At 45.2% G+C, this 144,179-nt stretch overlaps 2 protein-coding genes across 4 annotated transcripts in view; one reads left to right on the top strand and one right to left on the bottom strand.

The window, feature by feature from the left end:
• Positions 1 to 674: 674 nt before the first annotated feature.
• On the top strand, positions 675 to 77,453 carry SIAH3 (siah E3 ubiquitin protein ligase family member 3). Its single transcript, XM_008145595.3, has 2 exons — positions 675 to 824; positions 76,785 to 77,453. Exons 1-2 carry the CDS (start codon positions 690 to 692, stop codon positions 77,451 to 77,453), a joined length of 804 nt encoding a protein of 267 aa, XP_008143817.2. The 5' UTR covers positions 675 to 689.
• Positions 77,454 to 143,220: 65,767 nt separating this feature from the next.
• Positions 143,221 to 144,179, bottom strand: part of CBY2 (chibby family member 2) — a 10,952-nt gene continuing 9,993 nt past the window's right edge. For all 3 annotated transcript variants that reach the window (XM_008145564.3, XM_008145563.3, XM_028151652.2), the window contains one exon: positions 143,221 to 144,179. This exon is cut by the window's right edge and continues 435 nt beyond it. In XM_008145564.3, the coding sequence (XP_008143786.1) occupies positions 143,400 to 144,179 (780 nt within the window). In that variant the 3' untranslated portion in view covers positions 143,221 to 143,399.

The following is a 144,179-nucleotide window of genomic DNA, read 5'->3' on the forward strand; positions in this document are numbered from 1 at the left end:
AATTCTTTTTTCTTTCCTTTTTATAAAGAGTGGAGAGTAAGATTTTTTCAAGGGGCTGAAACCCAAATTGCAGGGAGGGTCAGAACGCAAGATGAAAAGATGTTTGTTTCTTCCCCTGCCAAACCCTTATCTGGAATCAGAGGAGTCTTGTAACATTGGATTTTTTTCCCAAGCAGCAGCCACGATCAGCGTTACCCATCTGCCTACTTTGGAACAGGCTGTTTTACTATTTAGGGGTTGAAACGCTTGACGTTCTTGCCAGCCCATTAAGAAAGGCTCTTACGTTAAATTAAGTCAATTAATAAATGGAGACACATTAAGCAATCAATTTTGTCAGCCGATCTCCCCCAGCATTATGTGTGGTTGGCTGTAATCACAAGATAAATGCGATGTGCTGATCTATGGTAATGTTCAATAATACATCCTCCGCCAGGCTCAATTCATCAGGGAGTTTCGGTAGGGGAGGCATTTGTTATTGGCTGTCTCTGCACCTCAAGGATAACACTTCTGTCCTTTTGATTGGCCGCCTCGCTGCTGCAAGATTCTAACCATCTTGTTTGGATGATGAATATGAAGGCTCGCTAAGCCGGCCTGGAGCCGAGTGTCTCCGCGGCTGCGCTCCTTCCAGAGCCCGAGGACTCACCGCTGCGTCGCTGCCTTCCTGGGCCAACGACCCCCCGAAAGTTGTGATGCTTTTCTTTACCCAGTGCTTTGGGGCTGTGCTAGATCTCATTCACCTCCGCTTTCAGCACTACAAGGCCAAACGGGTGTTCGCCGCCGCCGGCCAACTTGTCTGCGTCGTCAACCCCACGCACAACCTGAAGGTGAGCTGCTCTCTGTGGCTTTGTGTTCACGCCGCCAGGGGTCAGGTCCTTTCTCCTCCCGCGCGTGCACGGAGCTCCTGGCGAAGGCGGTTTCGCTGGTGCCAGGACCGTGTCTGGGACTCAGAGGTCGAGTCGCCCGTTCTGGCTCTCTGCGTGGCTCGGTGCTCTCGTGGCGGTTTGCTTCCCCCCCTGACTGGCCAGGACAGCGGGCGTGATGGTCTAGTTTCTTTCCCCCGAGCGTCAGCCCAAGAGTTTGCTGGGGGTCAGAAGTGCAGGTGGCGGAGGGATTAGGGGGCGTCCCCGCCCCCCTCTCTCGGGTATTTGTAGGCAAATGTTCAGCGGACGGGGTTGAAAAGTTACCCAAATTGCAGCCTGTCCCGTGTGTTTGCAAAAGCAGGCAAGCACAGGGATTTTGGAAGCCCCCTCGGGCTGCCACTGAAGTAACGGGGCAGAAACATTCAGACAGGGACCTGGGAGGGGGCGGGGGGGGGGGGGGGAGGCTCTATTTTCCTTGTGCTCAGACTCGGCGTGAGTGAGTGAGTGAGCATATGTGTGAATGAGAGAGAGGAGAGAGAGAGAGACAGGAGTTTGTATTTGCTTCCTGCGAGCTAGATACCTCCCCCCCCCGCCCCCGTGCACCGAGGCCGGGAGGGGCGGGCTTGCTTCGGTTGTACCATGAGGAGGCCGGCTCCGAGCTGCTGCCTGAGTCACCGCAGGGGCTGCGGGTGCGGTGCTGCCTGCGGCCGCCCGGCTGCGCGTCTGGCGCCGCTGCCTCTGCATTTGTGCCTCCAGGTCAATGCTCTTTAGAAGAACAGCCAAAACACGGGATCCTGGAGGACCGCACCGCATCCCGGCCAAGAATGATGGGCAAACGAGTCAAGAGCCACTAGCTAGGAAGACGGGAAAGCAGGGGCGGGGGTAGCTGAACTCCCGAAATATGAACCAGCCATCGTGACTCTGAGCTAAAATAAATGATGGACTCATTGGGAGTTGCTTTCCTGTCCTCACTATGCCCAGGGCTGAGAGCTAGGGGGAAGGGCACGTCCGTAGGAAGAATGTGCTGGAATAATCGCTATGGGGATAGATCTGTTATTCTGACCACGGACTGATCTTGGGCAGGAAGGGAGTTGCTTGTTGCTCATCACTTTGTAAACTCCTAGAAAGAGTTAGACTCTGCTCGGTCGGATCACTGCAAGTCAACGCTGGTGGGTGCCTCCAACACCCGCCCCCCCAATTTCTGCAAGTCCCTAGAAGGCACAGCGCCTGGAGCCCCTGGGGCCATTGTCACGGCCACGCCTGGGTGGAGGGGTGATGGATTGCTCTGGACCCTACGATGAACTGGCGTTTTGCGGTACCCAAGCTGTGGCTAACACCGTCTCACGCAACCTCTCCCTCTCTTGTCCCGGTGCTCTCTCTTGCTTTCTCTCTCTCTTTCTCCTCATTTCACTATTTCTTTTATGGCTTAGTTTTATAAATGAGAATTCACCTTGGCAAAGCCAGTGTATGGTGTACATATTAAAATATGATTCTGAATTCCCATTTCATGGCCACTTTTGAGACCACATTCAAACTCCCATTATTTGGTCACTTTACATTAGTTAGTTCCCTGTGGCAAGACATTTTGTTTACTCCTGTTCTGCATTCCAATACATTTGAAAATTGTTTATGAGATTGAGCATTCCCAAAGTTTGGATCCCTATGGCTCATTGCCTACTGCTGATGGCGGAGGAGCAGAGGGGCGCTCGGGTCTTGGTGTGGGGCGGCTGCAATGCATTTGCGTGTATTTTTCAGTGATGTGTGCCTGGATATCGACAAGCACTTCTGCTGCCTGAGTCCAGGAGTCGAGTCAGGTTGGAGGCCATGGGTCAGCCCTGCTGAGCTGTGTGACCGCAAGCCTCAACCTCCCTGAGCCTCTCAAAACGAACGTGCAAATACCCATGCTGCCTCCTCCATGGCTCTGTGAGGCTGAGAGAGATACTAGAGGTGGATGTGCTTTAGAACACTCTCCTTCAAAAAAAATTACGTTATTGCACATAATGTGTAGGGATTCATGAGGAACTTCAAAAGTTGTCACTTAAAGCCTTTCGCCAACGTAGAAACGCTGTAAGCAGTAACATAAAAGCAGGTGACATATGCTTTTAGAGGCTGTTTTCCACGGCTCACTTTTTCAAATACATTCTCATTTGGCTCTCCACTTTCCATAAAAAAACTGCTTAAGAGACTGGCTCAGGTGAGCTCCACTGCAGGTAAGCAAAGCAAGTTGAGTGCCGCTCATGCAACCAGAGGGTGCAGCGGAGCAAACGAGGTTCACAGAGGCTGTGCCAGGCCGGGCTGCCTCCGTGGAGATGCAGGTAACACCTCGTGCTCCTCCACCAGCCGGGTGGTGCAGCAGGTCAATCTTCCCTGCTCCTCACACTGGGGGGCTAACAGTCATTAGGGCAGAGCTTTTGAAGGACCAATTCCACAGGAGCATTGCTGCTCCCATCACTTATATTAAAAAAATACATAAAACCTCAAAAGCAAAGTGCTCCTTGTAAGCATTAATTCCCATAGACAGACCACAGAAATATGCCTAGGATATAATAAGCTGTGACCCATATGGGGAAAAATTCTTTCAAAGAAAAAAACACACACGCTGTGGCAATGCTCACCCAGAATAGCTATTGATCTGTGGTGCTTCCCACACTCTGTAGCACGCTGGTACCCGGGTGGGTGAGTAAGGACACAGAGACTGCAGCCTTACTTTCAGTGTTCTAGGTGGCACGCAGCTACCTGAGAGGGCTGGGAAGACTGTGTATTTTGCTTTGTTTTCTTTTGGGGAAACATTTTTTGCACTTGGTCCTTCCCTGGGATTTCCTGATGATGCTGACAGTATTTTAGGACCTGAGGCAAGTGCTGAGTTATAGTAAAAATTCACTTTCTGAGCAGAGAAAAATGTGCTTGTATAGGTCACCTTCATTCTCAATCTTATTATGGCGATTACTTAGTAAGCTGGGATTCCTTCAAAGCTGGTATCTTTCCTTCTAAATGGAAGGCAGAAGACTTCCCAGGAAGGCAGACACCCTAGTTGAAGTCATTAAGCCCCTCCATCCCACCCTAATTAAAGGAGATGTTTAGTGTAGCTGGCCTAGAATATGAGGGGCCGCTGCTTTAAGCCAGTCCCAGGCAGGGGAAGGCTCTATAGCAGAGCTGCCTCTGTGGAGTGCAAACGACACTCTGTCTGTCTGTCTGGTTGGCTGTCTGTCTGTCTGTCTGTCTGTCTCTGCTGTAGGGAGGGCTCCTTGCACAGCCGATGCCCCCACTTCTCCTTCCTACGCTATGAAAGCGACCAACGCCAAGAAGCCCGTGTTCCTGGCTGGCGGCCCTCTGCTCTTCATGCACAGAGGTTACTGAAGTGCAGCCAGCGGGCCCGGGCTGGCACCGGTGAGGGCTCTGACTCTTGGTCTGGATCCATCACTCCTTTCTCCCTCATGTCTTTTTCTTGTTTCCAAATCCAAAGTGCCTTTCTCTCCTAGCTCCTCTCTGGTCCACCCTAGCTGCTTCTATAATGCCTGCCCTGGGCAGCCCTCCTCCTCCTCCCCATCTCCAGAGGTGCCCTTGGAGGGTGGACTGGACGCAGGCTTCCTGAGGTCCTGAACCTCGGCTTCTCCAGGGAAGGATCTGCAGTGGCGGCACAGCCCCTCTGGGGTGGGTCCACAGCCCTTCCCAAGCAGATAGTAGCTGAGCTGAGGCCGGCTGGGCAACTTCCTCCTCTTTACCACAGCCCCTGATAAACCAGTTCCTGAAAGAGACTAGCAAGACCCTTTCTGAGAAACTTGCAAGAGGCCCTTGTTAGTGTCAGCATCATTGCTGAGAGCCCCCCTCTCCTGCCCCCATCACCCTCCCCCACCCCATGCCCTCCCCAGTATCCAGAAGTGAGGGCTTAACCTCCCCACCTCTACTGGGAGGCAATTCACGCCTCCATTCAGCCTCCCCAGAGCTCTTCTCTATTGTAACCGGTTAACCTTGGGTTTACCCACAGGCACACACATATGGGACAATAATGACTTTAAGTGCCTGACAGATACTAAATAGGAAATTAGGGCATTTTTAGTACCATTACTTGAAGCAATCACATACCTTTTATTCTAAGACCAACCTATGTGGATGAAGTATGTGAGTGACGGTAGGGATGGATGGGGGGTGGGGGAGGTGGGGGGGTGCATGGAGGAGGAGGAGGATCATCGAAGGAGGGAGGCAAGAAGAAAAGTGTGGCAAAGCCAAACATTGCCCCTACTTTTAGGGAATAATCTTTGGAAGTCCCATGGGCCTTGGGGCTTTCACTAACTCTGCTTGATACAGCACAGCAGGCAGCCAAACGAGAGCTAAAGACCTGGGCCTTGTTTGTAGAAATTGAGAGGCGGCCTTTGGAGTGTTCAGCCTGAATATCTTATTAAAGCAGTTCAAGGCTCCGACAAGATTGTTTAATCCTGTAGTTACTCGGTTCTTATTGACATAGCCACCTCGGAGGGCCCCATTCTGAGTTCTTTAGAAATAATACCACCTCCTTCTGCCGTCCAGGCTTGAGCCTCCTCACAGCTCATTAGCACCTTCCAGGGCAGGAAGGATAAGGGAGAGGCTGGAGCCAGTGGTGCCCACTCCAGGAGCTTAACCCTAAAGGCTTCCCCTGCAGCCCCTTCCAGCCCTTTGGTTTCTGTGAATATTGTATGATATTCCCCTCTGTGGGCACAGAGCAGGCATGGCGCTTTTCTGGTTCATAGTAATTGCAGATGAGACTCTTGAGTCACATAACTGGATTCCCTGAGTCCCGCGCAGTCATTTGGTGAACTGCTAGTAATGGAGCTGCAGAGAAGGCTGAAGCTGGCACTAAGCTGAGGTAAGTCGATTACCTCTGTACCACATTTACCCAGCAGCCCCAAAGCAAAGTATTTTTTAAATTCAATTCATTGGGGTGACATTGGTCAGCATGAACATATAGGTTTCAAGATCTGTATATTGTACCATGTGCCCACGACCCAAAGTCAAATGTTCTCCTGTCACCTTATACTAGAACCCCCTTCTCCTCCACCCTCTTCCCTCTGGAGTCACCACACTGTAGTTTGCGTTCATGAGTTTCAGTTTTATATGAGCGAAATCATATAGTTCTTTGCTTTTTCTGACTGACATATTTCTGACTTTTATTTCACTTAACATAATGTTCTCAAGGTGCATCCATGTTGTTGCAAATGGCGCTATTTCATCCTTTCTTAGGGCTGAGTAGTATCCCACTGTGTAAATATACCACATCTTCTTTATCCAGTCCTCTATCTTGGGACACTTTCTTTGTTTTCATGGCTTGGCCACCATGAATAATGCTGCAATGAACATAGAGATGTATATATAATTGGGAATACATGATTTTGAGGTGTTTTGTTTTGTTTTGTTTTGTTTGGGGGTATATATCCACAAGAGATTGCTGGCTCATATGGTAACTCTATTCTTAATTTTTTGAGGAATCACCAGACTGCTTTCCATAGTGGTTGTTCCAGTCTACATTCCCACCAGCAGTGAATGAGGGTTCCCTTTTTCCCACAACCTCTCCAATACTTGTTGTTGCTTGTCTTGTTGATAATGGCCACTCTACCAGGTGCGAGGTGGTATCTCATTGTGTGTTTTTTTTAAAAATTAATTAATTAATTAATTAATTAAAACAGCTTTATTGAGACATATTTACATACAAGAAAATTCACCATTTAAAGTGTACAATCAGTGGTTTTTAACGTATTCACAGATATGACAATGTTCTAGTTTCAGAACATTTTCTTCACCGCCAAAAAGAAAGCTCTTCCCCTTTAGCAGTCAATCCTTGTTTTTCCCATCACCCTGCCCCATGCACCACCATTCTACTTTCTGTCTCTGTGGATTTGCCTATTCTGAGTATTTCATATAAATGGAATTATACAATATGTGGCCCTTTTATGTCTGGCTTTTTCACTTATCATGTTTTTTTTATTTGCTTTTTTTAATTTTTTATTTATTGTTTAAAGTATTACATATGTCTCTTTTTTCCCCCATTGACCCCTCCCCGGCCACTCCCACTCCCTAGCACATGCCTCCAGTCCCCCCAGTGTCTGTGTCCATTGCTTATGCTTATATGCATGCATACAAGTCCTCTGAGGTTTGACAGTCTGTTTGATGCTTCCCTGTCTCTGGATCTACTTTTGTTCATCAATTTATGTTGTTCATTATATTCCACAAATGAGTGAGATCCTGTGATATTTATCTTTCTCCAACTGGCTTATTTCACCTAGCATAATGCTCTCCATGTCCATCCATGCTGTTGCGAATGGTAAGAGTTCTTTATTTTTTTACAGCAGCGTAGTATTTCATTGTGTAGATGTACCACAGTTTTCTAATCCACTCATCTGCTGATGGGCACTTAGGCTGTTTCCAAATCTTAGCTATTGTAAATTGTGCTGCTATGAACAGAGGGGTGCATGTGTCCTTTCTGATTGGTGTTTCTAGTTTCTTGGGATATATTCCTAGGAGTGGGATTACTGGGTCAAATGGGAGTTCCATTTTTAACTTTTTGAGGAAACTCCATACTGTTCTCCACAGTGGCTGCACCAGTCTGCATTCCCACCAGAAGTGCACGAGGGTTCCTTTTTCTCCTCGTCCTCGCTAGCACTTGTCGTTTGTTGATTTGTTGATGATAGCCATTCTGACAGCTGTGAGATGGTCATTGTCCATTTGCATCTCTTGGATGATTAGTGACTTTGAGCATGTTTTCATATGTCTCTTGGCCTTCTGTATGTCCTCTTTAAAAAGTGTCTATTTAGGTCCTTTGCCCATTTTTGATCGGATTGTTTATCTTCCTTTTGTTAAGTTGTATGAGTTCTCTGTAAATTTTGAAGATTAAACCCTTATAGGATATAGCATTGGCAAATATGTTCTCCCATGCAGTGGGCTTTCTTGTTGTTTTGTTGATGGTTTCTTTTTCTGTGCAGAAGCTTTTTATTTTGTCATTGTAGTTTTGATTTGCATTTCCCTAATTGCCAGTGAGGTTGAACATCTTTTCATGTATCTGTTGGCTGTTATTATGTCTTCTTGGGAGAGGTGTATTTTCAGGTCCTCTGCCCACATTTTTTTGCAGTTTTTTTTTTTTGAATTGATTAAGGTATTACATATGTGTCCTTCTCCCCCTTCACCCCACCCCCCGACCACTTTTTGATTGGGTTGTTTGTTTGTTTGGTGTTGAGTTTTATGAGTTCTTATACATTCTGGAAATTAAACCTTTGTCAGAGCTACTGTTTGCAAATATCATCTCCCATCTGGTTGGCTGCTTCTTTGTTTTGTTGTCAGTTTCTTTTGCTGTGCAGAAAGAAGCTTTTTAGTTTGATATAGTTCCATTCATTTATTTTTTACTTTACTTCCCTTATCTTTGGGGTCAAATTCATAAAAGTTCTCTGCAACCAGTTCCCATAAGTTTGGTACCTATATTTTCTTCTATGTAACTTACTGTTTTGGGTCTTATATTTAGGTCTTTGATCCATTTTGAATTAATCTTTGTACATTGCGGATAAACTGTAATCCAGTTTCATTCATTTGCATGTGGCTTTCCAGTTTTTCTAGCACCATGTATTGAAGAGACTATCTTTACTCCATTGTGTGTTTCTGGCTCCTTTGTTGAAAATAATCTGTCCATATAAATATGGTTTTACATCTGGACCTTCTATTCTGTTCCATTGCTCTGTGTGTCTGTTTCTCTGCCAAAACCATGCTATTTTGATAATCGTAGCTCTGTAGTATAATTTGAAGTCAAGTAGCATGATAACTCCAACTTTGTTCTTTTTTTCCTCAGGATTGCTTTGGCTATTTGGGGTCTTTTGTGGTTCCATACAAATCTGATGATTTCTCATTCTATTTCTTTTAAAAATGACATTGGGATTTTGATAGGGATTACATTCCCAAAGCAAATTTTATGGAACTCCTTTAACCATGGTCCCTCAAGCTTCAGGGACTGTTTGGAAGAAATTAGAAAGCAGATACTGAGAGCTTTCTTTGAAATGCACAGAGAGGTCAGTTATTTGGGTGGCTTCCTTGGGGTAAGGCTGAATATTTTTCTAGCAATTAACAGTAAGAAAAAAATTTAACTGTCTGTGAACATATTTTACTCTTAGCAAAGTCATCTTGACTCGACCAGCTCTGTTCCCCAAAGGGAAAATTTGACCTGTTTAGATACTGATGTCACATGGAAGGGGTCAATCTAGAGAATGGAGACCTGTTCTCCCACGAGGGTCTGTGGCTGAGGGAATGATGGGAGAAAGTCAGAATGAGGGGTTACATCTTATTTTACAGTCGAGGGAATTGAGTCCAGAGAGGGGAAGTGACTTGCGTTAGTCTCCTATGGCTGCTATAACAAATGACCACAAACTGAGTTGCTTCAAACCAGAGAAACATATTCTCCCACAATTCGGGAGGCTAGCAGGCCAAAATCAAGGTGACAACAGGGCCACGCTCCCTCCAAGGCTCCGGGGAAGAATCCGCTCCTCGCCTCATCCAGCTTCTGGTGGCTCCATGTGTTCTTTGTCTTGTAGACACATCACACCAGTCTCTGTCTCTGCGGTCACATTGCCTTCTTCTCTTCTCTGTGCGTCCATCTCAGAAGAATACACGTGATTGCATTTAGGGGCCACCTGGATAATCCAAGATAAACTCCTCCTCTCAAGAATCTTAATGTAGTCACACCTTTAGTCACATAAAATAATATTCACTCTTGCCATATAAGGTAATACGCACATGTTCCAGACGTTAAGATATGATCCATTGTTTTGGAGGACCACCATTCAACCCAGGACTTTTGCAAAGTTAAGTTATTTCCTGACGGAATTGGAACCAAAATTTAGGCTTCTTAGTGACAGACCCACATTCCCTGCACTGTCCTCGGATGCCTTCAGATCAGCCCTAACTAGATGGCCCTTGCATTGGTACATTCTGTGGGAGCAAAAAAAATCACAGGAACTCTTCTGGTGCCCCATCAGTCTGCCCTGGGCCAGCAGGATGACCCCATGGGCTGTACCCCACACTCAACCATTTCCCTTTCACCAGACCCACATTTTCTTAGCAAATTGGAACCTCTACATTACCATCCCCCCTTATTTCTCCACCTCTCCCATAGATCTTCTTTCCTTTTTTTTCAAACTCTTTTAAAAATAATACAATTTACATGGATGCATACACATCATATATTGAAAATCAAATGATAACAAGATACATAGTGTCAAAAGCATAGTGCTTTATATTTGCCCCTGGTGTATATTTTATTTTATTTATTTATTTTAATTTTATTTTTCAATTACAGTTGACATTCAATGTTATTTATATTAGTTTCAGCTATCTTGGTGCATATTTTCTAAATCCACCAGCTCAACAGGGAGGGAAGCAGTGGGTGCAGGGGAAAACCGGGGCTCTGGGAGAGACTGTCCTGAACTCCAGTCCAGGCTGTGCCACCTGCTGACGTGTGACTTTGAACAAATGACTGGGCCTCTCAGAGGCTCCATGTCCTCATCTATAAAAAGGAGACAATGATGCCCACATTTTATGGTGGCTGTGAGGATTAAACGAGCTCACACAAGGAAAATGTCTGTCATAGAGGAGAGTCTGTAAAGAGCAGTTATTGTCAACAAGGTCATTACAATGAAAGCGGCTCCTCAGAAGCTGGTGTCCACTCCCCAGGATCCCCTCTGGCTGTCTTTCTCTACCGCCTGCCTCCTTCTCTGCAAGCCCAGTGCTTGCTGTTCCTTGGTATGTAAATTGCCCTTGGCCTTGAAGAGAATTTTGAATAGAACAATGTCTTACCTTACATAAAAGTCGGATTTGTCCTTAATGCTGAATTTCAAAGAAAACCCTAAACTCTGCTTGGGTTCTGAGCCCAGCAGCCCATTAGGTCTCAAAAGAACAGAGTGTCTGTGTTGGGACAGCAGCTGAAGAGTGGGGTCCCCTGTCATTCACAGGCAGGAGCCAGCCGTGCAGATCAGTCCCTTTCCCCACCCAGCCTGAAACTTGTCCCTCATGACTTATGCATGATTTCTTTTCATTAGCAGCAGCTGAGTGAGCACACGGGTAGGACTCTGTGAGGGGGCTCTGATCCGGAGGCTGTGGATCTGAGGCCCAGTGACACCACTGAGATTCAGCAGGGAGGGTGGAGGTTGGTGGACTAAAACCACATGCTCCCTGGAAGACTGGATATTTCTTTCTGCCCTTCAGTTCTTTCTACCTTGAGAAGTAGCTTTGATCTGAGTGGGGTGGAGATGAAGTGGGCGCCAGTGCTCAATGGAGGCTGCAGTCCTTGGAATCAAAGGAGGTTGAGAGAGACACCCTGACCTTTCTGAGCCAAGAAAATTCCTGGATCCCACTATCATCAGAGAATTTTACAAAGTACCAGGCTAAGCCATGGGCCTGGGTCCCCTGCACTCCAATCTGAGTTGTTTCTACAAGCATTCACACACACACACACACACACACACACACACACACACACACACACACACACTTTATGGTAATTCTGAGAAGCCAACCTCTTTGGACCCTAAGTGATCTCCGAATAGCAGTGCAAGATCACAGGATGCTAAGCCCAGTGGAGGGGGGAGCCTGATCCCCAGCACTGAGGAAGAAAGACTGGAGATGAACAAGAAGACCCTTCTCCACCCAGTCTGTGATGGGTCACTCCAGTCTCAGGACAGAGGCAAAGGAGAAAGTAGGCCTGGAAAAGAAGAGCACCATGCTAGTTGAAGCTCAAGTATGGGTTTTGGAGTCAGACAGATCTGGGTTTGAATCCAATGCTGTCATGTTCCTTGAGTAATGCCTTTGACCTCCCTGAGCCTGCACTTCTTCACCTGTAAAATGATTGTGAAGATGAAATACTATGTGAAGTCACTGAAGTCAAATGCTTAGCATAGCACCTAGCACATAATAAATACTCCATAAATGGTAGTCACCATTACTATTCAGTGGAGCCCCTTAGAGATATTACCTGATGCACAAGATGTGGCCAAGGTTCTTTGGCCCAGGTTGTACGGGTGACCAAATTTTTCCTATTCTAACTGGCTGCTGGGGACAAGGGAGGGAACAGGCCTGTTCTTGAGTGACCATGATTTTGAAGCATATATGTTCACGCTAAGATAACCAGAGTGATGCTCTAGTTCTAGGTTGTGTTCTAACAGATGAGGTCCAAAGGGATGAGTCGACTTGCCCAAGGTCACAGGGATGAGGGGCAGAATCCATTGCTTCCTCTGTATCACCACACTGCCGGGGGCTGGGCATTGGTAGGGACACCGCCTTTATAACATGACCCATGGAGTGCTGGGCATCTTCACTGGGGCCCTTGTGCTCAGGAACTTGCCAGAGTGTAAACCAGTGGGGCAACAGTGGGCATTGAAAGACAAATATTCCTTGTGTCTCTAGTGCTGGCAAAGACAGGGATGAAGCTCCAAGTGAAGTCACCAAAGCCACAAAGTTAAAACCCCAGACTTTTGACTAACAGGATGGATCAAGTTCTGCTACAAAACACTACATTTTTATCTTGACCATGGGCCAAGGATGATTAAGAGCCATCAGAAAATGGAGTTGAAACTATCCTGCAGTTTTTAGCCAAAGAACAAGGTCCTTGTGCGTAATTTAGAAGTGTGGTCTACTGGAAATGTCAGTTTTCCTTGCAAGATGCTGTATCTCAATCATTTATTGGTCCTGTAATGTATATTTAATCACAAATCTATGATTAGTAGGGAGCTGTGTGCTGCAGGGCTGTCTCCAGCTGCAGCATCAGGAACTCCAGCCAGGAGAGAGTGGCCTGTGGACAGGATAGGGCGGGCCTCCCAGGACAAAACCAGAGGGTGTCCTCTATGGAGGAAAAAAGCCATTGCAAATGGTGTTTGGAGAAAGAAGATGGGGTTAGCTTGGGATTTGCAAGGTCCCACAGAGATGGAACCAATGCAGATCAATAACAGATTTCACAAAGGCTGGCCAGCAAGTCTAGCCATCTGCCCAGCTTTGTAGTCAGCCCTCAGCCCCTCAGCTCTAACTCCTACAACCTGGTCAAGGATGTGCTGGGAAGTCTGAGGCAAGCAGCCACTCATAACCTCAGGTTCCCTTTTTATAAATAGGCGTATATTGTGACTTATACTAAGGTAAGCTGACTATACATCTTGAAACCCTCCAACAATAGTTTTCTAGTGTCTCAGTCATGCACACAATAATAATAATGATGATAAGAACAACTGCAAAATGACTACCCTTTACTGAAAGGCATGCTATGTGCAGGAACTGTGTTAAATGCTATGCATTTGACTCCCACTAGGAAGTGGCATATTATTATCATTCCCCATTATACAGAATATCAAAGCAGCTCAATGTCACACAGCTCTTTGTGGCAGAATCTTTTAAATTAAAATTCTGTGCTTTTAAGCACGTATTGGTATGTCACCCCTTAGTGTTCTCTTCTCACAACAAACGAGTGAGCCAACTTGCTTGGCTGTAGGTCTAATATTGAGTGTATTGTATTTCATTTAAAAATACTGATCTGGGATTCTGTCTTATTCACCCTTGTGTGTATATACATCAAACACACAGTAGATGCTCCAGCTGCTGGTGGATGACCCTGGGAGGCATGTTCTAGGCTTCTCTGAGCTGCCTGTGAAATCAAGCCCTGTGGTCTACAGCAGGGACTCTGTTCTCTCCTCCGGCTTTCCGGAATCACCTCCCAAATAAACTCCTACATCCAAGTCCTCATCTCAGGCTCTACCTGAGGGAAACCAAATGAAGACTACATATGTGTATGTTTTTCATTAGCTAATGTTTATTGAGAACTTGCTAAGTGCTAAGTGCCAAGTGCTGTGCTAAGTAATTTACCTCATTTAATTGCCTGTTTAAAAAACCCTCAGAACCATGCCATCAGTCTATCCCCACATTACCCAGGAGGAAGCTGAGGCACGGAGAGATTAAGTAATTTCTGCAAGGATACGTCCAGTGAGGGGTGGCGTTTCCCTGGTGTTTTTAACCTCTATGTTACACTGTCTCACCCTCTTCATCGCAGGATTGGTTGTCTAGAAGCTTCTACAAAGAGCCCAACTGTCCCAATTCAGGCTCAATAAAAATTATGATTTGCATACAATACTTGACAGAAATCTTTGCAACAACTTTACCTAAATGCCCAACTCAAAATTATCCTGCAGAAAAGGAAATTTGTGACCTATGACTTTTTTAAAAAGTGGGTTACTTGGTTTGACAGGTGGACAGACCCTCTGAAACTAGCAGTGACCTCCAAATCTGGGACATGTGATTGGCTTGTTTCTCAATGACAATGGGAGCTAGTTGAGGATATCAGAAATGCAAATGCTCTCTAAGCATTGGAACAGCATTAAACAGGTCACTTTTTCTTTGAGAAAAGAAAAAAAAGAAAGAAATCTTTTTATACTAAAGCAAAAATGTCCTTTAAGAGAACATGGCTCTTACCATGTCACACCTGTTCTCTGAGAGATCCATAGGTGTTTGAAATTTCCCTTCTCATTAGCAGCCATACTTTTGTGTAAATTAATTTTTTTAAAGCAAAGAGGAAAATATTTTGATGACTATTTTCTACCTAATTTAATTCAGCCTCTACCTTGATTTCTAGTAAACCCTTCCCCTAATGCCCTTCAAACATTTTCTCTTTCCAAAACTGCTGTGGGAAGAACTGAGTGAGGGAGGCGTCCAGGTGAGAGGGGAGTTTATTGGAGGGAAGTGGAATGATGTTTGTGAGGGTTGTTGCGCAAGCTGGAGAAACTCGGGCCAGGGTTTATATTGACATCAGAGAATGTCTGAACACTCAGCCAGGAGCTGTGGAGGGAAGTCACCAAAGTAAAGCCTGGAGTTAAGACTCATCCAGCAGTCCTGACATCTGGAAAACCTCACACAGAGCTGCAGAGGGCTCACAGGGGACACTGAAGTGAAGGAATGAGAGGAATTCTGTGAGGGAAGTACCTCAGACATGGGAAATGTGCCATCACCATCATTCCCAGTCTCCCACGGCACCTGCTCATCCCAGTGCCCCTGGGTGTTGGCATGGAGAGCAGCAGGGCAGGCGCTCGCACCATGGGCACCTCTGCTGTGCCCGTGCTCTGCCTGGCATTCCCACAAGAGGAGAGCTGATGAGCACATTGAGAAGCTGCCTCATTGAAGCCAAAGTGATACATCTGTTTATGGTAATTAAATAAATGCCAATTGGACTCCTCTCAGTGTGCTTACTGAAGCAAGTGCCAGATACACAAGGCTCTCCAAGAATCTGAGGGAAATTAGAAGCAGAAAGGAGAGCTCCCAGGCACTTACTAACCAAACATTGAAAATACTTGGCAGAGGAAGTTTTCTCAGAACCAGGAGGCTAAGCTTCTATCTGCAGTCTGGCTCAGTCCCGTGGGGTCTGGAACAGTCATTTAACCTTGGCTTCTCTGTCTGTCAGATGAGAAGGTGACACCGCTTTCTGCCTCTCTCTGAGGTGACCTTGGTGTGCAGCGATGGGTCTTTACCATTGGCCTTATCTACGTGCTGCCTCTTTTCAAAATGGGTTTGAGGCCGTTTACCACAAATGATGGAGTGACAAGGTCAACAAAATGGAAGTGAAATGGAGAATGCAAGTAGATTAATTGTACAGGCTTAACCCATTTATCATGGGTGACAGAAATTTAGCAAAAAAGTGAAACCCCATATATGTGCTTTAAACAACCCTCAGTGTACTGGGAAGATCATGACCTTTGGGCTGGAATGTGGCTTCTAATTTAGTTGTATTTATAAGTCTGTGACCCTTGACAAGTTACTTAACCACTCTGAGCTTCATTTTCTTTGTCTATAATAAGACAGATAATGTGACGTTAAGGAGGCGTAAATGTGACAAATATATGCAAAAGCTCCTACACCAGTGCCAGGCACATAGGAGGGCCCTTGTAAACACTGATTTCTTTTGTTTTTATCACTCCTTCCCTTCTTCTCTCTGCTTTCATTTTTCTTTTCACTTGTTTTCCATCTTAAATAAGAAGTCTTCAGGAAACACCGCTGACATTAGTTGATTAGTGGGTTAGAGGGGAATCTCTGGGTATGAGAAAGAGTTTGAAATTATGAAAGAAAGAGAACCCTGTCTTGCAGGGAAGGGACACATTTTTCAAATGGGGAATGACTCATCCAAAGCCAGCAGACGAGTCTGAAATTTGCTGCATCTTTTTTGTTGTTGTTCTCTGGGTATGGATTTAATAAGATGGATTCCTTCATATACCTCAAATGTCCCAAAGGGATCTGGAAGGAGAAAGGGGAAAGTTGGGAGGACAGGGCCACTGTTATGGAGGGCCAGGGCACAACGCCAAACAGATGTGATGCTTCACAACAATAGCAGGATGGCTGGCTAATCTAGGAGGTGCTAACACCTGCATTCTCTAACCATTAGAAAATAAATATGACAGGGACCCAAGATGGCGGCCTAGTAGATGGAAGGTACACTCACCTCCTCTCAGGACCAAACTGGAATTACAACTAAAATATAGAATAATCAACCCAAATAATCAACCAAAGACTAGCTTAACAGAAGTCTTATAACCAAGGATTTACAGAAGAATACACAGTGAGACCAGTAGGACAGGCAGAGACGCAAAAATGGCTGCCCCACTCTCATGGGTAGCAGCTGAGATCCTGGAGGGATATTTTAGCTGCAAAGGTTCCCCTGAGGAGTGTGGTATCTCAGCGCCATGGTAGGCTCCGCAGACCAGAGCAACAAAGCCAGGAAGAGGCACCCACATAACACCTGGCTGTGAAAATCAGCAGGGATTCTGTCAGTCAGAGAGAGGCAGGAGTCTGCTAGAGACACAGGCATCCTCTTAAAGGACCAACACACAAAATCTCCTTTGAGCCTAACAAGCAGCTGGCAGGAGGAGGCAGGCAGAGGTAAATCTCAGGTGAGTAGGGCCTTTTGCTGATCTGCCCCTGGAATCAGTGCTGATGGAAGCCAGCCTTGTAGCCACTCAACCTGGGCTCCCAGAAAGGGAGGGTAGAGTGGACTGGAGTTGTGTGAGGAGAGACTGAGGTTTGTGGCTCTGGGGAGAGAACTGAAGGGACAGCTGCCAGGATCCCACGCTGAATCCCTATCATACACCACAGATGCCATCTTTCTTAGATAGGACACTTCCTCCTGACAGCATCAACCTGGAGGAATGCAATAGCTGCACCCTCTGGAGTCCTTGTTGCCCCACCTTGAGGAGTTCATAACCTGCAGAGGAGTCAGCTGCCTGAGGAGCGGTGTGGAGGTCTGGGCAGACCCATGGGGAGTCAGTGACTGAGTTGTGTGGCTCTGGGGTGAGGCCACTTCTCATTCCTTCTCTATAACCTGACCGGCCCTCCTCCTCACAGGTCCAGTATCCCTACCCTCCTGACTCCTGGCAGCCCCATCCTGCTGAGCTTGGGCTCTTGGTAGAATCTGGGACAGACTGAGTTGTGTGGCTCTAGGATGGGGGTAACTTTTCCCTGATTGGTGCATAGCCTTCCCTTCAAATGGACAAATCCTGGTCTGCGGACATCTGGCAGCTAAACTTGGTATACACAGGGATTTTGGCTGAGTGGCCGCAGACCCAGCTCTGAGATTGAATCTGTATCATTCTGGGGAATATCACTTGCCCTCTACTTGATGACTCACTAAGTACCTTCCTCATGCACCTCAAGTACTGTTAGAGACTCTTTCATTGACTGAAGCCAGCCTTGGTGCACAGCTTGGTCCTTCCCACATACACTCAGGCCAGACAGAGACAGGCACAAACTGTGGTTCTCTTTGTAGGTCCAAACATATTGCCCAGAGTCAGACAACCAATGTCTGATACTGACCTTCATCAGAGTCAAGCAATTTACCAGTTATAGATTTCAAAAAAAATTGTCATAAGGATACTCAAGGAAAATAGTGGAAACTACAACAGCATGAAAAAGTACATAGAAACCATAAAAGAACCAGTCAGAAATGAAGAACACAATATCTGAAATGAAGAATACACTAGAAGGCCCTGGCTGGGTGTTTCAGTTGGTTGGAGCATTGTCCTATATACCAAAAGTTTGCGTATTTGATTCCCAGTCAAGGCACATACCTAGGTGGAGAGTTTGATCCCAGGTTGGAACATGTATGAGAGACAACCAATCAATGTTTCTCTCTCACATAAATGTGTTTCTCTCCCCCCTCTCCCCATTTATCTATCTAAACATATCCTCAGGTGAGGATTAAAAAAGAATACACTAGAAGGAATAAACAGTAGAAAATCAAATCAGTGATTTGGAAGATAAGGTAACAGAAAACATCTAATCAGAACAGCAAAAATAAAGAATATTTTTTTAAAAATGAGGATAGTTTAAGGACTTTTGGGACAACATGAAGCATAACAACATCTGCATCATAGGAGTACCAGAAAGAGAAGAAAAAGAACAAGAGTTTGAAAACCTATTTGAAGATATAATGACTGAAAACTTCCCTAACCTGGTGAAGGAAAAAGACACACAAGTCCAGGAAGTGAAGAGAGTCACAAAAAAGATGAACCCAAAGAGGCTCATACCAAGACACATCATAATTAACATTGCAAAGGTTAAAGACAAAGAGAGTCTTAAAAGCAGCAAGAGAAAGATAGATACCTACAAAGGAGCTCCCATATGACTATCAGCTGATTTCTCAACAGAAACACTTCAGGCCAGATGGGAATGGCATGAAATATTCAAAGTGATGAAAAGCATGGATATACAACCAAAACTACTTTACCCAGCAAGGCTATAATTTAAAATGGTAAGAGAAATAAAGAGCTTCCAGACAAGAAAAAGCTAAAAGAGTTCATTACAACCAAACCAGTATTACAAGAAATGTTAAGGGGTATTCTTGAAGAAGAGGAAAGAAAAAAGAAAGAGGAGGAGGAGGAGGAGATAGAGGAATATAATAATGACAAATAAAATGGCAATAAATACATACCTATCAATAATCACATTAAATGTAAATGTCTTAAATGTGCCAATCAAAAGACATAGGTTAGATAAATGGATAAGAAAACAAGACCCATATATATGCTATCTACAAGAGACCTACCTCATAATGAAAGACACATATAGATTAAAAGTAAAGGGATGGAAAAAGATATTTTATGTAAATGAAAGGAAAAGAAAGAAGCTGGATTAGCAATACTTATATCATATAAAATACACATTAAAACAAAGGCTATACTAACAGACAAAGAAGGGAACTACACAATGATAAAGTGATCAATTCAATAAGAGGACATAACCATTGTAAACATTTATGCAACCAACATATGAGCACCTAAATATGTAAAGCAAATCTTGATGAACATAAAGGGAGAGATTGACAGTAATACAGTAATAGAAGGTGATTTTAACACCCGTTGACATTTATGGGTAAATCTTCCAGACAGAAAATTAACAAGGAAACAGTGGGCTTAAATGATACAGTAGATCAGATGGATTTAACTGATATCTTCAGAGAATTTCACCCCAAAGCAGCAGAGTATACGTTCTTTTCAAGTATACAGGGAACATTATCTAAAATAGACCACATGATAGGATAATAAAATAAATCTCATTAAATTTAAGAAGATTAAAATCATATTAAGCATCTTTTCTAACCATAATGGTATAAAAGTAGAAAATAAATCACAAGAAAAAAAGTGAAAAACTACAAAGACATGGGGGTTAAATAGCATGTTACTAAGCAATGAATGGGTTAACAACAACATCAAGAAATAAATCAAAAGATACCTTGAAAGAAATGAAAATGAGACTTTAACAACCCAAAACCTCTGGAACACAACAGTCCTAAGAGGGGGAAAAAAAATCTCAAATAAACAATCTATCTATACTTAAAGGAACTTGAAAAAGAACAGTAAAGCCCAGAGTAGAAGAAAGGAAATAATAAAGATCAGTGCAGAAATAAATAAAATAGAGTCTAAAAAATACAAAACATCAATGAAACCAAAAGCTGGTTCTTTGAAAAGAGAAAAAAGATTGACAGCCCTAGCCAGTTTAGCTCAGTGGTTAGAGTGTTGACCCATGGATTGAAGGATTGTGGGTTCGATTCTGGTCAAGGGCATGCACCTTGGTTGCAGACTTCATCCTTGGCCCCAGTCTAGGTGTGTGCGAGAGGCAACCAATTGATGTGTCTTTTTCACATTGAAGTTTCCATGTTTCTCTCTTTGTGTCTCTTCCCCTGCCTTCCACTCTCTCTAAAAATCAATGGAAAAAAGATCCTAGGGTGAGGATTAACAAAACAAACAAAACAAAAAAAAAAGATTGACAAACCTTTAACAAGACTCACAAAGAAAAAAAGAGGGAGGATCCAAATAAATAAAATCAGAAATGAAAGTAACAACTGCCATCAAGGATTTAAAAAAATATTATGAACAACTATATGCCAACAAATTAGACAATCTGAATGAAATGGATAAATTCCTAGAAACATACAATATTCCAACACTTAATCAGGAAGAATCAGAATACCTGAATAGACTGATTACAAGTACTATAATGAAATTGAAACAGTAATAAAAAAAGACTCCCAATAAACAAAATCCTGGAACAAATGGCTTCACAGGTGAATTTTACCAAACATTCAAAGAACTAACACATATTCTTATCAGATTATTCCAAAATCTTCATGAGGAGGAAGAATCCCAAGATCATTTTATGAGGACAGCAGTATCCTAATCCAAAGCCAGATAAAAACACTACAAACAAAGAAAATTGTAGGCCAACTAGAGGCCTGGTGCATGAATTCATGCATGGGTGAGGTCCAACCGGCCCACCCGGATCAGCCCTGATCTGGCTAGGCCAGCAGGGAGGAGGGGACACGGGAGGTTGGCCAGCTGGCCCCACCCCCTGGTTTAACTCTTGGTCGAACTCTCAGTTGAGGGGACAATTTGCATATTAGCCTTTTATTATATAGGATATCCCTGATGAACACAGATGCTAAAATTCTCAACAAAATATTAGCAAACCAGATCCAGCAATAAATTAAAAAGATCATACAACATGATGAATTTATTTTGGAGATGCCAGGTTGGTACAATACTAGTATCTGAAAATCAGTAAATGTAATACACCACATAAACAAAATGGAGAATAAAATCACATGCTCATACCAATAGATTCAGAAAAGGCATCTGATAAAATTCAGCACCCATTTATGATAAAAACTTTCAGCAAAGTTGGAATAGATGATCATACCTCAATGTAATAAAGGCAATATATGGTAAACACACAGCCAATATCATATTTAATGAGCAAAAACTAAAAGTGTTTCCCTTAAGATCAAGAACAAGACAGGGATGTCCACTTTCATCACTCTTATTCAACATAGAACTGAAAGTCCTAGCCATAGCAACCAGACAAGAAAAAACAAAAGGTATCCAAATTAAAGAAGAAGTAAAACTGTCACTATTTGCAGTTGACATGATACTGTATATAGAGAACCCTAAAAATTCTACCAAAAAACTGCTAGAACTGATAAATGAATTCAGTAAAGTAGCAGGAAAAAAAATAAATATCCAGAAATTTGTTGCATTTTTGTTGTTGTTAATCCTCACCCGAGGATATTTTTCCATTGATTTTTAGAGATTGGAAGGGAGGGGGAGAGACACAGAGAGAGAAACATCTTGATTGGTTGCCTCCAGCACGTGCCCCAACCAAGGCCTGTGATCAAACCTGCAACTAAGGTATGTACTCTTGACCGGAATTGAACCCAGGATCCTTCAGTCTGAGGGCTGACACTCTATCCACTGAGCCAAACCAGCTAGGGCAGATTGCATTTTTATCTATACTAATAAAAGCCTAGGTAGCCCTTGCACCCTCACGTCATCACAAGATGGCTGACCCCATGTTGTCACAAGATGGCTGGCAGGGGAGGGCAGTTGTGGGTGATCAGGTCAGCAGGGGAGGGCAGTTGGGGATGACCAGGCCTTCAGGGGAGGGCAGTTAGGGGCAACCAGGCTGGCAGGGGAGGGCAGTTAGGGGGACCAGGCTGGCAGGGGAAGGCAGTTGGGGGCGACCAGGCCTGCAGGGGAGGGCAGTTGGGGGCAACCAGGCTGGCAGGGGAGGGCAGTTGGGGGTCCAGGCCGGCAGGGGAGGGCAGTTAGGGGCAACCAGGCTGACAGGGGAGGGCAGTTGTGGGCGATCAGGCCGGCAGGTGAGCAGTTAGGCATCAATCAGACTAGCAGGAGAGTGGTTAAGGAGCAATCAATCAAGCTGGCAGGCTAGTGGTTAGGAGCCAGCAGTCCCGGATTGTGAGAGGGATGGCCGACTGTCGGTTTTGTTAATATCCGGCAATCGGACATCCCCTGAGGGGTCCCAGATTGGAGAGGGTATAGGCTGGGCTGAGGGACACCCCCCCCCAGTGCACGAATTTCATGCACCAGGCCTCTAGTATACCAATAATGAAGTATCAGAATGGGAAACTAAGGGACTCATCTCATTTGCAATTGCATCAAAAAATATAAAATACCTAGAAATAAAGTTAATCAAGGATGTAAAAGACCTATGTTCTGTACTCAGAAAATTATAAGACACTAAAGAAAGAAATTGAAGATACAAATAAGTGGAAGCATATACCATGTTCATGGATATGAAGAATTAACATTATTAAAATATCTGTGCTACCCAAAACAATCTACATAGTCAATGCAATCTCTATCAAAATACCAATGGCATTTTTCACAGATCTAGAACAAACAAAATTTGTATGGAACCACAAAAAAACCTGAACCTTGAAGATGCAACAGCAATCTTGAGAAAGAAGAACAAAGTTGGAGGAATCACACTACCTAATATCAAACTATATTATAAGGCCATAGTAATCAAAACAGCATGGTACTGGCATAAAACAGACATATAGATCAATGGAACAGACTAGAGAGCCCAGAAATAAACCCATGACTTTATAGTCAATTAATATTTGACAAAGGAGGCAAGAACATAGAATGGAGTAAAAACAGTCTATTCAATAAATGGTGTTGGGAAATTGGACAGATACATGAAAAAAAAAAAAAGAAACTAGACCACCTTCTTACATTATGCACAAGAATATGTAAGATTCGAAACCATTAAAATCCTAGAAGAAAACAAGCAGTAAAATCTCAGACATTTCTCATAGCTATATGTTTTTCTGGTATATCCCCTCAGGCAAGGGAAACAATAGAAAAAATATACAAATGGGACTACATTAACCAAAAAAGTTTTTGTGCAACAAAGAAAACCATCAACAAAATGAAAAGACAACCCACTGAATGAGTAAACATATTCACCAATGATATCTCTGATAATGGATTAATATTCAAAATTTATAAAGAACTTATACAATTCACGCCAAAGGAAACAAACAATCCGATTATAAAATGGGCAAACGATCCGAATAGACACTTGCCAAAGAGGAGATAGAGATGGCCAATAGACATATGAAAAGATGCTCAAGGTCAGTAATCATCACAAAAATACACATTTAAAACACAGTGAGCCCTGGCCAGTGTTGCTCAGTAGGTAGGAGTGTTGTCCTGTATATTGAAAGGTTGTGGGTTTGATTCCTGGTCAGGACACATATCTAGGTTGTGAGCTCAGTCCCCAGTTGGAGCGCATACAGGAGGCAACCAATTGATGTTTCTCTCTCCCATTGATCTTTCTCTTTCTCTGTCTCCCTTCCTCTCTCCAAAATCAATAAACATATCCTCGGATGAGGATTAAAAGAAAAACAAAACCACAATGAGATATCACCTGATATCATCAATAAATCACAAACAAGATTTGGTAAAGATGTGGAGAAAAGGGTACCCTCATGCACTGTTGGCAGGAATGCAGATTGGTGCAGTTACTGTGGAAAATAGTATAGTGCTTTCTCAAAAAATAAAAAATGTAGCTGCCTTATGACCCAGTGATTCTACTTCTAGGAATATACCTGAAGGAACCCGAAACACTGAATCGAAAGTAGCATATGCACTCCTATGTTCATTGCAGCGTTATTTACAACTAGAGGCCCGGGACACAGATTCGTGCACCAGTGGGATGCCTCGTCCTGGCCTGCATCCTCTCACAATCCAGGACCCCTCGGGGGATGTCAGACTTCCAGTTTCAGCCCGATCCCCACAGGCCAGGCCAAAGGACCCCACTGGTGCATGAATCCATACACCAGGCCTCTGGTATGCATATAAGCTCTTTGGTTAATCTCTTCCTGCCTTCCCCCTTCCCTAGGAGATTCATCAGTCTGTTCCACGTTTCCATGCCTGTGCATTGAGCATCTGCCCCCCTAGTGGTCAGTGTGCATAATAGCTACTGGTCAAATGGTTGGACAGTTGGACAGTCGTTTAGGCTTTTATATATATACTAGCTTTCCCGTTGCAGGAAAAATCCTGCAATAGGATTTCCTGCTGCACTCTACCCCGCCTCCGTTCCTCCCTTGTCCCCCGCCTCACCTTCTCCTCCAGCCCGCCCGCGTTTCCCTTCGCCCCCGGCCCCGCCTCCGCTCTGCCCTTCTCCTCCCCCCGCCCCCCTGGCTTGCTTGCTTCTTTGAAGCTTTACTCCCTTTTGCAGCTCTTGGCTTCTTTCGACACTGTCTTGATATGCAAATTAGCCACCATCTTTGTTGGGTAATTTGCATACTCGTCCTGATTGGCTGGTGGGTGTGGCTTGGCTGGTGGGCATGGCTTAGGTGTAGCGAAGGTGCGGTCAATTTGCATATTTGTCTATTATTAGATTAGATAGATAGCCAAGATTTGGAAGCAGCCCAAGTGCCCATCAGTAGATGAGTGAATGATAAAGCTGTGGTACATTTGCACAATGGAATACTACACAGCTGTAAAAAAGAAGGAAATCTTACTCCTTGCAGGATAGACTTGAAGAGTATTAAGCTAAGCAAAATAAGCCAGTCAAAGAAAGACAAGTATCACATGATCTCACTTATATGTGGAATCTAACAAACAAAATAAGCTAACAAACAGAATAGAAACAAACTCATAGATACAAAAAACAGACTGACAGCTGTCAGAGGGGAAGGGAGTTGGAGGTTGGGTGAAAAAGGTGAAGGGTGGAAAAAGCAAAAAAAAAAAAAAAATCAAACCTTATAGACACAGTTAACAGTATGGCAATTACCAGAGGGAACTGGGGTGGGGGGAGGGGGAAGGAGGTAGAAAAGGGTAAAAAGAAGATAGATGGTGATGGAAGGAGACTTGACTTGGGGTAGTGAACGCACAATACAATATATGGTAATGGAATACACTACACTTTTTTGTGTGTTCACTACCCCAAGTCAAGTCTCCTTCCATGGAAGTCAAATCTCCTTCCATGGAAGTCAAGTCTCCATCCATGGAAGGAGACTTGACTTGGGGTAGTGAACACACAAGAAAGTGTAGTGTGTTATCAAGATGATGCATTATAGAATTGTACACTTGAAATCTATAATATTTTGTTAATCAATGTGATCCCAATAAATGTCATAATTTTTTAAAAAGAAAATAAATATGACAAATGCAATTTCTTCTTACTCTCTGAGGTCACATGGGTATGTCCAAGCAGGCAGGATGTGGTGTCTGCAAAGTGGCCACTGGCAACTGGTTGGCATTAGGGACAGGCGGCAGTAGGAAGCAGCCCACATGGTCTCGGCTGTGAATTCTGTCTTAATAACCCCTCTTTTGTGTGAGAATCAGGCCCTCCTCATTCTGCCTCACTGATCCTTTTATAGATTTAATCACAGCCTTCAGACTCTCTCTTTCTCTCTATGCAGTTAGTTGTATACTAAAGGCCCGGTGCACAAAATTCGTGCACTCAGGGGGTCCCTCAGCTTGGCCTGTGCCCTCTTGCAGTCCGGGAGCCCTTGGGGGATGTCTATCAGTCGGACATCCTTAGCGCTGCCATGGAGGCGGGAGAGGCTCCCACCACTACCACCACTGCACTCACCAGCTGTGAGCCCAGCTCAGGGCTTCTGGCTGAGCGGCACTCTCCCTGTGGGAGAACACTGACCACCTGGGGGCAGCTTCTACATGGAGCACCTGCCCCCTGGTGGTCAGTGCACATCACATCAACTGGTCATTCTGCCGTTCGGTCGATTTGCATATTAGCCTTTTATTATATAGGATCTGTGTCTCTGTAAGACAGTGAGTCTCTCAAGGGCTCTGTGTCCCCAGGCCTATTGTACATGACTGGCACATAGTATGTGCTTAGTAAATGTGGATCTAGTTAATAACTGGGACACTCAGGACCGTGAGAACAAGGCAAGGCAGTGGGAGAACCAAGCGTGTTGTCAAGACGGAGGCTCTAGAACACTGAAAGAGACAGAGCCTGTCTTGGGAAGCTTGCTCTTTGCTAGAAATTCTCTATGAGGAAGATAGTCAGGTTACAAGTACAGAGCTAGACAAGCAGTGAGACTTGGTCTCAGACCCCCAGAGCCCTCCTGTCTGAGGACAGTGTTGAATATCTGAGCCTGGACTAGGTGTGGCTCATGGTTGGGGTCAATGAGACAAGAAAGTGTAGTGTGTTATCAAGTGTTGGACTCAGGGCCACACTGCTGTGTTCAACTACTGCCACTATCAGTCCTGTGACTTTAGATTTGCAACTTAGCTTTTTTAGGTCTCAGTTTTCCCACCTCTACTAGTCCTATCTAATAAAGAGGGAATATGCAAATTGACCATTACACCATCACAAAGATGGCAGCACCCATAGCCACAAGATGGCGGTGCCCAGTCCCCTCAGCCCCGGCAGAGTCCCATAGTCCTTTTAGCCCAGCCGTGGGGGTGAGGGTTGGGGGGTGGGGGAAGAGGGAGCGGCAGGTGCAGAGTGTGGCTGGCCCTGCCCTCAGCCCCCCAGCCGCCCAGGGCCGGCCCGAGGTGCAGGCAAGCCTCGGATGTCAGCTGCCCAGCTGCCCAGGGCCGCCCGAGGCTCAGGTAACCAGGGCCGGCTGAGGCTTGCGCTGCTGGCAGTGGCAGCAGCAGAGGTGTGATGGGGGCGTCACCTTCCCCTGATCACCAGGTTGCCTCCCTCCCCTGAGGGCTCCCGGACTGTGAGAGGGGGCAGGCCAGGCTGAGGGATGCCCCCCTCCAGTGCATGAATTTTCACACACCGGGCCTCTAGTATATATATAAAACCCTAATATGCAAATAGACTGAATGGTGGAACAACCGAACAATCGAACAACCGGTTGCTATGATGTGCACTGATCACCAGAGAGCACGTGCAAAACATGGCAGCCATTGGCAGGTGGCAAAGCGTGGAACATGGCGGGCATCAGCTGTGGTGGGATGGTAGAGCATGTGAGCACGGGCGCCAGACCAAGATGGGCACCGGTTGCTGTCACCGGGGTGAGCCTCTGGTGGTTACTGAAAATTCTTTGCTCCCACGTGCTGTGGTCCCACCCGGCGCTCACACCTGCTGCTGGTGCTGGCCCCTCTCATGCCCACAGCTGGCGCCAGAGCTGCCGCTCACACCTGCTGCTGGTGCCAGCCCCAATTGCTCTGTGCCATCAGGAGACTGGGGTCCATGGCGGGAGGGGCCAGGTGGGGGCACGGAGGATGGGCCAAGACCCACCCCTGTGCCCACTGCAGCCTTGTGGCCCACAGTTCCTTTCGAGGTGCACGAATTCATGCACTGGGCCCCTAGTGGTATAATAATAGTACCAACTTCCTAGGTTTGTTGTAAGGACTAATTGCGTTAATATAGCAGATTGCTTGAAACAGTGGTTGGCACAGAGTAAATGCTACATGGATGCTAGTGATTATTATTGCTGCTGCTTTTATTATCATTACCAGATGTGAGGCACACTTAGGCCATAGGTCCTGGCAGTGATGCAGGGACAGGTGAAAGAGGAATCTAGTGGTCCTGGCTTTTACCGACTGTACTAGTAACATATAGCTGCTCTAACTTTAACTGGTTAGGAATGGATCATCTGAAGATTAGTTCTCTATATGCTGTTGAGAAATGTTTTAAGTTCCACTTTTTAAGAGCCTGGGGAGCCGTCACTCCCACAATGGTGCCAAAGCTTGGCTTTTTAAGAAACATGGGTTTGGGGTTGGTTTGCTGGTGCATTCAAACGAATCAGGGCTTTGTGGCTGAGGGGCTGGGGACTCAGTCTTCCTCTTTCCATCTTTATAGTCTGTGTTGTGGACTCTCAGACCTAAAGGGGACAAAGAACATTAAAACGCCCCTGTAGTTGTTAAAGGAAAGTTCCTGTTTATTTTCTACTTTTATAGTATTTTCCATTTTATTATAAGAATATACACACAGCAAAGATTGTGTCAGTCATTTCTTGGCTCTACTTGCATTCAGCACTTGCTCTTGAGCAGCTTTCTTTGCTTTTTCCATCTTGACAAGTTCCTTCTATTGTTTCATGCAGCCCTGACACCGTGTCTGCTATTTTTCCCAGATTTCAGGTGTATTTACTGGGTACATGTCCAGAGCTTATTCCAAAAGCTTCTGTTCCTCTGTTGTCCAAGGCCTGAAATCTGCAAGGACCTTCAGATCGTTCTGCGGGGCTTGCAGCGTCTGCTTGAGGCATGGCTCCATGCTCCTTTTAAATGTATCAAAGCACTTGCTGTGTGCCAGATACACTGTTCCAATTCCAAGTATTAATCCACTCAGTCATCAAAATAACCCCTGTGAAACAGAGCAGTTATTGCCACCACTTTATGATGAGGAATGAGGATAAGCTGTGTGCTCACTCACAGCCACACAGCCGTGAGTGGTGAGCCGGGATCGTGAGTGGACTCAGGAGTTGGCCAGAGTTCCTCGTCTGTCTTCTCGTGCCACCTGTCCAGGAACCCTAGTTTGGGTAAAGCACAAGAAGGTAAGCGGGCCTCTCCAGCCCAGGTGGGTGGAGCTGCCTGCCTGTCCCGGAGTGTGCCCCTCAGAGCAGCCCTGTCTTCCCTGCTGGAAGGAAAAGGGGAATCCCACAAACCCCACCAGATTCCCAGGGCTGACTCCAGGAGCCCAGCTTTGGAGGGAAGGTTTTGTTACACACAGACACTGAGCTGAGAACTCCAGGGGACGGCCCCCAAGAGGACGGGACAAGGACACTGTCTCAGCCATGGGTCCTGAGCTCCCAGGGAACCCTATAACCTGAGAGCCCTCCGCCTCCTCTCCCCTCGGTTTTCCAGTGCTTCCAGATGGTCCCCAGTCTCAGAACACAGGGGGCTTGGGGCCTGGGGCTTTCTCCCTTTTCTCCAAGCAAAAGGAAGATGCCCCGGGGGCCTGTTGATGTCAGTGAACAGGTCTGTGATTGCCCAGCCTTCACCATTGGGCAGTATTTCCTCTCCCCTGATGGAGATAAATGTTGATAACTCAATGATAATGAAAACATTGTAAAGTGCCAAGCACAGCGTGTTTAGTTACAAAAGCCAGGAATAATTGCTTCAGCCTTGCTGCTAAGAAAACCAGCTGTAGAGTCCAGGATAATTCTAGTAAGAAATTGGCATTCAGGGATTAATTGTTTAGAATATAATGACTGCTACAACCCAAACTAATGAGAACAGAAGGCAGTTTCCAATTTGAATTTCAGGAATGAAACAGGCTTCACCAGGCTGGCTGGTACAGAAAAAAAGAGAATGAAGGGTCTTTATTTAATTTATTTTTTTTTTTTACCTTAGTACTGATTGGGCAAAAAAATAAGAAAGCATTTTGCAAGAACAGGTTTTGAGGAGGCTAGCTAGCCAAAAGTCTGTGCAGACACCTCAAGGAAACGTTTGGCTGGTTATGAAAAGCCTGGCTGAGCTCTGCCCAGAGGCTCAGCGCAGGTTTGGGGTAGCAAGGCAGGGGTGGGTTATCGCCTGCTGGGGAAGAGGGGCGTAGCTGGGCAGACTCCTCCCTGACACCTCACCTTTGACCGTCACCTCTCCTTGCTGAATCTGTCCCTTCTTGCAGAACCTGGATGGAGTGTAGAACTAACCCTGCCACCCTCAATGACTTACTGTATCACATGAGAAAATATCTGGCAAAGTGTTCCGTGATCTTAAATCCCAATGTGGGTGGAGAGTATTATTTGGATAAATTACCCCCTTTCTCATCTTTTAATTTGTTTGCTTAGCCCTGCCCTGCTCTAAAAAAGACTCAAGGCAACAAGCCTATTTTTTTTCCTAATTTCTTACAGAGCTCTGGACACACTTTAGAATAACTGTCATGGCAGGCAGTGGTTCAGGACCGAACCAGACCCAGGGTGGTTTGCTTGTTCCACTGGACAGGAGCCTGAGGGCCCTGGAGGGAGTAGAACCCTTGCCAGGTCCTCAGAGCACAGAATGGGCTGTGGATAATGGGCCAGAGAGAAAGAAGATGGAGTAACCCATCAATTCATGTGTCTATTATTGAGCTTCTGTTATGAGTGCATATTTATTTATCGAGGGCCTGCTATGAAGAGTGGCACTTTAATGGAAAGATTTAAAGAACCCTCAAAAGTTACGTACTTAACCAGTACCGCATGGGAGAGGTCCCAAATTTTATACCAGTTTCCCAGTTTTTACCTAGTTTCTTCCCACTGGTCCCCCTACTTTCTAGCTGACATTGATGATATAGGTATTGAACAGGATCCCCCTGAATTCTTTCAACTAACTGGAAGGCACGCTCCTCAAAGTCCCCCTCCGCCCTACAAATGAGAACTCCCCAGGTTACCTGCTAGACTTGTGTGGTCTTAGTAGGTTCTGAGAATGGATTTAGACCTGATGCTCTTAGGGTAAAGGCAAAGTCCATGGAAAACTGCAAGCATTGGCAGAACTTGGAAAACTTGTGCACGATTGGTGAGAATATGAAAATGATGTAGCTGTTATACAAAACAGTATGGGGTTTGCTAAAAAAAATTTAACCAAGAATTACTATGATTAGGAGACAGAGGCAAAGGGTGTTTATGAGAACGGGAAGGGGAACAATTACATCAATAGAAAGAAGGCATTTCTATTGGTGCAGATAACGTAACAATGTTAATTTTAAACAAAGTTTCTAATTTTCAGCCTAGTAGTCATCAGTCCAGTAATCATAATATCCGCTTTCTTGTTATCTTTGCAAGCAGGTCTTTGGGAAACAAGGTTGTGTAGGCCCAGTCCAGAGGTTATTTTGCCTGTTTTAACATTCCAAAAATTTGAGGTCTAAGACATGCAAGGCAGCTTCTTTGCACGGCATGGCAGTTCCCGCTCTATTTTAAAGTGGCTCTGTTTATATTATTGTTTACAAAACTTCGAGATGTATGCACTTTTTTAAGGTACAGTTTTTCTAAATGCAACAAAATGAGTCAGCGCTGTCCAAACCTCTCCTCCCTTCTAACGATTCTGTCAATACCACTTGTGTTCACAGACTGACTTCTTTTAAACCACACTTGGTCTAGGTGTCGACTTCCTGCCTGGGAAGCAGGTTTCCCTTCACCATCAGGCATTACAATGGCCTGCGTTCCGTCCTGAGGGGACTAGAGCACACCGCTGAAACTGGCTTTATTGAAAAAGACCTTTATTGCCCTCTCGGTGGACTTCACCTCGGCCCCCGAAGAGGCCTGGTCCTGGCTGCATTTGATTCCTTGTGGTAAAGTCCTGGCTCTAATCTCATTCCACCCAGAAGCTCAGCAGAGATGGAGAAGAGATTTTGACTTCTTATATTAGGTGACCTGGGATAGTAGTTTTTGAGTCTCACAGAAATATTAAATATGCCTTCCTTATTATACTTCTGTTAAATCACGCTGTTTTCTTAATTCACCCTCAAAGAAGAAGTGTGTTTTGACACAGAGTCCTAGAAGCTTTAAGGGGAGTATTTGTACACCCAAACCTTTACCCAGTGCCCACCAAGAACAAGTGACCATCCCCCGCACTGTGAGAGAAGTAAAGAGCATCTCCGCTCTCAAACAGCTCAACTTTCAGACAAGGCCATCCATCCGTCTATCCATCCATCTATCCATCCATCTATCCATCCATCTATGCATCCATCTATCCATCCATCTATCCATCCATCTATCCATCCATCTATCCATCCATCTATCCATCCATCTATCCATCCATCTATCCATCCATCTATCCATCCATCTATCCATCCATCTATCCATCTGTCTATTCATCCATCTATCCATCCATTTATCCATCCATCTATCCATCCATCTATTCATCCATCTATCCATCCATCTATCCATCCATCCATCCATCCATCCATCCATCCATTCATCGATTCAAATACTCACTGAGCAACTACTATATGCCAAGCACTGTACTAGGCTCTGAGGATGCACTAGTGAATGAAACAAATCCATCCCTGATCGCACAGGGTTTACAATCTAGTCTAGGGAGGAAGAAAAAACCATACATAAATATGTCAGGTAGTAGTAAGTGCTTTACAGAGAATTCAAACAAGCTTCTGTGGGCTGAGTCATCCAGAAAAGCCTTCTCTAAATAAGTGCACGTGAGCTCTATCTGAATGAAAAGAATGGTTCTGGAGCCAGCTCTTCAGGGCTCAGGGAAAACCCCTTCCAGGCAGAGGCTGAGGAGAAACCAAAAGGCAAAGCCACAGGTCTGGGGCGTTGAGGGCTGAGGGTTCTGGGCTTTGCTTCCACACACAAAATGTGTGGGAGCCTCTGGAGGAAACCTGGGTCTTCGAGGATGAGTCCAGGTAGCAAGGAGGGAGCAGAAGGAAGGGCCATCCTATGGAGAAAGAGGGATAAGGGCAAAGGCCCTGGGCTTGAGTGTGTGGCTGCAGCAGGTGTGACATGGGCGATGGAGGGTGTGTGCAGACACAAAGGGTCTTTGAGAAGACCCTGCCCTAGACCCTTGGGAACACCTTGGTGGGGCAGTGAATGGGGACAGGTGCGGACCACTGGGGTGGGGGGCGACAGGCCGGCAGGATACCTGTTAGAGGCACTGTGATATCTAGAAAAGAAATGGCAGGACCCACACTGCAGAGGGTGCTGAGTGGTAGGAAACAGAGTTGATCTGGGAGATAAGTAGGAAGTAGAAGCATGATTTCATTTTTGGATGCTCCCCAGGGCCTGCCTGTACCTCACCTGTGACAGGTGTGCACTGATGTTTGCAGAATGAATGAACACGTGAAGAGTCAGCTCAGAAGCTCAGGGAAGCAGCGAGAAGGAAAGTAGTTCAGCAAGAAAAAGTGCTGTGCTGCCTCCAAAGTCACTGCTTGCCCACCAAGATGCTTCAGAGAGGCACTGACTTTAATTTCCCCACCTTTACCCTTGGCAGGAAGGAGAGCTGGGAGAAGTGGGTAATCTGGAGCACTGATTTTCAAAGGTGAGAGGGTCAATTCAGACATAAGGCCCTCCACCTTGAGGCGATGCTAAGCACATCCTTCTACTTGGCTGAGAGCTGGGCTCCTGGCTTTGGCAAAATCCATTTCCCTTCCTGTGTGTCATGGTGAGGAGTGCGGTGGGAAGCTTGGCATAGAGGCCACACTCCCTTCCCTGCCTTTTCTTTCTCTTCATTCCTATTTACTAATGCGACGCTCCCAGAGTCGAGATAATGATTTAAAAGCTCCAATTTTGTTACATTCTGAAGCCTGTCTACCATCAGGCTGATTGTAATGAGATTTGGGAGAGAGCTGGGCTCTTAGCTGGGGCCAATTCATCTCTGGGAGAGAGTGCTACCATCAAACACCCAGGAATTATTAGCACTTAGAGAGGGCAGCTGGAGCGACCTATTACTGTGAGATGCCTGGGGAGCCCTGAAGTGTGAGGTGCAATTATATTTCTTATTTATTCCCCCCGCTTTATGTTTAAGGGTGAAGAAAAGATGGGTCAGTAAGATCTCGTGACGATCAATAAATACACGCAGCACCTCTAAAACTGTTACGCCAGCTCACCTTTGCAGAGCGTTCGGCACTCATTAACGTGAACACATTCGGGCACAATGGGCTTCTCACCTGCCCCTCAGCCCAGCCGTGGAGACCACAGAAGACGGCCTGAGGTTCTGCTTTTGCTTTTTATAAAGGAGGACCCTGAGGCACAGAGAGAACAGGTCCCTTCTCTAATAAGTGGTGGGCTGGACGGAAGGCTGGGTTGTCCGGTTCCAGTGCACTTTTACCGGTGCGTCCACCACTTCCTTTACGTGCCTGCTCCGTGCCACGCAGCCTGGGGCCCAGAGACAGTTAGCACATGGCGTGCTTTCCGCCAGAGCTTCCCTAGGCTGCCTGCACCCTGGACTCCTCAAGAAGCTTTACAAAAGTTTAAAAGGCTGGAACCTGGGTCCCAGCCCCAGGGATTTGCTTTAATTAGATCAGGTCAGGCCCACACCTTTCAGCTTGTAGAGATGGGAGCGAGAAGAAAGGAAATGGTAAGACGGTGATGGCTCCTCTGTTAACACTTGTGATAGCACCGCTCTATGGACAGGTGCCCAGCCTGCTGCTGGGCCTGATCACACTTCATCCTACTAACATCCCTCTGAGGCGAGGAACATATTGAACTTTTAGGGAACTTAGCACGGAAAAGGGAAACCAATAAAGAGGCGGGAGCTCATAGGAATTGGCTTCCAAACCAAGCTCTGCCAATGTTCATTGGTGCAATTTTGGACAAGGCACCTAAAGCCCTTTAAATCAAATGTACCTACTTTGTAAAATGGGATGTAAAAATTTGCCCTACGTTCCTGTGAAGATCAAATGAAAGGAAGTGTATCTTTGAACTTGGTTGGGTTTACTAGGTGAGCCATAAACACATCATCCCAGTGATTCTACAGAGGAGAAACCGGAGGCTCAGATCTGGTAAGCAACTTGCCTAAGGTCACAGGTCACAGCCCAGGCCTCCCTGGGACAGACACCCTTCTTTTGATAGAAATCAGCAGCACCCCCTATAGGACAAAACCAGCAGGTGCGGAGGTTCCTAGCACCTGCGTACCCTGTGGGCATTTGCCCCTTCGGCCTCTGCCTTGAAGGGAGGACAGGACAACGCTCCTAGTGTCTGCAGATCAAGTTTGCCACCCACATGTTTCCCGTGGTCTGGTCGGGGAATCACAGAATAGACCAAGCTCTCTAGGGCCCAGAGCGTACATTCAGATAATTGGAGAATTTTAAAGCTGGAAGGCATATCGTTGTAGATTTCACAAAAGAAAAGGAAATTGGAAAAACCCCAGGGGTAGAATGAGACTTAAGGTTTCTGAAGCAGTGGCTATAAGAAGGCCTGCCTGGGAACTGGGGCAGCTCACCTTGCCGCCGGGAGTTCTGAGGACCCGCCGAACAGTGGGCAAGTGCTTTAAACACCCCGGGGAAGAAGGTCCTCGCGCTGGCTGCATGTTAGAATCAGCTGGGGGAGGCTTCACAGAGCTCCAGTAGTGGGGACCGGGGAGCCGGCACCATACACGGATTAGGTGAGCATTTTGGGTGTGGGCCTGAGCAGTAAAAGCTCCCCAGGCAATTTCAGTTACACAGTTAAAGCTGAGAGACCGCCATTCTTAAGCATCCTGCAAATGTGAGTTGTGATTATGTCAGTATGCAAGTAGGCGCAGGACTATTATGGAATAGGGTGCCCACCGTCTACTGAGACTCAGGTAAGAGCGAACAGCTTTAATGTCTAGCAGAAGGGTCCAGTTACACCTAAGGAGGAGCTGTCTGGCCAGAGGGGCATTAAAAGAGGCCCTATGTTTGCTTCTCTCTAGGGCCGTGGTCGGCAAATTGCGGCTCGTGAGCCACATGCGGCTCTTTGGCCCCTTGAGTGTGGCTCTTCCACAAAATACCACGGCCTGGGTGAGTCTGTTTTGAAGAAGTGGCGTTAGAAGGAGTTTAAGCTTAAAAAATTTGGCTCTCAAAAGAAATTTCAACCGTTGTCCTGTTGATATTTGGCTCTGTTGACTAATGAGTTTGCCGACCACTGGTCTAGGGTGACCCAAGCATAGACTTCCGGGGAAGACCATGTGCCCGCTGGCCTTTGTTTGTCCTTTAATAAAGGAAATAAATAGAACCACCCATAGCTAATGTTTAAGGCGGGGGCTGGAGGTCAAGGGGCAGCTTTAAAAGCAGTTCTTCCGGTTACAGAACACGAAGGGGTTTTTATCTTCCAGACTTGCTGCACACCCAGCTTCTTCACAGTAAACATTTGTCACCTGTACTGAGGATACTGAGTCTTTAAAAAGTAACGTGTTTCTGATGATATAAAAAATACATATTCCCTTTCAAAATTTGGAAATCAACAATATTAAAAATTTAAATCACCATAATCTCATGGCCCAGGGTCAATCATTAGTCTTTTAGCCCAGTGTCTTTTCACATGAGCCACTATGCTGCCTACTATATGGGGGAAAATAATGAAGGATTACTGGGGAAATAAGAAATCTCTGTTGGAGTTGAAGAACAAGTCTCCAAATCACATTGCAGAAAGGTAGCAAATTTCCTGCTCATTGTTCTCAAATTATGAGAGCAGGATATTATACAGGTCTGAGTCTTCAGAAAGTGCCTTGTCACAGCAGCTGGGCGGGTCTCCGGCCTGGGGAGCTTGGACCCGTAGCTCCAGGAGCCAGACTTCTCTCAGGTGCCCTGAGTCGCTTGCAGCCGGGAACTCGTGCACCAAGAGCAGAGGCGTGTAGTCTGAGCTGGGAACACACAGGTCTGATGCATTCCCTGTGGCGGCTGTGGATGGCCCTCATGTATCACTGCCAGCTCTTCCCCAGGCCCTGGGCCCTGCTGCATGGAGGGTGGTGCTGAAAGGTAACCAGGAATCAATGCGGCCTGGGAAAGAGAACCTCAGATAGTTCACAGTGAGCACTTGTTCTTACCCTCTCTCCATACCCAGTTTGCTGAGCAGTAGACCCCCCCTTCGCTGCCTTTCTGCCCCACTTAATTGATTATCAACCCAATAATGACCAGGCATTTCCTGGGGCCATAGCTAGGTGATGGTGTAATTAAGAGGGGTGCAGAGCTATTGAAATAACACGTGCTCGTAATTCGCATCTTTGTTATAGTTAATTAGAACAACGGTTAAAATGAAATGATTTTCCACTTTAAAGTTTAATTATTCAAATGCACCCGACATTTTTTGACTGCCTACTACATGTCAGGCACTGTACTAGGTCCTGGAGTAATACGGTTCTAGGAACTGATGGTTTAGTTGGGGAGACAAGAAACCAAATAAATCTAATACATCATGATTGGGCTATTAGTGTCTGTATTCATTTCCTAGGGCCATATTAACAAAGTACCACAAACTAGAGGGCTTAGCAACAGAAATTATTTTCTCAAAGTTCTGGAGGATGGAAGTCCCACATCAGGGTGTAGGTAGGATTGGCTCCTTCTTCGGGCGGGGAGGGAGGACCCCTGTCCTCTCTGACAGCTTCCGGTGGCCTCAGGAGTTCCTTGGCTGGTGGGTGGCATTCTCCCTGCATCTTCACATCCTCTTTCCTCTGTTTGTGTTTGTTTCTGTGTTCAAATTTCCTCCCTTGGTAAGAACACCGTTGATATTGGATTATGGTCCACCCTAACGATCTCTTTTTCACCTGATCAGCTACAAAGACCCGATTTCCAAATTAGGTCACATTCCCAGGCTCTGGGGATTAGGACTTCAACATCTTTTGGGGGAACATAATTCAAGCCATATGGTACCCATACATATGTACAAAGCACAGGTCAAAGGAACAGCGGTCCTGGTGGGAGAGTCTGGGTTGGCTAGGTTGGGGAGAAAGAGGGAGAAGCATGTGCAAAGGCCCAGTGGGCTAGGACTAGCCTCCTAGAAAGCTGAGCCAGCAGCAACAGGACAGAACCAAGCCCCACAGCTGAGCTGTTTCCTAGTGATGTCACTCCAAAGACCCCAGAATCTGGGATGGGGTGGGGGCAGAAAGACCCCAGGGAACCAGAGATCTGGGAAGAAGCAGCCCAGGCAGAGAGGCTGTTCTCTGCAGGAGGTTATTTAGGATGCTCCCAGAGAAGGGGAGCGGGGTGGTGGGAGCCAAGGAATGTTGCAGCTCAGCAGCACTTGGAACTGCTCATTCCGCAGAAAGACAACCATGCCAAGTGCTCGCGTGAGCAAGTTACCACTGTGGGCGACGGGGCCACAGTCACCCTGGAAACCCATGGGAAATATTGTGGAACACGCCTCAGAATTATTCCCTCAGGAAGGAAGAAACTGGGTATTTTCCCCCAATTTCTTCTCATCCTTTGTCAAAGCTGCCCTGGGCCAGAGTCTCGGGCACTTGCGGTCGGAAGGCATCGGTGTATCTGGGAAGGGTAGTGCCAGGGGGATGCAGCACCCGCTGCAATGTGTGCACCAAGCATGCATTGCGGGAGATGTCAACAGCTGCACAGAGGTCGAGAGTATGGGTTTGGGGCTCCGACAGACCTTGTCATATTCTCATCTCTAAAATAGGAGAAGCACTGACTTATGGGATAATTGGGAGGAGTAAGTATACCTATAAACATAAACCAATGTACATATTAAATATTAATATGTCATACATATTAAAGTGCTTACAATGATCAAGACACTTTTAAGTGCATTATGTAAATAACTCATTTAAACCCTAGTAATAGTAAAAGGCCAATGGTATCATTATTCCTACATTGCCTATGAGGAATTTAAGGCGCTGGCTAGTAAGTAGCAGAAATGGGATTTGGTTGCCTAGTACAAATTCTTAATCAGGATGCAGTACTGCCTCTTTGCAATGAAATAATATTGCCTGATTCGCTGAAATAATTACCCAGTTGGTAATCAGTGCTCAATATATTACTGATCATTGCCGCTACCTTTAGGCACATGCAGTGCACAGCAAACACTCCTTCCCCGTGGTCCTTGTTCTCTGAGCCATCTTCTGCAGCCACACTGGATCGGCTGTCCCAGCCCAGGTGCAGAGCAGGTAAGTGCCACCCAAAGTGAAGGGAGCCCCTTGCTGATGCACGTGGGGTCAGAGCTGCCCCACGAGCCTTCACCTTGCTTGGAGGCGAAGGTGCGCAGGGCGGAGCAAGCATGATTAAAGGCGCAGCAGGAGTGCTTCTGTCATGAGGGCCGCTGACATCCACGTCTGGATGAATGTCATTCCTCAGGTTTCATAAGTAGACTGTTCTAGTTTATCACAAGACTTTTAAAAATACATGCATACACATAATTTTCTAGTCCACAGGTTAGTGGAAGTAAGTGGCTGTAAACACCTCTCTTTTTTTACTGGGTCATTAACAGGGCTCACTGGGTAAACCGCACTTCATGGTTTTCATTCCAGTCTAGTCATCAGGATCGGAAGGTGAAGAGGCCAGTGGAAACAGGGCACCAGGTGCCTGACGGCAGGGCCCACCCCTGACAGCCTTTGTGAAGGAAGAGCGGTCTCCTGGAGGTGTGCAACGTAAGGGCACAGAACAGAAGCACAGACCAGAAGCAGCTTCACCTTCAGCTCCTTCTGGTCTCAGTCCAGGTCCAGCACAGTGGGTAAAAGGGCTCAGCCTGGCTGCCTGGCCTTCAGTCTTGCCTCCACCCGCCCCCTCTGCGCCCCCGGGTGACCCGGGACACTGCAGCCGAGGGTCTCTGCCTGTGTCCTCATCTCTAGCATAGAGTTGATGATGATTCCTAACACGTGGCTTTGCTGTGAGCATTAAATGAGATGGTGCATGTAATGTGCTCAATGGGGGCCTGACTCCTAGAAAATGTTATATAAATTTATCTGTTGTCATTTTTATTATAAAGATCCTCCATACTCCCATATCATCTTAATGGCCCCTGCAGTTGTGTGAGAGATGAAAAAAAAACAGCTCCCAGGAAGTTAATCGACTCATCTGGACTCTAGAGTCTCATTACAGGTTGGCGCAAGAACGGTTTTAGGGTTGTTGTTTTTCTCCAGAGCCTCTGAATTCTTAGTGTGACCACTTGTAAACAGCAGGAAAAGCCAAAAAGCTTGATCTTTCCTGGTGGATAAGATGTAATGTTTTCAAATGAATGTGGCAACCTAAAGGTGCCAGGGATTATCTCAGTCAGGGTTCTCCAGAAAACAGAACCAATAGAACTGACCGACCTACCTACCTATAGAAAAGGGAAAGAGCCTGGCCGGTGTGGGTCAATGGTTGAGCATCAACCTATGAACCAGGAGGTTATGGTTCAACTAGAGGCCCAGTGCCTGATAAAATCATGCACGTGTAGGCTGTCTGTCCGCTGGTCGGGACCTGGTGTGGCCAGCAGCTCCGAAGTCCCTGGGCCCCTAGGGCGAGGCGGGGCGGGGGCGTGGACCTCCGGCGGCCGGAGCCCAGGCCGGGGTCTTGCCTTCACCTCCTGCCCAGGAAGGCTGGGGCCGCTGCCTCCTCTGCCTTCCGGCTCCCTCATGAGCCCTTCCTCGGCCGGCCCGGGCTGCGCGGAAACCCGCGTCCTCTGCGGATACCATGGCACTCCTGCGGCCCAACTGCTGCCAGACTCCTCCCCCGGGAGCTGCGCTGCCCGCCTGCCCGCATCACCTCGTCAGCCGGGGCCCAGAGGCCCCTTCTGTGCCGCAGCACAGCCATGGTGCAGACACTGAGCTCGTGCCGCTGCTGGCAATGCTAGTTCAGCGTCCCGCTGGCCCAATCACCACCCCGGCCACCCCGAGTCCTGCCCCCTGCGCCTCCCGCTGGCCCAATTGTGGGCGTAGCGGAGTGATGGTAATTTACATATTACCTTTTTATTATGTAGGATTTCCAGTAAGGGCACATGCCTGGGTTGTAAGCTTGATCCCCAGTGTGGGGTGTGCAGGAGGCAGCCAATCGATGTTTCTCTCTCATCACTAATGTTTCTATCTCTCTCTTCCTCTCCCTTCCTCTCTGAAATCAATAAAAATCCTATCTAACAAAGAGGGAATATGCTAATTGACTGCCACAACCTCAAAGATGGTAGCACCCATAGCCACAAGATGGCGGTGCCCAGTCCCCTCAGCCCCCCAGCCACCCAGGGCCAGCCCAAGGCTCAGGTAACCAGGGCCGGCCGAGGCTTGTGCTGCTGGCAGTGGCAGCAGCAGTGGTGTGATGGGGCGTCGCCTTCCCCTGATCACCAGGTCGCCTCCCGCCCCTGAGGGCTCCTGGACTATGAGAGGGGGCAGGCCGGGCTGAGAGACCCCCCTCCAGTGCATGAATTTTCATGCACCAGGCCTCTAGTATATTATAAAAAAAGAAACAAGAGTGAACTTGATTTATATGTAGAAAGAAGAGAGAGATTTATTTTAAGGACTTGGCTTATATCCGTGGTCGGAAAACCATGGCTCGCGAGCCACATGCGGCTCTTTGGCCCCTTGAGTGTGGCTCTTCCACAAGATACCACTGCCTGGGCGAGTCTGTTTTGAAGAAGTGCCATTAGAAGAAGTTTAAGTTTAAAAAATTTGGCTCTCAAAAGAAATTTCAATCGTTGTACTGTTGATATTTGGCTCTGTTGACTAATGAGTTTGCCAACCACTGGCTTATGTGATTGTGGGAACTGGCAGGTCCAAAATCTGCAGGGTAGGCCAGCAGGCTGGAAACCTAGGGAAAGGTTGGTATTGCATCTTGAGTCTGAACGCAGTCTGCAGGCAAAATACCCTCTTCCTCAGGGGAGGTCAGTTCAGTCTGTGTTCTCTTAAGGCCTTCAACTGATCGTATGAGGCCCATCAGCATTATGGAGGGCAATCTGTTCTACTCAAAGTCTACTGATTTAAACGTTAATCTCATCTAAAAAATACCTTCACAGAAACTTCTGGATTGGTGTTTGACCAAATATCTGAGTACTTTGGTCTAACCAAGTTGATACATAAAATTAACTATCACATCCCAGAAGATATAATGCATCAGTATAGCCACTTTACAGCAAGTATTTTTTTCCTGCTGGATCTTTGTGGGCAAATAAACTCATGACTTACCCTAGCAGCCTAGAATGATATGAGCAGCATGGGGCTTGGGGTAAGAGCCGAGTTTTGTGCAACATGTCAGCAAGCCTGCTGTTCTGTTTCTCTTTGCTTGCCCAGTTCTTGCCATTCTCTGAATGGCCAACTCTGGGTTGCCTTCCTCAATACCCCAAGATGGTGCTGGTTTTTCTGTTCAATATCCTCTGGCACCCAGTGCCTTCCCCATGCCATGGCACTTCTCACGTGCAACGTAATCTAAATATATATAAAAGGCTAATATGCTAAGTGTCTCTCAGCCCATCTGACTGGTTGCTATGACCACCAGGGGGCAGATGCTCAATGCAGGAGCTGCCGTGACATGCACTGGCCATTTACAGAGAAATGGCAGCGCAGACTTGGTGCTGACAAAGCAACACTCGGCTTCTTCCAAGTGGGACACAGGCCCCGCAACCACCCAGAGCAACAGTCCACCAAATTGCAGCCAATGCTGCCATGGCGCAAAATGCGGCCCACAGCCCAGCCCAGCCCAGAAATGGTTACTGTGGGCACAGAGTAATGATGTTGCGTAGCAACGCCTGGCTTCCTTTCCCTAGCAACTAGCCTCCTTGCAGTTTCTTCAGCCCAGGAATGCAACTTACTTTATAGCCAGGTGCAAACATTTCACACTTTAACCAAATGTCTGTGAAGCATTTTCCCGTGCCTCATCTCATTTGATCCTCACAGAAATCCTGGAGTAGGTAGATAAGAGACTTGGTGGAATCCTATTCTCTTTTCATTAGCCAGAAAATGGAGATTTAGAAAGCTTAGAAACTTGACCAGACTGAAAAGAAGTAAGAAATGGTGGACCTTGAAAATTATTTCAGGTTTTCTCACTGTGCAGAATATAGTCAAACACTGCTGCAGTTAAATATTTTACCCTTTGTTCTCCCTGCGTGATCTACAATAATAATGTGCTTCATGTTGATATTTACTGCTGTGTTGCTGACAATTCCCTGAAAGAGAAGTTGGGGTGCTTCACTGGGGTGGAAAAAGTTTAGCTACATCAGAAAGTAGGTCTAACTAAGCAAGTTTATTCTATATCTATAAAAGGCCAAGTTGACTCTTGCATGCATGATACATATAAAGCTCTCACTGGTGCCAATCGCATGCGTGTGTTTCGATCTGTCATTGTTGATCGTGAATTTGGTTGACACTTCTATTATAAAGGGCAAATAGCAATATTAAAACATTTCTTCTAATTAATTTCCTTTCAATGTGCACAAATTTGTGCACCAGGCTACTAGTTGTTTAATAAGTTGTCAATTCCTCCCACTGAACTCTCCGCATCTTGGGGACTATGCTCCAAACACACTTTAAATGGATGGAAGAGTGTTATGGTCTGCATGTTTGTGTCCCCCAGATTTATGTATTGAAACCTCAACTTTCAATGGGATGATATTAGGAGGTGGAGCCTTTGGGAGGTGGTTTTGTTTAGATGAGATTATGAGGTCAGAGCCCCCATGGTGGCAGTAGTGCCTTTATAAGAAGAGGAAGAGACTGGGCTCCCTCTGTCCTGTGAGGATACAACAGGAAGACGGCCATCTGAGACCTGGAAGAGGGCTCTCACTAGATACCAGGTCTACTGGCACATTGACCTTGGACTTCCCATCCTCCAGAACTGTGAGAATTAAATTGTTGTTTAAACCACCCTTCCATGGTATTCTGTTATAGCAGCTTGAACTGACTGAGGCAGATGAGTGAATGAAAGAGTGAATGACTCTGCAAGGCTAGGCAGAAGGGCTGGTCGTCACAAAGCTGGCCAAAGAGGCTCAGATGCAAGACCCCAGGAACAATGTTCTGCAGTGTCTTAGTCTGTTTGGCTGCTAATGCAAAGTACCACAGACTGCTCATCTCATAAAGAGTCATTTATCGTTCAGTTCTGGAGGATAGAAGCCCAGAATCAGGTGTCAACAGGATTGGGTGAGGGCCCTTTGCTGGGTCATGTATCTTCTCATGGCAGAAGGGGCAGGGAGTTCTCTGGAGCCTCCTCCATAAGGCACCAATCCCATACATGACAGGTCCAACCTAATGATTTAAGTACCTCCAAAGGCCCACCTTCTAATACCATCACATTGGGCATTAAGCTTTCAATATACGAACTTGGGGGGACACAAACATTCAGACCATGGCATCCAGGTTCCCCAGCACCAAGCCCAGGGCTTTTCCTCTAGCTCACTACACTGTGGACGCCAAGCAGCCTCCTTCCCACCCTTGCCTTCTCCCCTTCTCAGATGCATGAGAGCATCATAGAGTAAAGAGCTGAGGCCAGACATGTGCCAGGACCAGGTCCTGGGGCAGGCTCACCACACTCGCACTGCTTCCGGCCAATTTGCTTCTGAGTGTGTACAGCAAGGGCTGGATAACCTCCACCTCCCAACAGCCCCCATGGGAGCCCAGGAAGCCTGAGTGGGCCTCGTTTCGCTGGCTTCCTTCTGCTCCTTAGGACTGACGGTGGCCTCACATTTTTAGCATTTGAGCCTGCAGAGATGCCCAAAACTTTCTCTAATGGTGTTAACTCCCTGTGTGTGTCATCAGAAAAGCTTTTGTGTCACTAGAGCATCAGGAAATACTAGGAAAGTCCTGCTTGTGCTGGGACCTCAGGCCTGTTCTTAGCTCTCAGTGAAAGCTGCCTCACCTGGTTGCTCTTTGGGGTGTGTGTGTGTGTGTGTGTGTGTGTGTGTGTGTCACAAAAAAAGTCTGGCCTTGAGTAAGCTGTACCCCAGGCTCCTAGTGATTCTGTGTCATGATAATGATCAGTATAATCATTATAATATCAGCACCTGCTGCTCCAGAATGACTGTGAGGATTAATGGAATGCTGTTAACAAAGTGCCATGAGTCCTGGGGAAAGCTCTTCGGGAGGCAGTTTTTTAACCTCTTTCAGGTGAAAAAGAAAAGCATAACCTAGGAATGGGACTACATCCTGGTCACTACCTTGCCATGCCCTAGCCGTGAGGCTTAGGCCATTTGTGCAATCTCTCTGATTCTAGTTCCTTGTCCCTAAAACAGTACACTGGGCTTGTCTGTCCTCTCTCCTGAGGTTGGGTGAGGACAAGAAGAGATCATGTAAGTGAACGCCGATAAAAACTAGCAAAGCTTGGAACCTAGTCCCAAGTGTGGCCCTGCACTATCAACCCTCAGGCCAAGTTTCTGCATCAGCCTGAGGTTCCACTGGCAGCTCCTCCTCAGAAGTCCCTGCATCTGCTCCAACATGACTCACTTGTCTCTCCTCCATCTACACCAGCGCTGACAGGTCTCCTTTGGATGAGTGGCTCTGGGCTAAAAGGAGTGCAGGGGGAGAGTCTGGTTCCTGTTCTCTAAATGTGTCCTCAGCACCCATGCCCAGGGCACATATGCCTCCCCGTCAGCCCCTGAGGCACCTCAGAAAGTTCAGGTGGAGACTTCCCACAGGAGTCCAGCTCAGGCCTGAACCCTTCTCACAGCAGAACAGGTTAACAGTTCTCTGGCTCCCCAGAGACAGAATCACCTTCCCTTTAGAAAACGCTCTCTCCAAAATGACCTCTGAGCCCTACGTCAGTAGAGGTTGATAGACACAAAGAACAGAAGTTAAACCCAAGAGTAGCAAACTCCAGGAAAGGACAGTCCTGGGGCCCTTGGAGAGAGAAATTGGAGCAGGTGACCAGGAAAGCAGCCGTCTCCTGTCCCACACCATAGCTTCCTAGCCTAAGATCCTGGTTTCCTGAGATGTAAAGAAAATGTCAGCCATAAGGTTTCATTTGAAGGGCATTAAAAGTGCTTTTCCAGGTTGTCTATTTGTCCTATCAGCAAAGCCAAATTACAGAGTTTTCAAGCTCTAGTTAGGCTGAAAACATTCCTTTTCCCCAGGAAATGTTTACTGCCTCCACCACAGCCAAAGTAGCAACTACTACCACCTTCATCCCCTCCAAGTAGTCCTGCCTCACTAAGTTCAGATAATATTATCATCATCATCAACCACACCAACACTGATTAGCATCTGCTCTGTCCCAGGCAATGTACTAATCTCTCTTTTAATTCTTGAAATCATCCTAAGAAGTTCTCTTATTGTCCTAATTTTATAGATGAAGCTCCAAGAGGTTAAGTAACTTTTCCCAGGTTGCACAGCAAATGAGCAGCTGAACCAGAACTCAATCCCAAGTCTCCAAAAGTCATGCTCTTAACTTCTTCCCCATTTTGCCTCTCTTGGGTATAACAGAATAATTCCTCAACCATATTTCCACTGAAGCCAACAAGAAGGATGTGGGCATGCAAGCTGCGTATTCTCTTTCTTTCTGACTCTGTGCCTGATGTCTGGAAATTCTGTCCCAGGGTCTTCCAGGCACTGTATGCTCAGGCCCATGATCAAACTAAGGGTCCGTAGAGACACAAAACACAGGATCCATGGGAAGCTTGTCGCTTCATGTCTCCAGAGCTGCTTGGAATTAAATTGGTAGTGACAATGTACAGCCAAATCTTAGGAATAGAATTTGTTCAAAGTAATCATTCTTGTAGAGTTGATTATCAATTCAAGACTCCCCTCAGTCACCTGAGTATAGCAGCATGATGTTTCTCAGGAGTTTGCCTCTGACTCCAAGCCTAGAGTAGAGAAATCAATGAGCTCCAGGCAAATGATGGGCTAAAATTCAGTGGTGCATTGGTTCCTGTCACAGCGTTTTTCTATTTCCAGAGAGTGATTTGCTCCAATTCCAGGACATATCGATACCCCGTGTCTAGCCACCAAACACCAGCTGCTGGTAGCAGGTTTGAAAAATGCCTCCTGGATTTTAAGTATCCAGAGTGGTTTGCAGCAGTACTACATCAGCCGGAAAACGTATAGCAGAGTCAAGATTTATGTGAGTTCCTGGTGCAAACCATTCCTCACCCTGGCACTGTGTGAAAGCTGACTCCCATGGAAAGCAGAAGTTCATCCATCCATTCTAGGCATTAGGAAGCATCCTGATGCACCCGGGATAGGGCTGCGCCTGCTTTCCTCACCTCCGTGGAAGATGGAGGAAGGGCTGAGCAACCAGAGGAACCCAGTGTCTCCTTGGGGAGGACACAGACCTTAGTTTCCAGGGAGGGTCCAGAACGTTGGCTGTGGGCCATTCTGATCAAAGCTGACTTCCCAACTACCTTTGCTGAATTGTGCCTTCAGCAGGTTGCTCCAGGACTCTGCACTGGTTTAGGAACTTTGAGTGCTGTGGATTAAGATTGGCACAGCCTGGCGGGCATAGCTCAGTGGTTGAGCATCGACCTATAAGCCAGGAAGTCATGGTTCAATTCCTGGTCAGGGCACATGCCTGGGTTGTAGGTTCAATCCCCTGTGTGGGGCATGCAGGAGGCAGCCAATCAATGGTTCTTTCTCATCGTTGATGTTTCTCTCTCTCTCTCCCTCTCTGGAAAAAAAAAAAAAAAGACTGGCACAAATAGGGAGCCCATGGCTGGGTGAAAGCCCTGGGCTTGGGCTGCTGATAGGAGAAATTCTAAATGGAAGTGCTTTTTGCTCTGGTTTTGTTTTGTGTTCTCTCTCTCTCTCTCTCTCTCTCTCTCTCTCTCTCTCTCTCTCTCTCACACACACACACACACACACACACACACACACACAAATTCGTTTTAAAATAGCATTTATTTTTTAATTATAAAACCAGTATGTGCTCTATAAGTATGCTTGTAAAATACAGAAAATCACTAAGAAAAAAATTGATATAATCCCACCCAAAGATAACCATGATTAGTATTCTGGTGTTTGTGCTTCCAGCAAATTTTTAATTCAATGTGTTTTATTGTATTTTTTATAAGAAGAGCATTAAATATCATTATGCATATATAGTTTTACCTTGATCTATTTTTTAATTACTACATTGTAAACATTATTACTAGACCAGTCTGGAGATAGGACCTTCTTGCATAAGTACTTTGGGCACTTTCAGCCCAGTATTCCCTGATTTGAGTCTTGACCAGGCTAGAGAAAAATGGTCCCAATTACTGATACTCTTGTCTGAAACTTCCTTGCAGTCATAAAGCAGCTGATTTCGCCCATGAGCGGAAGTCATGCCTGGCAATTTCTCCATGAGGCACAGCTCTCAATCTTCAGTGGGCATATACAATTTATCTGGGGCACTCGTTACAACATCCGGAGATTCTCATTCTGCAGATCTGCAGGCACACACACACAAAAGTGTCTAGTACTTGTAATGATTTTCAAACCACAGTCTATAAATTTCCAGTGTAGCCTTAAGCGTGGAATGGAAATTATGGAGTCCATTTAAAGGTCTCAGTTCTATGGAGCCTCCAACATCCCCACTCCCCCCACCCTAACTCCCAGCAGCTCAGTCAATTTCCTTAAGGCAGCAGCCACTGAAAGGTCAAAGGTTATGCAGGACAGCCTCAGGATTTATGTCCACTTCCAGACTCATGACCCTCATCAACTTCTTTTATGAGTCAGGACCAGGAAAGGACCATCAATATTCTTACAATAAGATTAGAAGCCCATTCATTCACCATGTAAGACATGTCACCGAAGGCAAGCAGAGGGTACTGTAGCTTAGAGGTTCCTTGCTCAACTAAGCTCTTTCAGATGAGAAATGGGTACAAGTCTTAAACATATTCCTAATTTGAGGTGTGTAATAAATGCAACATTCTTTTCTCCATAACTGAATTAATATATTTTTAGGGTTTCCATTCCATCAAGAGTGAAAATTTAATCTTAGCCAAGTTGGAGATTTCCTTGTTTAATCTTAGCCAAGTTGGAGATTTTGCCCAGAGTTGTGTCCAAATTTTGAGAGCCTATGAAGTGATGTCCTGCTAGATGTTTGACAATCAGTTGTCTGGGGGAAAAGTGTGCATCTACATATGTACATAAGTTTATTATAAATTTTACTAATATAAGGGATGTGTGACACAATTTTAAAAGAATAATAAAATATACAGTATTCTTAATTTTAAATCCCATGTAGCCACACCAAACGCCTTCACTGGTTTTGCTTGTACCCATAGCCAACTTATGGTAATAATGCAGCTATCATTTGACAAAATCAGATTACAATGAGATGTCACCATATCATTTATGAATGTGTATGATTTCCATATGAATGTTGGTTGATATTTTCTTTCATGTTAACAAGATAAAAGTGAAACAGTAGAGGTAAATGTCAGAATATCATTCATTAATGACATGAATGACTTCTCGGCTGAATCAAATAATTTTAGAATATTAAATTAATATTTTCTCAATTTTTAGTGCTAGTTAACACAAAGTAACAGCTATATACATGACACACTTTTACGTTTAATTTGCCTTTTTAACATTTCTCCATCACTTTCTTCAGTCTACTCTATATAATACAAATAAATAAACAAAAACAAACAAACAAACAGGAAATCTAGCCCTGATTTTCAGCATTTGCCAATTTCCATGATATAAATACTTGCACCGTGGCTAATTTCAAGCTACCACTGTGACATTGTACATAAAGTTGGGAAAGGGATGCTTACCAGTATTTAGTATTTTTTCCATATATAAAAATACAAATACAGATTTATAGATAGGTAAATAACCTCAAGAACACATATCATAGTAAAATAATTAGGAAGCAGTAAGTTTACTTACTTTTGTTTTTTGTTGTTAATCCTCACCCAAGAATATTCTTTCCATTATTTTTAGAGAGTGGGGGAGAGGGAGAGAGAGAGAGAGAGAGAGAGAGAGAGAGAGAGAGAGAGAGAGAGAGAGAGAGAGAGAGGCACATAGACTGGTTGCCTCCTGCATGTGCCCTGACTGGGGCCAGGGATCAAACCTGCAACTCAGGTACATGCCCTTGACCAGGAATCAAACCTGCGATTCTATGGTGCACAGGTTAGTGCTATAACCACTGAGAACATTGGCTATTTACTAGTACCTTTATTTTTAATATAACTTATCAACTGTCAGCTTACAAATTTAATTTTGATAGTGGCTGTGTTTAATAATCAGTTCACTAAATTTCTGAAATGTTAACAAGTAGCTGTTAAGAGCTGGTACACACTGCGCCTATGTATTGTCAGTGGTTGGATTTGGTGGGCATTCTTTCCAGCTATTGTCATCGATCCATATTGAAACCCATTAAAGAGTTCTTGCTGCCATCTGGTCTCTTGTCATTAGTCCAAGCAGGTTGCTGCTGTGTCCTGACTTCTCCACACAATACTGTCTCTCAGCTCACTTCTCTGCCTCTCTCGATGAATAGGGGTTCAGATTTTAAAACTCATTAGGGAGATTCTATTCTTTAACGATATGCAATGCTTACTTGCTGCTCCACTAAATTTATTAAATAGACCCATAGTCTATATTTGGACTCGGCTGTTCCATTGATCTGCTTGTTTTTTTACGCACCAGAATCACACTGTTTTAAATACTGTAACTTTATTCTGTGTTTTACAATGTGGTCAGCTAGTCTTTTTCACGACTATTCATTTTTCAGTAACATTCTGACTGTACTTATATATATTTTTTTAATATAAACGTGTTAAACCAACTTGTTTAATTTTTAACCTATTAGCATATTTATTATGATCCTGTTAAATTTATGGAATGTCAACATATTTATAATATTGAGCCATCCTTTTCATGAATAGATTGTAATTTTTATTTATTCAATTCTTTGTGTTCTTCAGAAGCAATTTATACTTTTATTCTTATAGCTTGTGAATGTTTCTTATAAAATTTATTAACAGAGATTGTTTTTAATATTTATAATTTGTGTGTGAATATATAAAAATTATTATTTATACTTATGCAATTTGTGCTTTACTGAGTTTTTTAATTTTTATAATAATTTTCCAGTTGATCCTCCCCTTTCCAAATTTTTATATCCCTATTTCTTTCTCCTATCAAATTAAATTGGCTGATTTCTGTGAAATATTAAATAATAATGGTACAGTGAACATTCTTGACTTGTTCCAGACATCATTTGCCCATTATAAATGATGTCAGCCTACTTGTTAAGAAAGTTTCTTTCTAGTTCTCTTTTTTATAACAGTTTTATTGAGGTATAATTCACACGCCTTTTAAAGTATATAATTTAGTTGGTTTTTATATCTTCACAGAGTTGTGAAACCATCACCACTATCTATTTTTAGAACATTTCCATCACCCCCAAAAAGAAACCCTATGTTCAGTAGCAAGCACTCCCATTATCTCCTCCCCCTGGCCCTGGCAACCTCAAAGCTGCTTTCTGTTCCTGTGGATTTGCCTTCTCTGGATATCTATACATGTAAAGAGGTAATATGCTAATTTGTCCCTTACAGTGTCCCAGTCATGACCAGTCTGTGGGCGGGGATGGGGGCGGGGACTTCCGCCCCCAGTGCTAATGTCACACTGCTAATGTCACGCTGCGTCCCTGCCCAGCTCTGAGGTGCCCCGGCTAGGGATGTGACACTGACTGCATGCATCCCCGTTCAGTGCTGATGTGACGTTGCGGGGGGTGTGGGAGGAACTGGGCTTGACAGGGGACTTCAGGCCATGCCCCCCGCCCCAGCACCAGGCCAGGAGACCTCAGGCCATGCCCCCTTCCCTGTGGGGCTTGACAGGGGCCCTCAGGCCATACCCCCCTGCCCCAGCGCCGGGCTGCGTTCCCCGCCCCACAGGGCTTGACAGGGGACCTCAGGCTGTACCCCCCGCCCCAGCGCCGGGCCCAGGGACCTGAGGCTGTGCCCCCCGCCCAGCACCAGACTGGGGGACCTGAGGTTGTGCCCCCCCACCCAATGGGGGTGGGGCCGGCCGGGTCTGGGTCTCCTGTGTTTTCGAAGTGTATGTGGGTGGTGGACGGGGACTTGACTTTAGGTCCCACGACGCACCCTGGACTCTGACAGGAAAGAGATTTTATATACATTTTACTAATTTTCTTTCACCTCTGACACTTCTATTATAGAGAAAGGGCAAATAGCAATATTAAAATATTTCTTCTAATTAATTCCCTTTTAATGTGCATGAATTTCGTGCACCAGGCCACTAGTTTCATATAAGTGAAGTCATACAATTTATGTGTTTTGTGACTGGATTCTTTCACTTAGCATAGTGCTTTCAGGTTTTATCCGTGTTATAATACATATCAATATTTCATTCTTTCTTGTTGCCAAATAATATTCCATTGAATGGATATACATACTACATTTTGTTCATATATTTATTAGTTTAAGGATATTTGTTCTCCCCCCCATTACTCCCCCGCTTTGGCTTCGACTATTATTTTTTTTAAATATATTTTATTGATTTTTTACAGAGAGGAAGAGAGAGGGATAGAGAGTTAGAAACATCGATGAGAGAGAAACATCAATTAGCTGCCTCCTGCACACCCCCGACTGGGGATGTGCCCGCAACCAAGGTACATGCCCTTGACCGGAATCGAACCCGGGACCTTTCAGTCCGCAGGCCGACGCTCTATCCACTGAGCCAAACCGGTCTCGGCGGCTTCGACTATTATTAACAATACTTCTATGAGCATAAAACTAAAATTTTTTGTGAGAATATAAGTTTTTACTAGAGGCTCGGTGCACGAAATTCGTGCAAGAGTAGGCCCTTGCAGCCTGGGTGGCTGCCTTGGCCCTCGCAACCGCTGCTTCGTCCAGAAGGTCATCTGGAAGGTCATCCAGATGGTTGTTCCACTGTTCGGCTGTTCGGTTGATTTGCATATTATGCCTTTATTATTATAGGTTTCTCTTGGGTATGTACCTAGGAGTGGGCCATAAGGTAACTCTATGTTTAATCATCTGAGAAACTGCCACAATATCTTCCATAGCAGCTGCACCATTTTACATTTCCACTAGCAGCGTATGAGGGTTTCAATTTCCCCATAGCTTCATCAACATTTGTTATCTATCATTTTTACTTTAGCCATACTAGTGTGTGAAGTAGTATACGATTGTGATTTTGAATTGCATTTCCCTAATTGAACATCTTTTCATGTTCTTATTATTTCTTCATATAACTTTCCAATCCCTTGCTATCTCTTTTTTTTCTTCTGGTTCCCCTATGATGTGAATGTTGGTTCAGTTGGTGTTGTCCTAGAGGTCCCTTAAACTTTGCTCATTTTTAAATTTCTTTTTTCTTTTTGCTGCAATGATTGGATGCTTTCTACTACGTTGTTTTCCAAATCACTGATTTTTATCCTCCACTCCATCTAATCTACTATTGATTCCCTTTAATGTATTCTTCATTTCAGTTATTATATTTCTCATTTCTGACTGGTTCATTTTTATGTTTTCTGTCTCCATTTTTATGTTTCCTATCTCTTTGTTAAAGTTCTTACTGAGTTCATCTACTCTTCCCCTAAGTTCATTAAGCTTCCATATAACCAATATTTTGAACTCTTCATCTGGTTGACCTCTTGTCTCCATTTTGTTTAGTTGTTTTTTTCTGAAGTTATGTCCTTTTTTTTGTTTTTGCTTTTGTTTTCACTTGGGACATGTCTCTTTGTCTTCTCCCTGTGTTTGTTCCTATTTATTAGGTAAGTCTGGTATTGGCATCTCCTGGTATTGGCAGAGTTGCCTTATGTAGTAGGTGTCATATGGGGCCCAGTGGCACAGTCTCCTTGGTCATCTGATCCAGGTGTTTCAAGCATGTCCCTCGTGTGGGTTGTGTATATCCTCCTATTGTAGATGAGCCTTTGTTTCTGTTGTGATGTCAGGAGAGACCGACCCTCAGGGATGACTGGTTGTGAGGGATGGTCATGACTGTAGTGGATGAGCTGTTGTGCAGGGGCTGACCCCAAGAAGCAGTGTTCACTTTAGCAGGTTCTAGTACCTGCCGAGTCTGTCTTTTGTGTGTGTCATTTGTGGAGATGGTTGGGTGGTGCTCTGGTGTGGTCTGAAACCGGCTACTGGATATGTTGGTCTCAAGGCTCTTGGGAGTGTCTTGGTGCAGGTCAAAGACAACCACTGCTGGTGCTCAGCCTGCATCCACCTGGTAGGAGCTACAAAGTGATCAGCAGATGATTGCCACCTGTGCTGGGCTTGGAGGTGCCTGGGAGAAGCTAAGCTGCAAATAGAGACCAGCTGCCATTAGTGCCAGGCTTAGGGCCACTTAGTAAGAGGTACAGAGCCTGCTGAGGCACGGCACTGTTTATTGCGGTTTGTGAACCTACGAGTGATTTTAAGCAAGTCTCTAGCACAATCTGAGACAGGCTGTTTGTGTGGAAAAGCCTCTGGAAGTGGCTTGTGCTGGCCCACAAGTTGAATGTGTGGGGATCTCAGGGAATCAGCAGAGCTGGGCAAATGGTGTTAGCCAGTTTGATGGAAACTCAGACTTGGCCTCAGCCTGAACCTGCAGGCTGGGTAGGGGGAGAGCTCAACAGAGAAAGAGAGGTGTCTGTCAGCATTCCTGTCCATAAAGAGCTGTCTCATTCAGCCACAATCCCTACTGGTTCTCACAGACAGAAGTTAGAGGACTTCTCTTCCCAGCACTGAAGCCCTGCACTGGGGAACTCTGGGTGGGGCTAGGACCCCTCTCTTCTCAAGAGGATGACTGCAGTTGAGATATCCTTTCTATTTACTATCTGCCACACAGTGGGTGTGGCGGCAACCCCTCCCCTCCATTCCACATCGCCACCCCTCCTACCAGTCTCTACATGGCTTCTTCTGCATATCCTTAGTTATGGGATTTCTGTTCAACTAGTGTGTAGTTGGTTCTCAATGATGGTTGTTCTGTAATTTATTTGTAATTTTGATGTGCTCATGGTAAGAGGTAAGCACATCATTTACCTACTCCTCATCTATATATATTCTTTTGAGAAATACCTATTTAAATATTTTACCTTTTTAAAAAATATTTTTTTATTGATTTTTAGAGAGAGGGGGAGAGAGAGAAGAAACATTGAGATCAGCTGCCTTCTGCATGCCCCCTACCAGGGATGGAGCCCACAACCCAGGCATGTGACCATACTGATAGGGAATCAAACCTGAACCTTATGGTGTATGGGATGATGCGCCAACCAACTGAGCCATCTGGCCAGGGCTATGTAATTCTTTTTCTAATCTATTTATGTGGTGAATCATATTAATAGCTTTATAAATATTAAATCATCCTTGCATTCCTGATATGATCACTTCCTAGCCAAAGGATTATTATTCTTTCAATATGCTGCTGTTGAATTTTATTTGCTACTATTTTATTTAGAATTTTACATTGGTATTCGTAAGTGATATTGGTCTATAGTTTTCTTTTTGTGTTATCTTTATTAAATTTTATTATTAATATTATAATGGTTTTCTAAAAATAAGACCACCTTTTGATCTTCTTAACAATTTAAGTAGGGTGTGGATCATCTGTTTGTAAAGATCTGGTAACAATTGTGGTAAAGAATTTCTCTGTGAAACTAGTGGTTGCATCTTGGGAAGGTTGTGGGAGAGGAACAACAGTTTTCTCTATTACTTCCTAGCAATTGATATGTTTAAATTTTCTATCTCTTCTGAGATTACTTTTGTTAATTCATCTATTCTAGAAAAACTAGACATATATTTGCATAGGCTGAAGCAAAATAGTTTCACCATTTCTACAAATTTCCTCCCTCTGAGCTGTCCTTTAAAAATTACTCAAACTGTTTCTTTGGCTAAAGGAGACCTCTTTGCGTCTCCCACTTTTGCACATTAGCCTCAGTGGAACAATTTAAATGTGAAACAAGTTCCCATTCAGGACACTTGGCACAGGTTCCACCTAGTCAGTAGCTCATTTCCTCTACTTCTTGTCTTGCTCACTTAGAGTGATTTTCTGGACAAACATGGGAAAGTAGCTTAGTCCTAAATTTGAATAAGGTCTGTAGTTAGTTAAGACTATTGCACCAATTTTATTTTCCTGATTTTAATAATTGCATGATAGTTAAACAGGTTGTTAGCATTAGATGAAGCTGTATTAACAATACATGCATTGTTTTTTCAACTTTTCTCTAAATCTAAAATTAGTTCAAAATAAAAATATAATGTTAAAAATATCCAATATGTTACACAAAGCTTGAATGTACAACTTTACAGCTAACAATAGAGTATTTTCAATGTAAAAGGAATCTTTGCTTTTTAGAAATAGATTGTTTTAATTAAATGTACTTGCAGCGATATTAATAGTAATAATGAACTCACTTAAGTAAAATAAAGTTATTCTATTTTTTAAAATGTAGTATATAAATCATTCTATTTGTAAAAAATTCCCACCAAACATAATTTATTTTATGTTTTCAGTATGCAACTATACGTATGTCTACAAAGGAGTTGTATGTGATTGGCTTTAAATATGCATTTTGTAACTGCTACTAATTCTATATCCCTCTTCACATCCCACTCCATCTACCTGGCAATTTTTTGGTAAGAAATTTGTTTATGTCGACCTCTCCTTCATCCCCTTAAATTGTTTTAATGGACCACTAAAGCCTTCATGACAAGACCCAAACTTTCTTGGAGGACATCCATAGCTAGTTACCTCTTCTGTGTCATTTCTCATCATTCCCACCTACCTGGCCACCTTGACCTCCCAGGATTGCTGAACTATTTGTAGCCTTCAACTCTGTTGCACAGGTTTTTGCTTTTTGCCTATCTGGATGTCCTTTCCCTCTCTCCACAACCTACTCTTTAACAAGACAATCCCCATTTGTCTTCCAAGGCTTAGCTCAGTTATCACCTCCTCCATAAACTTTCCTGGCCAGATTTCTCTCCTTGCCTCTCTGCTCCCACAGCACCCTAAACTTATTTCTGCCATAGCACTGACCACACCTGTATTGTAGTTCTCTGTTTTCCAGCCTATTCTCCATTAGACTGTGCTCTCTTTAGGGGGAAGACACTATGTCTTATTTATTATTTTATTAAGTTCTATCACAGTTTCTGGCACATGGGAGATGGTTGATAAAGTTAGAGGAATAAGTGAAAGAATAAAACTAAATCCATACACTCCAGCTTCAGGCATGCTAACAGAGCACTACCTGATCACCCGCTGCACACCCACCAGTGACCTGAATAAGGTGGAGTTATAAAAAGTGCAGTCCTCACTTTCAAACTATGTAGAAGGTTAAATCACTCCTGCCCACACCCTACTAAGCTGGCTTTATGGTCCATGGCTGCTTCAATCCAGAACTCTTGTTCAACCTTCTTTAGCTTGCCAAATGCATATGAATCTGGCATGGCAATATACTGGGTGCAGAACTGGAACTAGCTGGGCACTTCCATGAGGCTCACCACGGACTCATGTTACAAAATATTGCATTATCCCAGGGCATTTCCACTGCCTGCCACACAACATGAACTGTGGCTCCTGGTGACAGAAAATGTGTCTCCCCCATAATCTAGTGTTTGAATGCCTTTGCTGAGAATTAGCTTAATCCAGAAGCTTTTCCCACTCTCCTTTCTGCCCTGGGACCATGCTCCGAGGTCCAAAAGAAGCATTCCCTCAATAGTTCCTCCCTGTTTCACCCCACCTCACTCTATAACCTCGCCACCCCAGTCATCAGGTCAGGACTCACTGGCTGAAAAAACAACAACACCCAAAACTGGACTACTGTTACCCTACCACTGCGTTGAATTTTCTTACTCTTTGTACTAATTTTCTAGTTGATTCTCTTAAGTAATTTCTCTTTGAAAAGCATCTCCCCTCCTGCTACTTGCCTCTTCCAGAGTCAGCCTGGACAGGCAGAATCTGCATCAAAACAGCCTTGCTGCCAGTGTCTTCATCCATCGGCCTAGCCCAGTGGTCGGCAAACTCATTAGTCAACAGAGCCAAACATCAACAGTACAACGACTGAAATTCCTTTTGAGAGCCAAATTTTTTAAACTTAAACTTCTTCTAATGCCACTTCTTCAAAATAGACTCGCCCAGGCCGTGGTATTTTGTGGAAGAGCCACACTCAAGGGGCCAAAGAGCCACATGTGGCTCGCGAGCCGCAGTTTGCCGACCACGGGCCTAGACCAAGGCCTGGAATACAGAAAATGTGAATCAGCAAATGCTATTGACCTTACCTATATTAAAAATTACATGAGACACTTTTTAAAATGCTAGTGATGGTTCAAGCTAATAGTTCTTGACTGGAGAGATAGAATAAAAATGAATAATAGTATATGTTATTAACTATCTGTTGAGCCCCTGTGGGAAAGGCTCTATACACACATACTTCCACTGTTATTCTTAGCCACTCCAATTAGAAGCCATACCATGTCCAGTGGAGCTTATGTATCATTGTCATATATCCAGGATACCGAACCAATCAAAAGTGTTGTGATATCTCTTCCCACCCCCACCCCAGTCTTGCTTTTGAAGCACTCGATAATCTGGTCACACTGTTCCTACCCGGCCTTATTTCTCATTATTCTGCCGAGGTTTCACCAGTCCATGGAAAGACTAGTTCCTTAGCATGCTCAAGCTGCTCCCCATCCTCCAGAAGTGCTCTCCTCTCCCTCCACTGCCCTGCTCTCATCCATGATTTCTGGCCCATTTCAAGGCTCACAGCCCCCTGCCCCCCTCTGCACAAGCCTTTTCCTACAACTCAAGCCATTTGATATTGAAAGGAAGGCAGCTTGCTTCACTCCATGCACTCTTTTATTTCGGAAACACACAGCTTCACATATGGCAGGTGCTGGTGAGCTTCCTGGTGGACAAAATAGCAATGTCAATGGTCAATAGGTCACGGTGTCCAGCATAGTCTAGTTGCCCTATGGGCATATGCTGATTGGCAAGGATGGGTAGGGAGGGTGGGGGAATGAGCCTACAATCAAAAGTGAATACTGGCAGAATCCGCCTTTCTTATGGGATAGCGATGGAAGTGAGGTCCCATCCCCCTCCCCGCATGGACAGAGCTCCAGGAGAGGTCACCGACAAAGACAATGTTCTATCTCATTATCAATTCAGTCCTGGTGGAAACCCTTGCCAGGGCCCTTAATTTCTTGTGTTAAAACAACAAATGAGGTGACCCCAGTACGATCTCTAATAGGTAGCATGGGTCAACAATTATTCATTTATACTAGTGCTTTTTGCATGACAGGCTGAGATGAAAATTTGTCCTCTTCCTGGCAAGAGCTATAAATTAGTTTTATGCTACTGTTAAACCCAGAGGCAAAAAAAGGGGGAGAGGGACTGGAAGTGGAGGAGGATCAGCAAATAAGGCCTGACTGCTTCCAGCCACAAAGCTACTTCTTGTCCCACATGCATCAGGAGGAGGGGCAACAGAGGACAATGAAATTGGGCCACAAAAGAAATTGATGCAAAGACTCCGAGATGAGACAGTGAACTCTTTGAGGATCTGAACTGCATCTTATTGTTCTTTCCATCCCCACTATCTGGCAGGTTTGCCAGATAAACTTACTAATAAATTATTGGATGCATACAACAATTGTGTCTCTTTTAACCAGATCGGAATGAAAGCAATTATGCCACATCCATGTGAGTTCTCCAGGACTAAAGGAGCCAGGAAAAACAGCGATGTTAACCTACACTTTTTCACGTGTATTGTTCTGTAAGTTATTAAGTGGGGGGAAAAACAGCTTATAAAACTATATATATATAATATTTTCGTATTTATGGTCAAAAGGCACTGAAAAAAGCCACACCAAAATGTTAATAGTGCTACTGTCAGAATAGTGGCATTCTTCGTTTTCTTTATATTATGCAGAATTTTCTAAAAATTTTGTGATGAGAATACATTTCCTTCTAATCAGAAAAAAAATGTTTTAAAAAATTTTTACATCATCAGCTCATAGTTATCTGTGCTAGAAAAAGAGAACAGTGGTGTAGATCATCTAGAATTTGGGGTAAATCATCCATGCCTGACTTTGGAATATGCCACATACATTTTCCCCCAGAAGACTTATCTTCCTAATTATGCTTTGCTCTATACTTAATATTAGGATTAGTTCTAAGTCCCTGAGCTCCCTTGCCAGCTAATGAGCTGAACTGGATAGCAGGGAAAAGTCAGTTTGGAATGAAATGAAGTATGAGCTGCAGATAATCCACAGGCAGATCATGGAGCTCTGGCTGCACACACAGGGGAGGCAGGAAGCTCTGCTGGCTCAGTTCCTGTGTTCTAAAGCCAGCTCCTAAGGGTCAAAACATAGCGTCTTGGAAAAGACTCCCATCCCTTCTGCACCCTAGTTTCCCTGCGTGCAAACTGCAAGTGGTAATAGTCTCCACCTCCTGGAGCCCGGAGGATTCCATGAGATGATGCGTGTAATGTGCTTGTCAGAGGCCCTCAGCAGGTGTCAGTCAGGACAATTATGTTCATGCCCTTCCATGATTTGTATTCACATCATACTTTCTTCCAGACGGTTTGAAACACATTTGACCTCTTCCTCATATCCCCTAGGAGAGGAGCAGGAACCATCATTCTCATTTCACAGTCACAGAAACCAAGGCCTGGAAAAGTAAAACGAGTTGCCCTTGGTTTTGTAAGGCGTGGCAGTTCTGTGACCACATCTCAGTTCGTCATGAATCTTCATTGCCGTCTGTCCCACCCCCTCCCCACCACACACAGTGGGGTTCGACTATCTATACCTCTGTTTCTTTTCTTAGCTCAGGAAATGTGAGTTTTAACCTGAAGCCTATACATAGAGACTTGTGAAGATTAGCAGGGGAGTTACTGTTCAGTGCTTGGCCGAGATCAAATGCAATGGAAGTGCCAAGTTCCAGTCGTGGGGAGAAATTGGAGGGACTTTGTTCATTCTGAGTCCTTGTCATGAGGCTGGTGCGTTAGCAGGGCTGGGGTTGAGGACCTGCCATTTCTGTGTTTTATGGAGGAAAGCCTCCTTCCAAAATACTCTGATATTAGGTTCATGGAAGAAGTTTTGGCAGCCGTGGAATGGGGGAAGGTATGAGGAGGAGGATAAAGTCCTTCCAAACTCCCCTTCCTTTACAGGTAATTTATATAGAAATCAGACCCTTAAAGTGGGTTCTAGTCCCTTCACCACCTCCTGTCTAAGGCACCTTCCTTCTCCTTCCTCTCCTCCTGCTGGGATTGACATTCAGAGAAGAAAAACAGAAAGGACGGGAGTTTGTACTCAGGCCTCTATAAGACGCTGGTCAGGATACCACCTTGATTGTTCTGCAAATCTCTCCCAGACCCCTGAGAGCATTTTCTGCCCCTGCTGGAAATGTCAGGTCTGTGATGATCGGGACCACATTTGCCTTATTCACTATTTAAGCCCCAGCATCGCTCAATATGTATTTGTTGAATTAATGAGTGAGTGAATGAGTGAATGAATTTACTATATAAAAGCAGAATGATACCGAAGAGGGTGATTTTTGTTTGTTTATGTATTGTTACTATTTAAAACTAAGAAGATGAAGCTACTTCTAAATTCTGAACTTGAAAACCGAATTAAACTAAATAGTAAGAGATTACAGACACTGAGCCAAACTGGCTAGGGCAAGAGCTTAGCTTTAATTAATAAATTCTCCACTTTCTAAACTAAATAGTAAGAGATTCCTGAAAGTGGAGAATTTATTACTTAAAGCTAAGCTCTTGCCCTAGCCAGTTTTGCTCAGTGGTTGGAGCATCGGCCCTCTGAATGAAGGGTCCTGGTTTTGATTCTGGTCAAGGTCATGTACCTCAGTTGCAGGTTCCATCCTTGCCCTGCTTGGGGCCCACGTGGGAGCCAACCAATCTAAGTGTCTCTCTCACATCAATGTTTCTTTCTCTGTCTTTCCTCTTTTCTTCTACTCTCTCTAAAAATCAATGGAAAAATATCCTCAGGTGAGGATTAACAAAAATAAATAAGTAAAAATAAAACTAAGCTCTCTCCTAAGAAAATGAATTTAAATACTGTGCGGGGGTGGGGGAGGAAGATAAAACAACTCCCCATTCTGTATTTAAAATTCCCTCAGAGCCATGCTTCCCCCACCCCGCCCGTGAGGTTGGTCTGTGCTCAAAGCTCTGCCTGGGCACGAGGACTCCATACGAATGACAAGTTGATATCTTGCAGAATGGGATAGCCCTCTGTTATGAAAGGACTTTGAAACCTGCAAGGATAGAGGCTATAAAAGAATCAGAGAGGTAAGAGAGATGTCTGAGGTCATTAAGAATCGTATATCTGATTCCAAAATGGGATACGTAGGAGGAGGTAAGTGGAAGGGGAGTATCTGTTGAGCCCCTTGATCCTAAAAAATGTGGTCTGTGACCCAGCAGCTTGGGCATCCCTGGAGCTGGTTAGGGACGCAGAGTCGCGGCCCCAGCCTAGACCTGTTGAATCAGTCTGCCTTTTCACAAGATGCCCAGGTGATGCGTGTGCACACGGCCGTGTCTGAGTCTCCCAGGCCCAGCCTTCTCTCAGTGGAGAAGAGCAAAAACAGTTTTGCTGCTTGTGAAATTCCAAGAATGGGAGAGAGACTTATGCAAGTGCAGGGCATAAAATCCGGTGCTTTAGGTTAGTTGAAACGTTACATGTGTCTTCTCTCCTACGACACTCCTAGAGCACAGGAACAAAGCAGGGAGAGGAAGCAAGGCCAGCCCCTGCTGCCTTCCCAGAAGTGACCCAAGTGGCAGGCATTGTGTGGGCTCAACCATCCTGGCCTGCAGACGGCTGAGCCTGAGACGTTAACCTCCCTCCCCTCGGGCCAGTTTGAGATGCTTGTAGAAAGTGAGCATCCTCCAATGGGGGGGGCCTGTGAATACAATAGGACCAAGTGGAAACGTAGCCATGGTGAATCCTGGAAAGAAATACAATTATTGACACTATTTCAATTGCCTTGAAGTACATTGCGCTAATTATCTTAGCACACACTAATAACCGTGTTCCTTGGAGACACACAGTGGCTGTAATAACTTAAAGATGAATATTGGATGAATGAGTTATTAGGGACTGGCCAGACTGCTAACCTCCCAAGCCCAAGGGGTAGCAATTCTCCTGCCTTTCTATGTCTACCCCCCACACCCCAAAGCCTAAGATTTTTATTAAATATGTACCCAGTGACTGGAAAAGCTTTAGAGTCAATAAAACACCTGCCCCCACCTCACTGATGGGGATTTACTGAGAGCTGCCAGCAGCTTTTCACGGTGGGGCTGTAGAGAAAGAAGGAGCTATTTATTCAGCCAGACGTGCACCAAAGTCAGGGGTTAGCCTCCTCCAACCCCTTCGCATGCTGCGGTACTAGTGTCAGTCCTCAGCCCCTAATCTGGTCTCGGAAGGGAGCCTTCTGCCTCTAGAACCCAGGGGCTAGGCCTGCACCTTTCCAGGCATGGCTGTGGATACCTTCACTGCCTTTCATCTGGTTTTCAGGCCCAGCGTCTCCCGGGGAGTGTCAGCCACAACCCCTTCTAAGCCACATGACTCACTCTCCCTGGATACCCAGGACCTGTCCCTGTTGTGATCCTCATTGCCAGCCTCCAGTGCCCCCAGTTATTGGCATCACAGCAACTAGATCACTAGGTGGTCAAATGAGCACATGTGAAAATGAAAGCAAAGGCTTTCTAGTGTTCGTAAGTCTCATACAGTATGCCCATTTAATAGTGATCTGGAGGCAATGGCCACACCACACCCACTTCCTCTTTCTTTCTTTTTTTTTGGTGTATAGCATGCAGTAAAGAGCACAGATATTTAGTGTATTGTTCCATGGATATACATATCTGTCTATATGTATATACATATCTATATCTATGTATGTAGGTATATCCATGTAGCCAACCAGCTAAATCAAGAGTTAAAATATTTCTGGTCCCCCAGAGACTCCATCTTCCCAGTCAATATGCCCCACACAAAGATAACCATTGTGCAAACATCTTCATCATGGCATGTTTTTGAATTTCATAAAAATAGAATTATTAAGGATGTAGTCTTCTGTGTCTAGCTTTTCTTATTGAACATGTTTTTGAAAGTTATCCATGTGGCTGTGTGCAGTAGTAGTTCATTCTCTTGTTATAGGTGTGTAGCATTTCATTGTGTGACTATACCACAAAGTATCTATCTGAAGAATATTTAGGTGTTTTTCCCATTTTTGGTTATTATGAGCTAATCCTTCTATAAATACTCATGTATGTGGTTTTTTATTTTTTTTAATTTCAAAATGCCCATTTTGTCAGGTGTTGATTGTAACTATAAAGAATCTGAGATTTCATTCTATTTGCAAGCTCACCTCAGTTTCATAGATGATAGTGGATGACATGAGACTCCTGGGTCAGAGATGAAGGGCAGTTTGTTACCTACAGCAATAGCAGTAGCCAGAGTATTTGCATTTTTGCACTCATTCCTTGGGGCCCAATTCACACAGGGCATTACAGAGAGGGTTGGATGATGCTGCACACACAATAGGTTGCATTCAGCAGGCCCATGGTCCCAGCAGTCAGAGGCTGTGAGAAAACCACTAGGTCAGAGTTGCGGGGAGAAGGAATGGGAATAGTCACATCAACATTCCGGTGGAATGTATACTTTACTCAGGTCCTCTAAGATAGAAAAGTTTAAGTCCCAGAGGAATTTGTTCACTCATTCCATATAAAAGATTTATTGAGCTTTTCATGGTACCAGACATAGCCAAGCTCTTATTCCCAAAAAACTTATATTGCAGTAGGGAAGATAGTTCACAGAATAATATATATATTATTCAGTAGTCCCCCCTTATCCATGGTTTTACTCTCTACAGTTTCAGTTACCCATGGTCAACCACAGTCTGAAATTATTAAGTGGAAATTTCCAGATATTTTGAGAGAGGTAGAAAAAGACCATATTCACATAACTTTTATTACAATATAGTATTATGGCCAGGGCCAGAGTATGTTATTGTTGTTAATCTCTTACTGTGCCTAATTTTTAAATTAAACTCTATCATCTTACCTTATAATAGACAAATATGCAAATTGACCGCACCTTCGCTACGCCCAAGCCACGCCCACCAACCAAGCCCACCAGGAAACCGTTGCAGGGACGCTGGGTGTAGCGGAGCCCAAGGCCAGGAAAGCCGCCGAGGCTTTCCCGGCCTTGGGCGCCAGCGGGGAGCCTGCGCCGATCGCAGGAGACCACAGGGGGTCGGTTCCTGTGATCGGTTGCAGGGACGCTGGGTGCAGCCGAGCCCAAGGCCACCGCCCAGGGCCAAGCCCGGACCCTGAAAGAAGGCAGAAGGCGGTGGCCACAGCCAAGGCCTGGGTCCCCGGTGCCGGCAGAAAACTGGTGCAGGCAGCCAGGTGAATGAAGGTCTATTGCACGAATCTTCGTGCAAACGGGCTACTAGTAGGTATATATGTACAGTCAGACCTCAGTTCTTGAACATCTCCCATCTCAACCAAGTTGTTCATGGAAAAATGTCTCTGTTTTCAAATAAAACTTTGGTTCTCGACTCAACCACTCTGTCATGCTGATATCTGTATAATCAGTCATATGTCTCTCAGGTGACAAACAAAGGAGAGAATGTGCAAGTATAAGTCAGCTTATTGCTAAACCTCATGTTGTTAACATCTCAGGAAATTGTTCTGTGAATATTTTCATGTCTTTTTGCTTTTGTTGCTGCTTATTATTATTAAACTAGGGGCCCAGTACACAGATTTGTGCACCGTTGGGGTCCCTCGCCTGGCAGTCCGACATCCCCCAAGGGTTCCCAGAGTGCGAGAGGGCACTTTGCAAAGTTGCTGTTGCTCGGCAGCTCCTGCATTGAGTATCTGCCTCCTGGTGATCAGTGTGTATCATAGCTACCGGGTGGTCAGCCAGTCGGCCAGTTGGCCTGTCAGCTGGTCGGCCTGTTGCTTAGGCTTTTATATATATAGATATGTACAATAAGTCACCATGGGTCCTAAGAAGGTTAGTGATAACACCAAGGTGAAAAGAAAAGTTGTGAGACTGATGATAGAGCTTAGAAACAAAATAATTGTGAAGTATGATAGAGGTGTTCACATGTCTGATATAGATACCAAGTATGGCATGGCAAAATTGACCATTAGCACAATTTTAAAACATAAAGAGGCCTTCAAGAGTGCTGATGCTGCTAAGGGTGTGAAAGTGCTCACAAAATAACGATCACAGGTAATTGAGAAAGGTTAAAATAGGGAATCATTTGAGGGTCTGGAACAGATTAATTCAATTTACATTATTTCTAATGGGAAAAAATTATTTGTTTTTTTTAAACAAATTGCTTCTCAAGCAGCTGTCCGGAATGAATTAAGTTAGGGAATGGAGGTCCCACTGGAATAGGAAAAGCATCTATATATATAAAAAGGCAGTGACTGTGATGACCGAAACGACCGTTCGACCGGTCACAATGCGGTGCTAGCATAGATGCATAGACACAGGTAAAGTCTATGAGTGAACTAAGAATGAACACGACAAATGCTTGCCTCCACGGAGCTCACACTATAATAAGGTTAGGTCAGGGATAAGAATTCAAAAGTGCCACCAGCACAGACCTGAGGTGCCACTTCTCAGAGCCGCCAGAGATACACCTGGTAGTGGACTGGGAGCGTGACTGAAGGGCTGGCACCAACGTGAAGGTGGGGACATTCTGGATTTCCCAGAGGAGCCAATGGCTGCCTAGGAGGCGGAGCTTTTGATGCTGACTGGCATAGAAACCAACCAATCAGAACCTAATCTGGGTGAACTGCGAAGGCAGAACGTAAGGTGGGGGCTGAGGAGGGATTTTAAGGGCAACAGCTGTTTGGTGTAAGGTGTAAGAAAGCGGTTCAATTTTTTAATAACCAGTTTGGCAATATAGTGCATATCAGTCCAGATATAAGGGTTATGTATTTTTGTCTGCCAAGAGCATCTCCTCCTGCTGAAAAAGCCCCCCCCCCATTTAAGCAATCCTATCCTATATAATCTATCTATACTAATAAAAGGGTAATATGCTAATTAGACTGGGTTGACTAGCCATCTTCCAGACTTCCGACTTCCTTCTGGACAAAGCCATGGTGGTGGGGACTGAGGCAGAGGAAGTTAGGGGTGATCAGACCGGCAGGGGAGAGTAGTTATGGGCAAGATCAGGCTGGCAGTGGAGGGCAGTTGGGGGCAACCAGGTCGGCAGGGGAAGGCAGTTGGAGGCAACCAGGCCAGCAGGGGAGGGCAGTTGGGGGCATTAGGCAGGCAGGCAGGTGAGTGGTTAGGAGCCAGTGGTCCTGGATTCCAAGAGTGATGTCAGGCCTAAACCAGCAGTCAGACATCCCCAAGGGATCCCAGATTGGAGAGGGTGCAGGCCAGGCTGAGGGACATCCCCTCCCATGCATTAATTTTGTGCACTGAGCCTCTAGTCTATATATATAAAAGCCTATGTGACTGTTACGACCAAACAACTGGAACGACCAGAACGACCAGTTGACCAGTCACTATGATGTGAACTGACCACCAGGGGGCAGATGCTCAATACAGGAGCTGCCCCCGGTGGTCAGTGAGCTCCCACAGCCAACCTCCCCTGGCTGGCCAACCTCCTGCGGTCCCTCCCTCTGGCCTTCAGGCCCCAATCACCTGGTCAGGGTTGTGCCCCAGGCTGGGATGGGGAACGGGGGCGGGAGGGAGGAGGGGGGTGGTGGTGGCAGCTCCTTTCTTGGGGCCAGCGGCCAATCTCCCACAATACCTCCCCTCAACCCCCCCAGCTGGCAGGCCCCAATCGACCTGCCACCTGCCCGTTATGGTGGCGGTGAGGGAAGGAGGAGGCGGGGAGGTGGGGAACCACTCGGTGGCGGGGTGCCAGCAATGGCGTCAGCATTCGGCATCTGTTCCTTCTGTGCCCGGCTTGGTGACTGTTGCCTCCTCTCCCGACCCCACTGGGGCCTTCGGGCCCCAATCAGCTCGGCCTCTATTGGTCTGGCCCCAATCGGCCCTGATCGCAAGCCAGGCCTAGGGACCCCACCCCTGCAGGAATTCCATGCACCAGGCCTCTAATAGTATATATAGGGTTCAGTACAATCTGTAGTTTCAGGCATCTGTTGGGGTTCTTGGAACATATCCCTGATAGATAATAAAGAGGGACTAACTTTAGTACTGATAGATTCTATGAAGTGAAACAAAACAGGGTAAAGGGATTGGCAGGCTTTGTTTTTTTAATAGGTAAGTGAAGGACAGCCTCAGATTGAAGGTAATTCAGGGCAGAGACATGAACAGAGTGTGAGAAAGAGTCATGTGGGTACCTGATAGTGTTTTAGCAGAGGGAACTGACAATGCAAAGGCCCTGTGGCAGGTGTAGACAGTGTGTGCAAAGAATAGCAAGTGGTCAATATGCTTAGAGCAGAATGAGTGAGGGAGTGTGGGTGAGAAAAACAGGAGGCCAGAGAATTTTCCAGGAGCCAGAGTATGTTGGTTCTTAATGGCCATAATATAGCATTTGGGTTTTATTCTGAATGTGATGGAAAAACCATTAAAATATTTAGTGAGAAAAGGCAAAAATGGACACAGGAAAACTCATGTGTTAGTTTCTTAAAGCTGCCATACAAATTACCACACACTTGGTGCCTTGAAATAACGGAAATTTATTCTCACACAGTTTTAGGGGCCAAAATCCCAAAATGGAGGTGTTGGCATGTGCAATATGACTTGTTCTTGTTCTTGTTCTGGTGGCTCCTGGCATTACATGGCTTATGGCCATATCACTCCAATTTCTACCACTGTCTTCACATAGCCTTTTCCTCTGTCTGTGTCTTCTCCTCTTCTGTCTCTTTAGAACACTTGTCATTGGGTGTAGGGCCGATCAGGAGGCTATCAAAGTAGTCAAGAACAGTGATAAGAATGACTTGCTCTTGGTGGTCACAGTCAGATGCTAAGAGGTGGTTAGATGGTCCAGCAGAAAACCCGGGCATTGGATAAGTGTGTTGCCTATTGTGAGATAAACATGTAGCAGACATACCTGACCTAGTCAGAGTGAGAAACAGGGACTAGCTTGATTTATAAGATGACCAGCTTGATCAGGAGGCGTTTGAGACCACAGGACCAGCATCTGTGTAGACATCTGTATGGATCCATTTTTACAGTATGTTACCCATGGACCCTGTTTCTAAAAAGTTTTGTCCACCAACATTTTTATTTTTCTCTTTTATCAGTAGTACTCATTTCTCTCTTTTCTAATTAATTAATACCTATATGGCCCAAAACTCAAAGTATCTCTGTGTTTGCTAACCAATATCTCCTTATGCAAATAATTATGTTCAATTCACATAATTTTGATCAGCAGTAAAGAAACTGTGTATGCAGTGATATATCAGAGCCAAGATTTTGATACCCTTAGAGGTGACATGAGACCAGCATAAGTCCTTGACTCAGTGGACAGATACAGCAATATTTAGGGAATAAGCTTCCAGGCCCATTCCTAGAGTAAAGAATCTCTCTGAAATAGTTTAACCAATCTTCATAGCTTGAAAACTATGAATTTCATCAAAGAGAAATTTCTAGCACCTATTATGCTAATTAACTACTGGTTACACTCTGTGCAAAAAGAAAACAAAACATGTGAAGGTGATCTGCCTATGACATCTGTCACCCCATTGGTGGCCGTGGGCTGATTCCACTGATACGGCTGGCTAAGCCGGTGTCCATTTCCTCCCTCACCGCTCCATGTGCGTCGCTCCTCAAGCTGTGGAAGAGGACAACCTTCCCACGAGAAGAGAGAACCATCTTTGGTCAAGGGTGTGAGTAGCTGCGCTCCCCTGCCAGAACCTGCAAACAAGCTCTCCATGTCGGAGATGTAGGTGTTGCATGTGGCAGTTTGCCTTTCTCATGAAACAAAGAAGCCAACCTAATTCCCCAATGAAAACCTCTGCGGAAATGTTAATTAGCAGCATCCGCTCCATTCCCAGCTGCACCCCTTAGAAGTAGATCAGAAATATGGATGCTAATTCAGGCAATTGTCATCGTTATCTCTGGAATGTGGCCTTTCTAATCAAATAGGTGATCACCTCAAAGTGTGAATTCCTGGTTAGGGAATTGATAACCCCTACCGTGTAGGTTAAAAATGTACACATTTATACCACATTATCTCCTCTAAAGTCGTTTAGAGAAAATTATAGATATCATCTTGCTGTCCACATGAAGACCTCATCCATCTGTGAACCAAGTATAACTAAGTTTAAGAGAAAGGAGTGCAAGACACACTTTCTAATGAGGATGTTCTATCCCAGGTGATAAAAGCCATTGTTTTCTATCTCAGCTTAACTTGTTTCTTAACTATTCGGAAGCATTTCAGAGTCCTCCTGGGTTTTGTGGGCACATGTACAATCACGTTAGGTTTTGAGGAAGAGAGGTGGGGGCTACCCACTGTTGCCCACTCCAGGAGAGCGGAGTGAGCAGGACTCGGCCGTCAGCCTTAGCTGTCCTTCCCAGAAACACTGAGGATTTTCCTAACACCACCAAGTGGAGCCTGAGAGCAGTTACAATTATTCTCTCTTCTCAGTCGACCTGATTCTCAATTTGGTTCAGGCCTTGACTTGATCCCACTTCTCGGCCCTGAAATGGTACCCCACGTACTTGCTCTTCCTCTCTGCGTGTAAAATGCATCCATACCATCGCTGCCTCTCCCCTTTCTCCCAGCAATGAAAACCCCACTTAATTAACTCTCACAAATAAGGCCCGAGCAAACTCAGAGCAAATGTCCTTCGTTTGACATTGGGTACAAAATCCTCCTTCAGCTGGAATGCGTTAGCATGGCCATGTTCCTGGAAACAAGTGGAAGGGCAAAGCTGTCCACTAAATATTGGGAGCAGACGCAGACACTGGAGAAAAGGTCACGTGATTTTCCAGGGCAGGTTTCGCCTTTGGACGCCAGGATTTGGAGAGATAGCCATTACCAACCATGGAAGTGTGGCTGATCTAATTAAGGGAGTGTTTTTAAATTCAATTACACCCTCAGTGGAAATGGTCTCACTAATGCTTGGGGAAAGAATTATATGCAGTCCATAAAGCCTAACATTTTTAAACCCAATTTTGCACAATGTTCTAAAGGTTAATTCAAGATCTTTCTTCCAAATGGGAAGGAAGGCATCTGTGGACTGACTGGGGTTTATCAGCCTGTAAGAGTTCATTAGTTTTAATTAGCGTAATCACTAATGTTGCACTAACAGTTTAGTGAAGGAAAGTAATTACTCACACATCCACTGTATTAGATGGAAAGATTAGAATTCACTTTCCAAAAACGATTAGCATTTTGCCAATTAAAAGAATTCCTTCTCCCTACCAGCAGCCCTGTGACCTCGCTCACACAAAGATCATTTCAATGAAACGTATTTAGCATCAGAAAATGGAGCAGGAAGAAATGAAGAATAAGGCTGTTTTTATTCTTAGCATCTTCCCGGGGCACAGCCAGCCCCGGATTCTCCATGAGTTTGTAATGTCTCGCTCTATTTGCACAGTCATTGACTTCTGTCGCTTTAGATTACACCCCCGGTGCTCTGTTACCCAGCAGCAATTAAAAAATGAAAAGGCTGGTGGAAGTTGAGGCCCAACAGAAGCAATGGGACAGCCTAGGTGCATTGCCTTTGCTAGGGCCCAGTGAGGGAACAAGTGTGGGGATTTGGTGGCCAGCCCCAGCCTGAGCACCAGCCTCGAGCAGGCCCTGCTGGGGCTGCCTGCAGGAGCTCTCTAAAGCATGAAGTTTATCTCTTGGGCCCTCCTACTGACTTCTGCCCGGACTGGGTGCCCCCTTGGTGCCTCAGCTCAGGTTACAATTCTTGGGCAAAATGGTCCGACTGCTCTCCAGCACCATGGCCCAGCTCCTCTCCATCCCCACCGGGCCCTCCATCTACTAATCACATGGAGCTTGTCTTTTCTCAACTATCCCATGTTCTTTTAAACCCGGCTCCTTCTAACCTGCTCTTCATCTTTGTCAGCAAACCCTTTGCCGGTTCTGTTAGAGCATTCATCACTCATGCTTTGCCCAGTGTCAATGTCACTTTGCACTGACTAGAATAGCTACCTCCCCCATCTGCAGTCAGAGCCCCCACTGCATCCTGAATTTTTGTATTCTATTCTACGATATATAATGACATTGAACTGCTGGGGCAGGAACAAGGATCTTATTCTGCTCAGCATTCTCAGCCTGTTGCAAATGGTAGGTGGTGTATACACGTTTGTCGAGTGGCCAAGCGAATTGTAGGTAGGAATTCTACCCTTCCCACCTCCTCCCTCAACCTCATCAAATCTCAGCCTAGGAGGGCCGGTTTGGTCAGATCAGCAAACATCACAGAGGAAGGAATGGAGACATTTGCGTAACAGGTGGGCATTCCCTCCTCACCTGAGCACCTCACCCAGCACCACTTCCAAAGAGAGCCGACCCTTGCTGAGGGCATCTCTGGGCTCTGCTTGGGTTCGGCCATTGGGAAAGCCTGGCGAGAATTTGGAGGCTGGGAAGAAAGGGGGATCTAGGTATTTCTTTCCCACTCCTCCTGGCTTTGATTTCACATCTCAAAGGTTAGCTACACAGAACAGGATGGAGAAGATGGGAAAGGGATCTGGAAAAGGACATGTTGGAAATAATTCACCCGGAGATTGTTTCTGAGATGGGAATTTCAGAGTGTTTGTCATCATGGCTCAGCTTTGGGAGAGGAGGCCCCGGGCCCAGTGCACTGTTGGGGTCTCCAGACCTCCATGTTGGCCTGTTCCCAGCCCAGAATACTGCCCAGGGGCAAAGATCAGCTCACCAGGATAGACACAAGTAGGCATGGACTGAGGCAAAAGGCCGCGGAGTCTTTACCCAAAAGCATTTCCTCTATATGGAAATGCTCTCTTGATGTAATACTTGATGTGGTTTTAAAGCTGTTTGAGAGGCATTATTTCATTTGATTCCCTAATAACCCTTTGAGATAAATATTTTGCTAATGGGGAAACTGACTTAGTCAACACTGCTGGACAAGTAAACTGGAAAAAACAACAACCAGAGTCTACTTATATTCAGGCTGTGATCTTCCTGGTCTGTGATCTATATCACCTTTAACTGATCTGGGTTCCATTCCCAGCTGCACCCCTTATAAGCTGTGTGACCTTGGTCATGTGACTCAACCTCTCTGTATATCAGTTTCTTCATCAATAAGACACACACAATATGTTTCTTTCCTGATTGTTGTAAAGACTAAGTGTTAGCCCTAGCCAGTTTGGCTCAGTGGATAGAGCGTTGGCCTGCAGACTGAAGGGTCCCAGGTTCAATTCTGGTCAAGGGCATGTACCTTGGTTGCGGGCACATCCCTAGTGGGGGGTGTGCAGGAGGCAGCTGATCGGTGTTTCTCTCTCATCGATGTTTCTAACTCTCTATCCCTCTCCCTTCCTCTCTGTAAAAAATCAATAATATATATATATATATATACACACATATATATATATGACTAAGTGTGAGAGAGGGGCCTCTCAGAGCCTGGGAGAGGAGGCTACGTTTGGGGCTTCCCATGGGAAGCCAAGACCAGACCTTCTGCAGGGCCTGAGACTGGTGGAAGGACCTGGGAGGGGCCCTCACACCTGGTAATGGAGTGTGTGACCCCTGGGCTTGTACAATCACAACCAATAGGAGGAACCTCTGACCCCCACCCTCACCCACTGACTAAATGGTACATGCCACCAGCAGGCAGGTGGGAACTAAGCTAGATTTTTGTTTATTTTATTATTTTATTTTTTATTACAGTTTACATCCAATACTGTTTTATAATAGTATTAGATGTACAACACAGTAGATAGACATTCACATAGGTCACCAATGTTCAACCAGTGTGCTGCAAGAATTTTTAAAACATGCAATACCTGACTATTTAGTCAGGGGCACTGACCTCTTTTTCCTTATCTTGTCAAATTTTTAAAAAATGAAAATAGCCAACACAACACTAGCCATCCAGTATGAATGAATCAAAATTATGCCTATTTTTTTGTTAGATCGGCAAAAATGTATGTTTTGGTGTGCTGCAGAATTTTAGTAGTTATGTGTGCCATGAGACGAAAATGGCTGGTACAGGTTACAAAGTGTTCCCTCCGATAATTCAAGTGCCCACCTGGCTCCATCGATAGTTATTACAATATTGTTAACTATATTCCCTATTCTTTATTTATCTTTTAATGTTTTTAATTGATTTTAGAGAGAGAAGAAGGGAGAGGGAGAGAGAGAACCATTGATTGGTTGCCTCCTGTATGCACCCTGACCAGGGATCGAACCCACACCCAGGCATGTGCCCTGACTGGGAACTGAACCAGCAACTTTTCAGTGCATGCAACAGTGCTCAGCCAACTGAGCCACATTGACCAGGACTATATTCTCTATTCTTTACCTTACATCCCCATGCCTATTTTGTAACCATTTAGAAATACCATTTAGTACTTCTTAATCCCATCACCTTATTTTACCCTGCCCCCCCCCAACACCCCTCCCCTCTGGCATCCATCAGTTTGTTCTCTGTATCTATAAGTCTGTTTCAATTTTGTTTGTTCATTTATTTTGTTCTTTAGCTTCCACGTGTAAGTGATATCATATGGTATTTGTCTTTCTCTGTCGGGCAGAACCAAGCCAAATTTCATTTTATTTTTTTCTAAAGAAGGAAATCGATCTTTTCTATGAAAAATTAAATGAAATAATTATGCAAAAAAATCTACTTTCCACAGTTATTACCACTTAGTAAATGCTACATACTATTTCCTTCCCTTCATTTAACACTAACGGGTGAGTGTTAGGAGGATTCTTGGACACAGCCTGCTCCTTCCTGGGCCTGGTGGGTGTGCAGGTTGGTGACAGCAGACTGCCCAGTAGCTGCCACCCAGGGACAGGGCAGGAGCACCGTAGCTCACTCTCTGGGTCGGCGGCATTCCCAGGGGAGACGCAGAAACTGGCAGCTGGGTGAACAACTGGAGGCAGAGCTAGCCTGCCCCCACTTGCCGATAGGTCACCTCCACCACCAGGTGGCCAACCCAGCACACCGTGTGTGTGTGTGTGTGTGTGTGTGTGTGTGTGTGTGTGTGTGTGTGTGTCCACTGCATGCCCTAATGAAAGGGAAGCTGGCTAGGCCTCAGCTGTTAGCCACACTCTGGGTCCGGGGAGACAAAGGGGCAGCAGTGGTGGTGAGTGTGAAAAAGACCTATGCGCTCGTCCTCTGTACACCAAAGCCAGGGGAGGGGCAAGTGCCCAGAGGCACCTGAAGTCCAGGAAGAGCTTGGAGAGCTGGGGCAGAAGGACGCTCTCTCCCTCAGGGCACCCAGGGAAAGGCTGCCATGTGACGGCCTCCTGCTTGGAGCACCCCCCCACCCCCGCCCCGCAGAGCTGCCACCTCCATTCAGCAGCCTAGGTCCTGCAGGCTAATTAAGTTAATAAGAAAGAACTAAAGGAATGGAGGAGGGAGCTGGAGGAGGGGCGGGGGATGCTGCTGTGCTCAGGGTTAGGAGGTGTGAAAAATGAATCTGTCTTTCAATTACCAGCTTTGTCACCCCAGGCACTTTACTACAGGAAGCCTGTTTCTTCACCTGAAAAATGTGAACCACAGGCCTCGTGTCACAGGGAGGACCCTTGTGAAAACCACAATTATCACATGCACACTGATGTCTGCACTACCCACACCAAGAAACATGCTATTTATTTTGCTCATGGCTGTGCTCCTAGCCCCCGCAGGGTCTGGCCATCGCAGGTGCTCAATAAATGTTTACTCAGACCTGAGCAGAAGGTACCGTCACAGCTCCCGGGGTTTTAAGGGCATTTTGGGGGACACTATTATGAGGAACAAAAGGTTAGGAGAGCCTGAGGGGGAGGCTGCCTGCCTGGTGGTGAGAGCCTGGGAAGCTGCTCCAAGCGGTGAGCCTGGAACAGAGCAGAAGTGTGCCTGGGGGCAAAGTCCCAGGGGTCCCAGGGGTCCCAGGCGAGGCTTCCTCTCTGGGGACCCTGCCCAGTTGCATAAGACCAGCTCTGCGTCCCACCAGTTACCTTGGAATCCGTGAGAAGGGCACCCAAAACAGCACCACCCCTGATAGCACCGGAAGGACAAATGGGAACATGCCAACATTTTGTTTTAACAATACTGGCAATAATAAAGTAGGGGCAATAATCCATTGACCTCCAGTGCCTGCACATTAACTATCGACAGTATCAAAAAAGCAAAAAAGAAAGGTGGTTTTTTTTGTTTGTTTTCTACAACTAATGACCATCGTACTGCATGTTCAGGAGAAAATTTCCTATTTGTATGAGTATCTTATTAAAGAATCAGAAAGGCATAACCGGTGCATTTTTTGGACTGAGTTTGCAGAGTCTCAATCACGCAAAGCATTCACCGTGTCCCTCGTTTTTCTTTTTAGACTTTCAAAAATGTTCCATTAGATTTGGAAAATGTCTTCTTGGAGGAGGAATCTTTTGAAGGACCTTCTGTTTTTTAATTGGGTAAATTTAGGTTCTATACTGCAATGAAATGACAGGACTTAACAATATTTCAGCATCTAAATTTGGCAAAACATTCAAAACAATTTTGTCTCAAAATATTTGTCAAAACAGACAACAAGTGTTGGCAAGGATGCAGAGAAATTGGAATTCCCTCACGTGCTGATGGGAGTGTAAAATGGTGCTGCCCCTTTGGGTAACAGTCCAGCAGCTCTCTTTTTTTTTTTTTAATTTCTTTATTGATTAAGGTGTCACATATTTGTCCTCATCCCCCCTTTCCCATCCCACACCCCTCCCCACGGATGCCCCAACCCCCTGTTGAACTTAACCATTGGTTAGGCTCATATGCATGCACACAAGTCCTTTGGTTGATCTCTCCCCCCTCCCCCCACCCTCCCCTATCCTCCCTCTGAGGCCCGATAGTCCGATCGATGCCTCCTTGATTCTGGGTCTGTTCTTGTTCCTCAGTCTATGTTGTCCATCATTTCCCCTAGATGAGTGAGATCATGTGTCACTAGATATATACTTATAAGAACTGAATGTGAGACGAGCAATAATAGTTATGCTGACAGGCAAATGAATCAGTCTGTAGTGAGTTTCTTTCTGGGCCAACAGTTCCTTTGAGACCCAATTTCAATGTCCACCAGTTCCTTATGTGTACATGTCAGCACTGACCCCTCAGCTCTGGATGGTGGACAAATGGTGATAACGGAGGTCCGACTCCCTCTGGTTTGGTCTCGGCCGGACCCAGGGGCACGGCTTCACCCGGACTCAGGGGCGCGTGGCCTCTCCCAGACCCAGGGGCGCGTGGCCTCACCCGGACCCGGGACCCAGCCTCACCCGGATCCAGGGACACATGGCCTTTAAGAAATAAAGTTTTCTCTCCCTGCACCGGAGAGTCTGCTTGAACACCCGGGGGTCTCAGCCAGGCCGGGAGACCGACCTCACCCCAACTAACAGCCTTCTCTTCGTCCCACAGTATGTGTCCAACTGCCGCGCCGCCGCTCAGAGCGCACCAGAGCAGGGCGGCTGCCCCCATCACCACCTGGCCCACCACCACCGTCACCACCTGGCCCACCGCCACCTGCGCCACCACGCCCACCCGCACCACCTCCGCCACCAGCAGGCGGAGCTGCGTGCCACCCAGGTGACGCCCTGCACGTGCCCCCTGGTCTCCTGCCAGTGGGAGGGCCACCTGGAGGTGGTGGTGCCCCACCTGCGGCAGACGCACAGAGTGGATATCCTGCAGGGAGCCGAGATCGTCTTCCTGGCCACGGACATGCACCTGCCCGCCCCGGCGGACTGGATCATCGTGCACTCCTGCCTCGGCCACCACTTCCTGCTGGTGCTCAGGAAACAGGAGAGGCACGTGGGGCACCCCCAGTTCTTTGCCACCATGATGCTGATTGGGACCCCCACCCAGGCCGACTGCTTCACCTACCGTCTGGAGCTCAACAGAAACCATCGGCGTCTCAAGTGGGAGGCCACCCCCAGGTCTGTCCTCGAGTGTGTGGACTCGGTGATCACCGATGGGGACTGCCTCGTCCTCAGCACCTCGCTGGCGCAGCTCTTCTCCGACAACGGCAGCCTTGCCATCGGAATCGCCATCACTGCGACAGAGGTCTGCTCCTCAGAAGCCGACATGTGAAGTGAGAGGCCACCCCTCCTCCAAGGAACTCTGCCTGTGCCCTTCGGATCTCCAAATTCCAGGACTCCACACTCCCTTTTATTCTTCTTCCCTCCCTCCCTCCCTCCCTTCCTTCTTTCCTTTCTTTTTTTTGTCTCAGGTACTTAGTGGTATCTAGTATTCGTCTGCCTTGGGCATTATATTATGTAAACATCCTGTGATTCAAGATCTTGGTGTCATGTTTGTCCTGATTAGTTGGAATAGTCTTACAGATCATTTTTATTAAATCGGAATGATGATTATCACCCCCGCTGCCCCTCCTCCCCCCCCCCCCCCCCCCCCCCCCCAATTCCCTTACTCCATGGCTTCCAAAATGAGCAAAATTCACCAAGACCACAAAGCAGACTGTTGGGGTTGAAAAGAGACTTGGTATCCAAACCATTTCTTCCTTCTCTTTTCCGTCTATTTCAGGGCGAGCTAACTCTGCAGTGTGTGCGAACAGCAGGTTGGGAAGGGGACCCGGCCAGCTCAGAGATGTATATTTCAGACCAAGCAGACACAACCTCAGGGGCAGAGCTGCGCTGCTGGCTGTGAGGGACGGTGTCTCCTCAGAAGGCTGGGCAGGGCCCAGGGCTGGAGGCACCCTCACACAATGAATGAGTCCTCTGGTTGGTCCCAGGGCTCAGGGCAGGGGGCAGACAGTGAGCCCTCTGTGGCAGGCTGCGGTGGGCTTGCTGTCGGCCTGTGCCATCCTCTCCTGCTCTGGAATCGAAGTCCTCACATTCCTGGTGCTTTCTTGAAAACCTCTTTGCCCTCCTCTGAGCAAGTAGTAAAAAATGATGGGCAAGATGTGGGGAAAGAGAAGCAGCTGAAAAAACACGGATAAAATTAATCTCCCACCTCTGGGAGGGTGTTCTCGCCTCAGAGAGTTTTATTATCAAATTAAAAACCCATCAGTCCTTTCACTAGCGTGGAGCACTTTTGTATCACGCAAAGAACCCACTGTGCTCGTGGTACCTTGTAAACCAGAACCACAGCTCACCATCAGATACGAGGAGCGTGGAGTCGGTGCCCAGATCCTTGGGCCTGGAGGGCTGGCGCAGGTCCTCATACACCAGGGAGGGTCCTCTTTCCTTTCCTTACTTTCCCAATTGCTCTGCGGGCCCCATTCAGCGCACAGATGTTATCACTGGTCAAGTGTGTATCCGGCACCCTGCTGCAGCGTGAATGAGCATCCATGTTGCCTCTACGTAGATGGCTTTCTCTTAGTTGGTTGTTAGGACAATTTGTCAACATCTTATTGCAATCTGTCATATATTTGAAGAAAATAGCATGTTTAGTCAACTTGGTCTCTTCTGTTCAGGTGGAATATCTGTAATCTTTCCCCGTAGGCCCTCTTCTCCCTCCTTTTTGTCATTTTTGCTCTCCCCTTGGCCACTCTCCAGTCACTGAAGAAGCATGGCGCCAAACCCCACACCACGCTCATCAGAACCGAGTGGGCCTTTTGCCAACCAATGCTGCTCTCTGCCTCGCTCCCCCACCCCAGCCCCTTGGCTGGGTCCTGGCGGGCCTCCAAGTGAGCACTTAGTTTCAGGCAGCTTGCCCTGGCTGGCCACCAGCAATCTTTTCCCCGCCCAAAATAATCAACCCTGAAACACAACGCCCTTCCCTAATGACCAGGTAATCCTCTAGCCACCTGTGTCACCAACCCACACCGCAAGCACCTGAAGGGTGGTGCCAGTCAATAGAAGATTTCATAACGAAGTCCCCTCTAGTCACACAGTGATTGCTAGGACCCTGGGGCTGAGGTTCCTTCTTTTAGAGCCGTAAGGGGACCAATAAATAGTGTGTCACTGACTGAGGTAAGCATCAGATTACAACCTCCTTTCTCTTAGCGGAGTCAGAACATCCTACCAGGGCACCAGCTGCCCCCCCTCAGACCATACAGAGGGTCCAGAATGGAAGCAAACTGGGGCCAGTTGATCAGCATGGAGAGACTGGCTCACCTGGCTCCTTGCTTTCTCCCCAGGCCCTCGCCTGGAACCTAAGACCTCCTTGGCTGCAAGTCTGCTCCCTCTGGAAGCCACAGGTCCTCCCCGGTTTCTGCTCCTCAACCGCTTTTATAGCGTTTGTGTAGCATCACAGGTGCCCAGATAAATAAACAAACAAAACCTCAATTAGAGCATAATTAGTGTTCATGGAGCCTTCGGACTCCTGCAAACATTACCTCTGCCTTCTTGTTGTGCCAAGTTACCTGAGCCAAACTGGGAATAATGTCACATTATTGCTATTGCTCACAAGTCTGTATTATGAATAAGTGATCCTAGCTAGGAACCCATATTTTTGATTACTAGAAACTTTTAGCATGAAGGGTAGAAATGCGTTATTTTTGTCCCTCTGTGGTGCTGTCAAGAAGGCCTCTCTCCATATCCACATGTGAAGAATGGAAGCAAAAGGAGCCAACTGAAAACAATGAACAGAGACAGAGAGATTGGTTCCAAGAACAGGGACAGAGATTGGTACCAACTAAGCACATTGTGTTGAGCTTTACAGTCATAAAGGGCTCCCTCATTTGAGTCTCAGGTTAATCCTCATTAGTATCCTCAGTATACTAAAAAAATAAAGGTTCAGAGACATTTAAATGACCTTTCCAAAGTCGCATATCAAGTGGTTGGGACCACGACTAGAACCTGGTAAATCAACCACAAACTTGGTGTTCCTTCAATAGGAAGTCTGACCCAAAATATTCAGCAATGTTCCCACCTCAATAGTGGACTGTGGGCCTGAGGGTCAACTGGGTCTTGGTCCTGGGGTTCTTGGGGAAGCAGACAGACAGATTTGCTTTTAGAGGCATCTCAGCTTGAAGAACTAGTCAACTTGGAAGTGGGGGGTGGGGGGGATAGAAGGGCATTTGAGGTGTGTAGGAACCCTCATGTATCTGATCACCCACTCCAGGCTCCTCATTCTTAGACTCCCAGAGCCCTGGGAACTGGTTGCCTCATTCCATTCCATTCAGGTGCTGCCTTAACGATGCACCAAGGAGTATACTTAACAGCAAGAAGTGAGTTACCAGTATTTGAGCTTTAGGCACCTGTGAGGGCAATTTTTTCAGGAGGTGTGGAGAGAAGGATATTTCTGCCCCTGCAGCTGACCCTACATAAATGGTTGTTGCAGAAATGAAGGTCAGACTACACAAAGAAGATTGTCTTTAACAATCAATCTCTGTGTGATCTTGCACCTGAGATCTTATCATTGCAATTACTGTGGACAGCTTAGAAATAGATCAGGTGAAAAATAATAGTAATACTCATGGCTACCACTTACTGAGGGTTTACTATGTGACCCAGTGGGCTAACTACTTGGAATATATTATTATCTCATTTAATTCCCGTAACAACCTTATGAAGCAAGTACATTATTGTACCCACACAAAACTTAAGCTAAGAGAGGTTAGACACTTGTTTAAGATTGCACAGCTAACAAATGGTAGAGCCGAGCCTGAAACCCAGTACGTCTAGCTCCGATGTCCAGGCTTCTGGACAATACCAACTATGTCATTTCAATGAATTCATGGACCCAAGGCCAAGAAGGATCATCTTAAAGTCTGAATGGCATAGAGGCCTTTTAGTACTTTAATACTAAATGTGCCCTTTTATTTCTCCTTTTTCTCTCTTTTTTCCCAGCCCAAGACAGAGTGGTGTGCTAAAGGTGGCTTGTATACCAGTTGTTAAATTTTTAAAAGACGTTTATGAGACAAATGTTAAACACGGCCATTATTAAAAATTAAACTGTATACATTTGCAATTAAATAAGTCATAAAACAAAGATAATACTCAAAACTCATCACTTCCTAATTATTTCACTACTTATTTGTTTTCCGTGCTCTAGAGGTTATTTCCATCTATCATATCTATATGGTGAGCACACTATCTAATGATGTCCTACAGCACATCTCCCAACTCCACATTTAGTGACATGGCTTGAAATTGACCTTGAGGGTAGCATTTATACCACGGAAATTGGCAAGTATTATTAACTAGGCTTTTACCTCTCAGAGATCTAGTCTTTAAACAGTAACCGGCACACCATTACCTAGACGACTCTAGTATACACCGGACTTTAAATGATGAAGCAAGATCCTGGTGGCCACACTACAGGGCACAGTTGACAGGCAAGCCAGTGAAACAGCAAATTATTAGGAAAATACAAACTGTCCTACAGAAGAGACTGAGGCTTCTAAGCTGCTTCAAGAGCATTCCCTGCCCTACTCCAGACCCTCTCTATTGCTGTTAGTGTGGGAAGTTTTATTCAATGACTTTCACAAAAATATTATGGCCACACACACCAGCCTATTGGCCATCCCAGTTCAAAAAGTAAAACCAAGCTCTACAACACTGGTATCTCCTGTTACTTGTTCTTATAGGTCATCTTTCTTATCTCTACATGTAGACCAAAACCCAATCTAAAGAAATATTTTATTTTTAAATTAGAAATTGGAAATATCCAACACCTGAGAAGGGCAAAGTGAACAGTGGTTTCAAACATCACATAAAATATTTAACCACCAAAAGAGGACCCTTACATAGCACAAAGCTGAGAGACAGGAAAGGGAATGAGTCAAGAAATGAGTCCCATGAAGAACAGAGCCCAGCTTATTACCTTTCTACTCTGGCTCCTTCACTTCACTGCAACCCGAAAAGGACTCTGTTCATAGTCCATAGCCCAGAGCAACACTTTCTAAATTAAGGGCATGGTTCCCACTAGGATAAAAGCCACAGGAAACTGCAGATTGAGTGCCTTGAAACAGGCAGAATCTCCAAGCTCAATAGTGAATCAGTTACTCTGATCCCAGTGGTTTCAATGTAAGGGAGGGAAGAGGTGAGGCTTGTTGAAGCTTCCACTGGGATCCAATTTCTGGTGGAAGGGAAGGGACTGTGGACTGGACATCAAAGAATTACGCTCTGATTGAAGTTCAGCTATAAATAGCATCAAGAGTAAGAGCAGAGTCACCTAGTGGATTGTTAAACCTTCAGATTATTTGTTCAAAAAACTTCCTTCAAGAATTGGTGAGTTCTCCATTGTGTTAAACTGGAGAATGGCCAGTCAAGACAAACAATGGCAAGAGGTCCAGGAGACCTGTTGCAGATAAGCATTTATTTTTTACCCCCAAGAGCAGGTTATCGCATGGGTTGTCTACATGGGTTAGAGTTTGTCTTTTCCAATATTGTGTGGAAATATTTTGCCTTGTGTGCTAGTCTATAAATACTCTTCTCCCTTTTTTAACCTTTTTTTTTAAGTTATTGAGATAAGGAAGTGAAAGGTAATTGAGAATCCTTTTACTTAACCTCAATGGATGTATATTAATTTAATGTTAAAGTCAAGAAGAAGCAAACTGAGAATACTACTTTGTCTCCACCCTGTCTCCCATGGAAAATGTCATTAAATTGCATTTGATATTGTTTCCTTGAACCCTTCAGAGTTTTTCTATGTTATTGTTGGGTTTGTTTCCTCCCCACAGGCTACTGTGCAATATGAGAGGATAGAAATGAAATGCTACAAGGGAAAGTGCAATAATCAGAAATTTGCCAGCTGCCACATTTGACTTATGTTTCATTATCTTCCTCCCCTTTTCCCTTTGCCTCCATTTTAAAGTTATAATTGGATGTAGGAAAGAAAGTGCTACTGGAGGTGAATAAAAGCCCTAGCAACTAATTTGCTCCCAATACTATTTCAGCATATGGTGCGAACCACTGGATTGCAAAGAAAGAAACAGGCCATCACTCCCAGCCCCCCTTCCTCCCTGTGCCCCTTATCTCAGCTGTCCCCTGCCTCTTCCAGATGACAGTGTCTCTGAAATTTACTTCTAGGCTTATCAGATCAGTTGTCAAGGGAGCCTTCATGGTTTAATTCTTTAATTTCAGGCTACTGTTACTTACTGGCAAGATCAGGATTGAGCAAGAGTTCTAATCCTATTGCCTGTCAATTCCTTTTAACCTCTATCTTCTTCCCTACCTTCTTATTCCCCAGCCTGTTCCCTGCTCTCACAAAGGCTTATAGAGAATGCTTTGAATTGATCTGAGTGATCAAAACTGACCGAATGGCCAGCATGAATATTCATGAGCCAGGTTAGTTTTCAGGCCATGTCCTCTTTGGGGACAATTCTGAACCTCACAGTGTCTCAGATGTTTGCCATTCCCTTCAAAATACCCTCAAAGATGGGTGAGGTTGCCAGTGCTAGAGAGAGACTCCACGGGAGGAAGGGAGAAACTGACCTCCCAAAGTTCGGCAGGGAAGGGTGGCCAAGTCCAGGCTCCACTCTGAAATCTAGAGTTTCAGTTCCCAGACGTTAGTGTACTAAAAAATTATCTGGAGAACTTGATTTCTGGGACTCCGAACCAGAGAGTCTGATTCAGGAGATCTGGGGTAGAATCAGGGTTCTGATTTTTAACACTCTCCCCATGGGATTCTGCTGTGGGTGTCTGGCTGACCATTAGATTCTCAGATCCAGAGCTGAGCACACTGGTGAGAAAACGGATCACAGAAAACAAAGGAGCAGATCAAGTCACCTGAAGAAGAGAGCTGGTCCTTCTGCAAGAGGGAGGAAGGCGGGAAAGGAGGTGAGGGAAGTGGCCACAGTCACGTTCTGATGGAGCAGGAAATGGAGTTCCAAAAGGAAAGCAGAGGTGAGCTGAGCAGGCGTTTCCTACAACCACGCGGTAGAGAGAACTCTTCCTCGTCATTTGGGGATGGAGGGCAGTGGTGGGCAGAAGGCCGGAGCTCAGCAGACACCACCCAGGACCAGGGCTGGCTGACGGAGGCCCCTGTGGAATGCTCCCAGTGCTGAGTGTCACACAGTGACAAGCCTGCAGCCTGGTGCGGCTGAAGAGACCGCATAAATCTTCCCTGTGAGTACAGAAGGGGCTCATCCTGCAAATCCTTGCCAGGTGGGGATGATAATTCATATTTCAATCTCTGTCCCCAGCCCCAACAGGGAGTTACCTACCAAATCCCCAGGGAGGCATTTATTTCCCTGCAAATCTCCCCAGAATGGCTGAGCAGGCGGCATGTTTCAGGGCCCTCAGTGGGGACTGTGAATTATCAGCCCAGCAGCTCAGAGCTAAGCCTCATGTAAGCCTTGCCTATGGGGTGAGAGAGAAGGCAATCACGAAATTAGTTTCTTATCAGCCTGAGGTTGACCAGATATACCCTGCACACCCTCTGCAAGGAGCAGGTGGGAAACGCAGCTGCTAAGGATCAACGTTGGAGCACTGATTACCACCCAGCTAGGAGATCATTGAATTTTCTATTCTCTCTGCCTCTTCCTGGGCTCCAGTTCAAGTTTCATTAACACACAGGGGATAGACATTTCTTGATTTTTATATCTCACTTGACATACAATTCTGGGAATTGCAGATTTGAAAATGAAACACAAATAAACAGGACATTAAGCACCCCAATGCATCAAAATGCTTTCAGATCATTTAAAAGGTGAGCTCACCACCTATCTCGTTGTCCTGCTTCCTGCAAAGCATGGCAGAAGGTCTAGGCCCATCAGCGAAACTCAAAGGTCCCCTGAAAGTCTGTGTCCAGTTCCTAAACACCCAGCTCTGCCCTGACTGAGATGCTGTAGAAAAGACAATCCGAAAAGCCGCTACTGCTGGGGCTGGTTTAGAGAAGAGACCACACGCTGTGGGTCAGACGCAGCTGGGGCATGGGCCCTGGAGGGGAGAGGCAGAGAACAGGCCTACTTACACAATACTGGGCATCCAGTTCCATTTGAATTTCAGATAAACAACAGCAACAAGATAATTTTAGTATATCTTGTGAAAAATTTGGGACATACTTTACTACAAAAGTATTTCTTGTTTACCTGAAATTCAAATGGAACCTGGTGTCCTGTATTTGCTAAATCTGGCAAACCTAGGAGGAAAGAGTCCATAAAGTACATTCATTTATTTTTTATTTTATTTATATTTTAAAGAGAGGAAGGGGGAGAGAAGGAAAGAGAGAGAGACATTGACTGGTTGCCTACCATCATGCCCCAGAATGGGGATCTAACCCACTACCTGGGTATGTGCCCTGAGCCAGAACCCGCCACCTTCTGGTGTGCGGGACCACACTCCAACCAACTACACCACGCTGGCCAGAGCAAAGTGCATTCATTTCATTATGGGTGCAGGTTGATTCCCACAGCAATCACTCAGGAGGGAGGGTTCCCCCTTTCTAACTCTGCCCCCAACCTGGGGAGCCAAGAGTATGTCCAATTCCCTCTGGTCACAGGGCTGGTGGGATCATGTTCCGTAGGCCCCACGGCCACACCCATGCTGGGCCTGTTTTATGGGTGGACAATGTTTGGCTGGAACTTGCCTCTCCTTTAAAACAAGACCAGATTGACTTTAGATCCCAGAGTCTCAGGGGCACTTAGGCAGAAGGTAGTCAAGGCAATTTAGAAATAGTCCCAAGTCTCTGTGTGCCAGTGAGAAGAATGCTTCAGAAGGATGTCTGGGTGCCTTTATCTTGAGGAACAAAATCTTATTGCATGCCCACTGTGTCCTGGGGTTGCTGAAGAACACAAAGGGGAGAGGAGATCAGGTCCCTTCCCCTAAGGAATTTCTCAGTGAACTCAAGGAGACAAAACAAATGTACTTACATAGGAATCAAGAAACTGTCAAGCACCCAGCAGTTCCCACGCAGCAGCCCAGTAGCTGGAGTTGGACTTGGCCAGTAAGAAGACAATGAGCCCAAATGTACTTAGCTTAGTATTTACAGCAATAAGAACATTTTGGTGCAGGTTCCCTGAACCCCGATTCTAATAGGATGATGTAGTGATGGCCAGGCATTGTTTGTGCACAAAGTAGGTGTTGCATTAAAGGAGATTAGGAGACCTTATATGGGGTTGCTAACAAACCTGCTTATCCTCTTCTCTAGGGAGAGGGAGTGTTTTGAGTTATTTTAACCCTGGATTGTAAGCCAATCTTTCTGAGAAGGGAATACCTCTATCTCTACTATCCAGAAATGTAAATAAATTTGCTCTAAAAAGAGTCACAGTCTCCATGCTTATATTAACACTAGAGGCCCGTTGCACAAAAATTCATGCAAGAGTAGGCCTTCCTTCCCCCGGCTGCCAGCACCAACTTCCCTCCGGCACCCGGGACCCAGGCTTCCCTCCTCTCACCACCGACAGGCCCCCAGGACCCCCGCTGGCTTCCCCCAGGCCCTGGCTTCGTCAGGAAGGACGTCCGGAATGACGTCTGGAAGACATCCGGTCTAATTAGCATATTACCCTTTTATTATTATAGATAGATTCCTGAAAAGATAGTTCTGAAGCAAATTGGGTTGTTCATGCTTATATGTGTAAACACATGAGAGATCCATGGACAATTGTCTACCAACGACAATCTTAATAGCATCAGGATTAAAGCTAATGTAATACAGAGTTATATAATACAGTCTTATATAATACAGAGTTAATGAAATGATTAACTGACGTGGTTTGATGAAGAACTTAATGTCAGCTGATATAGTAATTAAAGAATACTTCATAGCCCTGTCCAGGTGGCTCAGTTGCTTGGAGCATTGTCTTGTACACAGAAAGGTGGCAGGCTTGATTCTGGGTCAGGGCACATACCTAGGTTGCAGGTTCGATCCTCAGGCAGGGCGCATACAGGAGGCAACTGAACAATGTTTCTCTCTCACATTGATGTTCTCTCTCTCTCTCTCTCTCTCTCTCTCTCTCTCTCCCTCTCTCTCTCTCTCTCCCTTCTTCCTCCTCTTCTTCCTCCTCCTTCCCTCCCTCCCTCTCCCTTCCTCTCTAAAATCAATAAAAACATATCCTTGGGTGAGGATTAAATAAGAATGCTTCATAGAGAAAAAAACTGAGATTGTTCCTGAAGAACTTGTAAATAATATCCAAGACTACCAGCCCATTTTATTTTATTTTATTTTATTTTTAATATATTTTATTGATTTTTTACAGAGAGAGAGAGGGATAGAGAGTTAGAAACATCGATGAGAGAGAAACATCGACCAGCTGCCTCTTTCACACCCCCTACTGGGGATGTGCCCGCAACCAAGGCACATGCCCTTGACCAGAATCGAACCTGGGACCCTTGAGTCCGCAGGCCGACGCTCTATCCACGGAGCCAAACCGGTTTCGGCACCAGCCCATTTTATCTGCTAGAATAGGAATTGCCAAACAGTTTCTATATATAAATATTAATTAATAAATAATAAATATTTTGGGCTTTGCAGACCATATGCCCTCTATTGCAACTATTTAATTCTGCCATTGTAGTTTGAAAACACCCATAGACAATACCTAAATAAATGACTGTGACTGTGTTTCAATAAAACTTTATTTACAAAAACAGGCAACAGACTGGATTTGTACCACAGGCTATATTTTGTCAATTCCTGCACTAAAGCTCACAACAATTAACATTCACACAAATGCAATGAGATGATCAACTGTCAGAAATGGTAGAAGGGATTCATTCAAGGGGAAGAGAATTAGATGAAGAAGCAGGAAACAATGAAAAGAATAAAAGGAAATATCTAAATTATGTAATTCCCAGGGTTCTTTATGATTCTGAAATTCCATAATTGTTTAGGAACTCAGTAGAGTAACAATAAACTATACAGGCAATTTGAGCTTTGTCCCAAATAGAAGAATGAAGTTAGAGTCCTGTTAGAATCTTAATCCATGTATTCACCTCCAAGATTCTAGAAGAGGTAGAGATTCTAGAAGGCCACAGAGAGCCTTACTCATGATAGCTCCTATGTTCTCTGAACCAATGATAAAGGGGACTTTGAGTGTGAGAGTCAGAGTCAGTGACCTGTTCACAATGTCGTGATTAAGGCTTCATTAATAACTAGAGGCCCGGTGCACAAAATTCGTGCACTTGGGCAGGGGGAGGGGGGTCCCTCAGCCTGGCCTGTGCCCTCTCAGTGTCCAGGAGCCCTGGGGAAATGTCCAACTGATGGCTTAGGGGGCCTGAGCCGTCAGTCAGACATCCTTAGCATTGCCACGGAGGCGGGAGAGGCTCCTACCACTGCTGCTGTGCTCGCCAGCCATGAGCTCGGTTTCTGGCTGAGTGGCACTTCCCCTGTGGGAGCACACTGACCACCAGGGGGTAGCTCCTGCATTGAGTGTCTGCCCCCTGGTGGTCAGTGTGCATCATAGTGACCGATCATTCCACCATTCGGTCATTTGCATATTAGCCTTTTATTATGTAGGATACTGAGGGGGAGTGCATAGATGGAGAATTCTGTAAGTAACGTCCCTGAAGCAAAAGGCAGTCAAAATACAAGGGTTCTGTCTTGGGAAATCCAGTTCATCATTGGAGAAAAAAAGATTTTGGAACATGACACTACATGGTGCTGCTCAAATAGTATCTTCTTTCTCATTGTTTTAAGATGTACCCAGGATTTGGTCTAACCAGGTCAAGAGACACAAAGACAACTGCCTTTGAAAGAAAAGTTTATTACTTACAATTCCCAAAGGAGGGAGGATAAGCTGTGTAATTAGGAGGCAGGAGGAGTAAGGGGAAACATCAATGGCAAAAGCTTTTATTGTGGGTTTTTCATGGGAAGGAATGGGTGAGGCAGATAGGGTAAGCAGCTGAGCAGGTTTCATATTGAGTATTGGAATCATTTCAGTGGGCTCTGGGCCACAAGATGGTCTCTAATTTGTCCCACAAGGAGCCCTGTGGTGATTTAGGGCAAGGGATGGTGTTCTGGACTTCAGGAGCCCATAAAAGGAGGAGGTTGGGGGAGTGAATTCAGGATTGGCTGGTTTGCATATGAAAGGCATTCTCAAAGCAAGTTGTTTGCAATCTCTAGGAACTAACTAGCTAAGCTTAGAAGGGGCAGAGCTCCTCAAGACCTCAAGTTGTCAAAGCATCATAAAATATAGAAAATAGAACACGTGATTATAACATCTAGCCCCTGGAAATTTTTTCTAAATGTCTAGACAGAAGAAAGTATAGCCTAAATGTGTTTTAATCTCTCGGAGAAGGTCGTGTGGGCTGAAAGCATTCTGATCTTTGTAGGAAATTCTCTTTTCATACCTGGGTGGCTATGGCATAAACTGTGGAGTGAGGCCCGAACTAAGGCGGTGGAAGCAGCAGAGCTTAGGGACAGAAAGCAGCCTTTGGAGGACAGCAGTCGGTAAGGAAGAGTATTCAGCCCGTGTGGGCGGTGCCCTCTGTAGCGGTGCAGTGCAGTCTGCACAGCTGTAAGCAGCAGCCCTGAGTGTGAACCCCACAGGACACGGGGGAAGGGGGTATTCCAGGTAAGACTTTTAGTTGTGGACAATAAAATCTACATTAGTTAGTTTAAGCAAAAAAAAATAAATTAAAAAGCTCACAGGAGGGCCAGAGAGTCCCACAGCCAGGGACAGCGCAGCCTGGGACAGCACCAGCTACAGCACAGAACTCTTGTAGCAGAAATGCCACTGCTGCTGCCATCTGCTGCTCGGCACCTTGACACTAGGGACCACACACTAGAGTCAGAAACTCTGCCCCAGCTGCCTCAGAAGAGGGAAAGGTAGCAGGGCATGCCACCCCAAAATATGCCCCTTTGGTATATTGGTCATGTTGAGCGGTAGGCACTTAAAAATCAGCAAATGCAGAGAGAGGCTTTCTCTGAACTCCTCTTATCTGTGAAGCATAGCAATTCCTCCTTTAGAAAACTGATGTTTGAAACTGCTGTTTGAACTGCTCTGTTATTCTTAGACAGTCTCTTATTCTGTAGGTCAACTCTGTTATTTTTAGATAGTCCCTTATTCTGTAAAATAACTGTTTTAGTTTGAATAATAGAAAAAGATAAAAACTTAGCTGTCTGACCTTGCAAGCTAGCCATCTGACATAAAAGGCTAATGCTGATACTGATAATAATTCCCATATTCTTATACCAAGTGTTGGTTCATTATGTATCCAAGGTTACAAACTGTCTGTAACAATAACCTACACAGAGCTCTTTGTGAAATCTACAGACAAAGGGCTCAAAAAGGTATAAATAGAGAGAACTTCCTCTATGTGTTGGTTCAGAATTTGACAGAGGTATTCTGCTCTGAACCCGTGCGCAATAAACGACTTCTAATTAATTGGCTTGTTAAGGCATCTGGTATCTAGCTCGCTGATTTACGATACAATATCTGCCTAAAGACAGACCCTCCAGAAAGAACTCAATTGTCATAGACCCCCTCCCTGGCAATTTCATCAACGAGGGAAGATTGACTTGTCACGGGAGAGGAGACTACAAGTTGACACAACACTCGGACAAAATTGGTCACAAACTATACTACTACTACCTCCCATCTATTCCTCTAAGGACCCATTCACCTTTCCTTAAAATCATTTACTCTCTTCTAGTGTTACAGGCAGTTAGACATGAACAGAGCAATGACAATGGGCCAGGTACAGACACTCACCAGGGCAAAAAGACCTAGATGCCTAGCAAGAGGCAAAACTGGGGGAAAAAGAACCTCATCTCCAGGGTAACCTATCCTCCCCTAGCATATCGCTGGTCACGCAATTTGGAGCCCCTGACATTTTCCTTCCTAAATTTAACATCTAAGCCTCAGTTGCATTTCAACTCCGGGCCTAGAAAAGCAGCAAAACCAGACAAGTGATGCTGTGACTGCCTCAGGACCAGCTGCATTGACTGATGACCCTCTGCCCTGGAGCTGACAATCAGTGGAGACCATGACCCTGAAAAAGCACACCTGGAAAGCTAATGAATCTTCTGTTTAGACTCCCTTCTTCCCTCAGACCTCCTCTAGGATTTCCACATACAAGAGAGAGAGAAATATGCTCAGGATGCAGGACCCAGCGAGCACTCTCCCCCAGAGGAGCATGCCTGCCTTCTTCCCTAGAAGGGACCTGTTGTAGTAAAATATACAAATGTTTAAAAACGCTTAAAGAATGTGAGAAAAGTTAAAAAATGTTTGAGTTAACTTCCCTTAAAACTTAAAGTCTGATAGTAAAGATACATTCCCCACTGCCCTGAAGCGTATCCCAGAGATAAGGATTTGAACTGACGCAGAGTGACTTGTGTCAAGATAAACACTTGCCTGAACCACCAAACCAGGATTATATGAAATGCTGAAGGGTATTCTTTAAGAAGAGGAGGAAGAAGAAAAAGGTAAAGATAAAAATTATGAACAACAAAGTGACAACAAATACATATCTATCAACAAGTGTATCTAAAAATCAAGTCAATAAAAAATCTGATGAACAGAATAAACTGGTGAATATAATAGAATCAGGGGCATAGAAAGGGAGTGGACTGACAATTCTCAGGGGCAAGGGGGCATGAGGGGTGCGGGAAGAGATTGGACAAAAGTCTTACACCTATGGATGAGGACAGTGGGGGGGGGTAAGGGCATGGGGTGGGGAGAAGAATCAGGTGGAGGGGAGCTATGGAGGGGGGAGGGAAGAGGAACACCTGTAATAATCTGAACAATAAAGATTTATTTAAAAAAACAAAAACACTTGCCTGAGTGATGTACTTTCCTTAGCCCCCTTGCTGTGTTTAAGATTAACATATGTGCATTGACGTAAATCGTTGATAGCCACCTGAGCTGTAATGGGTACAAACAAGCTTTAAATATGGACCCCTGCCAGACAATGATGCTCGTCTTGTCGAGACATTACAAAGGCCCGTCCCTTTGACGGTCTGACAAGCGACGCCGCTCCACGCTCCTCTTCCTGCCAGATGACAGAAGAATGGCCAGTAATCCCCAATGGAGACGTGACCAAGCTCTTGGGAGAGGAACGCTGGCCCGCTGCACCCAGACCAGCCCAGCCCAGCTGCTGGACCCCAGAGGACAACACCACGGGGATCCCTAACTAAGCTTGTACTCGCAGCCACTCAGGAATTTGTGTGACTAAAAAAAAGCTGTGTGATTTGCAACTGCATATGTTTCATGTGGTGTAATTCCTAAGGTAATTAATTGAATTAATTTGCATACGCTTAAAATTTAAATTAAAGCCTCTGGTCTTTGTTGGTCCTAAGCCTGCCCTCTAGTCCTGCTTATGTAAGAGCAGTCTCTTCGCTAGCAACTACTTGAATGTCCCACACCTGCATGGTTAAAGTTTATCTCAAGGGACGCCTTAGATAAACACCCCAGATCCTTTCCTGGGATCTGCTTGGGACAGGACCCCACAAGATTTACAACCAGGGGAGCAACGGGCAGCAGCAGCTTGTCCCGGGCTAACCCCCTGACCCTGTCTCCAAGGCCCCCCTTTCTCTGACTTCCCAGTGAGCCAAAGCGGCCCAGCCTAGGCTCTCCTGTTACTTCTTCTATGCCTTTCCTTGTTTCACGGTCCTAAGTATATTTTTGCTTCGGTCAATAAATTCTTACTTACTTTGCTACACTTTGTCTCTTGATTGAAATCGTAGCTTCAATAAGACAAGGACTGAGATCTCATTGTCTCCCCAGTAACACTAGGAGGCCTATATCCCTTGCCCTGTTTTATTTAATCCTGAATTCTAAGCCACCTTAGAGAATTACTCGTTTTTCCTGGGCATCTCCCATGCATACATAAGGTATACAGGTTGATAAGCTTCTGTTTGTTTTTCTCTTGTTAATCTGTCTTTTACTACAGGGTTCTTAGCTAAGAACTCAGAAGGGTAGACAGAATAGTATCCCTCCTGCCGCCCCCCCCCACCCCGCCCTGTCACCATGCTTGCCAGAAGATCAAACCTCTAAATACATGAGGAGTCCAAAATGATAGATCCTCCCTTCCCCCAAATGATGGATAGAGTATGACGTAAACTCCACCTGCAGCCGGACATTCCTGAACACCTTATATGGACTGTACATTGAACAACCAATCAGCACCTGCCAAATACCCTAAGCCCCCAATTCCTAAGTCCCTAGGTCCCTAATCATGTACCTTACATGAAACCACCAATCAGCGTGTGCTGAGTACCCTAAGCCCCGTCCCCTCCTTTCCTCCCCTTAAAAGGCATGTTCACCCCGGCATGCCCTCTCTTTTCCCTCTGGAAGGCGGCCAGGGTGATCTCCAATAAAGCCTGTATCCTGGTATCCCATGGTCTCCGGCCCTCTGTTTCATCTTTCATCATGGTGCCGAACCTGGGTGAACGTGGACAATCCTTGGGACCGGGCCCCGAGCTTCTGATTCCTGCTCTGGCTCTGCTCGGCAGCATAGTCCTGAGTTGATTGGCCCGTTCAGAACACTTCTCAAACCCTGCTGTGCCAGGACACGTGGGAATCTCGTCGCTTCCTTCTAACCGGTAGGCTTCAGGGATTTTCCTGACCCTCCCACCCCTCACCTGGTTCCCTTGACCTGGAAGGGCCTCAGAGTTTTCCCGACTACTCAGCTACACGTTCTACGTTCTATGTTCTACAAAAGCCCAGGTACCTGGCCAGGAAAACTCTGCTCTACTCCATGGGAAAGGTCTCAGGGTGATGACCTTGCAACCTTTTCTCTCATCTTTTTCTTTCTACAGGTTGGCTGAGGGAAAAGAAGTACTCTTCTTATTCCTTCCCCAACTTCTCGGTGGCCCTTTCCCTCCGGTCATGGGAACCTCTCACAAAACGCCAGGGAAAACGAAAATATAGGTCTTAGCTTTCAGGCTCTTTGCTCAGGAAGGCAAACGGAAAGGGGATCAGGCCAGAGCTGAGCAAACCAAGTTATGCTACCCGTCATAGTAAAGAATGAGAGGTTTAGAGTCCCAGGAACAGAACTGGGGATTTGATGCAGGCAGCACTAGGGTCATCATCTGAGTTCTGGGTTGTACCCATGCTGCTATGAGCTGGGGAATAAGCAGTAAATATGCTGAAGAAGGAAGAAACCCTTTAAGCAGACTGCATTTTGCCAACAGACCCATTCCTGAAAAAAAGAACTACATCACATTCTAAGTGCCACTTATACTATTTATTACTTTAAGAATCCTATTGTGAACCCTTTTGCAAAGTGAATAATAGTCCTTCTATATTTCTTTCAGATGAAGCTGGATTTAATAGATTGAGCTTTCTTAAATCAAGGTATACCATTCCCTTGGACCCTTTAAAAAAAAAACGGCATATCACAAATCTCATGAAAGGAGACCATAAAAAGTCACAGTTTTGACATAACAAGCATGACATAACTGCAAATGGAAGCTGGAAACTATTCATGCCATCACTAAGCTCCCTGCCTCCCAAATTAAGAGCTGGAACTCATCAGCTTGGACATGGGAGGTGAAGATCACTGTGATCCTAATACCGGGATGTGCCCATACAGCAGCTAAAGTCCTCAGAGCATCAACTCAAACGTAGATCATGGGCCCATCCACATGTGCGCTATAAATACCTAGGTGCTGCATGGAAGGCGTGGACACTTAACGCTCTCATCAAAAGCAGCAAGCAGTGGTAATTAAGGCCTCACACTGTCCCCAACCTACAAAGCAGATTTGCTCTGGTGGCAGCAACTCTGATTTCTAATTTCTTTTTTTAAATTTTTGCCCAGAGAGCTGGAGGCCAAAAGCTGCACACTTTGAAAGATTTCTCTGCCAACTCACTCAAATCTCAGCTTATAATGGAGATTGGTTCTTGTTAATAGATTCATGCACTCTTTCCCCAGTGCCTTGTCAAATAATAGCACAGTCAAAGCAATAGCACAGTCAATAGCACTCACACACATCTCACCAGTCCAACGGTGGGGAGGGGGCTTGTTTATTACCCTGTCTGCAGCAGAATCAAATTATTTATGGGCCATTTAGATGCAAATGTATCATTCATTTAGCATACACGCTGCATATGCAGACAATTTAGCCAAACAATGGATCTATAAGGACATCCCCACTAATCTTCACATATCAACTGTGCCTTTTCAAAGGGGATTTGGATTTTCTCTGAATTGATCAAACTTGACAAGTAATTTCTACCTAATGTTCAGCCTAGACTCTTCTCTCTTCACCATCTGTAGGTGAGAAATCCTATTTTCTGCTAGTGATGAGGTAATTCAAAAGGCTACAGACTCAGGTTAAGGAAGAGGAGGAGATTGTGTGCCCACGACTATGTCACCACAGAAAATAAAACCATTCTGAAGGATCTATTTTGTTTGGTTGCTTTGATATTACAAAATGTTTCCATTCCACACACGCCCCATCCCCCAACCCATTTATGCTTCCTGAGCTGTTGCAGGAGAGAAAGCTGTGGAGAAATCTAAGCCATCTCTGCACAAAGAGAGTGTTTTCAGTCCCTGCCTGGGAATTGTAACAGAGCCACCGTTGTTCCAACAACTCTCGGAATCAATGAAAACCAGATTAGGGAAAAAGATACCAAATTTGAAAACTGGCCCCATCCTGGAGTTTATTATCAAAATGTCATTTTGATTCAGTTGTACTAAACAATTGGGTGAATAGGAGAAAATCAAGGTAATAAGCCCAGCAGGTCAGGGATGTAAAATAGAATTAGATGAATTTTTCTACAGCAGGCTCAGAGGGAGGGGCTCAGGGTCCGTGGTGCCTTTGAGTGAGCTCTGAATATCAGCCTCTAAGTATTTTAATCTCACGACTCAACACTACATGGGTTTCATCCTGGTTCCATGCAGATGACCCTTTTAAAAAAAATCATATGTTACTTATTTTTGTCCAAGTCCAGATGAAGGGATGTCTGCAATCTGCCCACTGCCTCCTTGAGGAGCCTTAGCCCAACAGGAGCCTCCTCTGACTCCGATCATTTGGCCTCATGATTGGAAAACAATAATTAAACTGCCAATGTATCCTTTAACTAGGTTATCTTTGTTTTCCTGGAAGGCCAACCAATGCCTAGATTCAAAGGGGAACAATAGAGTGTCAACGATGTGTACCAGGAACACTGGGCTAGATGCCTTTTGAATTCTTCAAGGAAAAAAATATTGATATTGTTTTTATTAACTCAACAAATTTTGTAATATCCTGGCTAGGATCTCATTCTCTAAGTTCTAAAATAGAACTCATGCTAAATGAATTGTAATCACTATCCCCACCTTTATCTCCCCATCTACCTCTACACACACACACTCTCCGTAGCCACACTTATTTCCCACTCCCTGCAACAGTCCAGCCGCTTAAAGTCTGCTGCTCCTGCTTCGTTCACTTCTAATGTCTTCCTTTTCTGTGTTCCACTTCATCCCTCACAACTCTACTACCTCGGCCCTCTCAAGTCATATATTGCCAACTTCAGTGGCCTCTTCTCACTCTTGGTTTTACTCAAAGTCCCTACCACATTTGATACTGTGCACAGCCATGGATTTCCGGGAAATTCCTGAACACTGTCCAGAGAGGTCCGCCAGGCACCTCAAACTCAGTTTACCCAAAGCCAACACTGACCTGCATCCTCTACCTGCCAGGGGACATCCCACCAAACCTCCCATTCTTTTTGAGTCCCCTGCCTTTGGTAAGGCAGCACTCTCCTCTTAGTCACCTGGACTAGGAATCCCAGTGCTGCCGAATTCACCAGGCAACCAGAAAACACACAACGGGTACTCAGAAGATTCAGGAAAAACCCTGTATTGCAGATGCACTAGTGCGGTGACTCAGAGGAGTCATTTTTCCAAAGCCTGAGCACCAAAGGCGGAGAGTCTCTCCTATTTATCCCCTTGGTTTCTTTGTCTCCCCAAATATGGACCAGGCTTCTGGACTTTTCGCGGGCTCTGCAGTCCCTCTGACAGTGGTAAGGGGGGAAGGGATATTATGACCAACCCCCCAGGATAGCTGGTGCCAGCAGTTAATCTTCTGTGGGGGCTTTTTATGGCCCCTGCAGATAAACAGGTTCTGCAAGACTGGCTAGGACACAAGCAGAAAGTGGGAATGGGGCTAGCAAGCTTATGTGTCGGAATGCAGGTGTGTGTGTGGGGGTGGGTGGGGCGGGGGCTCAGGCTGCCTTCACACCAGAGGCATCTTAATCCCACTAGCTTTTCCAGTCAACCTTGGCACCCTCTTGATTCTCCCCCTGTATCACTGGTTCTCCAAGACTTGTCCCAGATTTCAGAAAAATCACATCACACTGACAGTATCACTCAAGGTATTCAAATTAAAAATGTTCCCTCCTACGGTAGGTTATATTTGCAGTTGTCACCTTCACAATGATCGTAGTATGAGTAAAAATATTTGACTACTTCATAGTGAAATGTATGTCATTTTATTATAAATTACTTTCTTGCTGTTTCTTCTTTATATTACACTTGGTGTATTATAATTTCTGAAATTATGAGAGTAAGTTGGTTATGTTATTCATGAACTTCATTTCAGACGGGGTTGATAAATCCTGCTCCCTCTCTTAGAGCTTGCATTTAACTTTCTTTTCCAGGCTTACTGCTTCCTTTCAAATTCTTACCTAGATACTAAAACTATCATCCATCCCCTGCCCCATTCCCGGTATCTCCAACCTCTGGCCTTTCCAAACCTCTCTTTGCACCGCAAGAAAGGTGACTATTGTGCAGCACACATCAGACCATATCATGTCACTCTCCCTCCTTCTAAGTTTTCAGTGGCTCCCAACTGACTTGAGAGGTAATTCTAACTCTTGAGTGTGGCATGTAAAGCCATCACAATGAGGTCCCTCCTGTTTCCTTTGAAATGTGTCCTCCATGTGTTCCAGCACACACCTCATGCTTCAGCCACTGGGGTGTGTTTACTCCTCAAACCTTTGCTTTTGCTGTTCCCTCTACTTGTATTCCCTTTCCCTCCTGTTAGGCTCCAAGCTTCAGTACATGGGTCATCCTTCCACAAAACCTTTTCTGCTCTCAGGTCCCCACTTTACTTGAAGCCCCATTAGAGCAGTTAGTTCACCCTCCTTATGTCATCATTTAGTTACTTACATACCTCTCCCCTAATGCATGTGGCCCCTGAGCCAAGACTGCCCCACGGTCTTTGTATCCTCCTCAGTACCTAGCACTTTGACACAGTGCGTCCTCAAGAAATGTTTATTGATGGTGTCAGGTGGTTTCTAGACTTACTAGGGTGATCATTTCGTAAGTTATATAAATGTTTGATCACTATGTTGTACACCTGAAACTAATATAATATTATGTCAATTGTAATTTAAAACATGCTATTGAGTTGGAATGAAATAGCAAATCCTGCTAGAACTTAAAATATTTCTGGAGAGAGACCAGTTGGGTGAGACTGAGGAAGAGGAAGTCTCAATAGCCCTATTAATGGAACTAAATTAAGAGCTTAGAGTTCTCCCAGGAAAGGCCTCAGACATTTCCCTCCTTCTATGTTAATTGAGATTAAAGCATACATCAATAAAACCAGTGATGGGCAACCTTTTGAGCTTGGTGTGTCAAACTTTGCCAAAAAACTGAGCATAACTCGGGTAGTGTGTCACTTTGAGGAAAAAACATTATTTCACAAATGTTTCATCCTCAGGAGCAGCAAATGTTTCATCCTCTGCATGCGGCCGCCTCAGCGGCCGCGTGTCATCAGAAATGGCTACGCGTGTCAGTGCTGACACGCGTGTCATAGGTTCGCCATCACTGAATAAAACAATGAGGAATAAATGTGGCATTTTTAAAAAGGCCACACTGTAATTCCACTTTGACTTCCAAAGCTCTGCTTCATAGCATTCCCACCACTATCACCATTTCTGACCTGTAAGTCCCTCCCAGTGGAACTGTTTGAATCATGGTGACTCTACTGTTAACCTTCTTCTGGCTAAGAGCGGGATCCACACTACTCATTCAGCCACACCTACTCATGTCAGGGGCACCTCTGGGGGAAATGCCCCTTCCAGTCAGGTCTAACCAATGACAATGCACAAGCATGTCAGTGTTTAGCATGAAGTACGGCCATTTGACCTTCTGCGGGCCTCTAGGTCACCTAACCCTGGTCTTTATCCTTCCCCATACAGCTCTCCAGCCTACTTTCCCTTCTGCTTCTGTCAGCTCAGCCCACTTGATCCTGCTTTCTCCATCGTCCTCATTTCAGCCATCTTCCCTCACATGCTGCTCTCCTGCAGCTTTCAGACCCGAGGACTTGTGTGGTGCCTTCTCGCTTCCAGGTCTTCATGCAATTGCTTTTGTCTGGAATGCTTTCCCTCCAGCCCATTCAACTACATTTATCTGGATAAATCCCACTCCTCCTCATGCTCATGCCTCAGGGAGTACTTTCCTGACACCTTTAATTTTATATATATATATATATATATATATATATATATTTTTTTTTTTTTTTTTTTTTATTGATTTCAGAGAGAGGAAGGCAGAGGGAGAGAGGGATAGAAACATCGATGATGAGAGAATCATTGATCAGCAGACTCTTGGACACCCCCTACTGGGGATCAAGCCCGAAACACAGGCATGTGCCCTGACAAGGAATTAAACCATGACCTCCTGGTTCTTGGGTCGACACTCAACCACTCAACCGCTGAGTCACACCGACCAGGCCTGACACCTCTGATTTGGCATAGGCTCACACTCCTTTAATCCTTCTCTTCACTGTGCGCTCCTTACAGCCTGTAACACTCATCACACCTGTAGTACCCTGTTTTGTGTTTGTCTTCCTGGATCTGTGTCTGTTCTCCATAGTGTCCCCAGGGCCCAACACAGGGTCTGGCACACAAAGAAAACCAGTAACTATTTGTTGAATTGAAATGAGTTGCCTGACTGGGAGGATCTGCATATTTCATGTGAATGTTAACCACATGCCAGACATCATTCCCAAAGTGTTAGGAAACAGCCCCCAAACAAGGCAGGCAGAATCTCTCTTGTCAAGAGTCTTGCCCAGCAAGATTCTCTCTCATCATTGGTGTTTCTATCTCTCTTCCTCTCTCTGAAATCAATAAAAACATTTTAAAAAGAGTCTCATATTACAATGGAAGGAGATAAATTTTTCATAAACAGATGAAATAGGAATATGATTACTTCCAGTAGTGATGTTTGTGAAAATCCTCCTTTTTCTTCATTATTCTGTTTAGGTAGTCAGAGTTACATAAAATCCAATTCCTTTGAATCCCATGATCATTCAGTACTTAACAAACTAGAGTCATTTTAGCCTTGAAGAAGCAAGACCTATGGCCTTTGGGTCAACAGCTAGGGTGTCTGCCACCTTCCTGTGTGCTGGACTCTGTCATTTCTGTGTCTATATCAGCTCCACCTCCGGTCCTCTTTGATTCCAGTTATTCACAAAAGTCTGTCTCTATTTGTGAACACAAAGACAAGAACCACCACTTTTCAGCCCTGCACACAGCCCAGGATATAGTAGTGTTGTCAGAGAAATACGTGGATTGCCTTTCTCCATTGCTGGTGGGAGTGGCGTTATTGAGGTATTGCTGGAATAAGCATTTCTGAAGGCCCCCCACAGGAGAATGAGATGTGGTAGAAAGCTTTATTTTCATGGAATTACATCCTTGGGTTTGTAAAGTCCCGTTTCCCGTAATCCAGTCCTGGGAGATGTGCAGCTGGGGATTCAGTAGGGCTAGAAGCAAAGCCAGTGTCCAGAGTGTCCATCCATGGTGGGGCTGGGGCTGTTTTAGCATTAAGCTAGTTATAGTCTATTAGTCCATCGTGTGTGGAGTCCACATGGCTGTGGGCCATGCGGGTGAATGCAGGAGCATGAGAGCCCCACAAGCCAGGAGTAAAGTGCGAGCAAGCAAGAGTCTGAACCAAGAGAGCTAACTCCTTTGTTTAGAAGATTAAGTATCTGGAATCTTCCTGTGCTCGAAGTGGCTAATTACCTGTTCCCAGGTGTGACTGACAGACAAGTACCTTCCCTATTTCATCCAGACTTTACTGGGCATGCCTATCATATTTGGTCTTCCCTCTGCTTCTTTCCAGTTATTAATAACTAGCTTATTACAACAGTATCAGTAGGAGCCCAATTAACATTCACTGCTTTTGATCAAGCTGACTTTGAAGATTAGTGTGCAAAAGGTTAAGTACAAAGAAACAGAGCAAAGAGCAACTTGACTTCTATAAATTCTGGAAAGGTAATTCCACATGATTCACCTCTTAGCCTTTCTGATAGTATCCTGGGTTCCTGTTGGTAGATTTGAGCATTGGCTGGTGTGACATTGGTGCAATTCTGTTGTAACTCAACTATCCTAGCTCTTTGGTTCACCTGTGTTTCCTCTCCATGCCTAACCCCAGCCCCACCTATCCTATATAAGTCAGAGCCAAACTGTAGACTTCTAGAATGTGAGGCAAGGCGGGAGCATCTTGAGAACTTAGATTTGGGGGTGAGAGTCTTTTCAAGAATGTGTCATCCAGTTCTCCTTTTCCTCTGTTCCATGGGGCAAGGGGACATCAAAGAGAAAGGAGAAAGTTAGGGTTAGAGTGCTGGCTGTGAACACTCAAACAGGATAGGGGTTCAATAAAAGAGATAGGAGCGGCGGTGAACTGGGGAGGGAGAGACAGAGTTGAGAATTGGATTAGATCAATGCTTCTCAAACTTTAGAGTATTCAAGAATCATCTGAGGGTCTCATAAAAATGCAGGTTCCAATTCCACAAGACTGTGTAGAGATACCAATTCTGCATTTCTGACTAGTCCCCACTGATGACTGTCTCCTGTGCCTCAAACCACACATCCTTTCTAATAATAGAGTAACATGTAAATTACCATCACTCCGCTATGCCCACGATTGGGCGGCGGGAGGCTGGGGGGTGGGACTCGGGGTGGCCTATCCGGCCATTGAGAGGCACGGATCTGCTGCCACTGAGGGGGGTTACCCTGCTGTTGAGAGGCGCAGGGGGCAGGACTGGGTGCCTCTCAACGGCCACGGCCGCTGAGGGGGCCTGCCGCGGACACCCAGCTGCGCCTCTCAACGGCAGGGTAGCCAGGTGTCTAAGGCAGCCTGCCTCAGCGGCCGTTGAGAGGCGCAGGGAACAGGGTAGCCCTCCTCAGCAGCCGCGGACCATCAAAAGCATGGGAGCTGGGTGCCTGTCTGCTCCGGCACCAGGCCTTTCAGAAGCCTCCGCCGGCTTCTGAAAGGCCAGGTGCACCAGCGGACAGGCACCCAGGTCCACCGCGAAAAGCGAAAGCATGAAGGGGACCCTACACGTGCATGATTCAATCATGCACTGGGCCTCTAGTTGTGTAATAAAGAGAGAGATGATTTCTAAGGCCTCTTCCCCACTTTAATTAAGTCTATGATTCTTTAAAGGGTTGGAATTAGAATGACCACACTGGCTTGTGGGTGCTGGGAAGAGGAGTCACTATTAAGTAGAGCCGTATGCCCAGGAAAAAAAAAAAAGGGAGGGGGGATCATTACTGCCTCTGACATCCTGACATTGAATCACCACCTGTTGTGAGCAAAGCACTGGGCTTAGTATTCTATCTGCAAAGCACTACCTACAAAATGGGCACTCATGTTATTCCCATTTTATGGCTGAGGAAACCGAGGCTCACTTAGGGAGGCTAAAGTAATTTGTTCAAAGTTACCCATCTTGAAAATGATCAAATTAGATTTTGTATGCAGTAGGGCTAAGCCCAGAACCATGGTTTGTAAACACTTCTCCATGGCCAGATGACTTGAGTTTAAACAAGAACGCCTTCTACTGGCTGTGTTCTCTTGAGCATACAGTAAGTGCTTGATAAGTGTATATTTTCTTTTTAACTTTTTAAAATATCTATTGTTGAAAGTGTTACATATGTCCCCTTCCCCCCCACCATTAACCTCCCAGCCTGCCCCTGCCCCAAACCCCAAGCTTTCACCATCCTATTGTCTGTGTTCCTGGGTTATGCATATATGCATACAAGTTCATTAGTTGATCTTATCCTATCCTCCCACTCTCCCCAATAAGTGTCTATTATGATCATCATAATTATTGCCAAATAATTATGGAGACCATGAAGCAGAATACCCATGGGATTTAGCAAGCAGGAGGATTAAGTGAGGATCACTGGGGTGCTACTATATCTCCTGGCCAAAAATAAACTTTTGCTTACGGAAAGCCCAGAACTCAGAAGCATGGCCCCCATTCTCTTGTTCTAAATCAGTTGTTCCCTCTCCTGAAGCATCAGACACCCCATAGAAAAGCAACACATGGGGCCGAGGCTGACACCAACCTCAGAGCTGTCATTTCATCACATGCATCCACAAGGGAAAAGACACAGTCACTGCTGCAGAAAGAGCACCAGATAAGCACACTGGCTGCTCGGCAGCTGGTCAGCTCATTTAGGACCCAGGGCAGGCCCTGCGTTGCAGGTAGCAGTGGATTAGAGAAGACCTTGCAAGCTGGCACAGGGCCAGGGGGAGAGTAAGGGGAGTGAGACATTCACTTCAGGTGCAAAGTGTAAGGGGCTGCCAAAAAGTAAGTAATCAAGATTAATAATATTTTAATGCAATATATATTTTATTGATTTTAGGGAGAGGAAGGGGATAGAGAGATAGAGTGAGAAAGAAACACGGATTGTTTGCCTCCCACACACACCTCAAACGGGGATTGAACCCGAAACTTGGGTATGTGCTCTGACTAGGAATCAAACCCGCCACCTTTTGGTGTATGGGATGACGCTCCAACTAATGGAGCCATACTGGTCAGGGCTTGATGCAATATTTTAAAAAAAAATCAAAACTGATGCCAAAAAATCCATTAAGAAAAAATATTAGAATTGTAAATAAAGACCAGATGTGACCCTGCACTTTCCACAACCCTGAGAATGAGTTCCTAACCTGGTCCAGGCTTGATTGGCTGGGTATGGTATGGTCAAGAGACTAGTCCCCGATATTTGGTGTAGGGACACAAAGAGAGATATGGTTTCTACTCTTCAGGAACTTACAGGTTTACCTAAAGAAACTAGGGAGCAGTAATAACAATACAGTAGTCTGCTGGACCAAAGGCATTTGGAACAATATTTCCAGAGGACAAAATGTCAGCATTGGTCAAAGCCCTTTAAAATAGGCACACACTTTAACTCAGCAAATCCACTTTTAGGAATTTATCTTAAGGCAATAATAACAGATATGTATAAAGATGTTTATCATTGGGTAGGTTATATGAGAGAAATCTTAAAAAACATTTAAATGGCCAACAATAAGGAATTGGTTTTAATACAATAACAAGATGACCCACATAATAAACTACTACTCTGCTATTTAAAATGATGCTGTAGAAAAATTAGTGACATAAGAAGAAGCTCACCGTACTGTCAGAAAGTAACTGAATATGCATATATTAGTATGAAAACCATTGCCAAAGAGCTGAAAAGGAATGCCCTTGGGCGCAGTAAGATTATATAGTAGTTTATATTACACTAGAGGCCCGGTGCACGAAATTCATGTACGGGGGCGTGGGGGGTCCCTCAGCCCGGCCTGCACCCTCTCACAATCCAGGACCCCTCAGGGGATATCTGACGGCTGGTTTAGGTCAGACATCCCTCTCGAAATCCAGGACCGATGGCTCCTAACCACTCACCTGCCTGCCTGATTGCCCCTAACCATTCTGTCTACCTGCCTGATCACCCCTAACTGCTTGCCTGTCTGCCTCATCACCCCTAACCCCTCTGCCTCGGCCCCCACCGCAGAGGCTTCATCTGGAAAGATGTTCAGAATGACATCCAGAAGGTCGTTCAGTTGTCTGGTCTAATTAGCATATTATACTTTTATTATTATAGATACTATGTTATTAACACTTCTAAAATAAATTGCTTTATAATCATATCTTCGCATACTATTTTTTTAAGAAGAAAGGGCCTATTTATAGACTACTAGAGCCCTGAGAGGAAGGAGATGCATGCAGAAGGCTTCCCCAGAGATGGAAGAGACAGTCAAGTGTGGTGGCCTAAGAGGGGGGTAAGGAGAACATTTGAGGGAAGGCCAAGGGCACAGATGGGAGTAGGGGGAGCAGCCAGGCTGGCTGGAGCACGGAGGTGTCCAGCTAAATATGGTGTCCTCAATCACACTTGTGGCGAGGGACATAGTGTCACAGAGCCAGGAATGGAGGAAAGGTTCGTTGGACTCAAGAGTGGCAAACAGTGACCACTCAGCTGCCAATTCCAGAAAGCCCTCGCAATCAGAAATGGAGGGATGCTCGGGCATCCCTCAGAGGCTGTGATAAACATTCCAGCAGCTCCTCTGGTTAAAATTGCAAATCCACCACTCTCCACCTAATCCCTTGGTGGTAAGGGAAGCTTAGCATACATCACAGCCTTGATAACTCCTTCTATCGCTTTAAGCTGCATGTAAAATTTCAGGCCTCTCCCTAGAGACCCCAAGCTGGGCTGTTGCCATTCCCTCTCACTAATTGGAAAGCTATAATAAGAAAGTCAACATTGCCCATTCTGATTCCCTAATAGCCCGAGTAATGGAGCAGCCTGCCCTGTGCTCCCTGATTACTCTATTTGTTTACTAAATACTCTTGCGTGGCTTGAAAGGATGAATGATGGGGGCTATTGTAAGCCCTTTATGTCATTGCATTTTTTTCATTATGTTAAAATAATAATATCTGTGCTGAGAGAGATCGTTTTGTCCAGAAAAACCTTGGACTCCTGCGGGCTGCGGGGAGGCTTTGAAAATTTGAATGACTCCCTTCGGGGACATAAAGACACGCAGCTTTCTTTGCCACAACTGCGCATTAAACCACTACAGGAGAAGGAGGCAGCATGAACACAGGTGCCTCGGTGAGGCGGTCATATCTTCCTTTTTGTTCCAAACCATTTCACATCTGGCATCTTAGCAACCTGTGGCTGTGTGAGGCAGAGGAGGCGTGGGGAGTCCGGGGGGCAGGGAGGGTTAGTTAGACGATGCCTCCCTGGCTTTAAACCTGGTCAAAGGTCCAAAGAGCTGTGCGGTGGCCATAGCCTGCCGGCTGCACCTGGGGAAGCCCCAGCCATCACCACCAAGCCAAGGGAGAAACTGCATTTGCAGCCTTAGAGGGCCCTTCTCAGTCACATGACAACACAAGGCCCCAGGAATCTGCTGATTTCCTAACTGACGTTTTCCCGGAATCATTTCCAAGGATCTTCTGCTTTTACTGCCGAGTTCCAGAGTTAGTGAGCTGTGGGGATGGGACAGGTGTGCGAAAGACCCATCAGGATGTTTACTCTAGTTCAGTCACTCTACATTGTATTAAAATACAAAATGTAATATAATTCTGGACTATTAAAATAGTGGGCAATATTAATGGAAATGTAATAGAGTAATATGCTTTTAAAAGTATCCAATTTAACACACTCATGAAAAGCATTAATGAAATTTTAATGAGAAGTCAGGTTGCAGTAATTTTACAAGGATTATCTTCATTCCAAAAACAACTTGAATAACTGTCTCCCCAGTGATATGCACGCAGTTAAAGAGGTGTATATTACTGAAAGAAGCGATTCACAAATAGGCCACGATGGTTGTTTTTGCATAGAGTGGCAGAGGTGTTAACTGTGAAGCTGTCTGAAGCTTTATACAAAGGAATACATTTTTAGTGGGTTCGTGGCTTGAGATAAAATTACAGGTGCACTTATAGGTGTAACAAAGGAAGATGTCTCTGACAAATGTACAGAAAGTTTCCAGGGATGGGATGCTGCAGATTTCCCTTTACCTGGAATGAGCACTGGACAATAAACCACACTTGAACTGCAGAGAGTGATCAGGCCCAGGAATAAACCAGGGGCCACCCGGCAAGGCTTGCATTAGCCTGCAAGTGAGAAAAGAGAAAATACTGAAGGATGGTGTATAGTGGGAGGGGAAGAAGGAGACGATGCTACTAGACACGTGCATTGTCCTTCATTTGCCTAATCCCCAAGGCCATACCATTTTGTAAAACCCTGCAGATTGGAACTGCAGAAAATTTTTAGGAAGATGTTTTTCCAAAGGTAGGCCAATACCACACCATTATATTAGCTAAGGCTTATTAGAGCAGCATTTCTCAAGTTTTCTTAAGCATATGAATCACCTGTGGATCTTGTTAAAATGCAGATTCTGATTTGATCAGTCTGAGTTTGGGCCTGAGACCCCTGCGTTTCTAATAAGTTCATGGGCGATGTGGATGTTCCTGGCCCCAAGGACCAAACTTTGAGCAACAACAATACAGCGTCACACATGGTTACCATGAACCAGGCACTGTTCCAGGTGCTTTCTGCACAGTGTTTACTCATCACAGCAAACATTCTTCTTCTCCCCTTTGGTAGATGGAGAAATGTAGGCACAGAGGGGTTATGCAACTTGCCTAAGGTCACACAGTCAATAAATAGAGCCAGAATTTGACCTCTGGAAGTTGAGTGCCAAATTCTGGGTCTTGTTAATAGTTGACATTTAAAGATCAAACTTAACTGTTAGAGAAATAATTTTGGTACACCCATAACCCACTGTGAAGCCATACATACAGGTTCGGGTTTCTGCTAGTAGACATTTCTTCAACACATTTCTTTGACAACACTTATTGAGCAATGGTTTTGAGCCCGACCCTGGGCCAGCTCTAAGTTTGTAGAGAGCAGGCCCTGTCTAAGGAGCTGGGGGAGGCAGGCATGGCACTGGGGCAAGTGACCTGGCAGCCCTGATGCAGAGTGACCCACTCTGGGATCACAATTTGCAACTATACTCACATTTCCAACACAGACAGAGCCAGGTTACTATTTTCTTCCTCCCGGGGAAGAGGGAAGGAAAGAAAAGGGAAACTCAGACTTTCTTGCAAATGCCTAATACATTACAAGCCTCGTTTAAACATGAAGTAACCCACGATATTACCTCATTTAACCCTCACATCAACCTGAAACACAGGTGATACCTCCCCTCTTTAAAGCTGGATCAGACCCTATCCAAGGTCAAAGAGTTAGCCAAGTGGGCATTGGCATTTGAACTGATCTATAACTGACTCCAAAGCTGGTATATTTACCATATGCCACTGTTCCAGTTATGTGTTGCTGCCAATCTACCCCAAAACCTAGTAGCATAAAATAACACTCACTCGATTGTGTTCAAGGATTCTGTAGGTCAGGAATCTGGAGAGGGCGCAGCGGCTCCACAGTGCCTGAGGACCCACTCCCCCGGGGGCTTCCTCACTCAGGTCTGGGGCCTGGGTTGGAAAGGCTTAGGATGAGTTTGTTCAGCGGAGGCAGCCATTTGAGGTGCCTCCATGTGGCATTTCCAGCATGGCAGTCCCAGGATAGTCATACTCTTTACATGGTGCTTTGGAGCTCCAAGAATAAGTGTTTTCACAAACAAGGTGGAAGCTGCATGCCATTTAATGACCTAACCTTAGAAGTTACATAGCATCCCTTCTCCGTTGGCTATTGGTACACCGTGGTCACAGAACCTGCCCTGGCACAGAGAGGGCACATGGACCCCACCTCTCAAGAGGGGATGAGTCCAAGAACTAGTGACCATGTTTTAAAACCACCACAATCACTTTCCCTGAGAGAAACCACGCTCATATGTAGTCTTTGCCTTTGGGAACCACATAGAAGCCTTTAATAACTCAACCCGTAAGGACCTCAACCACTGCAGCATGGGTCTACTTGGGCCCCAAAGAGGTGAGATACTGAGTGGCTGGGAGATGTCAGTAGGCTGAGCTCACCTCCTCCCACCCTTTGGGGGCACTCAAAGGACCGTCTTCATAGGGAGTCATGGAACTGGCGCTAACCCCAGACTTTCCCCTTAGCTCTGCTGTGAGTGCTAATGCAGAGGATACTGCTGTTGAGCAGAAATAGCTTCCCACCTACCCACATCTTTCTTGGATCTGCCTCCTCAGCACAGACAACAGCGGCTCCTAGATCAGGTGCGGTGGGATAAAAGCGTTCACATCGGGCTCACATAAGCCAGTACCCCCACAGAGCGGATGGTTTCCAGGGGACATTTACAGTGGGGACCCTTGATCACCAATAAGGAGATTTTCTCAACCTCTGTTTAGGTTGGATTCTTCTTCCACCCTCCTCAGAACTTTGAAGCCTGAGAAGGAACCAGAGGAAGCCATTCACCCCTCACTGTGGCTGATAAGTGAGAGCGTAGATAATGACTGATGGAGAGTTGATTAGGCAGGCAGCCATTTAATCACTATGAGCAGGGACTGCAGACCACTCATAAAGATTTCAATCAGAAATAGTCAGCATGTGAGAAATGCCTCTTTTTCTAGCTCTCAAAAATTTGGTGCTCTTCCCTCCACTCAATGTGGATTTACCTTGATTTTGGCTTAACAATTTCAGTTTTAATATTTAGGATTTCAAGCAATGCAGGAAGAATCTTTCTTGGTGATTCTTGTTGATTTACTGATTTACTCGGAAGTCACGAGTCTCTGTTTTGACAAATACCATTGTCATACTTTTTACTCTAATGAAACAGAAAATAATAAATATGGTTTACTTTTATTTAAATAAAATATAATTTGGGGGCAGGGGAGGGGAATCCAGTGGAATGTATTCACCCAGCACTGCTGCGTGTTTCTCTTCAATAATAAAGGAATAAAAGGAATCACTTTGATTGGACTCTCTTTCTGCTTTTGATGCATTTGGGTGTCTTAATCTTAAAAATAAGGCTGTTTAGCCCTGGCCAGTTGTTCAGTGGTTAGAGTATCGGCCTGTAGACTGAAGGGTTGTGGGTTCAATTCCGGTCAAGGATACATACCTTGGTTGCAGGCTGTACCCCCAGCCCTGGTCGGGGTGAGAGAAGGAGGCAACCAATCAATGTGTTTCTTTCACATCAATGTTTTTCTCTGTCTCTCCCCCTCCCTTCCACTCTCTCTTTTTTAATATCAGGCTGTTTACACTCAATTACATGACAATAGCCCACCCGACCTTGGGCTATTTTGACATATCTTTCCTTGAAAGGTCTTTTTACTAGTGATCTCTATTTATTTATTGGCCCCTAAATGTGTACCACACATAGAAATATTTTAACTGTGGCTCTTCAAAGGGGAAGGGGTGACAAGTTCATGCATACATGTGTCTCCTGGGCTCTGTGTATTAAAACTAAGCAGAGCTGGTATGGGTTCATTGCCATAATAATCCTACTACAGTTCCTCACAGGTCAGAATCAAAGACAAGGTCATGGCAGTCTGGTGCTTTTCTTATTTTGTCTGCTTAAAAAGACAAACTCCTTGAGCCATTTTTGACACTGAGTTTTTTAGTTTATGGAGGATTAAGAAGCAGATCTGCCTAAGATACGGACCAACAAAATAAGTGGTGCCATTAAAATTTGAACCCAAGTCTCCAAAATCAATTCCCTTTCCTCTTTTGTCTCCTGGAGAACACACCAAGATCAATCACGTTTGCAGTTCAGCCTTTTCCCCACAATCAGTCAAACTGACAAGTAGTGACTGGTCTCTCACCTCCTCTGCTCTAGGTCCATGTGTTGGTGAAAAGTTGCACCTTACACATACACACAAAATAGTACAGGCGAAATTAAATGATTCTGTTGAATGAGGGGTAGGGAAGGAGTCCCACGGAACAACCTCTTGTTAGCACATAATCAATGTATGGTACATAAAATGTTTACAAATATATTCCTATTCTTCACCCTTTCTAATCATGCTTTCATTCCACCCTTTAAACCACTATGAATAATTGCTGCCCTGAGCCTTGCCTTGTGCCAACTTAACAGCATCACTATTACAATCTTGGGACCTGGCAGATGAATGGGGGATGAGGGAAGGAGGAAAGCAGAGAAAAATGGGTAGCACAGTCACTGAAATCGGGAAAACAACCAGCTAAATTGAGAGATTTCTCATCTAATGCACTTAAATCAGATTCAATAAAGCTTGGCACTGATCCCTGTTCTGTGCTACCAAGATCTCAACAGATTCTGAATAGTATCCTGAGCACTTTCTGAAATCCTCTTTCTCATAGTTTTTCACACTGAACCCCATGGAGGGCATTAATGCTGTTTGCCAACTACTGTTTGTTTTCCCCCACCTTGGACACATGGGATTGCACTTCCTGGTTTCCGGTGGCTGGGTGGGGCCATGGGCCAGTTTCGTCCTATGTACTCTGTGCTACTTCCAGGAAGAACCTTTAATTGTAGGTGCAAGAACTTCCAGGGCATTCTTTTCCTCCAGACAGCAACTGTCAACTTCAAGATGGTGATTGTTTTGTCTCCTGGATCTTTGAATAATTGCTATGAACAGAAATCCCTTGACAACCTGTGATAGGCATGTAACATACAAGTCTCTGTCTACACACCAATGACCTATGGGCATGTATCATGCATGAAAAATAAACCTTTATTGTTTTAAGCCACTGGGATTTGGAAGTTTTGGTTACTGCAACATACTCCAGCCTATCTTGATTGATTCAGCACCCTAGATTTTTAACCAGGAAAAGTAAAAACGGTGAGTTTTGAGATCACAGGAAGCCTTTGCCAGAATTATGAGGAATTATGGATCACTAAGGTTTTTGGTGTTCTAAAAGGACTTATATTTCTGGAGACTTGCAATATGAAGATCTCAAAGCCCTGTTGAAGCCTATTTGAATTTATGAACGCTCTCGAGATTCCAGAGCAAGGATGGGGACCGTCCAGCCCTCAGGCCATATAAAGCCTGTGAAATCACTTGGTCTGGCCCTGCCAAGGCGTTAGGGGTGAGTTAATTAAATGTTTGACAAATATAGCAGGTTCATTTTTAAGTGGATAATTTTGTATGGCCCTCGAATGATATTATAAATATCCAAATGGCCTTTATCAGAAAAAAGATTCCCCACCCACGTTCTAGAGGAATGACTTTAAGTCCTTGATATATGCCATGACACCTTATAGGACACTCCATAGACAGCAGTACAGACTGAAAAGGAAGTAACTAGCTGGAGCAAAGAAGTGCTGCCTTCCCACATGTCCTCCCACTTAGCATCGAGTCAGGATTACAAGCAAGCACTCAGGCTGTCGTGCTTGGGTTCAAATCCCAACTCCATTATTTACTAGCTGCATGACTAGTGGGCAAATTGCCTACTCTCAGTCTCTTCCATCTGTGGAGAGAAAATAATGCCATCTACCTCATAGTTCGTAAGAAATTAACAAATCAGTATAAGTAAAGGACTTGGAACAATGCCTGGCCCTTAGTAAGCACTATATAAGTACCAGTTACTAATATTATCAAAATACTAGAGGCCCAGTGCACGAAATTCGTGCACAGGGGTGTGCGTCCCTCAGCCAAGCCTGCACCCTCTCCAATCTGGGACCCCAGTAGGATCGGGCCTAAACAGGCAGTCGGACATCCCTTTCACAATCCAGGACTGCTGGCTCCCAACTGCTTGCCTTCCTGCTTTCCTGATTGCCCCTAACCGCTTCTGCCTGCCAGCCTGATCACCCCTTAACCACTCCCCTACCAGCCTGATTGATGCCTAACTGCTCCCCTGCCAACCTGTTTGCCCCTAACTGCCCTTCCCTGCAGGCCCGGTCGCCCCAATTTCCCTCCTCTGCTGGCCTGGTCACCCCTAACTGCCTTCCCCTGCAGGCTTGATTTCCTACAACTGCCCTCCCTTGCAGGCCTAGTCCCTCCCAACTGCCCTCCCCTGCTGGCCATCTTGTGGCAGCCATCTTGTGTTCACATGGGGGCAGCCATCTTTGACCACACATGGGGGCAGCCATCTTTGACCACATGGGGGCAGCCATCTTGTGTGTTGGAGTGATGGTCAATTTGCATATTACTCTTTTATTAAATAGGATTGTTAACATTATTATTAATTCATTTTTTTGTGATATCAGTAAATGTCTTTTTTTAAAATATATTTTAATTGATTTCAGAGAAGAAAGAAGAGGGAGAGGGAGAGAGAGCTAGAAACATCAATGATGAGAGAGAATCATTGATTGGCTGCCTCCTGGACGCCCCCTACTGGGGACCGAGCCTGCAACCCAGGCATGTGTCCTTGACCAGAATCGAACCTGGGATACTTCAGTCCACAGGCCAACGCTCTATCCACTGAGCCAAACCGGCTAGGGCAGTAAATGTCTATTTTTTTATTAAACAGGTAAATCTTGATAAACATCTGAAAGATTTTTTCAAGCTATAAAAATTATTTTAAGTGAAAATACAGATTTTTAATATATATTTTTAGTCTCAAAGAATTTGCTAGCCTTTCTGCTGTGATCATTCAGATGACAACGCCTTAGCAGACCTCACTGTAAAGCACCATGCTGCCACCAGTGGTACACATGCATCAGCCCAGGTGCTGCGTGACTCACAAAGCCAGTGTTCACTAGTGGCTATTGGTGATAAGTGGCCATTATCCTTGGCTCTAGATTCCATCACTTTTCAAGTTCTCCTTGCAGCATAATATTCACAGACCCCTAAGTCTGTAGGACATGTTGAAACATTCAGACTTTGTGGGATGGATGCCAATGTTTAACTTCTGATTGGACTCAGTGCTTCACTTTGTTAAATGACCATGAGTTTGAGTTGTAGGGAGGCTCACGGAACAACCAAATGGTGCACTGACATTTTTCAGGTCACATTCAGTCCCACTTGACTTTCTGTCACCAAAACATCTAGTACACTTGGGAGGAACTTCAGAAGCTCAGCTTGCTCACAAACATCACATGCTTCCAGAACATCAAGCTGCTCTCCAAGGTGCTAGGGACCCATCACATGGCCCTCAGGATGGGGGCGCTGGCAGCCTGCTCCATGCCAGGAAGTTTTGGCAGACAGTCATCCCTGCGTCCTCAGTCCCACTCAACTCCTCCGGTTTGGGTCTCTCCCCCAAATGTGAGTCTGCTCTATGAGTTTCAGTGGGAAAGAAAGAAAATTAATTAACCTTTATTTCATCCTTGGAAAGTTTAGGGTAGCTCTGTTTACTCATTTTTTTTAAGTCAGATTGATTGAGGCAAAATTTATATTCAGGAACATTTACCCTTTTCAGGTGTACACAGCTCTGTTGTTTTCACCCAAAGATTCAGAAGCCTCTTCTTCATTCCTGGAGATGCCACTTCAATAGCTCAGATACAGCTCAGGTCTCTGACTTCTGGACTTTCATTCTTACCTTCAATCCCCCAGATAAGGGATAAAAAACACTTCTTTACACTTACAAGAAAGGGATATATAAGCTCCAGTTTCCTATTAGGCCCTGAGAGACTGAAATGGCACCTTTCAACTCAAGAGGGTCATTTATATATGTATTAGTAATGCCTTTTTATTTTCTGTATTTCTGATACTTCGACATCTGGGGCCTTGTTGACTCTGGAGGGAACAACATAGAATTATAATTCGGGATATGTGGTCTAATGGTGAACCACTCACAAGTCTGAAAAACAAAGGGAGAAACACCCTTTTATGGACTTGGAAAAGGTTGTTGCAAAGGAAAAGTCCACTGGAGAAAACTGAAAGTATAGCGACTTTTCATTGGCTGTTATGGCAGTCTCCCATTGGCTGAGCTGTTACTGGGCAAGGAGAAATCTTTTCTTTCTCTTGCTGAGGTAGCAATGTAGTATCACTTCCTGACAGAGATCCAATGTATGTTTATTACTATTGGGGTCGGTAGTGTGCATTGAATAACACGTGTATGAGAGTTCTCTCTTTTAGCCTCCTAATTTCATTTTAAGTGAGGTTTCTGTTTATTAATTTTTACAAAACTAAGCAATCCAAAGACCACACCCCACTTGCCCCTATCGGGTTCTCACACACTGAGCCTAATCCTCCAGGCTCACATATCAGAAAACTGGGGACAATGCCCATACCCTGAACCTACTAAAATTATTCAAACTAGCCAATCCTAAACCTGCTTACCCTGCCATGGCTTGCATTTCCTGCAGAAACCACAATAAAGGTTCTTGCTCACATTTCTCCCTTGCACCCTTTGCTCCAGATCATCCTGGTGCTTTCCTGTGTGGCCCTTCATGGTGTGGCATGCCCCTCTTCTCTTGGGACCTATTAAGAACAAGCTGTCTTTTCAATGGTAATTGTCTCATGATCTATTGGCTTCTCCAAATCTGAATAATAATAAAGTCTACATTTTTAAAACAATATATACCTACATGTATCACAAAGTACATGTCCAACGGACTACTTGAAGACCTCTCACCAAGAAGCATGTGATGACTGCCTCAGTGTTCTTCAATAACAGCTGCACACTGACACATGGGCCAGTTCTGAATCTCAGTCACAGTGCCATTAAAAAATATAAACAGCTTAGGAAATTGTTTTGTGAAAATTAACATAAAATTCATTCATTCAGATACTTACTGAGCATCCTTATATATCAAGTAGCACCAAAGATTCAAGAAAGAATAAGTTGTGGTCCAGACTTCCAAGAGCCCAGAAGACTTTTATACTAGAGGAGGTACTGCCCAGTACCATATCCCAATGAAGGGTAGTGTTGGCCAAGGAGGGCTTGCTGCTTATAACAGCTGTTTTTTAAATATCTACCTCTCCATGTTAAGGCAAAAGGAAGGATGCCTCTTGCTGGCTCCCTGTGGTTGATGGAGCCATGTGACAAGTTCATCCAATGGGTTGTAAGCAGAATAGATATGTGTTAGTCACTTCTAGATGGAGCATATAATTGTTGAAGGGAGACTCTAGAGCTGCCCTGCCCAGTATGGCAGCCACTAGCTACATGTGGTTACTGAGCACTTAAAATGTGGCTACTCCAAATGAGATATGTTGTAAGTATAAAATTCTCATACTGGATTACAAAGAGTTAGTTTATATATATGTGAAAACTATAATATTGGGTTAAGTAAAATACATTATTAAAATTCATTGCACCTTACCCTTATTTTGCCTTTTCATTTTTTAAATATATTTTTATTGATTTCAGAGAGGAAGAGAGAGGGAGGTAGAAGCATCAATGATGAGAGAGAATCATTGGTTAGCTGTCTCCTGCATGCCCCCTACTGGGGATTGAGCCCACAACCTGGGTATGTGCCCTTGACCGTAATTGAACCTGGGACACTTCAGTCCTCAGGCCAACGCTCTATCCACTGAGCCAAATCGGCTAGGGCTATTTTGCCTTTTTAATGTCACTACTAGAAAATTTGAACTTATTTATGTAGCTCATATAATGTATTCTATGAACATGGCTGCCCTAGAGCTTTTATCCCCTCTGTTACAGAGATTGGGAATGTGCCACATAAGGTTACTTCTGATGGCCAGGGGCCTGGGGTAGGACTGACAATAATGTGGAGAGTGCCCTTTAGCTATCCGCAAAGGACTGCAGCATAAGCAAGAAATGAATCTTTTATTCATCTCAGCAACTGGGATTGGGTTTGTTTATTACCACTGTGTGACCCAGCCTATTCTAACCGATATAAGAAGGATGAAGATACCAGGAGCCAATCGGGATAGAGGTGGGGCAAGATATATCATGATCTTGCCCATGATCATTGCTGCACACACACACACACACACACACACACACACACACACACACACACACACACACACCTGTTTATTTCTTATGTAAGAGAACCCAGGACATGAAATGCTCTTTTTGCCCAGTTACACTTTATCCCACCAGGTTCAGATGAGGCTGAGCAAGTCTTATAAAGAACTTGGCTTGCAGGGATAGTTGATGCTGGAGTTTTAGTCTGGCTACACAGCACATGTTTTTACCTCATTTGTGCCTATGGAGCCACTTCAGATATTTTACTTCTAGGGCTAACAATCATGATGACATCTTGTTCAACGTGCATACTTGATTCATTCAAGACTCATGGTGATTGTGCAGAAAAAAATAATCCTGGGATGAACAGCTGAAAGGAAGTCTGTAAAAGGGTACAATTCAAAGATGGATTTAGCCATTTGGTTTTTAGTGAACATTAAGGAAAGAGGTTCGTAAAGTCCTGTTGTACAAAAGGTATAGGTGGTGTTTCCAAAGATGAGCTGGCCAAGAATAATACATCCAGAAATTCAGAAATCAGAAATCAGAAATTCACCTATCTGCTACCTTCCTCGTTCTCTGCTTCCATTATGAGTGTTTTGGCTATAATGGAATATTTAATTAACAGTGGTTTAAAATAGGAATTTATCTTTTCCATATAACAACTAGAGGCCCAGTGCATGAATTCGATCAGGGTCAGGCCGACTGGAGGGAGGGACTGTGGGCGATTGGCTGGTGGGCCCTGCCCCTGATTGGTGGGAGGGGGGTGCTGATCAGGGTCAGAGCTGGCTGGGGGGAGGGGCCGCAGTCCAATCAGGTTGGTGAGGGCCCACAGGGGGTTGGGCCAACTGGGGGGAGGGCCTGCAGGTGGTTGGCTGGCCAGCCCTGCCCCTGATTGCGGTGGGGGGGCAAATCTGGGGTGGGGCCAGGTGCAGGGAGAGGCTGCAAGAGGTTGGTCAGCTGGCCCCACCCACTATTGGGGTGGGGGGGCAATCAGGGGCAAGGCTGGCTGGGGGGAAGGGCCATGGGGGCAGTGGCTGGCTGCCCTGCCCTAGATCAGGGTGGGAGAGGCTGATCAGGGGTGGGGCCTGTTGGGGGGAGAGACCACGGGAGGTTGGCTGGCTGGCCCCACCCCTGATCAGGCTGCTGGCTGCAGTGGGCATCATAGCGACGCTGGCTTTTTACATATATAGATGAGTTTAGGGTTAGTCAGTCCAAGGCTAGTATAGCAATGCAACAATGTCATTAAAGACCCAGATTCCATCCATCTTTTTCTGCCTCCCTAAGCAAGTTGGCCTATTGTCTCATGGTTGCTTTCGCTCCAGTATGACAGGAAGAAGAGCCTGACTGGTGTGGCTCAGTTGGTTGAGTGTCATCCAATACACCAGTTCAATTCCTGGTCAGAGCTGGATTCCTGGTCAAGGCACATGCCCTGGTTACAGGCTTGATCCCCAGTAGGGGGTGTGCAGGAGGCAGCTAATCGATATTTCTATTTCTCCCTCTCCCTTCCTCTCTCTCTAAAAAGCAATAAAAACATTTTTTTAAAAATACAGGAACAATAAAAAGGGAAGAATTAACTTCAGTTCCATCCCTTTGGTACAAAAGGTGGGGCAGATGACCAGGGCCCACACTTGGGGAAGGAACATAATTTAAGGAGAGGGGTGTGGGGAAGATGTACCTGCTTCTTCTAAATCCATGGCCTTGACTCAAGGCTTCATCAACTGGGAATAAGCATAAAAGCACTATTTATATTAGTGGCCTTGGACATAGTGGTCTTGATTGAAGGGCTTCTGCTCTACACCCTCCAGGAATGCCCCTACCCAGCTGTAATAGTCACCTTTACTGGAAAAGTGACCAACAGTTTGGGAAACAGTACCTTAGGGGTTAGAGTGTGTATCCCACCATGGGTCTAACTTGGACTCTCCCCAGCCCGTGCTACTCCCAATCCACACCTATTTCTTGCCAGCAGCAGTGCCATCCAGAAACACAACAGGTTTTTAGCTATCCTTAGGGTAGCTAATTGGCAATTCATTTCCACCAAAATATTATCAGATAACTAGAGGCCCAGTGCATGAAATTTGTGCACTGGGGGGTAGGAGGGGAGGGATGTCCCTCAGCCCAGCCTGCACCCTCTCCAATCTTGGACCCCTTGGTGGATGTCTGACTGCCAGTTTAGGCCCGATCCTTGTAACCGGCAGTCAGACATCCCTCTCACAATCTGGGACTGCTGGCTCCCAACCGCTCACCTGCCTGCCAGCCTAATTGCCCCATAACTGCTTCTGCCTGCCAGCCTGATCACCCTCTAACCACTCCCCTACCAGCCTGATCAACACCTAACTGCTCCCCTGCTGGACCGATTGCCCCCAAATGCCCTCCCCTGCCAGCCTGGTCACCCAGAACTGCCCTTCCCTGCAGGTCTGGTCACCCCCAACTGCCCTCCCCTGCTGGCCTGGTCACCCCCAACTGCCCTTCCCTGCCAACCTGGTTGCCCCCAACTGCCCTCCCCTGCTGGCCTGGTCGCCCACAACTATCCTCCCCTGCTGGCCATCTTGTGGTTGGCTATCTTTGACCACATAGGGGCAGCCATCTTCTGCGAGAGTGTGAGGGTCAATTTGCATATTACCTCTTTATTATATAGGATGGCCAAACATTATGCCCTTAAGCTACCATGGAAGTATCAAAAGCTTTACCTAGAACTTGAGGGCTATGGGTAGTCATGAGGCTGGAACAGAGAAGAGGGCAGCTCCCTGCAATTCCTACTGCTGGCTCCGGTCCTATTTTCAGAGCCAGGGAGGGCCTTTCCATGACTGCATACTCAGAGGGAGGCTGCGCCCCTGCAACCCAGACAACTCTCACAAGCGGCATTTCTGGCTGGGTAAATAGCCCTGCAGCAGAAAGAGCTGGTGCTAATTTAGTGCTCACTTCTCATCAGCTGAAATGTTTATATTTTTGGAGGGAATTGGCAAGCCATAATTATTATTGATTTCTGCAACAGCAATCAGAGAAAGCTTTCGTGTGCCCTCAAAAAGAGCAGGACCAGAAATAGATGCAGTGTCTTCCTTGGCCAATCAGAACTTCTTCTTGCTCTAAATTGATTTTACAGCTGGCTTATCATTTAAAGAAGACATCAAGTTCTACACAGTGCGTTTGGATGTCCTCATCCCTCCCTGTCAGCATTTATGGAGCACTGGCTGGGGCCCGAGCCATGTCGTCTTAAAGAATGTCTTACCTGACTTTCAACAGATGGATGCTAATGGGATATTTATTTACAGAGTGAAATTAAATTGGAGCTGCATCTTAATGCACAATTTACATAATCAGCTTTGTTCTGAACTGATGAGCTGTTTTCAATAGCACTTGGGACCTTTCAGTCACAGCTGCCTCAAAGCCTCAGCTACTGAGAATGGAGATTAAACAATTTCCTAAAGCTCAGAAGTCTTGATGAGTCTCTATTATCCCATCCTGGAGACATCACAGTCTCTCTAGACACTGACAAAGGATCAAAGATCCATGTTAACTTGCTGCCATAGTTCGGGATAAAAAAAAAAAAAGCTGTTCAGTTTGCATTTGGAAATCATTATAGTCATGGATAATTTCCATACTCATCCTCACTTCTATAAATTGTATGGCATTTATATTTGTATAATGCCTCACACTCCATGCAACACACATAATTGCCAACATACCACACCATGTGCTTGGAGAGCCTGGAGGGAATCTTTATAATCATAGCTTTCATTGTAATACCTGTGCAGGTAAAGCTGGCCTCTGGGAGGGCAGACCATAGACAGGTTCAGAGCTTGGAGGAGTACAGGGAAGACACGCACAAGAGAGAGCCAGGTTGGCAAAACTGGATCCTTAAAGAATTGTTCTCCCAACCCCACCCCAAAGAGCCCTGAACTGACTGAATACTTCCTGTTCTTCGGATCCATCTGATCTTGACCAACTCCCTGGTGAATAACATTGCTCCTGAGAGCAGTCATACAAGCCATTTAAGTTTGTTTCCTTTAATCCCACTGACAGCCTTAAGAGATAGCAATTATTATTATTGCCCCCTACCACCTTTTACAGACGAGAAAACTAAGTCCTAGAGCGGTTAAGTAATTAGCCCAAAACCCCCAGGGAATTAAATGGAATAACCAGAATTCTGTCTGGCTCCAGAACACAAAGTGATTACCCAATACTCTACACAGTCTCACAGAGCAAACTGCAAGGAGAGTTCTATTCGTAGACCTGAGGTTCCCATTTATCAATAGAAATAAAAAGTGGCTTGAAATGAGACTTCCATTCCTCTGGGCTATCTTTGGTACCCTTGGTTCTTACATTGGGCAAACAGATAAACCCCTTAAGGAGAAGGTTATTCTAATTGTTTCTTTATCCATTCACTTATTTATTTGTTACAATATTGCTTATAAGCTATAGTTAAGACGTAACAGGGAGCAAGCAATATACATCACTGGGATCACTACAAATTTGAGAAGTTGTGATGTCAATTTGCCTAAATAAACTCCAATTCTAACAGAAAGGTTTGTATACATGAAACATATTCCTGAAATCAATAGAGACAACCAGATGTAGTAGGGGAAACATTCACCTGGGGACCAGGGCCTATAGACTTCTCCACTTGCTAGGCATGTGACTCTCACTCAGAGACTTGTTTCATGACGAGTGAAATAGCTACTGACATCCTGTTCGTGCTTAAAAGTTGAACTCAATTCTGTCACACTTGCTATGGAGTGATCCAGGAATAAATATGTGAGAGCAAGAAAGTGGTCAGTTTCCCTGTGGAAATGTCAAACGCTATATTTGACTCCCTAATTTCTCAGAGTGCCCTTTCATGGGTTGATCTGCTAGTGGCCAAGGTCCTCAACTAAACATAATCCAGTCCTTAACCCCACAGTGTCCCCATGTACCAGATCATTCCTGTCTCTTACTGCTTTACTAAAATGGGCTGCATCTGTCCCCTTCCCCCGGGATCCTGCTCTCTACCCTGCACTAATGGGCACTAAATATTCAGGTGACCATTCTCAGGGATATTTTACTTATTAATAGAAGCCATCTAGAGATATAGTGCTTGTATTTCAGTTGTATTTCTAAAAAGTGGCAGTTTCAGGTCAAGACAGCAAGTTGAGAGACATGACCACTGTAGTGGGTTGAATGGGGGTAACCCAAAAAATATGTCCATGTTCTAACCCCAGATGTAAAGGTGATTTTATTTGGAAAAAGGATCTTCATAAATATGATTAAGATAGAATCTCAGGATGAGATCATCCTGGATTACCCACTTGCACCCTAAATCCAATGACAAGTCTTTATAAGAAACAGAAGAGAAGACTCAGACACAGAGAACACCAGTCTCCTTCTTCCCCTCCTCCAGATGGGGATTGGAGTGATGTGGCCACAAGCCAAGAAATGCCTGTAGCCACCAGAAGCTGGAAAAGGCAAGGAGGAGCCTCCCCTTGAGCTGCCAGACTTCAGTTGTGTTCTTGGAGAGCTGACTGTCTCCAGGCTGCAGCAGCACACGTCCCCACCGCCCCACATTCCTACATCGGGAAGAAGGTGGGAAGCTAATGCCAACATTAGCTGGGAGGGTGGATCATGAGGAAAACTAAAAGAAATAAAATCTATAGTGCCAGGATATGCACTATAGAGAGAATGTCAGAATTTCCTAAAATATTGGAGAAAGGTTTAATGTAACAAAGGGGAGTGATGGAATAGAGATAATGGAATTAAAATGAGAAAATTAAATATGTAACTGCAAGAATTAAAATTGGCCTGCAAAATGATTGCTTCAGGTAGGTAATGGAAGATTTGTCACTCAGAACACTTAAAGCTAAATCAGTCCGCAGGAAACAAATAGAAGAAAGCTAAAACATCTCCCACACCACCCCTGCCCAGGGCCATTATTCAAATAATTCAGAAAGAAAACAAAAACTACTCTTCTGGAGTAAAACAGTTTTCTCCTCTGAAAATCTGCATCTGGTCTTTGTGTAGATCAAATTTACCTGGCAATGGCTTGTGTACTGCTTTGTATACACCCAGATGGTTAAATGCATTCAATTTTTTTTAGGAGTGCTTAGTCAAGGTTAGGAAACATCCTCTGCCAGCAGGACAACCAAATTACCAAAAAGATTGTTTCAGCGGACTGCAAGAGCTGCCTTTTGGAGAACAAAGCTCTCTTTCTAGGGGCTTCAGTAGGCTGCACAAGTGGAGTCTGTAGGCAGGCCCCAAGGCTCCTCGGCATCCTCATTTTGAGCCCAGAGCTTCATCTCACCCACACAACAGGGCAGACGGATCTGAGGGCCGTGATGCACTTACCTGAATGAGCCCATTCCTATGAAGCCACCTAACCAACTTCCTGAGGCCAAGTGTACACACCTGTAGAAAGAGGAGGCAGGAAGAGGTGCTATCCGTCGTCCCAGCACTCAATTCTAGTCACCTTCAAAGATAAAGCCTGGCCAGGGAACTCTCTCTGCCTTCCTTGCAAATCATACTGTACCCAGACTTTGCACATGCTCCTTTACTGAAATGAGGGATCCTCATTAGCAAATAAGTGTCCTGTTTCATCTGCTTGTTTGGATCACGTTAGTGTGCTAGGAGATACACACAAAAAGGAAATGACGTGGGGAATTCCCACGGCAAATTTTCTATCACTATAGTATGTGCAGAAGTAATCAGGAGTAAGCCATTTAATCTTTTTTGTTTCTATCTCCAAAATAAATGTTCCCATTTAAAATGTAAGACCTTCCAGTCTTCCCACTGTGGCCTTGCAGATCCTCCATGACCTACCGTATGGCTCCACCTTGAGCCATCTCCTCTCACCTTCTGTCTCACCACTCAGCTCAGCCGCACGGGCCTCTATGCCAGGCTGATCCTAGCTCGGGGCCTCTGAATGTGCCATTCCTCTGCCTGGAAAAGTCCCCCTGATTCCTTACAAGGCAGATCCTTCTCTTTATTTAGGTCTCAGCTCAGATATCAGGCTTTCTAACCTCTGGTACCCAGTCCAGGATGTAAGGACCTTGGAAGTTCCATTCCCACCTATTCTCACAGGCCAAAAATCTTTACAAACTGACGATCAACAACTTTTGTTAGATCCATCAGAGAATTTAGGTCAAAGGGAAAACCACTGCCCCCCAAATTGGAGAAACAGAAAGGAGGAGACAGGAATAACAACTTACTACAGCAGAAACTTCCATGAGAACTCATGCTGGGCAGGAAAACCAGAACTGCAGTTGATGGATTGCTGGAGGCTCAGTGTGGACAAATCTCAGGGGGAACCAGGCATGGGGACCCTCACACTTGTGTGAGTTTTCCCTCTAGGGGCTCCACGAGATTCTCACAATGGAAATCAGAGAAAAATCCCCTCATGCTTCCAGCAGGGGGAGAGGAAAGGAGCGCATTTGAAAGGCACCAGAGCATCTGTTCTCCTTAACAAGGCTTGCCCTCGAGAGAAACTGTTTTACCAGAGCCTCGCCTGCTGGGGTTTTATCAGAGCTTAACCCACCTGGGGAAGGGAAATACCCAACTCCAGCCTCTCTAGCCATCCTGTCCCACCTACAGAGGGTAAAACTAAGAAGCACTAGTGACGGTCACACCCCAGGCTGACACTATAGACTACAGAACCTGCACCTTCCCAGCACATCAATAGGGATTCTGTATAACAACAGGGGAATACAACTAAAGAGCTGCCCAGCTCAGACCTTCTGTATGAAGTCTCCAAGAGGCCCTTCCTGAGGATCCTGTCTAAAACCCCACTCCTTCCAGTCTAGCAACTCGTTTCCTATTTTCTTTCTTCATAGCACTTAGCACTAGCTAAGATCGTCTTGCTTAAGTGATTACTTGTTTATTGTTTGTATCCCCTACTAAAATGTAAACTCCAAGTCTGCCTTCCTCCTCAATGATCCCCGGTACAGAACTTTCGCAGCTTGTGGTGAGATTTAGGGTTAGAATAAGATCACAGGTCATTTCTTCCCCACATCCATAACCTCTTTTTGTCATTAGTGCCACATTCCACTTTCTCTATTTAAGACAGATTTTTTTTTCATTACATCGTAGTATATCAGTTCTTGGATACCAAAATTAGTTAATGTTGGAAAATGCCTAGCTAGTTTGAATTTGAATATTAGCAAACCTCTGGAGCCCCCAAATCAGACAAATGAGTTAGGCTGTAATGATCACATCTTCCCTTGCTAACACTGCAAGGATCTGTTGTCCCTAGCAGATGATGTACAGATATGCGCTCGGATTATACCTTCCAGTAATCTATACTAATAAAATTCTATGTGGTCATCACGCCCTCACACTGTGATGCTCTCAGGCCGTAACAATCCATCACCAGGAGGCTGCATGCGCAGCAGGTGTGCACGGGTGGACGGGGCTGTGTGCATGGCGAGGTGCATGTGGGTGGGCGGGGACTTGACGCTGTGTGTGTGGCACAGAGGCGGGTCATGGCGGCTCTGAGTGGCGCAGAGGTGGGACCCTCGGCTCCAGCCTACCTCTTTGGGGCAATCCATCAAAGAGCCCCAGATGGGTGGGTGGGGCCTACCTCTTTGAGGAGATTGATCGCAGGGCTCCTGCACTGTGATTGGGCACAGGCCAGGCTTGGGAACCACCCCCAAGTGCACAGATTTTGTGCACCAGGTCTCTAGTATATAATAATATAGATATAACTCCTCCCTAACAAGAGGCACCTTTATTAAAAATTACTGCTGTAGCTCTAGCTGGTTTGACTCAGTGGATAGAGCATCAACCTGCGTACTGAAAGGTCCCAGTTTCGATTCCAGTCAAGGGCACATGCCCGGGTTGTGGGCTCAATCCCCAGTGTGGGGCATGCAGGAGGCAGCCAATCAATGATTCTCTCTCATCATTGATGTTTCTATCTCTCTCTCCCTCTCCCTTTCTCTCTGAAATCAATAAAATATATTTTTAAAAAGTACTGCTGTAACTTCTCTGTCCTTCTTTCTCAAATATCCAGAAGCATCACTGCCTCCCTCCCTGACCATTGTTCCATCAAGGATGGTCAGTGAAGTAGAGAGACCATTGTGACCTGACCATCGTGTCTTAAGAATGCCTATAGAGCATATCTCCATCTTGAAAACCTCTGAACTTAGAGGCCTGGGTGAACATTTCTGCAGCGATTAGGCTCCAACAAATCAGGTTTCTATAAGGAGAATGTCCTCCAAACTCGTGTGTGTGTGTGTGTGTGTGTGTGTGTGTGTGTGTGTGTGTGTTCAAGATCAAGATGTGAGATTTTTACAATCTTTTGGTCTTTAAAAGTGGCAGTGTCACTCTCTAATCTTGGCCCTGTACTAATCACTTTAAAAATATATATAATCTTGGAAATGGTTATTTTTCCAGCAATCAATAGTCTACAAACCCTAACCACTAAAATAACACTAAATCTTCAGGGCGACAGAGGTGGTGGTAACAAACCACAGCATGTCTCAGCGTCAGGCAATTTTCTTTCTAATGTATTAGTTTGTACTTCTCCGTCTCTGTGCTATGGTGACATGGTTCTTAGCTTCTGTTGTTAGAAACAATGAACACTGCTGAGAGTTAGAGAAGAGTGTTCAACCATATCTGTTTTTTATAATATTGACTTCAGCATTCTGATATTTTGGACTGACTGCCTCAAAATCCAGTACTGGTGGACAATTTAAATCAGACCCCATTAGCAAAGGGCATGAAAGCATTGTGTTTTTAGCTAAGATACCAGCAGATAAGTGAGCATCAGAGCGGTCCTCCATGTTTCCCCTTGAGATTCTTATTTACTGAGCACCTACTGTGTGCCAGGTAGTAGGAATTTGTCGATGATTAACTTTGTCTTAAAGGAACTCCCAGACTGGAAGGAGGACAGATATAAAAACAAACTACCACTTGGTAATATGGGCGTGATCTGGTAAAAAAAAGAAAAATGCTAATGATCAGGGACAGGAAGAGAGGCCCTTGGTATAACTTCGAAGGTCAGAACAGCTTCCTGAAGCAGATGTTCTTGAAGGTAGTCTTGGAGGATGAATAAGAATTGCAAGACATAGAAGAGGTCAGAGAATGTTCCAGACCTGGAGAACTGCATGAGAAAGGAATAACACCCAGAGGGCTGAAGGTAGTTCCATGTTGCTACTGCACAAGGAAGGGGGTGGCAGGAGGTAGAGCTAGTGAGAGGACTAGTCTGAGAACCATGGATTTTATTCCATAAGCCTTTCACACCATGAAACACACAGTAAGTGGTATCTACATGGATTATGGGGGTAAATAAATGAGGCTTCTCACAGTTGTCCATCCTTTGAGCTAAAGGGATTAATATTTCTCATACTTGTAACCCAACCCAGCATACTGGTAGGGAAGATCCACAAAAAGGAATAGGGAGCCATTAAAAGCTTTGGAAGAGGGTTATGACATAGTCAGAGTTGTATTTTAAATGGCTTATTCTGGCTGCAGTGTGGAAAATGGATAGACTTAGAATTTGGCCACAATAGATTAGGTAAAGGATGATGAGGGCCCAGGCTGGTGGTGAGTGGCCATGCAGACCAAGAGAAAGGGATGAGTTCAAGAAACATTGAGAAGGAAAAACTGGCCAAACTTGGTGATTTATTACAAGGAGAAAAAAGGGGAGGGGAGAAACAGTCTTATGCAGCTTTCTGGTTTCTATCCTGGGTACTGAATAAATGTATGAGTACATAAATCTGTTTTGTCTAAAAGATTAAGATCTTGCCCTAACTGGTTTGACTCAGTGGATAGAACATTGGCCTGTGGACTCAAGGGTCCCAGGTTCGATTCTGGTCAAGGGCATGTACCGTGGTTGCGGGCACATACCCAGTGGGGGAGTGTGCAGGAGGCAGCTGATCGATGTTTCTCTCTCATTGATGTTTCTAATTCTCTATCCCTCTCCCTTTCTCTCTGTAAAAAATTAATAAAATATATTTTTAAAAAATAAAATAAAAGATTAAGATCTTTACTACTAATTATAACAACATATAGGACTAAAGGGCTACTTCAAAAAACTTCCAGTCAAGATAGTGGAGTAGGTAAACGCAGGACTAGCATCCACCAACAACTGCATCAAAATTACAACTAAATTACAAAACAACCATCATTGAGACTAGATGAACAGAAGCCCCATAACTAAGACTATAAAGAAAAAGCCATGTCAAGACTGATAGGAAGGGGAAAAAAAGACTGGTAGGAAAGGAAAAGACACACAACAGACAGGCCCCCACAACCACAGTGTGGTGGTTAAGAAATGGGAGGGATACCCTGGACAGTTTTGCTCAATGGTTAGAGTGTTGGCTCATAGACTGAAGAATCACAGATTCAATTCCTGGTCAAGGGCATGTATCTTGGTTGCAGGTTCGATCGCCAGCTCTGGTTGGAGCACGTGTAGGGGGAAACCAATTAATGTGTCTCTCTCACATCAATGTTTCCTCTCTCCTTCTACTCCTCTCCTTCCACTCTCTCTTTAAAAAAAAAATCAATGAAAAAAAATCCTCGAGTTAAGATTAATTAGAATAAGGAGGAGGAGGAGGAGGAGGAGGAGGAGGAGGAGGGAGGAGGAGGAGGAGAAGGAGAAGGAGAAGGAGAAGGAGAAGGAGAAGGAGAAGGAGAAGGAGAAGGAGAAGGAGAAGGAGAAGGAGAAAGAAGGAGAAGGAGGAGGAGGAGGAGGAGGAGGAGGAGGAGGAGGAGGAGGAGGAGAAGCAGAAGGAGGAGAAGGAGAAGGAGGAGAAGGAGAAGGAGAAGGAGAAGGAGAAGGAGAAGGAGAAGGAGAAGGAGAAGAAGAAGGAGAAGGAGAAGGAGAAGGAGAAGGAGAAGGAAGAAGAAGAAGAAGAAGAAGAAGAAGAAGAAGAAGAAGAAGAAGAAGAAGAAGAGGAGGAAGAAGAAGAGGAAGAAATGGAGGGATATCTTGGCTGTGGAGGTCCCCTCTAAAAAGCAAGAGGTCCAAGTCCCACACTGGGCTCTCCAGCCCAGGGTTCCAATGCCAGAAAGAAAAGTCCCCATAATTTCTGGCTGTGAAAATCAGCAGGGATTGCAGCTAAGTGAGATAGAGGACTTCTGGAGTCCCAGGCATTCCTCTAAAGGGCCTGTGCATGAACTTACTTGCTGACAGATTGACTTTCTCTCAGCTTCAGAACTGGGGCAGCAGCTTGAAAGGTACCAGGGACACACAGGAAGTAACTGCCTGGCTTCAGCGAGGGGCTAGAGGAGCAGCTCTCTCCTGACAGAAGTACTGGCAGATGCCTTTGTTTCTTTGCTGAGCCATGTCCCCACATAGCCTGCAGGCTCAGGCAGTCACCGAGCCTGAATCCTCATCACCTGGATAATATGTTTGCTCAGTCCTGCTGATTCCTTGAACCTGTATCACCCAACTCGTGGGCCAGCCCAAGCCTCTTTTCCATACAAACGGACTGTTTCAGGTAATGCTGCAGACCTTCCTAAAATCTGTCAAAGGTTCATAAACCCCAAACAAGGAGTGCCTGGTCTCAGCCTGCCTCGTACCTCTTGTTGTGTGTCCCCAAGTCTGGTTCTAGTGACATCTAGCCTCGGTTTGCAGCTTAGCCTCTCCCAGGTGCCTCCAATCCCAGCACAGATGACAACCATCTGCAGAGCATGTTGTAGCTCCTATTAGATGACTCCATGCTGGGCATGAGCAGTGGCTGACTTTGGCCTGCACGGAAGACCCTTCCAAGAGGCCCCAGAACAAACACACCCAGTCACTGGCTTCAGACCACACCAGAGTACCACCCAAACATCACCACAAACAACACACTAAAAGGGTAGATGGCAGGCATCCAAGCCCCACTAAAGCAAATACCACTTAGTGGGGTCAGACCCTGAACAACAACTCATCCACTGTAGCCATGACTGTTCCTCAGAGCCAGTCAGCCTGAGGGTCAATTCCTTCCTCTGACATTACAACAGCAATCACGGCTCAACTACAACAGGAAGGCACATGAAACTCAAACAGAGGACCCAGCTCAGTGACAAGGGAAACTATGCACAGGGCCTCACAGGACACCTACTACATAATGCAACTCTGCCAAGATTGGAAGATGTAGAATGTCTACCTAATACATAGAAACAAACACAGGGAGGCAGCCAAATGAGAAGATAATGAAAAATGTCCCAAATGAAAAAAATAGGACAAAATTCCAGATAAAAAACTGAACAAAATGGAGACAAGCACTCTACCAGATGCAGAGTTCAAAACACTGGTTATGCCCAGCCGGTGTGGCTCAGTGGTTGAGCGTCAACCTGTAAATCAGGAGGTCACAGTTTGACTCCAGGTCAGGGCATATGCCCAGGTTGCAGGCTTGATCCTCAATGTGGAGCATGCAGGAAGCAGAAGACCAATGATTCCCTCTCTCCCTCTCTCTTCTTCTCTGAAATAAAAAATATATATATATTTTTAAAAAACACTTGTTATAACGATGTTCAATGAACTTAGGGAAAGAGTAGATAAACTCAGTGAGAACTTTAATAGAGCTATAAAAACATAACAATGAAGATAGAAAACATGAAAAAGAACCAGTAACTGAAATGAATAATACATTAGAGGGAATCAAGAATAGATTAGATAATGCAGAGGATCAAATCAACAATTTGGAAGACAAGATAGAAGAAAATACCCTATCAGAACAGCAAAAGGATGTTTAAGGGATCTCTGGAGCAACATCAAATATAACGTATTTCACATCATAGGGGTACCAGAAGGATAAGAAAGAGAGAGCAAGAGATTAAAATCCCTTTTGAACAAATAATGACAGATCACCTACCTACCCTGAGGAAGCAAATAGGCATACAAGTCCAAGAAGCACAGAGAGTCCCAAACAGATGAACCTAAAGAGGCCCATGTTAAAACACATTATAATTAAAATGTGAAAGGTTAAAGACAAAGAGACAAATGTAAAAGCAGCAAGAGAAAAGCAGTTAATTATCTACAATGGAGCTCCCATCAGACTGTTAGCTGATTTCCCAACACAAACTTAAAGTGATGAAAAGAAAAGATCTATAACCAAGACTATTCTACCTAGCAAGTCTATCATCCTATATAATAAAAGGCTAATATGCAAATCAACCAAACAGCAGAACGACCAGTCGCTATGACGCTCACTGACCACCAGGGGGCAGACACTCAACACAGGAGCTGCCCCCTAGTGGTCAGTGCACTCCCACAGAGGAAGTGCCACTCAGCCATAAGCCCTGAGCTGGGCTCACAGCTGGCTAGTGCAGCGGCGGTGGCTGGAGCCTCACCCACCTCTGCGGGAGCACTAAGGATGTCAGTCAGACATCCCCTGAGGACTTCCAGACTGTGAGAGGGCACAGGCCAGGCTGAGGGACTCGCCCCACCCCGCCAAAGTGCACGAATTTTATGTAACAGGCCTCTAGTTCAGAATAAAAGAAGAGATAAAGAGGTTTTCAGACAAGAAACAGTTGAAACAGTTCATCATCATCACCAAACCAGTATATAAGAAATGATAAAGAGGCTTCTTTAAGAAGAAGAAAAAGAAAGATAAAAAATATAAATAATAAAATGGCATTAACTACATACCTATCAATAATTATTTTAAATGTAAGTGGAATAAATGCCCAGTCATTTATTCCATTTACATTTAAAGAGGAGGGAAGGCTTCTCAGCTATTTTAAGAAGGCCACCATTACCCTGATCCCAAAACCAGACAAAAACATTACAAAGAAGAAAATTACAGGCCAATGTCTCTGACGAACACAGATGTAAAAATTCTCAACAAGCTATTAGCAAACCAAATTCACTAATACATTAAAAAGATCATATCCCATGATCAAGTGGGATTTATCCCTAGGATGCAAGTTTGATTCATTATCTTCAAATCAATTCCCATAACATACCACATAAAGAAAATGTAGGATAAAAATCATGATTATATTAATAGGTGCAGAAAAAGCATTTGACAAAATCCAGCACCCATTTATTATTAAATTCTAGTAAACTGGAAATAGAAGGAACATATATCAACATCATAAAGACCATATATGACAAATCCACGGCTAACATCATACTCAACAGTGAAAAACTAAGTGTTTCTCTTAAAATTGAGAAGAAAAAACACACACAAGGATGTATACTTTCACCACTTTTATACAACACTAGAGGCCCGGTGCATAAAAATTCATGTACTGGAGAGGGGGTCCCTCAGCCCGGCCTGTCCCCTCTCACAGTCTGGGAGCCCTCAGGCGCAGGAGGCGACCCAGAGATCAGGGGAAGGTGACACCCCATCACACCTCTGCTGCTGCCAGTGCCGGCAGCATAAGCCTCGGCCGGCTCTGGTTACCTGAGCCTTAGGCGGCCCTGGGCAGCCACCATTCGAGGCTTGCCTGTGCCTCGGGCCGACTCTGGGCGGCTGGGCAGCCAACATCTGAGGCTTGCCTGCACCTTGGGTGTCGGCTGGGTAGCTGTCATCCGAGGCTTGCCTGTGCCTCAGGCCAGCCCTGAGCGGCTAAGGGGCTGAGGGAACTGGGGACTCCGGACGCAGGCGAATTTGGTTTGCTGCATCCCTGCTGCCCCGGCGGGGCTGAGGGGACTGGGTGCCGCCATCTTGTAGCTGTGGGTACCTCCATCTTTGAGGGTGGGGCAGTCAATTAGCATATTCCCTCCTTATTGATTGTGGGTGTTGCCATCTTTGTGATGGCATGAGAGTCAATTAGCATATTCTCTCTTTATTAGATAGGATAGTATTGGAAGTCCTAGCCATAGCAATCAGACAAGAAAAAGAAATAAAAGGCATCCAAATTGAAAAAGAAAAATTAAACTGTTCTTATTTGCAGATGATATGACACTATAAAGAGAGAACCTTAGTCTTAACCAGTTTGGCTCAGTGGATAGAGCATCAGCCTGCGGACTCAAGGGTCCCAGGTTCAATTCCAGTCAAGGGCATGTACCTTGGTTGCGGGCACATACCCAGTAGGAAATGTGCAGGAGGCAGCTGATCGATGTTTCTTTCTCATCAATGTTTCTAACTCTCTGTCCCTCTCCCTTCCTCTCTGTGAAAAATGAATAAAATATATTTTTTTAAAAAGAGAGAGAACCTTAAAGACTGCATGCAAAAACTATTAGAACTGTAAATAAATTCAATAAAGTAGCAGGATACAAAATTACTATTCAGAAATCAGTTGCATTTTTATACATCAGAAACAAACTATTAGATAGAGAAATTAAGAGAACAATCCCATTTACGGTTGCATCAAAAAATATCTAGAGATAAATTTAACCAAGGCTATAGAAGACCTGTACTCGGAAAACTATAAGACAAAAAAGAAAGAAATTGTAGATTTCATTGGGGCAAGCCTCTGGTGGTTACTGAAAATTCAAATAAATGGAAACATAGACTGTGCTCATGGGTAGGAAGAATTAACATGGTTAAAATATCCATACTACCCAAAGCAATCTACAGATTTAATGCAATTCCTATCAAGACACCATGGCATTTTTCACAGAACTAGAATAAATAATTTTAAATTTTATATGGAACCACAAAAAACTCTAAATCACCAAAGCCATTTTGAGAAAGAACAAAGTTCCAACTGTACTACAAGTCTGTAGTAATCAAAACAACATGCTGGCATAAAAACAGATACATTGGTCAAAGAAACAGAATAGTGAGCCCAGAAATAAGCCCACACCTATATTGTCAATCATTCTATGATAAGGCAAAACTACACAATGGGGTAAAGACTGTCTCTTCAATATACATTGATGGGAAAACTGGAAGGCCACATGCAAAAGAATAAAACGGGGTGACCTTTTAATACCATATGCAAGAAGAAACTGAAAATGAATTTAAAACTTAAATGTAAGACCCAAAACCATAAAGCTCCTAGAAGAAAACATAGGTAGTAAACTCTCTGACACTGGTATTAATAATATGTTTTGCATATCTTATCAGCAAAGGGAAACAAAAGAAAAAGTAAACAAATGGGACTAAAGAGTTTTGCACAGCAAAAGAAACCATCAACAAAATAAAAAGGTGGGAGAAGATATTAACTGGATGACATCTGATAAGGGGTTAATATCTAAAATATATATGGAATTTATACAACTTACCACCAAAAAAAAATCTGATTAAAAGATGCTGAACATCACTTATCAGGGAAATGCAAGTTAAAACCACAATAAGATATCACCTCACACCTGCCAGAATAGCTATCTATATAATAAAAGCCTAAGCGACCTTTACGGCAGAACAACCTGAATGACTGGTGGCTATGACACACACTGAGCAGGCAGGCAGGCGAGTGGTTAAGGGCGATCAGGCAGGCAGGCAAGTGGTTAGGGGAGGTCAGGCAGGCAGGCGAGCAGTTAGGAGTGAGCAAGCACGTGAGTGGTTAGGAGCCAGCAACCCCAGATTGCGAGAGGGCACAGGCCAGGCTGAGTACCCCACTTCCCCACAGCCAGTGCATGAATTTCATGCACCAGGCCTCTAGTCATTAATAAATCAACAAACAAGTGTTGGTGAGGATGAAGAGAAAAGGGAATCATTGATGGTGGGGTTGTAAATTAGTGCAAACAATGGAATTTCCTCAAAAAATTAAAACTAAAACTACCATATGACCCAGTAATTTCCAAACAAACACAAAACACTAATTCAGTGATGGGCAACCTTTTGAGCTTGGTGTGTCAAACTTCGCCAAAAAACTGAGTATAACTCAGGTATTGTGTCACTTTGAGGAAAAAACATTATTTCGCAAATGTTTCATTCTCAGGAGCAGCAAATGTTTCATCCTTGGCATGCGGCTGCCTCAGCGGCCACGTGTCATTAAAAATGGCTACGCGTGTCAGTGCTGACACGCATGTCATAGGTTCGCCATCCTGCACTAATTTAAAAAGACATGTGCACCCCTATGGTCATTGCAGCATTATTTACAAGAGCCAAGATATAGAAGCAACCTAAGTATCCATCAATAGATGAAAAAAGATGTGGTACATACGGAATATTACTCAGCCATTAAAAGGAATAAAATCTTGCCATTTGCAGAAACCTGGATGGACCTACATGGTATTATTCTAAATGAAATACCATATGATTTCACTTATATATGAAATCTAAAACACAAAATAAAAGAGCAAATGAAACAGAAACAAACTCATAGGTACAGAGAACATTTTTATGTTTGCCAGATATGAAGGGGGTTGGGAATATGAGTGAAAAAGGGGAAGGGATTAAGAAGTACAAATTTCCAATTATAAATACAGTCACAGGATGTAAAGTCCAGCATAGGGAATCCTATATAATAAAAAGTTAATATGCAAATAGACCGAATGGCGTAACAACTGAACCAGTCGCTATGACGTGCACTGACCACCAGAGGGCACGCGCGGAACATGGTGGGCATCAGCAGCAGGTGGCAGAGCAAGGAACATGGCAGGTGTTGGCCACGGAGGGATGGCAGAGCAGTGAGCACAGGCGCCAGACCAAGGCAGGGCGCTGGTCGCTGTCATCGGGGCAAGCCTCTGGTGGTTACTGAAAATTCTTTGCTCCGTGTGCTGTGGTCCTCCTGGGTGCTTGCACTTGCTGCCGGCACCAGCCCCGCTCGCACCCACTGCCAGCGCCTGGCACCAGCCCGTCACTTGGCGCCATCAGCAGGTGCAAGCGGCAGCTGCTGGCCCCGATCTCCCCTCAAGGCTTCCCCACCTCCCCCTGCTCCTCAGAGACAATCAGGGCCAACAGCTGCCTTTTTTACGTGCTGCTGGCGACAGCCCCACTCAGACTTGCTGGTGGCACCAGCCCCAATAGCTCCGCACCATCAGTGGGTGTGAGTAGGGCTGGCACCATCAGTGCATGGGAGCAGTGGCAGCAGGAGCAGGACTGCAGACAGACAGGGGACTGGGGGCTGCAGTGGGAGGGGCCAGGCAGGGGTGCGGAGGATGGGCCAAGACCCGCCCCTATGCCCACTGCAGCCTCGCAGCCCACAGTTCCTTTCAAGGTGCACAAATTCATGCACTGGGCCCCTAGTATAGTCAATAATATTGTAATAACTATGTATGGTGTCAGATGGGTACTGTATTTATTGGGGTGATTACTTTGTAAGTTACACAAATAGCTAATAAGTAAATAAATCAATAAAGTAGGCAAATTCATAGAATGCAGAAAGTAGAATGATGGTTAGTAGTGGCTGGAAGGAAGGGGGAAAATGGGGTTATTGCTTAATAGATATAGAGTTTCTGTTTTGCAAAACAAAAAAGTCTCAGAGATCTGTTGCACAATAGTGTGACTATACTTAATATTACTGTCTGTACACTCAAAAATGGTTACAATGGCAAATTTTGTTCTTTTTTTTACCACAGTTAAAAATATATTTTAAAATAATTTTTAAAAATACTTCCTACTTCAGACAAGCAAAGAAAACACTGAGAGCTTTTGGCATTCTCTGTTCTTTCCTGAAGTCCTATCTGACTACCAGAGCCAACATCCTTAAAGAGATATAACAAAAAAATGTTTTAATCCAATTTTCTGTGTGACAGCCTGGTGTTAGATTCTCCTTAGTCTGGGACCATCTTGCCATTGGTCAGACCTAGAACACTGGAAGGCTCCTTCCTCAGCATAAGCAGCTCCTTTGCTTCTATTCTTTCTAAGACTTCAAGCCTTCAGTCAATGGCATGGATCTCAATTCTTTCAAGTGACCTTGAGGTTAATGAAGCTAGTCACTTGGACCATATTGGGTCATCACATCATAGCTCTAGGGAGCATGTCTCTGAATTTTTCTAAACAAGTGCATCTCTAAACACACCATGGTATCATCAACATTTCCTGGGAGATGCAGGAAAAGTTCAGAAAACCACATTGGTATGTATATCCATACTGAGTGTACAGGCCTGTTTCATGTCCCTGGCAAGCCAGACCTTGGATAACACTAGCCAATTCTTGATAGCCCAGGAACTGCACAAAATTCTCCTTCTATAAAACAAACAAAATGCGATGTTTTGTTCTTACAAAACAAATGCGATGTATGGATCTTGTTCAGACCAGACAGACAATGGGAGAAATTTTATTATGAACTGGGTATTAGATGATATTCAGGAATGATAAAGAATCTGGAGAGGTGTGATAATGATATGGTTATATATCTATAAAAGAAACGAAATATCTATCAGTGACATATCCTGAAGTATTTATGTGGCATCTGGGATTTGGTTTTAAAAATTTAACAAAAATAGTTGGGGGCAATAAATGAAAACTGGCCCATTGATCTATGGAAGCTGCATAATGAAAGAATGTGGGGCTTATCATACTTTTCTCTCTATGCGGATGTACGGAAATTTCCATCATAAAGCTTCGTTCTACTTCTACCTCTGACATTGAGTTTTCCTATTAAGATTGAGTTCTCAGCATCATGTGAAACGAATCTACATTAGTTTTAGCAATGAATTGGAACTAGTAAAGGTAGAATCTAGTAAAGGTAGATTCTTTTCCAAATGATTGACCCTATTACAGTAATATAATAATCATAGGTACCACTACTTAGTGTTTATTACATTCCAGATGCTGAGTTAATCATTTTGCATACATTAACCTATTCAAGCCTCACAATAAGTCTGTGTTTCAGAGCATAAAGAGGAGCTCAGTTGCTGACTTTAGATAGCTCTTCCAAGACCACAAAAGAAATTCTTCTAGCTAAATAAATTGAAAAATCCTCAAAAGTCTTTGAGGCCGTTTTCTATGAATTGCTCTAATTTCTACCTGCACTCTTAAAGATACACAGAAAAACATAATGATTTTTATAATAATGGCTAACATTTACTGAGTGTTTCAATGTACTAGAGTCTCTGTTCTAAGCACTTGGCATGTAGATTCTTATAACAGCCTATAAGTAGTATGGTAGATTAAGTGCACTGGTGTTGCCAATCAAATGTTTCCCTGTATCCATGTCTTTTGCAGCTCTACCATCAAGAGGTGGAATGCACTTCACATCCTTGAAATTGGGCTGACATTGTGATTTGATTTTGCCTATAGAATGTGATCAGTAGATGTGAGGACGGGCCAGTTCCAACCCTAGATTTCAAGAGGCCTTGCACGCTGCTCTTTCTCTCTTGAATCCTTGCCTCTGCCCTGAGACTAAGTTTGGGATAACTGGCTGGACAGTGAGATACCACATGAAGAAGACCCAATGGGCCCTAACCAAGAGCCAACCATCAGAAGCAGAGCCACGCAGCCACTTGCCCGGTGACCACAGGTGCCTGAGCAAGCCCAGCTGAGACCAGACTGCTCAGCTAAGCCTGGCCTGAATAAATAAATGGTTGTATTTGAGCCAGTAAGTTTTGGAATGAGTTTATGATGCAACATTAGCTAACTGATATAAGCAGGTGCCATTGTTTACTCTAGAAGACACAGAAAGTTTAAGTACCTTTCCCATAGTCACACATAGTCACACAGTATGTGGGAAACTGAGATACATACCCAGAAGTCTGACGCTGAAGTCCACACTGTTAGTGCATGGCTATTTCTATTATTTTCACTAAAGACGAAGCACGGTGGGAGGTTATTGGGTTTTGACATCCAGCAACCTAATCACGACCAAGAAAGACTCATTACAACCACCTGGCAAGATAGATTTCCCCATCCTTCCTCTCTATTCCAAGTACATCTTTCCTAGAGCTCTGCCTACCCTCTCCAGGAAGCAGAATCTCTCCTCTCTGGATATAACCTCCAAGAGACATGAGGGACAGTTGATTAAATTATGTTGAATTCTGAAGGAGTCCAGTGGAGACCCTGAGAAGCAGTGATGTGTTAATTAAATTCAGAAGGTCAGAAGAACATAAAGTAGCATCCACACTTAAGCCTAAGACCTATAATAAAGTTTTCTTTTATCCTGAAGATCATGGAAAGCTAGTGATAAATTTTAAATAAGGAAATAACATGGTAACATTCACAAATTTAAGAAAATAAGTTTGGCAACATGAAAAATCGGCTGGAAGTTAACCTTGGAGCTAAGGATGTCAACTCAGAGTTGGAGCAGTCACCCAGAAGACAGCAGTGATCAGGACTGAGATAACACCCATGAGAATAGAGAGAAGGGTTCAAGAGCTATTAGGAGATAGAATCAAAGGACCTTGTGATGGGTTGAATGAGTGAAGGAGAGGGAAAAGGTGAGGACAGCCCAACCACAGGTCCACAAAAGCTGACAGCTAAGAAATTCTAGTCCACCCTGCACTGTTTCTGAATAACAACTGGCCGGTTTCGTGAAAGGTTTGGGCTTTGTGTTCCCACAAACGATTTCCGAGGGAGATCTCTGAATCACTCTGCAAAGAATAAGAGCAGGCTTAGAGAGAGAAAATGTCATAAACTTTAAAGTCCTTTGTCTTGCCCTAGCCAGTTTGGCTCAGTGGTTAGAGTGTTGGCCCTCAGACTGAAGGGTCGCAGGTTTGATTCCGATCAAGGGCATGTACCTTGGTTGCAGGCTCGATTCCTGGCCCTAGTTGGGGCCCACACAGGAAGGTACCAATCAATGTGTGTCTCTCACATCAATGCTTCTCTCTGTGTCTCTCCCCGCTCTCTTCTGCTCTCTCTGAATATCATGGGTAAAAAAATATCCTCGGGTGAAGATTAACAACAACCACCACTACAAAGTCACTTGTCATTGACAACAATAAAGATAATCTGTCATCAGCTCCTAACTTTGTCCTTGGTTACAAAGGCCATTGTTTGAGTGAACAAAGAGTGTTAAGAAATCTGGAAAGAAAGATTTATTCAGAGAAACTGATAAGAGCTCAGGCTGGAGAAGACTTGCATGCGAATGAGGAAAGGAGCACAAACCCGGGGAGAGCGGGGAGAGCGTGCCTTTTGTCTTCCAGTTGTCAAGCACATTCTGTCTGCTGCAAAATATTCAGAGGCTCAAAATTAGGAATGGAAAAAATGCGGTTTCCAGCAGCTGCTCTTGATATAGACAGAGTATTCTGAAAAATGATCTAGCTACTCAGTAAAAGCCATTCCCATCTAATGACTCAGATTCAACTCCGAGGACAATAAACTGGTGGTTCTTGAGGACTGTGGGGTCTCTCTGACTTCCTCCATCAGACACCTGTCCCAAAGCCTTGCTCCCTGCTGCTTCCCGTGCCGTCTGACAAAACACTGGATGCCAACCAATACTCGATACGTGCGGATGGAGGTCCCGCTGAAAGTCCTTAGAAAAGTGACAAGTTCAAGAATAGAATCAAAGTAAACTAAGGCCTAAAAGATTTTCTTCAGAAGTTTTGTTTCTAGTTCCTATTGTGGCCACTCTGCTAAAAACTCAGGATGGTTTCCTATTGGAATCCCCTCCTTTAGCTCATTTCAGGACGCTTTCGTTTCCATAAACAGCCTGCTGTTTCAGGTTGTGAGTGTGCTTGTTGGACCTGACCCTCACCTTATAGGCCCTAATAGGCCTACGGATAGGATCCAGGCAATTCAGTTGGAATGCTGTAGTTGACCCCAGCAACCAAGAGTGCCAGCCAGCCAAGCCAAGGCCCAATGGGAGAAACTAGGAAAGGTAGAATGCTTAGCTCACTGAAGGCAAATCTTACAGGCTCCCACTGAACGTTACCTAATCGGACAGATTACAGTATACACTGAAACATTGTTTTGAAGTAAACCTCCCCTTCTCCATAAAAATGACATTTTATGGCTCATCTTGCTAATTTTTTACCCATTTAGGTTCTGCCTGACAAATCTGACATTGTTAAATAGTATTAAGTCCTCTGAGCTCCCTCAGCTTGCAAGAAAGCCTCCCAACTGCTGTTATGTAGATTAATCCAAGTTAAATATTTGTAACACAACATAAGACAAAGGAGTGTGCCTTTGTCTTCCAGTTGTCTGGAATCACAGATATCAGTTTGATTTCATCAACAAAAAAATGAAAAAAATCTCTACACCATTGCTTATTACATTGACTTAAACTATGTTATTTCAAGATGCCCTGCATGATGTATTTACCAAATTCAGAAGGAAAAACCGACGAAGGGCCAGAGATCCATTAGCAACCATTTCCTATTTATCGGACTTTGGTGGCAACAGGGGAATAAATTACGCAGCCTTTACCTGCACATCAGTCCCCTTCTGTCCTTTCGCACAGATCTGATGTGCAGTCACCTGCTGGAGAGAGGAAATACTTCTATCATTGTTCTCCCTCATTTGGGATTTCTGAGGCTAATTTGGATTAGACTCAACAACTTCAGAAATCTGGAAAATAGGTACCAAAACTATTTTTAAACTCAATTTTTGGAGACCAGGTTCACTTGGCAATGTGATCTAATAGAAAGAGTTTGGGATCTGCCCTCATTAAGACTGTGTTGAAGTCCCAGATTGGCTCTTACTAGCTGGCTAACCTCTGGCAAATCCTTGGTGTTCCAGTTTTCATAGCTATAGAATAAATCATAATTCCCATTTCGAAGGATGAGGACCACGGAGTCACTTCAAGTGAAAAGCAATGGGCAAAAGAGCTCCTCAGAGGAGGGCCTTTGCTCACCTTCTGGAGCTTGTCTAAGACTCAGAAATCTAGCAAGCATGAACAATGGATTAGGAGTGAGGATATTCCAGTCCCAAACTCATATCTGCAACAAGGATCTGTTTTTCCATCAGCAAAATGAGTACTCTTTTCCCTCACATATGTGTACTCACTTATACCCATTACTAGTGAACAGAGCATTATATTGAGAATCAGGTGGCTTAACTCACCCCACCACAGTGATTCCTCAACTTGCTGCATGTTGCAATCACCTAGGGAACTTTTAACCCTCACAGTATCCAGTTGTACCCAATACCAATTAAATCAGAATGTCTGGGGGTGGGGCCCAGGCATCAGTATTTTTCAAGACCCTGAGGTGACTCTACCATATAACAAAGTTTAGGAACCTCTGTCCAACTACCTTTTATAGGAACCTGAGGGTACCTTTTAACTTTTTGGTTCTGAAATATGTTTAAGCTTGAAGTGGGAATTGAAGCCCAGAACAACAAATATTGAACCTCTAAACCTTCCTTCCAGTGAACCTGGCAGGCACCACCCCACATTTTACATCCAACTGAGAAGTGTGAACCCTGAGTAAGCAGAGGCCTCTCAGGGGTAGGGATGTGAGCCTAGGATCCAGAGAGCACACAGCAACACTTCCCAAACTGGATGATCAGCAGGCTAACATAAAAAGAGATTTGGCTATTCCGGTTCACCAAAGCTAAGCAGGTTCTTCTTTGTAGGATTTCTCAAACCCTTTAAGTTGGGAAGATGATTATGAACCTGCCACAGAGAATTGCAACAGCATTTCCCTGAAACCTTCATTTTCTCAGAGCAGTTCAGGGACTCGTGTTTCAGGGAATGTAGTTTAAGAAACCTAGAGCAGCAGTAAAGCACCAAACAGACTGTCAAATTACAGCGCGAAGGCTGGGGAGTGATGGGGAGAGAGGGAAATAGATCAACCAAAGGACTTGTATGCATGCATATAAGCACAACAATGGACACAAGACACTGGGGGTGGGGTGGGATGAGGGCATGTGACAGGGGTAGGGGAGGCTGGGGGAAGGTCAATGGGGAAAAAAAGGAGATATATGTACTAATATATGTAATACTTTAAACAATAAAAAATTAAAAAAAAAAACCTAGAGCAATGCTGGGAAGAGGGGACAGGGATTTTGTCCACTGAGGGGACATTTGCTGACGTCTAGAGACATATTTGGTTGTCACAACTGGGGGTTGGGTGGCTGTTACTGGCATCTAGTGAAAAAAGAAGAAAAGATGCTGATAAACATCCTACAATGCACAGGAGAGCCCCCACAACAAAGAGTTATCCAACCCCAATAGCACACAGCTGAAAAGCCCTTGTCTAGAGTGACCTCCTCTGTGGTTATGGCCATCTCCCACACCATAAGCTTGAAAATTGAAGATGACCAGAAAGCAAGAAAGATTGAGAAAGAGGGGAGGATGAGGAGGAAAAGGAAGAAAAAAATGACAGGAAATGAGAGAAACAGAATATAATGAAGAGACAGACTGGGAAAAACGAGAATAAAAAGAAGCCAGATTCATAATTGCCTAAACTTGGAAGTAAGTTAGATGTCAGTAGGTGAATGGATAAACTACGGTACATCCAAACAATGGAATATTATTCAGGGCTAAAGAGAAATGAGCTATTAAGCCATGAAAAGGCATGGAGGAGTCTTAAAGGAACATTACTAAGTGAAAGAAGCAAATTCTGAAAGGGCTACACACACACTGTACAATTCCAACTCTATGACCTTCTGATACAACTACGGGGACAGTAAAAAGATCAGAGGTTAATAGGGAGGAATGAACAGGGGAGCAAGTGTATTCACTTATCACAGGATTTTAGAGCCGTAAAAATACTGTGTGATACATAAGTGAATACATATCATTAGACATTCGTCCAAACCCATAGGATATACAGCACCAGGAGTGAACCCTAATGTAAACTACGGGCTTTGGGTGATGATGATGTGCCAATGGAAGCTCAGCAATTTTAACAAGTGTGCCCTCTGGTGGGGTCTATTGATGGGAGCGAGTACACATGCGTGAGGTGGATGTATATGTGAAACCTTTGTAACTTCCTCTCAATTTTGCAGTAAACCTAAAACTGCTTTAAAAAAAAAAAAAAAACACGAAAGAAAAAGGCAGAGCAGCGCCGTGTTAACTGGACCCAGCCTCCTCTCGCCTTTATTACTGCTCTGAGTTTAGGAAGGCCGATCGTTCTGCTCAACAGGCACGAGCTAGTGGGTGAAGGCAGGCGAGGAAACTAAAGGCAGGAGGTTTTCTTCTGCCGAATACGCTGTGCCCCCAGCTCGGTGCCCCTGCGCGCCTTGGCGGCCTCAGACCCTGGGGGGCTTCTTGGGGTCCTTGTTCTTGCCCGGCATGAAGGCGTACAGCTCCTCGATGAGCATCTCCATGCGGGCGGTGACCTCGGTCACCGTGTCGATGACCAGCTTCTGCTGCAGCTTCAGCTTGTTGTTCTCCCACAGCGCCTTGTTCTCCTCCTGGAACAGCCGGTGCTCCTCGCGCAGCACGTGCAGGGCGCGGTTCTCCTCCTGCAGGAGCCGGTTCTCCTCGCGCAGGACCTGCAGGCTCTGGTTCTCCACCCGCAGGGCCTGCAGCGCCTGGTTCATCTCCCGCAGCAGCTCCAGGGGCTGGCTGCCGTCCGCCAGGCCCGCGGCCGCCTTGCTCTCCTCCTCCCGGGAGGAGCCCGCCAGGTTGCTGACCATCTCGCGCAGGGCGCGCAGCGTCTTGGCGTCGTCCTGCGGGCTCGCCGGCCCCTTGGGCTCCTCGAAGGGGGAGAGGCCCGCGCCCGCGTCCGGCAGCAGCCCGGGGCCGTGCGGCTCCTCGAGGGGCGAGGGGGCCGGGTTGCTCTCCTCCGCGGGGCCGGTCTTCTCCTCGGCCGGGGCCCAGTAGGCCTTCCGCTGCTCCAGCAGCTGCTGCAGGGCGCGGTTCTCCTCGCGGAGGAGCCGCAGGGCGCTGTTCTCCTTGCTGCGGCGCCCCTGCAGCGCCGGCTCCTTCTTGGCCGCCTCCTGGGCCGCGCTGTCCTTGCGCAGCAGCGGCGACGCGGCCCGGCTGTCCTCGCGGCCCGGCGAGAGCTTCCGCTCCTCCCAGAAGAC

This window comes from Eptesicus fuscus, chromosome 8 (assembly GCF_027574615.1).
Source record: "Eptesicus fuscus isolate TK198812 chromosome 8, DD_ASM_mEF_20220401, whole genome shotgun sequence".
NCBI classification, from domain to species: domain Eukaryota; kingdom Metazoa; phylum Chordata; class Mammalia; order Chiroptera; family Vespertilionidae; genus Eptesicus; species Eptesicus fuscus.

Coding starts and splice junctions, on each gene's coding strand:
- SIAH3 (XM_008145595.3), top strand. CDS start 690: ATGCTTTTCTTTACCCAGTGCTTTGGGGCTGTGCTAGATCTCATTCAC. Junction 825..76,784: donor ACCCCACGCACAACCTGAAG/GTGAGCTGCTCT, acceptor TTCGTCCCACAG/TATGTGTCCAACTGCCGCGC.